This window comes from Heterodontus francisci, chromosome 30 (assembly GCF_036365525.1).
Source record: "Heterodontus francisci isolate sHetFra1 chromosome 30, sHetFra1.hap1, whole genome shotgun sequence".
NCBI classification, from domain to species: Eukaryota; Metazoa; Chordata; class Chondrichthyes; order Heterodontiformes; family Heterodontidae; genus Heterodontus; species Heterodontus francisci.
Genome location: NC_090400.1, coordinates 22,361,332 through 22,505,510, shown reverse-complemented (window position 1 = coordinate 22,505,510; position 144,179 = coordinate 22,361,332). Strand labels below are relative to the sequence as shown.

The following is a 144,179-nucleotide window of genomic DNA, read 5'->3' as shown; positions in this document are numbered from 1 at the left end:
TGGAGGCTGATATGGAGGTAACAATAATAATAGCAAAACATAATTGACATAACAGGTAAATTGCACTAAAATTTACCCAGATCATCCCATTGGCAAATTAGGCCAAACTTTTCCGAGAATCCCCTTAAAATAAGGCAGATAATAATAAAGCATGCAACAAATGGAAATTAGTGTAAACAATTGGGCCATGTGTGAAATACCAAACTTGTCATATTTCTTCAAGTCCCTCTATGAATGAAAAATAAAGTTTGAAACCTTCAAAACATTTGTAGAAGTTTTGAATTTTTAATACAATCATTCTGATGCCATGAAGATGGATTCAAAAATACAGAAAATAAATTTGAGGCCTCAGTGAGGAGAAATATTGGAAAAATGAAAAATATGCCTTAAACCACAAGAAAAATGACCAGTTCCACTTTCCGCCAAAATCAGAGCAGATGTGAATTGAGGACAATTGTCTGTATCTGTGAGTCTGTGTAAAAGCAGCAGTGGGTTTTGGTGGAGGTTTTGCGGAATCATTAAATGGTTACTGTTGGGTTTAGTTGTAGGGCATTCTAGAGAAAGTCTTAGACTCCGGTAAGGGTTAACTAACAACTCTTCATTATTTATAGTTACTATATACACTCTCCGCAAGCCACTTAAGCTAGCATCCTTTGTACTGCTGTACCACCTCCTCAACTAATGTGACTCTCACATCATCGCTGCTACAGTGAGAGGGGTGTCTCTCACTGTCTTCGTCCCCCACAAGTCCCTGACTTTACAGATTCAGTTTCATCAGAGGTTTGACAACTCTCCCCGATCTGGTTGTAATCTGTCTGGGACGGTCAGTATTCTTTGTAGGAAGTTTGGGTTGCTGTCCTGTTTTGCCATTTCTACGGCTTGTAGTATTCCTCTTCTGCACCTTGCAGATGGATTACTGACTGTTGCTTTTGCGGAATAGGAATGATATTCCTCCGATTCCTTCATATGCTCCCTTCATTCGTTCAACACACGATCACTGTTAGTTCTCGTTTATGGATTACTGTACCTTCTCATTGCAGGTCATGTATCCAAACTTTTTTGAACATTGCTTAATTTGGGTAGGCTTCTCACTCGAAATCTCTGATTGTAATTCCAGGTTTGTTTCCTTCTGTAGGAGTTTTCTCTTTTTCAAACTTTCTCGTAGTCTTGAGTGTCCAATCCAGGCATTAATTGTTGAGGTAATACTGGAAGCTGTGTTCTTAACTTCCTTCTTATTCGTAATTCTGCTGGTGATAATCCGCACAGCAGTAGCTTAGAACAATAAACTAGGAGATAGGAAGATCTTCATTCTTCTTAAGTAAGGATCTTATGATTCTCAACTCATTTTGCCTCGCCATTGGACTGTGGCTACCTCGGTGAGCTCGTAAGATGCTGAAAGCCCATCTTCATGGCAAACTGTAAAACATTCGTTCATGTTCTGTGGTGCGTTGTCTGATAATATTTCACCTGGAATCCCATGCCTCGCGAAAATATCTGTAAGGACAACCTCGATGGTCATAGAATATAATTGTCGGACCTCTGTCCACCTGGAAAAGTAGCAGATAATGATGATATGACTTTCCACCAAACATGAATAAATCCCTGCCTAGCCTTTGCCAAGGTCTAGTTGGAAATTGGGTAGTCAACAGCAGTTCTCGCTGTTTTAGCCTCTTTATCGCACATGTCTGACTGTTGTTGATTATGGTGTCGATGTCCTTAGATATCCCAGGCCACCGTACTGAAGATTGTGCCCTCACTCTGCACTTGGTTATATCTAAATGGCCTTGTTTGTAATCGATCCAAGATATCAGATGATTTTGAAGTAGGAATAACAATTCTGTTGTTGTAAACTGATAAGTCGTCAATTATAGTAAAGTATTTCCTATACTTGTGGGACGTCTGAATTGTTTTCCCTCCTAGACTTTCTTGTGGCCGCCCATGTGTATTATATTTGTCTAATGCGAATGCACTTTTCGTCACTATGCTTTTCTTATTTCTCGCAACTTCTGTGTGCTTGCTGGCCATCTTTGTGTTGTGTGTTGCAAATATGACTCTCACCTATGAAATTCACGTTTTCTTGTGATGGATAGTCTATGGTTGCCCTCGATTCGCATTGGCTGATGATTGGAAGGAATTTTTACCTTTGCTTAACTTCTGCTACCTTTTCAGTCAACTGCAGTTCCAAACATGCATTCATGCTCAGGAAAAAAAATTCTTGATTGTGTAAGACATATTGGAGTTTGCCTTTCACTCACAGTTGTGTTCCGCCTGGATCATGCAACTGGATATCTGTCAGTTGCAGGTAATGTCTCTTCACCCAAAACTCTTGGTCAGAAAATACCGTGACGTTAGACCCAGTGTCAAGATTAAAATTCATGATGCCTGCTGTCCAGAAATCTTGGTCTGGATTACTGATTTCTCCCAAGAAATCATCTGGTTCTTTCTCTTGTGGATACTGTTGTACTTGATTCACTGCTCTTTGCGTGAAGTTCTTCTGCTTTGTACCTTTAAGCGAAGAAATTTTGCTGTGGCACATCTTCCCATAGTGTCCAGTTTTTCCACAATTAAAATATTCAGCTTTACTTGCTGGGCACTGCCCTCGTCTGTGGGTCGTCTTGGCTCCACAACATTGGCAAGGTTTTCCAATGTCAAGTGCCTTCTCACCTGTATGTTTTTTTCTGTTCCTCAAAGTGTTTCCCTGGTTTTGGCTTAACCAGTTGGATGGGCATTGGACTGCTTCTCATCCACAGCTTGTCTTCAGCTGTCCCTATTCTGTTTGCAAACTTCAGTCTGTCTTACAATTTGAATGGCCTTTTCCAGTGTAAGGTGTTCCTTGGATTGCAACAGGTCAGACAAGGATTTATCCACTATGCCGATGACTATCCTGTCTCTGATTAGTTCTGCCTTTAATTCACCATATTCGCAACCTTCTGCCAATCTATACAGGTCATTACTATAGGAGTATACAGATTTGCCAACTATCTGTGCCCACATATTAAATTTGGCTCTTTCCAAGATTTTATTGGTAGAGATTAAAATAGTTATCAAAGGCTTGAAGTAGCTCTTTGAATTTATCTGTAGCCTCTTTGTTCCTATGTCGGACAACAGCATCGTCCACAATCGCACCTACTGAATATAGGAGCATGTTCACTTGTTCCACTTCAGATTTTGTATGGAGTTGTAAAGCGATTCTAAACCTTAGGAACCTTTTTTTCCATAATAGCCAGTATTGAATCTGATTGGGTCTCTTAATTCTGGAAACTCTCAGGCATTCCCAATTTTGCATCCATGTTGCTTTCTTAAAGAGTGGGAAACACCCTAAAAAGTCTAATAAGGAAATTCTGCTTATTTACTTTTTCCCTCAGGCTTGGTTGCTTTAATGGAGGTGTCTCAGCTGTTTTCGAGAGTTCCCTGCTGTTTTAATAGGCTATTTAAGGGGTTTCCCCTTTGAGAAATTCACTTGTTTTTTTTTTTCAGGCTTGCTTGCCTTAATGGAGGTGACGTGGCTGTTTTGGGGGGTTTCCCGCGCTTTTCGGAACTTTCCTGCTCCTCGCCCTTGTGTTCAGCCCAAGTGAAGGATGGGGGTTTCCCCGTTTTTTCCACTTTTGTGAGCACAATCCCTTTAGAAAATTACTTTCAGCTTTTCAAAGGCCTTTTAAACCAATCCAAGACTGTCTGTAGTGTGACTCACATGATCGCTGGATTCTACCTGCAGGCCACCATGTTTCAGTGGTGCAACCTGTATTTCTGTGCTCTGACTCCCCACAGCTGCAGAGCTTTTCATAGCCTCTTCTACAGGTAAGTAGTTTTCTTACTGTACCAGGGCAGTATTTATCTTTTAAATTTCTCTGTTCACCTGGTGTTGCTTCCAAAGGTAAGGAGATCTTCAAATTCTCCTTGTCGCTTTCACCGCTGCCACCATTTTTGTTGTATTTGTATTAGTGGCATTCCAGAAAGTCTTAGACTCTGGTAAAGGTTAACTAACAACTCTATTATTTACTGTTACTCTATACACTCTGCACAAGCCACCTAAGCTACCATCCTTCTTCTCAAGCCTATCTAATGTGATTGTTACATCATTGTTCATATAGTGTGGAGGAATCTCTCTCACTATCTTCTGTGTTAAGCCTTTACAACCTTATACTACAGTTACAGCACAGGAAGAGGCCATTCGGCCTGTTGTGTCTGTGCTGGCTCTCTGAAGAAGCAATTCACCTAGTGCCACTGTCCTGCCTTCTCACCGTAGTCCTGCACATTCTCCATTTTCAGATAATAATTCAATCCTCTCTTGAATGCCTCGATTGAACCTACTTCCACCACTCTCAGTCAGTGCATTCCAGATCCTAACCACTTGCTGCATGAAAAGGTTTTTCCTTCTTTTGCCAATTATTTTAAATCTGTGCCCTCTGGTTCTCTATCCTTCCACCCGTGGGAATAGTTTCTCTTTATTTACTCTGTCTAGACACCTCATGATTTTGAATACCTCTATCAAATCTCTTCTTTTTCTTCTCCAAGGAAAACAGACTGCAGAAGTTGGGACTATCAACATAACTGAAGTTCCTCAGCACTGGAACCATTCTTGTGAATCTTTTCTGCACCCTCTCTATGCACATATACATCCAGGTCCCTCTGCTCCTACACCTCCTTTAGAATTATACCCTTTATTTTTTCTTGTCTCCGTGTCCTTTCCACCAAAATGATTCACTCCACACTTCTCTGCATTAAACTTCATCTGCCACTTGTCTGCCCATTCCACCAACCTGTCTGTATTTTTGAAGTTCTACACTGTCCTCCTCACAGTTCACAATATTTTCAAGTTTTGTATCATCCTCAAATTTTGAAAATGTGCCCTGTACACCTAGGTCTAGGTCATTAATATATATCAGGAAGAGCAAGGGTCCTAACGCCGGTCCCTGGGGAACTCCACTATAAATAAAAGCAAAATACTGCAGATGCTGGAAATCTGAAATAAAAACAAGAAATGCTGGAAATACTCAGCAGGTCTGGCAGCTTCTGTACAGAGAGAAGCAGAGTTAACGTTTCAGGTCAGTAACCCTTCATCAGAACTGGCATCTATTAGAAATGTAAAAGATTTTAAGCAAGTAAAGCAGGGGTGAGACAAGAGATAACAAAAGAGAGGATGTTGATAGGACAGGGTCACAGAGAATAACTGACCAGAAGGTCATGGAGCAAAGGCAAATGGTATGCTGAAAGACAAAGCGTTAGAACAGAGAGGGTGTTAATTGGCAGAAAGATGAACAGCCCCAAGCACAAACATGAAAAAGTGTTTCTACTGTGCCAACCCAAACTAAAATAAAATAAACTAAAAAAGAAAAAATGACTAAAAATAAAAAGGGGGGCCCATCATGCTCTGAAATTATTGAACTCAATGTTCAGTCCGGCAGGCTGTAGCGCGCCTAATCAGTAAATGAGGTGCTGTTCCTCGAACTTGCATTGATGTTCGCTGGAACACTGCAGCAATCCCAGGACAGAGATGTGGGCATGAGAGCATGTTCCACTATAAACCTACCTCCAGTCTGAAAAACAACCATTAACCACTATCTCTGTTTCCTGTCACTCAGCTAATTTTGTATCCATGTTGCTACTGTCCCTTTTATTCCTTGAGCTCTAACTTTGCTCACAAGTCTGTTGTGCGGCACTTTATCAAATGCCTTTTGGAAGTCCATGTACACAACATCAACAGCATTACCCTCATCAAACCTCTCCGGTACCTCATCAAAAAAACTCCAGCAAGTTATTAAATATGATTTTCCCTTAATAAATACATGTTGGCTTTCCTTAATTAACGCACATTTGTCCAAATGACTATTAATTTTGTTCCGAATTATCGTTTCTGGAATCTTCCCCACCACTGAGGTTAAACTGACTGGCCTGTAGTTGTTGGGCTTATCTTTACACCCTTTTTTTGAATGAGGGTGTTACATTTGCAATTCTCCAGTCAGATGATCAATGAAGTTTGGGCATAGCATAATTTCTTAACTTTCTGTGCCTTAAGATGATGCTACACTGTTTTTTGGTGCAAATTTACAGGAAAACGTAACCAAGCTGTTAAAAGTGAGCTTTCTAATTAATGGGCAGAAGATTGAAGCACTGTTGTTAACCTGTTAATTCCATAGCATTCAAGTTTGCAAATGAACTTACTATCACATTCGTAAAAGAAATTGACTATACTATTTACATAAATATATAAATCCAGGACTCAGGCCAATACATAAATATTAATTTGAGATCACTTCAATTCACGAATTTCTGGAAAAATTGGTTAGCAATGAATGGTAGCATTTGATATAGTCCAGTAGCCAGTGTATTGAGAGGGTTCTGTGTTACAGTTTTGGTTATATTATCTGCAAAAATGTAACCAGTCATTCACAAAGAAGCACAATTAATTTAGATTGCACATTCCCAGCCTATTGATCATGTTGCTGTTTAGCAATTTAAATCAATTAACCAAACTGATCAGGGATCAAAGCCGTCATTGTTCACTTGCTGTAATGAGTGAATTTCTTTAGATCCTGTGATTAGAAGTCACCATATGCGCTTGAATTAGAATAAAATGAGCTAATACACACAATTGGGCAACCAATGTATTTACAGCCTATGTGATTAGCAGTTGCATTATCTTTCTGAATCTCTGCCTATTAAAGTCTCATTGATATTTTTGCCTCAGAAGCTTGTGGGTTCAAGCCTCACAATCTAGGCTGACACGGCAGTTCAGTAGTAAGGGAGTGCTGCACGAATATATTATGCATACAGGTGCATGTAACAAGGGTAATCCAGTAATCATGGGGGATTTCAATCTACATATAGACTGGGTAAACCTATTTAGTACTCATGATGTGGAGGACAAATTCTTGGAATGCATGCAAGATGGTTTTCTGGAGTAGGAGATTGAGGAACCAACTAGGGAATGGGCTATTTTAGATCTAGTATTGTGCAATGAAAAAGGGCTAATTAATCTTTTTGCAAAGGAGGCTTTAGGAAAGTGACATAGTCCTGTAGTTTTTTTTTTCTCCAGGGAATATGCGGTTTGCCTTTAAGGCTTGCAAAGGATCAGTACTGCTTTAAGAACCAGCAAGCCTCAGGAGTTATAGAAATTGCATTTTTGGTTGCCATTGGATACACCCATATGGATAAGGAACCACCAGCTTCAGAGAATGCATCCTGGTTACCCAGCAACAGCCATTCAGAGACTGCGATTCAAAGGGTGCATTCTCGTTACCTTGGATACAGCCACTTGGACTGAGCATCACGCGATATGTTTGTTCCAATTCAATTTTGAACTGGCTTTTTAGATGGAGACAGTTTGTTCTAAGAGAGAACACAGATAGCTGGTGTTAGCAACTGGAAAAAAAAAGCTCTTAGCCTTTAAACTGAAGGAAGAGAATTTTGTCTGTTTAATTATTATTATCTCAAAATTCTTTTAAAAAAAAAGTCAAGCCAAAACAGAGATCGCTGGTAATTTAAACTGAAGGAAGGGAAGTTAGACTGTGACAATCTTTTATCCCTCAAAAACGCTAAGGTCAGATTGATTCTATTGAAAGTGTTTGCAAGTCGTTAATTGTTGAAATTCACTGAAGAAGGGAAGCATCACTTACTGCAGAATTAGACTATGGACTGTTCTACTGTGGAAAAATGTTTATCCCCCAGCAGACAGCTGTGAGGACTTCAAGCAACATTGGATTGTAAATTTGCAAGGACTCTAATTTTTTCTATTTTATAAGTTATTTATATCTTCATAGTGTTTAAGAATTTAGTTTTTCCAATTAAATAGTTAATTTGTTGATTTAAAGACACCTGGTTTGGTTAGCCTCATTTGGGGGGTTAATAGATGGTACAATTTGGCTGTGTCTTTTTTTAATTTAGAAAGTGGGATTGGGATTGAATTAACAGTGCCTTTCTCCCATCACAATCAGAGTCGTATAATTTGCTTGGGAGCTTTGACTGGTGTGGTCAGTCATAACATATTTAATGGGTTTCTCGTCCGGGATTTGAATAACACATTAATTGGGGGCTCGCTCGAGATTTGAATCACATATTAATTGGGTTTCTCGGGATTTGATATCTTAATTGGGGGCTCGCTCGCAGTTGAATCATGTCTTAATTCGGTGGCTCACATCTGGGATCAGAATCAGCCTAATCTGGAGGGCTTACATTTGGAAATATATTACTCATTTCTGAGATAACATGTTCAAATTGGTGTCTTGCTTTTGGCATCATATTAATTGCTCTCGAGTCTGGGATCATATCAGTTGGAAACTCGATTGTTGGGATCTAAATAAAACACCAATTACAAAGAAATTAAAAGAACCAGGTCTCTTGTAAAATAAGGTACAATCTATACCATTGTTATGGCATTAGTGGTTGTAGCAGAGTTTTTGGGAAAGCAGAATGTTTCCCTGAGTGACTTGATAACTTTAACTAAGAACAAATTAAAAGAATTGGCAGTGAAATTGGGATTGGAATTGAAATCAGGTGCCAAAAAAGCAGAGATAATTGACATTAAAGAAAACATCTGGAATTAGTAGAAGATGATGATAATACAGATGAAGGGCAATACGAGGAACAAGAAAGGGAATATGAGAGACAAGAAGATATTAGGTCTGAGAGTGATGCAGTGGAATTGGCTAGGATTCAGTTAGAAATGAAAAAAACTGGAGCTTCAGCAGGAAAAAGAATTAAGAAAACTTGAACTTCACAGAGAGAGTGAAAAAGAAGAGAGGGAATTTAGGCTAAAAGAGATGGAACTAAAACATTGGGGTAGTCTTAAGTCCAAGGAAAATTCGGGTCAGGAAGAATCTGAATTTAGATCAGGACCCAGCGAGAAGTTGTTTAATTTTATACAAGCTCTTCCTAGGTTTGAGGAAAGGGACGTAGAGGCATTTTTCATATCTTTTGAGAAAATAGCCAAACAGATGAAATGGCCAAAAGAAAGCTGGACATTGCTTATTCAGGGCAGGTTGGTAGGCAGAGCTCATGAGGTTTATGCCATGCTTTCTGAAGAGGCTTCTGCAGATTATGAGATGGCAAAAAAGGCTATTCTCGCTGCGTATGAGTTGGTCCCTGAAGCTTACTGTCAGAAGTTTAGGAACTTACGAAGATTGACTGGGCAGACATACTTAGAATTTGAGAGGGTGAAGCAAATGAATTTTGACCGTTGGATATGGGCATTAAAGATAGAAATCACATATGAGAACCTTTGAGAATGAATTCTCTTAGAAGAGTTTAAAAATTCCATTCCTTCAGTAGTGAGAACTCATATTGATAACCTGAAAGTTTTGAAAGCTAGGCAAGCAGCAGAGATTGCTCAAGATTTTGAGCTTGTGAATAAGCCAATCTATTTTGTCCGTCAATCCCATAAACCCGAGAAGGATAGAAAATGGGAGAGTGAAAGGAAGGCAAGTAGCCGGGGACCAGATGGAACAGCTGGGAATGCCTCAGGATCACTTCCTCAGGTCAGAAAGGAAGGTGCTGAGGGGAGAAGTGAGGCTCGCAAGCCAAAGTGTTATCATTGCAACAAAATGGGTCATCTTCGTTCAGAGTGCTGGAAATTGTGAGGTAAACCCATGGAATGGAATTTTTAAACTCTTCTAAGAGAATTAATTCTCGAAGATTCTCATATGTGGTTTCTATCTTTAATGCCCATATCCAATGGTACCTTATGGGACTTGTTGGGGTACGCAAAGCTAGTGCAGAGGAAAAGACTGACTGAGAGTATAGCAAACCAGGCTATAGATTTAACAGGTGTGAATGTGAAACCAGATACTAAAACTAAGAGGAGTGTAGAGGTTAAGAATAAAATACCTGAGAGTTATAGTAAATTTCTCTCAAAGGGGAGAGTAACTCTATATCCTGTAAGTGAGGCAGGGAAACCTATCATTATACTCAGGGACATAGGAGCGACCCAAACACTCTTGCTGGGAAAAGATATGAGGTTTCCACCAGAGAGCGCCTTGAATGCTAAAGTTTTAGTTAATGGAATTGGTGGGGTGTGTATACCTGTACCTTTGTATAAAGTACGCCTAGAGAGTGACTTAATATCTGGGATAGTAACTGTAGGTGTTGTCCACAGTTTACCAGTAAAGGGAATTGATCTCCGAGAAAATGATTTGGCTGGATCAAAAATATCAGTTTCTCCTATAGTTACAGAGGAACCAAGTGAAATTAAGGAAACTGAGCAATTACAGGAACAAGTTACGGGAATACTTCCTGTGTGTGTAGTTACCCGAGCAATGGCTAAACAGGATCCATTGTCTGAGGTAAAATGGGCACCACAAATAGATAGCCAGACATTTGAAACCTTATTTGGGGATTTTGATAATCCAAATGAGTTGTTTAACAGATCGTCTATTATTGCAGCAGAGCAAGCCGATCCAGAGATCAACCAAATAGTACAGACGGCTCTGACAGAAGCTGAGGCGAAAGGAGTTCCGGAAGGCTATTATATGGCAAATGGGGTTTTGCGGAGGAAATGGAGACCACCTCATAGGCCTGCCGACGAAGACTGGACAGATAGTGGTACCACCTAAATATCGACCGGGATTAATAAGGTTCGCACACAACATTCGTTTTGCAGGACATAGGGGAATTCGGAAGACCAAATCACACATAAGCAAACATTATTACTGGCCAGGTCTTACAAAGGATATGAGACAATTTTGTAGGGCATGCCATACCTGTTAAATGGTGGGAAAACCACAACCTACCATAAAACCAGGGGATGAAGTATTAGTGTTGTAACCATCACAGGTAGAACCATTAAAAGCACGGTTCAGTGGCCCATACAGAGTGATCAAAAGAGTGGGTAAGGCAGATTACTTGAATGACACCCCTGATCGCCAGAAGACGAACTGGCTGTCGCATTAATAAGCTCAAACCATATTACCACAGGGAGGAGGATAAGCCAGTACAGGTATGTCAGGTAATCGGGACTGTGGAGAAGGAAAGGATAGTGAGGATGAGGCAGAAGTAGGCCTAGGAAATTCTCAGATTGAACCTCCAACTATCCCATTAGCGAATGCAGAATGGCTAGGAAAATTAAACAATAGGCTTTTACACTTAGAGGCAAAACAGCGTGAAGTCTTAACCAAGTTTTTCATAATGTTTCAAAAAGTTTGTAGGGATAAGCCAGGATGTACAACCTTAGCCACACATGATGTGGGTATAGGGGGAACCATTCCTTTAAAACGACATTCTTGTTGCTTAGGTCCAGACAGACAGGTCCAAGTGGAAGCAGAGGTACAATGCATGCTGAAGGGTAGCTTAGATGAACCTAGTCAGGACAGCTAGAATTCGCAGATGGTCTTGATGTCTAAACTTGGTGGGTCATCCCAAATTTGCATAGACACTAGAAAAGTCACTGTGGTAAAGAAGGCAGACTCCTACCCAAATTCTCATTTCAAGGACTGTAAGGACAGTGTGGGCAATGCAATGTGTCTTAAAGAGACAGATGTGTTGGAAGGACACTGTCAAATTCCTTTGACACCCCTGGGTAAGAAAAAATCAGCTTCTGTTACACCAGACAGGGTTTTCCAGTGTCAAGTGATGCCACTTAGGTTAAGGGCTACTCGAGAAGCTTCTCAGAGAATAGTAAACCCAGTCGTGGTCAGTGCTCCTAGCTGTGCAGTTCACCTGGTTGAGGTGATGGACAGTAGGGACACTTGGAAGGAGAACACAAAACAATTGGAAGACTATACTTGTAAATTTGAGATGGGTTAATTGCAACAACCTTTTGAAAATTTAAAGCTGAAATGTTCTGGTGGAACTTGTTGCTGTTGTCTAAACATTTTTCTTAAATGTGTGGGGGGGAAATGTGTTAACATTTTTTCAATTGTATCTTTTTTACCCATTGTAATGAAATGCATTTCAGGAATGGCATTTCATTCTGCTAGGGGCGGAGGTGTCATGGTCCTGTAGGTTTTTTTTCCCCAGGGAATATGCGGTTTGCCTTTAAGGCGTGCAAAGGATCAGTACCGCTTTAAGAACCAGCAAGCCCTCAGGAGTTATAGAAATTGCATTTTTGGTTGCCGTTGGATACACCCATATGGAGAGGGAACCAATCCGCTTCAGAGAATGCATCCTGGTTACCCAGCAACAGCCATTTGGAGACTGCATTTCAAAGGGTGCATTCTCGTTACCTTGGATACAGCCACTTGGACTGAGCATCACGCGATACATTTGTTACAATTCAATTTTGAACTGGCTTTTTAGTTGGAGACAGTTTGTTCTCAGAGAGAACACAGACAGACAGCTGGTGTTAGCACCTGGAAAAAAAGAGCTCTCAGCCATTCAAACTGAAGGAAGAGAATTTTGTCTGTTTAATTATTATTATCTCTCAAAATTCTGAAAAAAATCAAGCCAAAACAGATCTCTGGTAATTTAAACTGAAGGAAGGGAAGTTAGACTGTGACAATCTTTTATCCCTCAAAAACGCTAAGGTCAGATTGATTCTATTGAAAGTGTTTGCAAGTCGTTAATTGTTGAAATTCACTGAAGAAAGGAAAGCATCACTTACTGTGGGAATTAGACTATGGACTGTTCTACTGTGGAAGAACCTTTTTTCCCTATCGGACAGCTGTGAGGACTTCAAGCAACATTGGACTGTAAATTTGCAAGGACTCTATTTTTTTCTATTTTAGATGTTGTTTATATCTTTATAGTATTTAAGAGTTTAGTTTTTTTAATTAAACAGTTAATTTGTTGATTTAAAGACACCTGGTTTGGTTAGCCTCATTCGGGGGTTAATAGATGGTACAATTTGGCTGGGTCTTTCTTTAATTTGGAAAGTTTAAAAATATGTTAGGCAATCTGTGGAGGGACGGGATTGAATTTTCAGTGCACTTCTCCCACCACAATCAGAATCATATATTTTGATTGGGGGCTTTGACTGGAGCGGTCCATCGTAACAAAAGAGTGACCATAATTTGATAGAATTTTGCATTAAGTTTGAAAATGATGAAAGAAACTAGGTACTTAAATCTAAGCAAAGAAAACTATGAACTTATGAAGGGCAAATTGGCTATGGTGGATTGGGAAACTACATTAAAATGTATGACAGTAGACAGGCAATGGCTAACATTTAAAGAACGAATATATAGTTTACAACAAAATACATTCCTTCAACTCAGCAAGAACAGTGTTCCAACCGTGGCTAACAAAAGAAATCAAAGATTGCATTAGATCAAAGGAACAGGCGTCTAAAGTTGCCCAAAAAATTGGTAAACCTGAGGATTGGGAGCATTTTAGAATTCTGCAAAGGAAGACCGAGAAAAAATTAAGAAAGGAGAAATAGAATGAGAGTAGACTTGTGAGAAACATAAAAACGGACTGTAGAAGCTTCTATAGGTATGTAAAAAGGAAAAGATTAGCATAAACAAATGTTGGTCCATTACAAGCGGCATCAGGAGAATTTATAATGGGGAATAAGGAAATGGCAGAGAAACTAAACAAATACTTTGTGTCGGTTGTCAGGCAAACCACGCCCGCCCCCCCCCCCCCCCAACCCCCATCTGCCAAGACTGAGGCACACGTGATTTCGCCACATGAACATTAAAACTTAAAATTGCAAGCCCCTGACTGGAAAGGCATTTGCACAGTAACTAGCAGAGTTGGAACAAGGGACAAAGGACCATGCCTGACCCATTCAACCAACAATGGACTTTTGATTACCAGACGTTGAAGGTGAGGGGAGCTAGTATTCCAGTTTGACTGCTCAGATAGCAGAATCTACAAACACAGAAGTGGTCAGACCAGTTTTAGTCACATGACTAGCTGGCTGTTGAGATTTGAACTTACAACAGTGTTTGAAAATCAGAAAGCTCCCGGTTTGATAAGACCTCTTTCCTGTCTGCCTTTATCTCACTCTCATCAGCTTTGGAAACCATTGAAGACAAGAAAACTCAGAGAGAAAAGTCTCCTACGTGAACAAAGTTTAAGAAGAATACCGGGCCCCAATGAAACGCAAGACCATATCTTCAATCAATTACTACAGTGAGCTCAAAGCACAGTAACAAGATAGTGTCTCAAACTGTTCCACTTTATCTTTTCTTCGCTTTTCTGTCCCTATCTGCATGGGTGTGTTGTATATCCGTAGACCTGAACCGTATTCGTGTTTAAGTTTAATCAATTTCACTTTTCTTCTTTAAACCAAAGAAAGCCTATTTGTGCTCATTTCTTTGGCTTATAATTGGAAAGCTGTGATCAAGAATATACAAAGAGGGAGCTTAAAACACTGTTTAAAATTAAACCCTGTTACTATCTTCAACTGGTCTTATTGTAACAGACCCCTAGACACCTTTCTCACCTGGTTGTAACACTGTCTTCATGGAGGAAAATACTAGAAACCTTTCAGAAATAATGGAGAATCAAGGGGCTAGTGTCAATGAGGAACTGCAAGATATATTAGTTTTTAAAAAAAAGTATGAGAGAAATAAATGGGACTTAAAATAGATAAATCTCCTGGACCTGATGATCTATATCCTACGTGAAAGAGGTGGCTGTAGAGATGTGATGAAACAAGGTATAATAGACTTAATTAGGTAGAATTTAGACATAGTTAATATTATTATACCTTTTAGAATTAAAGATTGAATAAATGGTCAGTTTTCAAGACTCACTGGAATTCCCCTTTTAGAAAGTAGAGTTAGGAATTTCAAGGCCCCTGTTGTAATAGAATGTGAAACAGAATCACCTTTTAAGTTGGAAAATGCATTTCAGCATTTCTGTTGCCAGGGACTTGGAGGATAAACACACATTGAAACATCCTTGTGACATCAGTAAGAGGTAGCAATAAACTTAATTGATAGTGTTGGTAAAATGGAGACATATCAACTCAAAAGGTTACTTCAAGGTACCATAAAAAACACAATTATAGATTGTAAGGCAAACCCCACCTGCCAAGACTGGTCCAATTAAAACTTAAAACTGCAAGCCCTGACCAGAAAGACATTTCCATGGTAACAGACAATGTTGAAACAATGGGGATCTAGCAGTTGCTTCTCCAATACACAGAAGTGGTCAGACCAGTTTTGGACTCATGACTGGCTGGCTGGAGTTTTTGAATTTGAACTTCCAACCAAGAAGGTTGAGGAGACTGTTCCATATAAGGAGCTAGTCACATGACTAACCTGCTGGGCAACTTGGGAGTTTTTTTGAATTTGAACTCCCAGCAAAGGTTTTTGAGGGCAGAACACCATGTGCTCATGGACTGAGAAGGTCTCCTCTGCCTGCCTTCATCTCTTCCCACAGAACTGAATCTTGTGAAAACACAAATTCAAAGAGAGAAGGGTTTGCCATGTGAACAAAGTTTTAAGAAGATTAATGGGCCCCAACGAATCGCAAGACCATATCTTCAATCAAGGACTAGAGCGAACTCAAGAAACAGTAACAAGATATTACCTCAAACTGTTCTATTTATCTTTTCTTCTGTTCTTTTCTATTCCTATATGCATGTTTATATCGCGTGAGCATGTTGTATGTCCATAGGTGTGAACCGTATTAGAGTTTAAGTTTAAGGTTTTAATAAATTTCCTCTCTGCTTTAAACCAAAGAAAGCCTGTGTGTGCTCAGTTTTTTGCCTTATAATTGGAAACTGTGAACACAGATTCACAAAAAGGGGAGCTCAAAACACTGTGTTTAAAATTAAACCCTGTTATAATAAGACCAGGTAAAGACAGTCAAAGATCCCTGGACACATTGTTCACCTGGTCGTAACAAGATAATAAAATAATAAATGGAATAGTACTTACAGGCACAGATGTCAAGTAAATACAATTATAAACATTTTGACCAGATAAATCTCACAACTTCAACAGCAGGGGAATTCCAGCAAAACATTAAGTGGAGATGTTAGTTAATGATACTACCAAATATGGATCTCAAAAGCAGGAAAAACACATACAGAAAGGTAACACCTATATGCTAAAAGGCCAGATGATACCTTAGAAACAGTATAAACATGAGAATTTCTTGAGCAAAAATTTGAAGCATTGAATTCCTCATCAATACTTCTCACCCGATGGCTTACTCCAGGAATTTAAGGTAAAAATTTACTTTAAATTTTGATGGATATTCTAAAGGTTGAACTTTTGGATTCTATTTTAGAAATAAGATCGTGTTACATCTCTTAGTAATATTTGATATTGTGATATACTTATACATTTAAAAGTGTATTGTATGTTCAATTCTTTAATAAATATATAACAGTTAATAAATCGTCTCTTGTAGCATTCTGTATACAACTACAAGAACCCCCTCTCTGTGTCTCTTTAAGTGGAGAGATACGTATTGAAGAGAGTTTCCCAGACCCTTATAATATCTGGGATATTTATGACTTAGCCATAATTATTTTTTTAAAACAGGCTATCCGAAAGATGTTAGTTTTCTTTCTTTGAGGGACGACTAGTTCAATTCTTTGGATCCAAATACGTGTCTACAAGAGAGTTTGTCTGGTTTGAACTTAATTAAAAGAGATTCAAAGGGATGTACGCCTGATTTGGTTTTGTCCCTATAAGGGGTTAAAGTCATAAATAAACCACTTCAGAGATAGTAGATGCATTGGTGGTCGTCTTTCAAAATTCTATAGACTCTGGAATGGTTCCTGCAGATTGAAAGGTGGCAATTGTAACCCCACTATTTAGGAAAGGAGAGAGAGAGAGAGAAAACGGGGTACTACAGACCTGTTAGTCTAATATCAGTCATAGGGAAAATGCTCGAATCTATAATAAAGGATGTGATAACAGGACACTTAGAAAATAATGGTAGGATTGGGCAGAGTCAACATGGATTTATGAAACCTGTTGGAGTTTTTTGAGGATGTAACTAGCAGAATAGATAAGGGAAAACCATTAGATGTGGTATATTTAAATTTTCAGAAAGCTTTTGATAAGATCCCACACAAGAGGTTGGCAAACAAAATCAGAGCACATGGGATTGGGGGGAATATACTGGCACAGATTGAAAACTGGTTAATGGACAGAAAACAGAGTATAGGAATACATGTGCCATTTTCAGGTTGGCAGGCTGTGACTAGTGGGGTACCGCAAGGATCAGTGCTTGGGCCCCAAACTATTCACAATCTATATCAATGATTTGGATGTGGGGATTAAATGTAATATTTCCAAGTTTGCAGATGACACAAACTGGGTGGAAGCGTGAGTTGTGAGAAAGATGCTTCAAGGGATTTGGAGAGGCTAAGCAAGTGGGCAAAAATTTGGCAGCTGGAAGACAATGTGGAGAAATGTGAGGTTATCCACTTTGGTAGGAAAAACAGAAATACAGAGTATTTCTTAAATGGTCAGAGGCTGGGAAGTGTTGAACTTCAAAGGGACTTGGGTGTCCTTGTTCATAAGTCATTGAAAGCTAACATGCAGGTACAGCAAGCAATTAAGAAGGCAAATCGTATGTTGGCCTTTATTACAAGAGTATTTGAGTATAGGAGTAAAGAAATATTATTGCAAGTACATAGGGCCTTGGTGAGACTGCATCTGGAGTATTGCGTGTAGTTTTGGTCTCCTTACCTAAGGAAAGATATACGTGCCATAGAGGGAGTGCAAGAAAGGTTCACCAAACTAATTCCCGGGATGGAGGGATTGTCCTCATGAGGATAGATTACATATTCTGAGCCTTTATTCTCTGGAGTTTAGAAGAATGAGAGGTGATCTTAATTTTAATGAAATTGATTTTAACTACCCCAATATTAACTTGGATAGTTTTAGTGTGAAAAGGAATTGAGGGAGCAGAATTTTTGAGGTGCATTCAGGAGAACTTTTTTGGCCAGTATGTAGCAAGTCCAACAAGAGAGGGTGCAGTTTTAGACTTAGTTTTAGGAAATGAAGCTGGGCAGGTGGAAGGAGTCGCAGTGGGAGAGCATTTTGGTGGCAGTGATCATAATTCAATCAGTTTTAACATAATTATGGAAAAGGACAGAGATCGAATAGGAGTTCGAGTTCTCAATTGGGGCAAGGCCAATTTTACTAAACTGAGGAGTGATTTAGTGAAAGTGGACTGGAAACAGCTACTTAAAGGTAAATCAGTGTCAGAGCAGTGGGAGGCATTCAAAGGGAAGATTCAAGGGGTTCAGAGTAAACATTTTCCCACCAAGAAAAAGGGTGAGACGGCCAAATCTAGAGCCCCATGGATGTCAAGGAGCTTACAAAGTAAGATAAGGCAGAAAAGGAAAGCTTATGTCCGACACCGAGAACTCTACTACAGAAAGCCGAGAGGAGTATAGAAAGTGGAGGGATGAAATTAAAAAGGAAATTAGGAAAGCAAAGAGAGGGCATGAAAGAATATTGGCAAGCAAAATCAAGATGAACCCAAAGATGTTTTATCAATACATTAAGAGTAAGAGGATAACGAAGGTGAGAGTAGGGCCCGTAAAAGACCAAAAAGGTAACCTATGTGTAGGGGCAAAAGATGTTGGTATTGTTCTTAATGAATACTTTGTGTCTGTCTTCACGAAAGAGAGGGACGATGCAGATATTGTAGTTAAGGAAGAGGGGTGTGAAGTATTGGATGTGATAAACATAGGGAGAGAGGAAGTATTAATGGGATTAGCATCCTTGAAAGTTGATAAATCACCAGGGCTGGATGAAATGTACCCCAGGCTGTTAAAGAAGCAAGAGAGGAAATAACGGAAGGTCTGACCATCATTTTCCAGTCCTCACTGGTTACAGATGTGGTGCCGGAGGATTGGAGAACTGCTAATGTTGTACCACTGTTTAAAAAGGGAGTGATGGATAAACCGAATAATTACAGGTCAGTCAGTCTAACCTCAGTAGTGGGCAAATTACTGGAATCTATTCTGAGACAAAATAATCTGTCACTTAGAAAGGCACAGGTTAATCGAGCATAATCAGCATGCATTTGTTAAGGGAAGATCTTATTTGACCAACTTGATGAATTTTTTGAGGAAGTAACAAGGAAGATAGATGAGGGTAGTGCAGTTGATGTACTGTACATGGATTTTAGCAAGGCTTTTGACAAATTCCCACATGGCAGACTGATTAAAAAGATAAAATCCCAAGGAATCCAGGGAAATGCAGCAAGTTGGATACAAAATTGGCTCAGTGGCAGAAAACAAAAGGTAATTGTTGACAGGTGTTTTTGTGGCTGGATGGCTGTTTCCAGTGGCGTTCTGCAGGGCTCAGTACTGGGTCCCCTGCTTTTTGTGGTATAAACGATTTGGACGTAAACATACGTGGCATGATCAACAAGTTAGCAGACAACACAAAGATTGGCTGTGTGGTAGATAGTGAGGAGGATAGCTGTAGGCTGCAGGAAGATATTGATGGTCTGGTCAGATGGGCAGAAAAGTGGCAAATGTAATTCAACCTGGAGAAGTCATTTGGGGAGGTCAAACAAGGCAAAGGAATACACGATTAATGGGAAAATACTGAGAAGTGTAGATGAACTGAGGGACCCTGGAGTGAATGTCCACAGATCCCTGAAGGTAGCAGGACAGGTCGATAAGGTGTTTTAAAAATGCATATGGAATCCTTTCCTTTATTAGCCGAGGTATAGAATATAAGAGCAGGTAGTTTATGGTGGAACTGTATAACTCGATTGCACTAGAGAGGGTACAGAGGAGATTTACGAGGATGTTGCCAGGACTGGAAAAATGCAGCTATGAGGAAAGATTGGATAGGCTGGGGTTGTTCTCCTTGGAATAGAGAAGCTGAGGGGAGATTTGATTGAACTGTACAAAATTTTCAGGGGCCTGGATAGAGTGGAGGTGAAGGGCCTGTTCACCTTAGCAGAGAGGTCAGAGACTAGGGGGCATAGATTTAAAGTGATTGGTAGAAACATTAGAGGGAAGATGGGGAAATTTTTTTTCACCCAGAGGGTGGTGGGGGTCTGAAACTCACTGCCTGAAAGAGTAGTTGAGGCAGAAACCTTCAAGTGTCGTAAACTGCAGGGCTACGGACCAAATGCTGGAAGATGGGATTAGAATGGGTGGATCGTTTTTCGGCCAGCACAGACATGATGGGCCAAGTGGCCTCTTTCTGTGCCTTAAACTTTCTATGATTCTATTCTATTCTATCTCATTAAAATATACAAAATTCTTATGGGGCTCGACAGGGTAGATGCAGGAAGGTTGTTTCCCCTGTCAGGGGAGTCCAGAACCAGGGGACACAGTCTCAGAATAAGGGGTAGGCCATTTAGGACTGAGATGGGGAGGAATTTCTTCACACACAGGGTGTGAATATTTGGAATTCTCTGCCCAGAAGGCTGTGTAGGCTCAGTCGTTGTTCAAGATTGAGATCGATAGATTTCTACATATTAAAGACATCATAGGATACAGGGATAGTGCAGGAAAATGGTGTTGAAGTAGAAGATCAACCATGATCCCACTGAATGGCGGAGCGGGCTCGAAGGGCTGAATGGCCTACGCCTATTCCTATTTCAAATGTTCTTACGCATGAGATGTTAAATTGAGACCCATCAGTCCCCTAAAGTGGATGTAAAAGATAACAAGCTAACCATCGAAGAAGAGCAAGGCAGTTCTCCCATTGTCTTGGCCAACAATTTATCCTTTGACCAAGTCACTAATATCATTATCTGGGCACTTATCTCATTGGTTTGTGGGGCTTTTCAGTGTGAAAACTGGCAGATGCATTTTCCCACAACTGTGACTCTAGTTTTTTTTTAATACTTTATTGGCTGTGAAGTGCTTTGAGATAATCTCGGAGCATTAAAATAAACTATATAAATACAAATACTATATAAATTCCAGGCAGCCAAACATGAACTTTCTCTTACACCCTACTATCTTATTTAAAAGGTTATTGTCACATTTGGGTCCATACACTCAGTATTATCTAGGGTTTGGTGTCACAAGTAAGTGCACCCCTCATCCCAAAATCTGACCTGTGCCTTTTGCTGTTCAACATCTAGATAAATTATAGCATAGCTGATAGTTCATAACGCAGAACTCTTACTTTGTACACCAGCTCCTGGCATGTATTGTGATGCTAATCGTTCTTCATGAATGGTAGACTGGATAGACAACATCAAGCTTTGAACTTGTGTGTTTTCTTACATAAGAGATATGAACAGGCAGTAAACAGTTTAACAATGAGATATATTTCCCCTACACTCCTTATGTAAAACAAAGATGCATCTTGCTTTCTCTCTAACCATACATTTACTTACTATAATCTCAACCAATCTGACTTTGCACATCAAGCTGACAAGAAACTTTAACCACTCAGCCTTATAGCTGGTGATTACAAGTTTAAAAGCTCTGACTGCTTCTGTCTATGACTAGACTGCCTGAAAACTATCAATATAAATCTGCACGGTGAAGTCTCTGTCCACTTTGTGGTCAGTTACAGCTCTAGCCAATGTAAGGTCCTTCCCTTTCAAAAAAAGCAGTCAAGTTACTATTCCACATTGCACCCTACCATTTAAATTATAATCTGGAGTTTTGAACTCTCTGATTCTGAAACAAAGGCAGCAAGGCAATGCACCTCAAATTATGAAGTGAAATAGCTTTTCATCAATATTGAATGAAGGTGATTTATTAATTGCCCAAGATACTTATCAATACATGCAATAATTTCAGTCAAATTTGTCATCTGGAGCTTTCCATCATTCTCAGTTTAATCATTTCCATTTAAACACCTAAGCCAGTATGTCTTGAATTGAATCATAAGAGTCATAGAGTCACTTACAGCACAGGAGGCCATTCAGCCCATTGAGTCCATGCCAACTCTCCATGGAGCTATCCTGTCAGTCCCACTCCCCCACTCGATCCTCATAGCCCTGCAAGTCTATTTCTCTCAAGTGGCCACACAACTTGCTCTTGAAGTCATTGACTCCGCTTCCACCACCCTTGCGGGTAGCGAGTTCCAGGTCATTACCACCCGCTGCATAAAAAAAGCGCTTCCTCATATTTCCCTGTATCTTTTGCCCAAACTTTCAATCTGTATCCCCTGGTCCTTGTACCATTGGTTCATGGGAACAGTATTTCCTTGTCTGACTTATCTAAGCCTGTCATAATCTTGTACACTTCTATTAAATCTCCCCTCAATCTCCTTTGTTCTAAGGAGAACAAACCCAACTTTTCCAACCTAACCTTGTAACTGAATTCCTCCATCCCTGGAATCATTCTGGTAACTCTCCTCTGCACCCTCTCAAGGACCCTGACATCCTTCCTGAGGTCTGGTGACCAGAACTGGACACAATAATCCAGTTAGGGCCTAACCAAAGCTTTATAAAGGTTCAGCATAACTTTACTGCTTTTATACTCAAGACCTCTATTTATGAAGCCCAAGATCCCATATGCTTCAATAACCACTTTCAATATGTCCTGCCATCTTCACAGATCGATGCACATGCACCCCCAGGACCCTCTGTTCCTGCACACTCTTTAGAACTGTGCCATGAAGTATATATTGCCTCTCCCTATTCCTTCTACCAAAATGCATCACGTCGCAATTGTCAGTATTAAATTCCATTCTACCCATTCTGCTAGCCTATCTCTGTCCTGTTGCAGGTGGTTCATATCATCCTCGCTGTCTGCCACACCTCCAGGTTTGGTGTCATCAGCAAATTTTGAGAATCTACTCTGTATTCCAAGATCCAAGTCATCAGGAGAAGATGTTTGATTATAGGATCCTTGAATGGGGAAATGGATAAGGAAACAAAATCTGTAATTCAAGGATGAGTGTTAAGGTTGCAACAAAAGTAAGGAATGTCTTTGCAAAGAAATATTGCACTATGGGATGACATATGCAAATCTGACTGATTCCAAGGCTGTTTAGTAACCAGACATGTTTAGCAGGTTCACACATAGTTGAACAGCAATTGACTGCAGGAAGAATATGGAAGTTCTGACTTCTGATGAAAGGTCACAGACCTGAAACTTTAACTCTGCTTCTTTCTCCACAGATGCTGCCAGACCTGCTGAGTATCTCCAGCATTTTCTGTTTATATTTAAGTTAATTACAATGCCTGTTTCGATTGCCTCATAATAGCATGCTCATATACTGTTATGGTCAGTGCTGCAGGTCTGCTGAACTTGAAGCGCTTTGATTATATCCTCCGTAAACTTCAATTCATCCAAAGCTCTGCAGCCCATATCATGACTTGCACCGTCTCATTCACCTATCACTGTGCTTACTGACCTTAAGTGGCTCCCAGGCCAGCAATGCCTCATATTTAAAATTCTCATCCTTGAGTTCAAATTCCTCCATGCCCTTGCCACCTACCTACCACAGCAACAGTGAACTTAAGAACATAAGAAATAGGAACAAGTGTAGACTATATGGCCCATCGAGCCTACTCCGACTTTCAATACAATCATGGCTGATCTTCTGCCTCAATTCCACATCCACAATCCCCTGGGGCAGAGAATTGCAAACATTCACAACCCTTCGAGTGAAGAAGTTTCTCCTTACCTCAGTCCTAAATGATCGACCCCTTATCCTGAGAAATAGAGGGTAACCAAGAGGCTAATAAGAGTGAGGAGCTTAACGTAATTAACATCAGCACAGAAAAAGTATTGGAGAAACTTAAGGGACCAAAGAATGTTCTAGATTCCCCAGCCAGGGGAAGCAACTGTGTTTACCCTGTTAAGCCCCTTTAGAATCTTGTATGTTTCAATGAGATCACCTCTCGTTCTTCTAAACTCTAGAGTATGGACCCAATTTTCTCAGCCTCTGATCATAGGACAACCCTCTCATCCCAGGAATCAATCTAGTGGACCAATGCAAGTAAATCCTTCCTTAGATAAGGAGACCAAAACTCTTCACAGTACTCCAGGTGTGGTCTCACCAAAGCCCTGTACAATTGTAGCAAGACTTCTTTATTCTTGTACTCCACTCCCCTTGCAATAAAGGCCAACATGCCATTTGCCTTCCTAATTGCTTGCTGTACCTGCATGCTGACTTTCTGTGTTCCTTGTACGAGTGCACCCAAGTCTCTCTCAACATCAACATTTAGAAATTTCACACCTTTTAAAAAATATTCTGTTTTTCTATTCTTACGACCAAAGTGAATAATCTCACACTTCCCCACATTATACTCCATCTGTCAGCTTGTACCCATTCACTTAACCTGTCTATATCTCTTTGCAGCCTCTTTGTGTCTTCCTCACAGCTTACATTACCATCTATTTTCGTATCATCAGCAAACTTGGATGCATTATTCTCTGTCTCTTCGTCTGTCATTCATATAGATTGTAAATAGCTGAGGCCATAGCACTGATCCTTGCAGCAATCTACTAGTTACAGCCTGGCAACTTGAAAATGCCCCATTTATCCCTACTCACTGCTTCCTGTACATTAACAAATCCTCTATCCATGCTAATATATAACCCCCAACTCCATGCATCCTTATCTTGTGTATTAGCCTTTTGTGTGGCACCTTATCACATGCCTTTTGGAAATCCAAATGTACTACATCTACTGGCTCCTCTTTATCTACCCTACGAGTTATACCCTCTAAAACCTCTAATAAATTTGTCAAACACGATTTTCCTTTCATAAAACCATATTAATTTTGTCTGATAATACTATGATTTTCTAAGTGCATTGTTGGTGGGTGGCACAGTGGCGCAGTGGTTAGCACCGCAGCCTCACAGCTCCAGGGACCCAGGTTCAATTCTGGGTACTGCCTGTGCGGAGTTTGCAAGTTCTCTGTGACTGCGTGGGTTTTCGCCGGGTGCTCTGGTTTCCTCCCACAGCCAAAGACTTGCGGGTGATAGGTAAATTGGCCGTTGTAAATTGCCCCTAGTGTAGGTAGGTGATAGGGAATATGGGATTAGTATAGTGTTAGTATAAATGGGTGGTTGTTGGTTAGCACAGACTTGGTGGGTCGAAGGGCCTGTTTCAGTGCTGTATCTCTAAATAAAAATATTAACACTTCCTTTATAATAGATTCCAGCATTTTGCCGACGACTGATATTAGACTAACTAGCCTGTAGTTCCCTGTTTTCTCTTTCCCTCCTTTCTTGAAAAGCTGTGTTACATTTTCTAACTTCGAATCTGCTAGGACTGTTCTAGAATCTACAGAATTTTGGAAAATCATAACCAGTGCATCTACTGTCTCTGCATCTACCTCTTTTAGAATCTTAGGATGTATGCCATCAGGTCCTGGGAATTTGTCAGCTTTTGGTCCCTCAAGTTTCTCCAATACTTCTTCTCTGCTGATGTTAATTACGTTAAGTTCCTCACTCTTAGTAGCTTCTTGGTTACCCTCTATTTCTGATATGTAAATTGTGTCTTCTAATGTGAAGACACACAAAATATTTGTTCAACATCTCTGCCATTTTCTCGTTCCCCATGATAATTTCTCCCGTCTCTGCCTCTAAGGGGCCAACATTTATTTTAGCGACTGTCAAGAAAACATGCTATGCCAAATGAGGATTTTTAATTTATCGGTTGGAAATCTACATTAAACTTTTAAAAAGGAAAGCTGGGATCCTACATTTAATTTTTTAAAAAGCTGGCAGCCAAGATGACCACCACAATTTGCATTGTAATACCTCACTTTCCAGGACATCGAATTGGAGATGCATGTCTAACGAGGTCCCATCCAGGACAACGCCTCATGAATTTCGTATCAGCTAACAAATTCACTTCTAATGGCAAAACATTCAAAGGCATTTGAAACATTAACAGTGGAGACGTACCTCCAGAGGATGAACATTGAAACAATGAGACCCGAGAGAGATTGAGAATTCCTCGACTTGAATCTAATTACATTGCAAATGAGGACACTGAACAATCATATGATTGCCTCCCCATCTGTGAAATACTAGCAGTCTTTTGCAAAAGGAAATGCTCCTGAGACTTTGAAGCAGTCAAGCTTTGAGTGCTAACCAGACAAAATCCCAGTGGGCTTGTGTGTGTGTGTCTCTCTCTCTCTTTCTCTATTTCTCCAGATATACTGCAAGTTTTGAAACATCTTTGCAACTGTGGAACATCCAAGTCTACCATTGCTACAGACAGAGACCCCGGGGAAGAAAGCCACCTACAACTCTGTCTCCAAGAAAAACCTGAACCCGGTGGGACAACCATGGAGTGCACTTCTACCAGCCAGAGACTTCATGATCACAACTTCAGCTGGAAGACAACAGAATTACCAGACCCCACAGACTGTATATTATTTTCATTTGTTCTGGACTCTAATTCAAACTAATTATCCTTCATCACACTGTAATCTATTTATGTGTATACAAGTCTTGTGTGTGTGAGTGAAAGTGTAATGTAGTTTATTATTTTGTTTAGATTGGGGTTTTGGTTAAGTACAATAAACTTATCTCTTTCTTGTTTAAACTCTAGAAAACCTGTCCAATTGGTTCTTTTATGATCTTCTTTGGCCTCCTTGTCTCGGGAGACAATGGGTAAGCGCCTGGAGGTGGTCAGTGGTTTGTAGAGCAGCGCCTGGAGTGGCTATAAAGGCCAATTCTAGAGTGACAGGCTCTTCCACAGGTGCTGCAGAAAAATGAGATTGTCGGGGCTGTTACACAGTTGGCTCTCCCCTTGCGCTTTTGTCTTTTTTCCTGCTAACTGCTAAGTCTCTTTGACTCGCCACACTTTAGCCCCGCCTTAATGACTGCCCGCCAGCTCTGGCAAACGCTGGCAACTGACTCCCACGACTTGTGATCAATGTCACAGGACTTCATGTCGGGTTTGCAGACGTCTTTGAAGCGGAGACATGGACGGCCGGTGGGTCTGATACCAGTGGCGAGCTCGCTGTACAATGTATCTTTGGGGATCCTGCCATCTTCCATGCGGCTCACATGGCCAAGCCATCTCAAGCGCCGCTGACTCAGTAGTGTGTATAAGCTGGGGATGTATGATCACAACAAAGGTAAAAGATAAAACACTCACTGAAGTCGTAAATGCATCCACTGTTTTTAAAAGGAATAAACCCTGTTGCGGTCAAACAAAGAGGAGGTCAAGAGGGGAGCCTTGTGACCCCTCCTCACCTGATCCTAACACTACTCTCTTCCTTTTTATACACCTGTAAAAGCTCCTCCCGTCTGTTTTAAATTTTTTTCCCCTTTTTTATCAACTCTTTGGTCACTCTTTCGTTTCTAAAACACATCCAATCCCCAGGCTTAGTACCAGGGATCAACCCTGGTTCAATGAAGAGTGCAGGAGGGCATGCCAGGAGCAGCACCAGGCATACCTCAAAATGAGGTGTCAACCTGGTGAAGCTACAATCCAGGACCACTTGCATGGCAAACAGCGGAAGCAGCATGCGATAGAGCGAAGCGAACCCACAACCAACGGATCAGATTCAAACTCTACAGTCCTGCCACATCCAGTTGTGAATGGTGGTGGACAATTAAACAACTGACAGGAGGAGGTGGCTCCACAAATGTCCCCATCAGTGCAAAAGTATTTGCAACAATCTTCATCCAGAAGTGCCGAGTGGATGATCCATCTCGGCCTCCTCCTGAAGTCCCAGGCATCACAGATGCCAGTCTTCAGCCAATTCAATTCAATCCATGTGATATCAAGAAACGCCTGAAGGCACTGGATACTGCAAAGACTATGGGGCCCTGACAACATTACGGCAATAGTACTGAAGACATGCTGCTGTACTAGCCACGCCCCTAACCAAGCTGTTCCAGTACAGCTACAACACTGGCATCTACCTGGTAATGTGGAAAATTGCCCAGGTATGTCCAGTACACAAAAAACAGGACAAATCCAACCTGGCCGATTACCGCCCCATCAGTCTACTCTCAATCATCAGTAAAGTGATGGAAGGTGTCGCTGATAGTCCTATCAAGTGGAACTTGCTAAGCAATAACTTGCTGTCTGATGCTCAGTTTGGGTTCTGCCAGGGCCACTCAGCTCCTGACCTCATTACAGCCATGGTTCAACAAAAGAGCTGAACTCAAGAGGTGAGGTGAGAGTGACTGCCCTTGACATCAAGGCAGCATTTGACTGAGTATGGCATTAAGGAGCCCTAGCAAAACTGGAGTCAATGGGAATCAGGGGCAAAACTCCTGGCATGCCCTCCCGCACTCTTCATTGAACCAGGGTTGGTCTCCTGGCTTGATAGTGAAATGGTAGAGTGGGGGATATGCCTGGCCATGAGGTTACAGATTGTGGTTGAGTACAATTCTGCTGCTACTGATGGCCTCATGGTTGCTCAGTTTTGAGTTGCCAGATCTGTTCGAAATCTATCCCATTTAGCACGGTGATAGTGCCACACAACACGATGGAGGGTATCCTCAATGTGAAGATGGGACTTTGTTTCCACAAGGACTGTGTGGTGGTCACTCCTACCAATACTGTCATGGACAGATGCATTTGTGACTGGTAGATTGGTGAGGATGATTTCAAGTAGATTTTCCCTCTTGTTGGTTCCCTCCCCCCTGCAGCAGTCCCAGTCTAGCAGCTATTTCCTTTAGGGTTTGGTCAGTAGTGGTGCTACTGAGCCACTCTTGGTGATGGACATTGAAGTCCCCCACCCAGAGTACATGATGATCCATCTCGGCCTCCACCTGAGGTCTCCAGCATCACAGTACCGCTTGATAGCACTGTCGATAACCCTGTCCATCACTTTGCTGATGATCGAGAGTAGACTGATAGGGCGGTAATTGGCTGGGTTGGATTTGTCCTGCTTTTTGTGCACAGGACTTACCAATTTTTCACATTGCCGGGTAGGTGCCAGAGTTGCAGCTGTACTGGAACAGCTTGGCTAGGGGTGTGGCTAGTTCTAGAGCACAGGTCTTCAGTACTATTGCCGGAATGTTGCCTTTCTAGCCCTTGCTACCCTCAGTGCCTCTTCGAATTGGTGTTCAACATGGAGAAGCACTGATTCATCAACCGAGGCGGTGGCGGTAGCTGGTAATCGGCAGGAGGTTTCCTTGCCCATGTTTGACCTGATTCCATAAGACTTCATGGGGTCCGGAGTCAATGTTGAGAACTCCCAGGGCAACTCCCTCCCGACTGTATATCACTGTGCTGCCACCTCTGGTGGGTTTGTCCTGCTGGTGGGACAGGACATACCCGGGGATGGTGATGGTGGTGTCTGGGACATTGTCTGCAAGGTATAATTCCGTGAGTATGACTACGTCAGGCTGTTGCTTGACTAGTCTGTGGAACAGCTCTCCCAACTTTGGCACAAGCCCCCAGATTAGTAAGGAGGACTTTGCAGGGTCGACAGGGCTGGGTTTGCCGTTGTCGTTTCTGGTGCCTCGGTCGATGCCGGATGGTCCGGGCAGTTTCATTCCTTTTCTTAGGCTTTGTAGCAGTTTGATATAACTGAGTGGCTTGCTAGGCCATTTCAGAGGGCATTTATGAGTCAACCACATTGCTGTGGGTCTGAGGTCACACGTAGGCTAGACCAGGTAAGTCAACTCATTCTGCCCGTTATCGTAGAGAAAACTGTGCCAATTTTCATACTCTAAGATAGAAAATAAAGTACTGGAGCTTTTACTGAGGTTAGTCTGCTGCTCTTGACCATTTTCACCACAGCTATTTTCCACACACTGGGGTACTTGTTTAAAAGTTTTCTACACTCAGGGCATGGCAGTACATCAGTAGATCTGGCAATGTAACCAAGTTCTCAGTAGGACAGCTCACGGCTATTTTACGTGGTTAGCTCTAAGATTTATACCAGTTGAAATCTAGTACCCAACCAATTAATAGAACAGCATTTCCTTTGGTGACATTGTGGTATTTTCTTTAAATTTGAGAAACCGAGATGATTGTTGAAGGCCCATTGTGCCTGACACTATGAAGCTTGAAAAGAGTAAGAGAGGATGAGGTGAATTACATATTATTTAGGTGATGTAAAGCCTGGGTTTTAAAATTATGAAAATTGTAGGTGAAATACTGGGTCAAGACTTCCAACATTTTGGGTACTAAGAATGAGATAGAGTGGGAAACAGTGTAAGGTCCCTTCCTTTCAATATAGCACGAACTGCTCTTAAAGTTGCCCATGATACACAGATTTTTAATAACAGGGAAATGAAGATGATCTCAACATGTGCTCATGTTCTTTGTTTCTCTCCCTCCTTGATCAGTTGGAAGTAACAGTTTTACATACACTACTGAAGCTCCAATACATTGAAGTGTATTACTTACACAGTTTTTTTATTCATTTGCGGGATGTGAGTCATGGGCAAGACCAGCAGTTATTGCCCATCCCTAACTGCCCTTCAGAAGATGGTGGTGAGCCACTTACTTGAGCTGCTGCAGCCCATGTGGTGTAGATACATCCACAGTGCTATTGGGAAGGGTTTTCCAGGATTTAGACCCAGTGACTGAAGAAATGGCGATATAGTTCCAAGTCAGGATGGTTTGTGACTTGGAGGGGAACTCGCAGGTGGTGGTGTTCTCATGTGTCTGCAGCCCTTGTTCGTCTAGGTGGTAGAGATCGCGGGTTTGGAAGGTGCTGTCAAAGGAGCCTTAGCAAGCTGCTGCAGTGCATCTTGTAGATGGTATACACTGCTGCCACTGTGCGTCAGTGGTGGAGGGAATGAATGTTGAGGGTGGTAAATGGGGTGCCAATCAAGCGGGCTGCTTTGTCCTGAATGGTGTCGAGCTTCTTGAGTGTTGTTGGAGCTGCACCCATCCAGGAAAGTGGAGAGTATTCCATCACACTCCAGACTTGTGCCTTGTGGATGGTGGACAGGCTTTGGGGAGTCAGGAGATAAGTTACTTGCCGCAGGATTCCCAGCCTCTGACCTGCTCTTGTAGCCACAGCATTTAAGTGGCTGGTCCAGTTCAGTTTCTGGTGCATGGTCCTTTTCACCTTTCCTTTTTGGCCTCCTTGTCTCGATAGACAATGGGTAAGTGCCTAGAGGTGGTCAGTGGTTTGTGGAGCAGCGCCTGGAGTGGCTATAAAGGCCAATTCTGGTGCTTGGTAACCCCTAGTTAAATCACATCCTAAACAACGAAACAAGATTTTCGTGTTGCCATGTTACATCTCAGAGCTATACCTATGGATATAGGCTTACAGTCACCAGCAGAGATCATGTTTAGGAGACAAGTGAGAACAATTCTGCTAAGCCATCATCTGTCCAAATTCTCCGAGATGCGGGAGACACGGCTCGAAAAACAAGAGAGAATGAAGATGGTCCATGACCGACACGCAGGGGCAGAACTACCTCAACTACACGTAGGACAAAAGGGTGGGGCCATACGCCCCACAATGAAAACATGGTTACCTGCAGAGGTACCCAAAGTATGCAGTGAACCTAGGTCCTACGAGGTTACAACATCTAACAGAGCAGTGTTGAGGAGGAACCAAAGCCAATTAAGAGAAGTGTGCAATAGTCCAATTGTGCACAGCGGACATGAAAAGAACACACTCTGATGATGAAGGTGTGACAGAACAACAGGACAACAACCAACACATTGAAAACACGGCTGGAAACCAAAAACAGCCAAGGGTGAAATCCACACCCCCAGAAGGTTATACCATAACAAGACCTAGAAGAGTTGTCAAATCACCGAAACGATATATGGATTCTTAAGCTTCTGCACTCATAAATTTCACAATCCCAATCTTTAAACTTGTAAATTTTATAATCTATATCCCATATAGCTAATTTTGATGTTATCTAATTCCATGTGTTTTTCTTGTAGCATACGAGACTTATCTTTGGAAAGAAAGGGGATGTTGTATGATCGCTTTAAGAGTGATGTCCCTTTAAGAATTCAGTATGCTAATGAGCTAAGTACCAGGATGTAGTCATGTGCCTAGAAGTCATAGTCACTCTGCACTGCAATGCCCTAGACAAAGCTTCTGTATATAGTTTGCTCTGTGATGTTGTGTTAGTTTTAGCTGTTAATCAACCTTCTAGAGAGCTTCATGAAACTGGAATCCATGTACCTCATTGTGTTGCCTAAGATAACACAAAGAAACGCCTGACAGTAACCCCCAGCATTTTGATGGTGGGGGATTCAGTGATGGTAATGCCGTTGAATGTCAAGGGGCAACGGCTAGATTCTCTCTCATTGGAGATGGTCATTGCCTGGCACTTGTGTGATGCAAATGTTACTTTCCACTTATCAGCCCGACTGCTTGTTGCATTTGGGCACAGACTGCTTCAGTATCTGAGGAGTTGCAAGTGGTACTGAACACTGTGTGATCATCAGCAAACATCCCAATTTCTGACCTTATGTTGGAAGGAAGGTCATTGATGAAACAGCTGAAGATCTTTGGGTCTAGGACACTAACATGTGGAACTCCTGCAGCAATGTCCTAGGGCTAAGATGATGGGCCTCCAACAACCATAATCATCTTCCTTTGTGCTAGGTATGACTCCAACTAGTGCTGAGTTTTCCCCCTGATTTCCATTGACTTCAATTTTGCTAGGGCTCCTTGATGTTACAATTGGTCAAATGCTGCCTTAATGTCAAGGGCAGTCACTGTCACCTCACCTCAGGAATTCAGCTCTTTTGTCCATGTTTGGACAAAGGCTGTAATGAGGCTGAAGCAGTGTGGCCCTGGCGGAATCCAAACTGAGCATCAGTGAGCAGGTTATTGGTGAGTAACTGCTGCTTGATAACACTGCCAATGACACCTTCTATCACTTTGCTGATTATTGAGAGTAGACTAATGGGGCGGCAAGTGGCTCGATTGGTTTTGTCCTACTTTTTGTGGACAGGACTTCATACCTGAGCAATTTTTCACATTGTCAGGTAGATGTCACTGGCCAGTGCTGGCCAGCACATCTCACAAGGTAAAAAGTCACAAACTAGCACCATTTCCAACCCATTATATTTCCAGGTAGGCTATATTTCAGAATCAGTTTACCTTCACCAATACCTGCCCCAACACGGCTCCCCAGTTGACAGATATTGGTTATAGACAGATAAGAGTTGTACAGCACAGAAACAGGCCCTTCGGCCCATCGTGTCTGTGCCGTCCATGGAGCACCTATCTATTCTAATCCCATTTTCCAGCACTTGGCCCGTAGCATTGTATGCTATGGATGTTCTGCAGGTTCTGCCAACAGTTTCTGTAACTATTATGAGATGCATTTGAACCTCTCCATCCTGCCTGGGACTACCTGCCTTATAATGGAAGCAGGATTTTAAAAAACTATGTACCAGTATAGCCTGAAAAACTAATGCTGCCATCATTCAACTAATAGGGTTTAGCTCCATGAATATATATTACAAAGATGAAACAGGTACACTTATTTTGCATGCTATGCTGGGTCAATATGGGCCACAGTCTACCCATAACCTCCGTGGAGGACACACCGTGCTTCGCAGAACAATGTTAACATCAGTTAAGAAACCCCTCTTTAATATTTGGAAAGTTTTACAGAATTCAGCCCAGCAACAGGTGAGTTAAATTGCTACCAATATATTAACTGTACTATTTTATTACTATAATAATAATTAATTATTTAAGAATCTGTCAAGTCTCAAATAATTCAGCCAGAGATATTTGTCTGAAATTTAGGTCAATGTTAGAAAGGCTTTGAAGCTGGAGTCCTAATCCAGAAAAAAAAATAACCTTAGTAGGACTTTAAATCTGGTTTTGGGCTAATTGCAGACTATACCATGAAATATGCAAATTCATTATTTCATTGACAACCAGTTGGCTGGGACCTGACATCTTTATCTGTTGGTTGCTTAACTGTTTTTCAAATTAATGTGCTCTCAAATCATCAGTGTTAACAGCAAGTTCCAATCTGGATAAATATCTGTCATTTTGGAACTCCACAGTATCTATGGAGAACGGTTTTGTACTTCACAGATATAAGGGCTGCAAAATTCGTCTCTGTAACGCTTGTAATTTTGGTGCTGTGGAAGGGGGTGGAGGTTAAATGTGGTAGGACAGTTCCCGACGACTTCAGATGCCCCTGCGCCGATCAGTATGTTGTAGAGGGCAATAGCACACATGTTCTGTATGTGTGCCAGCAGGATGCAGAGTGGCAGATCATGACGCCAGTCAATATCGATGCTGATTTGACACCGACCTGCCATTTTTGACCTTGCCACTCTAGTTAATGTTTTCTCTTAAACACACACAGCTGAGCATGTGTTCAGCTGCACAATGGACTCCCCACCAGTGCAATGTAAAGGCATCACCATCTAACTTGCAGGTGAAGTGCTTTTGACTATCCACAGGTTGTTGGAGAGTAACTATGTTGTTGGAGAAACTGGTATGCTTCTGAATGTCCTCTAAATACACAACTTGCTTCCAGTCATGGGGGCTATAGTTGCAGTCACGCATGTATTTTAGCATCATAGGGAGATGGAGCAGAGGCGTGGAGAAGGCAAGCTGCTTGCAGAGGGAGGAGGAGGGCTCTCAGCAGGAGGGCTTACCCACCTCGGGTAATCAGGGAACACTTCTAGCTGCACCTAAGCTAGGAGCAGTGTGTTTGAAATTAATGATTTGGACTTTGGAATCAAAGCACAATTTCTAAATTTGTGGATGACACTAGATTGGTGGGGTTGGGGTAGTCAATACTGAGGAGGACAGCAACAAATTACAGGAGGACATTAATAAACTTGCAGAATGGGCAAATAATTGGCAAATTAAGTTCAGCCCAGATAAATACGAGGTGTGGCACATTTTGGTAGGAAGAATAGGGAGGTGACCTATTATTTGGAAGGTGCGAGTCTAGGTGGGGTAGAGGAACAAAGGGATCTCAGAGTACACATACACCAATCGCTAGAAGTTGTGCCACAGGTTAATAAATCCTTTAAAAAAAAAGCACTAAGCTTTATTTCTAGAGGGATGGAATTGAAAAGTAGGGAAGTTATGCTAAACCTGTATCGAACCTTGGTTAAACCACACTTAGAATACTGCATGCAGTTCTGGTCGTCATATTATAGAAAGGATTTAGAGGCACTAGAGTGGGTGCAGAGAGGATTTACAAGGATGATACCAGAAATGTGTGGGTATATATATCAGGAAAGGACCGACCATGCTGGGTCTCTTTTCTCTTGAAAAAAGGCTGAGGGGTGATCTAATAGAGGTCTTTAAAATTATGAAAGGTTTTGATAGAGTGGATACAGAGAGAATGTTTCCACTTGTGGGAAGAGTTTAACTAGAGGCCATCAATGTAAGATAGTGACCAAGAAATCCAATAGCAAATTCATTAGAAACTGCTTTACCCAAAGAGCGGTGAGAATGTGGAACTCACAACCACAGGGAGTGGTTGAAGCAAATGGTATAGATGCATTTAAGGGGAAGCTAGACAAGCATCTGAGGGAGAAGGGAGGAGAAGGTCACAATGATAGATTTAGACAAGGAAAGATGTGAGGAGGCTCGAGTGGAACATAAATGCCGCCATGGACTGGTTGAGCTGAATGGCCTGTTTCTGTGCGGCATATCCGATGTAATCCTATGTAACCAAGGAGACAGTCACAGACCGTGCCATCTCTTGGAACCAGACCTGCAACCTCAGCACATCAAGGATGGCACTGCCATTGACTGTCAAAGTGACCATTGCCCTCAATTTGTTTTTGCCCGCTATTCCTTCCAGGCTGGAAAAGGTGACAATGCCAATATATTGCAGTTTTCATTCCATTGCTCAATCCGGGATGTGACAGATCCGTGTGTCTCTGTATGCCAGGAGAGGAGACGTTATTGCCTTCTCTCTAAACAGAGAGAAGCAGGAGGAGTGGACACATGGCTTAGCCAGGATGGTGCCACCCCCCGCCCATAATGAGGGAGCCATCGACTGCGCATATGTGGCTTTGCGGGCACCGCATCTCAATGGGGAGATGTACTGAAACCACAAGGGGTACCATTCACTCAATTTTCAGTTGCGACCATGCCCAGAACATCATGTTGGTGAATGCTCACTATCCTGACAACAATTCTGATGCTTTCAGCCTTCACCAATCTGCAGTACCAGCCATCTTCGATCTACTCCATTGAATCAGAGGGTGGCTGCTCAGCTAACAAGGGCTATCCATTGTGCATGTGGCTAATGACTCCTCTCCGCAACCCTACCACATGTAGCTAGCGCTCATACAATTAAAACCATGCTGCAGTGAGGAACATTGTAGAGTAGAACATCAGTGTTCTGAGGCAACCATTCTGCTGCCTAGGCTGCTGCAGTGGTGGGGGAGGCCTCCAGTATGTGCTGGAACTGGTGTCCTGATTTGTAGTGGTGTGTTACATCCTCCACAGCCTGACTAACATGAGGGCACAGCCCTTGCCACCAGTGACCATCTCAGAAGGAGGAGGAAGGGAGGATGCAGCTGGCACATCTGCAGTCCAGATGGGCTCTCTGTGAGTCTATCATCAGACTCTAGTTCCTCTGATTAGATCCCCAGATCTTGTTGCGTAACACTTCCCTCCCCTCCCCTCCCCCACCCCGCCCCCCACCTTACCATCCCTCTGTCACGGACCATTACACTGTCCTCTTGGCCACAATGCTGAAATAAAAGATGCTACAGAACTATTCCACACCAACTTTATTGGAACGCATCCGATACTCCATACAATAGTCAACTAAACACCCTTCTGCATTCTTTAGTCTTGCCTAGTGCTCCCACGCTATGCTACCCCAATGGCTGCAGCATGGCTGGTGGAATGCTGCTGACTTTCAATAGGGAGACTGCAGATGGCTTTGCAGGATGCTCTCGAGCAGCTCAGAACCTTGAGGTGAGAACAGAAAGTGCCGGAAATACTCAGCAGGTCTGGCAGCATCTGTGTAGACAGAAACAGAGTTAACATTTCAGGTCTGCGACCCTTCATCAAAACTGAGAGAGAAAGAACTTAGAGGCCCTTTATCAGAGCCTTGAGGGCCTGGCTTCAGACTGCACCACCCAGGCATTGGAAGCAACAGTTTGGGCTGGCTGATTGATGAGCAACAGCAGGGGCACTGTCATAGTGGCAGTCATGGGAGCACAAATCTTGCTATCCTGACAGAGGACAAAGGTTTATGCACCACAGAGCAACTGCTACTCACGTGGGATGGTGCCTCAGCAATCCTAGTAATTTGCTGGACTGCTATGATACTCTGCAAGTCCCTTTGAGCACTGGTATCTGCAGTCATTATGGCAGCAGTCCGAGTTTGCATGACAACAAGCTGGGCTTACATGACAACAAGCATGGATCTCACCATGTCAGTCTGGCTTCCACTGCAGCATTCACTTGTTGGTTGGCTTCTGCTTGTGCTGCTGCAATGGAAGCTGAGGCAACGGCCACCAGATGCTGCATCGCAGTTGTTTCCACGAATGTTCTCATACCACTTCTACGCTGGAAAACATGAGCTCCAAGCTCTGCGCAAATCCCTGTGCCAAATTGGAGCCAAACTCCTCCAGGCTCCTTAACAGTGGCAACAGACTCTCTGACAGGCCTGCCAATGCATCAAGGGTTTCCATGTGCATGCCAATCAGCTTTTACTGTATGCCATCGAAGTCCTCATCTGAGTCCTCTGCAGCAGAACATGTCTGCAACCTCGCCCTTCGGTGAGCTGGCACAAGCGTTATTGTTTCCCCCTGGCCTGGCTGCAGCCTACTAGTCTCCAGTGACTCACCATGTGCAGATCCTGCCTCCTATTTTACCTTCTAAGGAACGTGCAGTGCCAGTATCTGAGCTTGTGGCTGCTAGTGTCAGATCAGACATCTGCTTGCCTTCTAGTCCTTCAGCCTCTGGCACCACTGACTGGCCAGTTTTTGGCTAAATGAAAGGATAGATGTACAAGGGGAGGTTTGGAATGAGGAAAGGAAGGGTGGTGGGGGCAAGAGATGCATGGTTATACCAGCTGCAGCTGTACATCAGAACAAATTGCAGAATGAGTGCGAAGTAGGCTTTGAGAAGATGCATAAGGCAGAAACATACCATCATCCTCAATGGCTTCAGCAACACTGCTGGCCACAGCCTGTGATCGTCACTTCCCTTTTGGGGTCAGCACATGCAGCCATACCACCCCTGGGCAGTTTGCTGCTGCTGCCATCTATTATGGGCCACCTTTTCTTGCAAAAGAGAGGAAGTGTGTTAATGAATGTGTTGCAATGTGCTGGGTGATGCACTTGGAGGGCCCCCGAGGGAAAATAAATCTCTCCTCCGCTCCATCTCCTGTATCAACGGCTCTAGCGTGGCATTGGAAAACCCGAAAGCGCACTATCTTGCCTGTTTTGCCATTTTGGCTCCTTCCTAAAGGTCTTCCAAAGTTGCCCAAGTAATTCCAGCCCTTGTTTCAGCCAAAATGCACCTCCCCTTTAAGAGGTGCTGTCTGCCTTTAAGTAGTGCAGGCTAGATTTAACTGGTGCTCGCCTCGCATGAACCTGGGTTTCCTACTGAGACATGCAGCCATTCTGCAGTGCATTCAGTGCTGGGCTGCATGTCACAATCATGGAAACAAGCAGGCAGCAGAAAGTCTGCGTCAGGATAATCGCACATCGTGATCCCCACGCAAAATTTGAGGGTTATCCAATTTAGCTTCCAAGTAGTTTGACCTTCTGGCATGGTGAGTGAAATCATAGAATGGTTATAACACAGGAAGCCGTTCGGCCCATCATATCCATGCCAGCTCTCTGAAAGAGCAACTCCCCTGCCTTTTCCCCAGAACACTGCAAATTTTTTCTCTTCAGATAATTAAATAGTTCTCTTTTGAAGGCCTTGATTGAATCTGCCTCCACCACACTCTCAGGCAGTGCATTCCAAATCCTAGCCACTTGCTGCGTAAAAACGTTTTTCCTCATGTCGCTGTTGCTTCTATTGCCAATCACCTTAAATCTGTGCCCTCTGGTTCTCGATCCTTCAGCCGATGGGAACAGTTTCTCCCTATCTACTCTGTCCAGACCTCTCTTGATTTTGAACACCTCTATAAAATCTCCTCTTAAATCTACTATTCTCTGAGGAGAACAGATCCAGCTTCACCAAGCTATCCATGTAACTGAAGTTCCTCATCCCTGGAACCATTCTTGTGAATCTTTTCTGCACCCTCTCTAATGCCTTCACATCCTTCCGAAAGTACTGCCCAGAATTGGACACTCCAGTTGAGGCCGAACCAGTGTTTAACACAGGTTTATCATAACTTCCTTGTTTTTGAACTCTATGTCCCTATTTATAAATGCACTTGGTATTTATGCAGAAAAAGTAACATAAGGATGTAGCTCTTGGTCACAAGATTTCTACCACAATTAAGATAATAATAAGCCTGTGAGACATCTTTTGTAAAACTTCAAAATTCATTAACATAAATGAGAAAAACTTTCCACTTAGTATCCCTCAACCACTGCCTGCCCAAAAAGTAGGAATTCTAATTCTGGGTCTTGAACTGTGTCTGCAGGGAGTATTTTGAGCTTTATAGTATAGGTGGCTAGATGATGGTAGCAGTCTTACACCTGAGCTAGATGTTTAGGGGTTTCAACCCCAATCCAGTACTAGGAATATGCAATAGGCAGACATTCCATGTGCAGTACAGAGGGACTTCTGCATTATCAGATACCATAATTAAGATGAGATATTCCAGTGGTTCAAGTGGATATTAAAAGGTCAGCAGGTCCGGCAACATCTGTGAAGAGAGAAACAGAGTTAACGTTTCACGTCGGTGACCTTTCAGAACTGACGGGTCACAGACCTGAAATGTTAACTCTTTTTCTCTCTCCACAGATGCTGCCTGACCTGCTATTTCCAGCATTTTTTTGTTTTATTTCAGATTCCTAGCATCTATATGATTTTGCTTTTGTGTTGATATTAAAGGTTCATTGGCACTGAAAAAGCTGGGAGACCCAGCCAACATTCCACCAAAAAAGTGATTTAATGATAATCTGCCATACTGCTCATTTACATATTTGTAAAATCTTGCTCTAGAAACATACAGCACACAAGGCCATTTGGCTCGTCATGCCTGAGAAGGCATTTAGGAGGAGCTGTCCAACTTTCATCGCACACCCCAGCTTTTTCCCCATAACCTTGCAAATTAGTCCGTCATTACGGCACAGGAGGCCATCGAGTCCATGCCTGCTCTCTGTAGAGCAATCCAGTCAGTGCCGTTTCCCTGCTTTATCCCCATAGCGCTACAAGTTTATTCCCTCAAGTGTCCATCCAATTTCCTTTTGAAATCATTGATGGTCTCCGCTTCCACCACCCTTGTAGGCAGGGTGTTCCAGGTCATTACCACTCGCTGCGTAAAAAGTTCTTCCTCACATTCCCCCCTGCATCTCTTGCCCAAAACCTTCAATCTGTGTCCCTCGTCCTTGTACCATCAGCTAATGGGAACAGCTTTTCTTTGTCTACCTTATCTAAACATGCCATAATCTTGCACACCTCTATCAAATCTCCCCTCAATCTCCTTTGTCCAAAGAGAACCAGCTTCTCCAATCTAACCTTATATCTAAAACTCCTCAACAATCTGGCCAATCTCCTCTGTACCCTCTCAAGGACATTCATATCTTTCCTAAAGCGTGGTGACCAGAACTGGATGCAATATTCCAGTTGTGGCCTAACCAGAACTTTATAAAGGTTCGGCATAACTTTTCTGCTTTTGTATTCAATACCTCTATTTATGAAGCCCAAGATCCCATACACTTTTTAAATTGCTTCCTCAACCTGTCCTGCCACCTTCAAAGATCTGTGAACCCCCAGGTCTCTCTGTTCCTGCACACTGTACCATTTAGTCTATATTGCCTCTCCCTATCCCTTCTGCCAAAATGCATCACCTCAGACTTTTCTGTATTAAATTCCTTCTGCCACTTGTCTGCCCATTCTTTTATTTTTATTTATTTTTTTATTTAGAGATACAGCACTGAAACAGGCCCTTTGGCCTACCGAGTCTGTGCCGACCAACAACCACCCATTTATACTAACCCTACAGTAATCCCATATTCCCTACCACCTACCTACACTAGGGGCAATTTATAATGGCCAATTTACCTATCAACCTGCAAGTCTTTTGGCATGTGGGAGGAAACCAGAGCACCCAGGGGAAACCCACGCAGACACAGGGAGAACCCAGAATTGAACCCGGGTCCCTGGAGCTGTGAGGCTGCGGTGCTAACCACTGTGCCACCTATGTCCTGTTCCAGTCGATTGGTATCATTCTCACTGTCTGCCACACATCCAAGTTGATCATCGGCAAATTTAGAAATTTTACTCTGTATTCCAATATCCAAATCATTTATATATATCAAAAAAAGCAGTGGTCTGAGCACTGAACCTTGGAGAACACTGAACCATCCTCCAATCTGAAAAATCATTTTTATCACAGCTCGCTGTTTTTTGTGCTTAAGCCAATTTCTTTTTATCCAAGTCCTCTTCAAGTCCATGTCCAATTGCCTTTTGAAAATTACTGTGGAATCTGATTCCACCACCCTTTCAAGTTGTGCATTCCAGACCTCAATAAGCCAGTGTGATGCAATTTCTTATTTTCCCTGTAGTTGTTTTGGCAATTATTTTAAATCTATATCATCTTGCAGAGGTTAACCAGTGCTCTGTGCAACATTGATGGTACATTTCTGATACATGTGGGGCATGTGAATATGATGATCCATGGCTCCTGATTCAGATAGTTCAGATGGAACACTTATAGTCCCATTCCAGTATTCAAAACAGGGATAAAAATAAGAAGTGCTGGAAATACTCAGCAGGTCTGGCAGCATCTGTGAAGAAACTTTGGTTAATTCGCCTACAGAAACTATGTTCTCCATTCCAAAAGTTAGGGGTCGCAAGGTGAGCCAATGCTGTGGTACATTCCGCACAGGCCTGCTGCTGTACTGACTCCGTGAACCGGTGAGCAACGATCGAGGCTGATCTCATCTTTCAATATCCAGCCACCAGCCTGAAAGCAGCGTTCTCACTCACTCACCGTTACCTGCTTTATGTAAGACCTCAACCATACTTGCTGCCGGCTTGGCCGTTGATTGATAGTTCAAGGAACCAACCGTCTTCCAGATGTCAGCCATCAATCAAGTGAATGCTCCGCCCCCGGCCGCTCCCTTCCAATCGCTCGCTCAGCAAGTTAGATTTCGCGGCCACTTCACTTTGTGCGTATTTTTTTATTAAAAAGATTAATCATTTTTAAAATACCAAAAATTGACACACACTGCACCATTTCTTCCTCAAATACGTTTTTATATAAGAATTTCCCAAATTTAAAATGTGTATTTTTTCGTCACCGTTTGATCGACCGTCGTAACCTTTCACCTCAAAATCACGAACCCGCGCTTGAACCGAACACGAAGACGTGATTGACAGCATCTTCCACCCAATCATCGGGCAGAGCGAGTTTAAACCCGATGGCGCGCTTCATTGAGCAGCGAATGGGAGTGTGGGATGGGCGGGAGCTTCCGCTGGTAGATTGGGCTGCGCGGTGGCGGGAGCTGCCGAGGCGCCGGTGAGGAGCGGGGCAGCTGTGGAATCCCGCCATTTTTGAACTTTGCAGCTGAAGCCGGAGTGCGAGCCTTGCGTCTCTTATTCACTTTCTTCTGTCGCAGTTGGTGCCGTTGAGAGCGGACAGTCCTTGACCGGCAAACCACCCCCCCTCTCTGGAGCCGGCCGGCCGGCTGGCCGGCGCCCACACAGGACCATGGCGCCGCTGTTGGGCAGGAAGCCATTCCCGCTGGTGAAGCCGCTCACCGACCTCTCGGCGGAGGAGACCATCTACGTGATCGAACATAGCGGAGAGGGATTCAGGAGCAACGAGTATCCTTAAAGTCAACCCAGGGACTAAGGCGATCGGTGCCCGGCATTGGGCGAGAGACGGCGTCTCCCTGGGGACAGGGCCTAGATTTGGGGCAGGAGCCGGTGATTTTCCTGCTGCCAGGGATGAGATGCAGCAGCTATGGGGCGAGAGAGAGAGGGGAAAAGAGCACCCTGATGTCAAACTGCTTGTCATGTTAGTTTCCAAGGCTTGATCCGTTATAATGTCCCGCTAAGTGAATCCAGCCAATGTGTTCAACTCCACAAGTTAGTTATTGTCAGGAGGCCCGATCATGCCAGGCTGGGCCTACTCTCAGACGACTCAGTGGGCCCCTGAAGGAGACTGAATTAAGGGGCCGTTCGGGAGCCAGATTCCATTCAGCTCACAAATTCAGTGTGTGGCTGACGTGAGGTTCCATGCTTAACTCCTTTCACTACTGGATTGACACAGCTGTCAAAAGACTGGTTCAGCGTTTGCCTGCGTATTTCTAATGTCGCAGCATCAGCCTTTTTAAAGGAGTGAATGATTTAAGTGATATTTGCAACTTTCTGCAATATTGTTGTCCAAATTGATTTTATAATCACCTGGATTTGTGTTGGACTATTTAAATCAATTGGCTTCATGCAGAAATGAAAATTGCAAATGCTGGAAATCTGAAATAAAAACAGAAAATACTGGAAGTACACAACAGGCCAGTCAGTGTCTGGAAACCAGAGGGGTTTCATAAGGGATCCCCATCTGAAATGTTAACCTATCTATTTCCTTTATAAGGTGCTAATGGACCTGCTGTGCTCTTAAATATTGCAATTTTTTTCATGCATTAGTGATTTGAAAATGGATTGGTACAAGAATGCTGTGGAGCAGTTAGAGGGATGTTGAAGTTTTTTTTAATAGTTTGGAGACTTTTTTCTTTAGGTTGCACACTATTCTGTATTCTGAACTTGGGTGTTCCGATGAATGTTTTATTTTTACTTCTGATATATTTTAAACTGCTATCTTTTCTTTGTGACCTTTTGTACTTGGATTGCTGAAGGCACTGTTTAAGCATTTGATTCGAAAGCACTTTCACAAGATGCTGCTAGATTTTGCATGAAGCGTTTGAGGAGCATAAGTGAAAAGGAAATGGAATCCCTCTGAAAGTAGTGTTTACTTCAGTTGCTGCACAAAGCTTTCATAAATCTGTTTTTTCTTAGCTGTTTGCTATGATTGTGCCTACCCAGCTTGACCCTTCTAGTGGCTCAGGCCTCTATAAAGGTTTGCACAACATGTCGTTTGGAAGGCATTAAGATTGAATATAGGTTTGATGGCTATTTGTGTATCTTATTGGAACAAAGTAGCTTTTGTATCACTAACATGGCTGTATAAATGTGTTGGTAGAGATTTTTGAGCAAAGGAAAAAAAACTTTATTATTTAAACTTTTAGGTTATAACAGTAGTTTGTATGACATTTCTAGTTTTAGTTTATTTTAGTTTGGAATGTATGGACTTTAGAACACACTCTACTTTGATCAATAACGTACTGCTTTCATTGAGATCTGTTAGGACAGTACTGCTGTTCTCCTAATATATCCTTCTAATTCAGCCTTTTTACATGGATAAGATTTAGAATAATGGCTTGTATTGGCTTCCTGGTCATTAAGATACTTTGGGTGCAGCACTTTGTGTTGGACAGCCTTAAGAAAAGTCTGGTTGCATTGAAAGCATGTTTAAAAATTGTACTATATTAAAGTTGTTTCATTTGGTCAGTGCTAGTTTAGAAATGATACAAGTATGTCAGTGTATTTGAATAACTTCTTCAAACTGTGTGGAGTTTGCAAGTTCTCCCTGTGTCTGCGTGGGTTTCCTCCGGGTGTTCCGGTTTCCTCCCACATGCCAAAGACTTGCAGGTTGATAGGTAAATTGGCCATTAGCAATTGCTTTTAGTATAGGTAGGTGGTAGGGAAATATAGGGACAGGTGGGGATATGGTAGGAATATGGAATTAGTGTTCTTTTTCTTTTGGGCCTCCTTATCTCGAGAGACAATGGATACGCGCCTGGAGGTGGTCAGTGGTTAGTGTAGGATTAGTATAAATGGGTGGTTGATGGTCGGCACAGACTCGGTGGGCCAAAGGGCCTGTTTCAGTGCTGTATCACTAAACTAAACTAAACTTGGAGTTTGGGGTAAGTAGAGTGCAATCACCTTCTGTTTTTATGGAAGAACAATATTTTATTTATGCCACATCTGGAAGAAGTGTTCTGTTTGTGCAGTTCTGATTGCCTGTCTGTGGATCTTTACCCGTGGCACAGTGAGTGGTGCTGAAGGACTTGAAAAAGAGAAAACCTCAGTCATTTTTTTTTAAAAGGGGTGGACTCACTAATTATGGTCATGGAACCCTCCTTGCTCCCTGACCTCCATCCAAATTTGACACCACTGAAAAAAGAGTTATTGATGTGTTTGTTTCTGGAACTGTGTACAGATTTATTGTATTCATTTCAAAAGTAAATACATTGTAACTCTGTTGGAATTGTCCAAGTCTCAAGAATTAGTCTAACTTTTGAAAACATGGAGCACCTCCCGAGGTCTTGCGGGAAAAGGCATGACACTAGACAAGATGATCCTATGTAGCATTTCCAATTTGTGGTCAATTACTGACTTCAGCCTGGACAGCAGTTTGTTAGTCAACTTGAATGTCCCTGGGCTAGCAGAGGCCGAATCATCAGATTTTTCAAACTCTGATTGCGAACAAGTAATTTCCACTGAAAAGTGTGGACGAGAACTACAATGCTGTCCACAGTCCAACATACTGCGGATGCTACTGCTGATTTGCATTCTTACTGACAAGTAATGGATGATTGTGGTTTTTCAGGACAATACTGAAAAGGAGTGAAGGTTGCATTGGTCATGTCCCTTCAATAATGACGAAGCCCTAATGCAAGTTGCATTTGTGTTTGGAGATGGTTTAGTGAGGAGCTTTTGAATGAATGTTTTCTGTGTCATGTTTGATCCAGGCATGTGTAAGCTCCCAGTTGGACACAGTAAAAAGGGATTAAATAGATTTTATAGCTTACGGTAAAGGATTAAGAATTGGTGATTTGTTACTGTCCCCCACCAAGAAGTCATACTGTACTTTTCTTCCCTTGACTTGAATCCAGTGTCATATTTTTGAAAACTGGAAATTGGTGTCTGCTTGGACTTTTAGTTTAGGAATTCTGTTTGTATTTATTTTTTAAATCCTAGATTTGTGTAAAAACCCTCTATTATAGTGTCCTTGAGGACAGTCTCCCAGACTGGGTAATGTATCGCATTGTTGTCACGACACCTATTTAATGCAATGGCACCGATAGGCTGCAGTAAGAATTGTACGTAAACCAGTACCCCTAAACTTGATATATACATCTTTTTTCTTCTCTCCACATTTTCTTCTCTTTCCCCATCCCTTCTAAAGATGGCAACTCCTTATTGTATAGTTTTGAGCATCATTTGCTCTCTGGTACCTCACTGAAATGGCCATGGGGGGACTGCAAGAGCATAGGAACTGAGCCCCAGCATTTTCTTTGGAGTTGCTGGATAATGATCAGCAACAGGAAACTGACAATGATATAGTGATATAGAAAGAATTGTACTTGAAGCAATATACTGCAATACTGAGAGATTCACATCTAGTGTAATACTCTTAGTTCATCACTTCTGATTGCTCCTGCTATTACCACTACCAATTCCCTACACTCAAATGTTCTTTTCAGGCAATCCAAGTCTTGAATCTGTAATTGTATTGCTGGATATTTTTCACAGTACAAAATTTCATCTGGTCAAAACCATAGTGTTAGCACGCTTTAGTAATGAAATCTTTTAGTTCCCTTCAAATGATGGATCATTGTTAACGTCTGTATGTATTAACGGTAACTTTAAGGACTCCAGTACTCAGCCAAGGTGGTGTCATGTCAGTGCTTGTGTGCTTTTTTTAATTAGAGGTTTCTATGTGATGGGTATCCCATCAGTGTTGTCACTGGACATATTCAGTATATTGGTACCAGTAAGCTTTAAGGAAAAACTATACATAAATCGCAGGTTATATAATAGTCAGTACTTCAGTTGCTGTGGCCAGTACATCAATTACTAGTATTTCACCTATGTGTTATGAAGCTCCTAAACCCCTGGGAGAATGGCCTAAGTTTGGAAGGACAGAATTTACAATTGTTCATGTGGACACAATATGACAGTTTTATATGTTTACTATTGCATTTTATTAAAATTCTAGTGACAGCTCCACAGATTGCCATAATAGTTGTGCTGACCAATGTATTTTGAAGTATTAGCTTTCTCGATTTTCTCTGCCTTTTTATTCTTGTTTCATAGTGCTATTCTGTGGGTGGGAATGGCATTAACTTGTTCCTGGAAAGCTGCTCGTGCGGCTTGCAGAAGTATAAAAATAGCCATGTTGTATTTTTATGCTGCTGGGCTTGACGCCATCCTTGAGTTGAATGTATAGAATGATTATGTGGATGAGCTGCTGGTGCTACAACTGTCTTTGAGGAATTTTGGGGGTGGGAAGATGCAAATCAAACGAACACTTTTAGATGTATGGTTTCAACTTGAGTTTTGAGTTTTTCACTGTTCAAATCAAGCTCAACCTAAGCTAAAGAAACAGCACCTCATCTTTTGATTAGGCACATTACAACCTTCCGAACTCTACAACAATTTTAAATCATAACTACTCCCATTTTTTCCAGACAGCAGGTGCTGGTAATGGTTCTGCTGTTGCCATCTACAGCTCTTCTGGACCCCACCTTTTATTTCTTGTGTCGTTAGCACCTTCTTTTGCCTTGTACCATCATCCTTTTTGTCATTTAATCACTCCTGTCTGTCATAGGCCTTTCCCAGCCTCTGTACTTGTTACATCTCAAACTTCCAGTTCCTACTCAAGGTCATTGACCTGGACCCTTAACTCTGTTTCACTCTCCACAGATGCTGCCTGACCCACTGAGTATTTTCTCTTTTAGATTTCCAGCATGTGCAGTATTTTGCTTTTGAGTGTGTCTTTTCTCTGACACGCAACTTTGCAGTTGCAAGGAAACTGATGGCACTTTGATTTGTAAAGGTAGTGAAAATAAGTGGTCTTATTGATCTGGTGTGGCCTAGAGAACCTCATGACTTACATATGTTGTAACAAACATGCCAAGGCACTGTACAGAAGTTTGGAGGACACTGAGCTGGAAGTGAGCTCAGTAACCTGGGTTGTTAGTTGTAGTAATTTTTTTTTTAAAGGAAAAGCGATCTATTCAAAGACCTGGCAAAATATAATGGAAGAGAGATACTTTACTTAGCCATACCAGCTGAATGCTTGCAATTCCAGTTTATGTCCTCTATAGTAGCAGTGATGATGAGGAATGTGGGTCATAATGGCATCCAGTTCCTGCCAATCTGACCTACAAAGCCAAGGCAGCTACACCTGATTTATCATGCTTCAGTTTTATGGCCCTGAAGGTTTAGAAAGCATTATTGCCTCATTGGTGGATAAATCCTAAATCCCAAGATCTGTTAACAACTAATTTGAAATAATTGCAGATTAATGTGAACATGGATTTAAACTTTAGACCTGGTCCCAAAGCTCCACTATGCACAGCTTGGGAATCCACAAGGAAGAATGCTTGAATGCTCCTTGCTAAGGGTAAAGAAGATGGTGTGCCAGGGTACTGAAACATTGGGGTTATACACAATCCCTTTTGGCACTTTGCTTTCTCATTTGTCCAACTCCACTTACAAATCCAATGCGGTATGTTTATCTATTGGAGATAGTGATTAATTGACATTAAATAGTGTGCTGTGTAGTGTCAGGGCTGCCACTCTCTAGCCCTGACATCAGGACTGCAGCACATTGTGGAACAGCTTCATGTAAAAGTAGTTCTGCAACATAAAAGAAACATAGAAAAATTATGGCATAGAAGGAGGCCATTCAGCCCATCGTGTCTGTGCCAGCCGAAAAAACTAGCCTCCCAATCTAATCCTACCTTCCAGCACCTGATCCCTAGCCTTGCAGGTTGTAGCACTTCACGTGCATGTCCAAGTACCTTTTCAAAGAGTTGAGGGTTTCTGCTTCCACCACTGATCTGGGCAGTGAATTCCAGACACCCACCACCCTCTGGATAAAAAGGTGTTTCCTCATGTCTCCTCTAGTCATTCTAACAATTAGCTTGAATTTGTGCCCCCTGGTAATTGACCTCTTCGCTAGGGGTAACAGGTCCTTCCTGTCTACTCTATCTAGGCGGCTCATAATTTTGTACACCTCAATTAAGTCACCCCTCAGTCTTCCCTGTTCTAATGAACACAACCCTAGCCGATCCAGTCTTTCCTCATAGCTGCAACTTTCAAGCCCTGGCTTGAAGGACTTTGTGATATCATTATTGTAGAGGTTGCTAACAGGCCTACACAGAGTCTAACAGGGTACAACCTTTTCTTAATGGGAATTTACAGTCAGAGTACATGATCATTGTTATCTGAAATGTTGTGTTTAGCAGTGATGGGAATCTTCAGGAACTGTAGTTACACCACGCCTACTTCAGTGCCTGACATACTACTGACTAAGTTGCACTGACATCAGCGATAAAGGAGGTGTGTGTCTCTGCGTGCAAGCTTTCACATGTAGCTCTTGTCAGGCAATGAAAAAGCATTCATATGACTAAATGGAGTAAAATCTGCTCTTGAACTTCTTTTGAGCCTTTTTACAAATAGAAACTGTAGACTAATAAACCCATATGCTGGTTCTTTTGTGATAGTAGACAGCATACTTGTCTCTCTGCCCTTCTCTGAAGGGGCTCACTTATCTTCCAGTTCTGATGTAGGGGTTACAGCCAAAATATTAACCTGTCTTTGCTTTTAAATTCTATTGAACCCTTTGTCCAAGTTTTCTGGTTTTGTTCTCCCCAGCACTTGCATTTTTTTTAAATTCTTGCCATAGGTAAGAACCGTATCAATGTGCCTCCACAGTTGTATGATCTGCACATGCTCACTTTCTAGTCTCACATGAATGGCTGCTTGGATGAGAAGCTAGAAGGTGCTTGGGGTACTGTATTCCAGCAGGAGTTGGTACCTTCAGAACAGCAGAGAAAATTAGGGAAGATTGAAGAAAAATATGAAAGAATTGAATAAAAAAGGAGACTGGCAATGTTAAGTGAGTTAGAATGGGGAAATTAGATTCAGTGATATGGATATTGGGAACAGGTCGAGTGTGAAACAGTACAAATATGACGTAATGGCTATTTGCATTTGAAAGGTTTTTGTGTAAACCTGAATTTCTTTCTTTGTTTTCCTGAGCTGATATTCAGAGAATATGAATCTCGATTGTCTAGATACGCAGAGCGAATCTGGACGTGTAAAAGCACAGGCAGCAACCAGCTCACTCACAAGGAAGCATGGGAAGAGGAGCAAGAAGTAACTGAACTGTAAGTATATGACCATCTTAAATACAAGGTACAATTAATATAAATTTAGCTCATCTATTGCTGGGGTGAATTCCATACAACTCTCCAAGCATTAAAGAGGAGGGGTTTCTCACTGAGGTAACATCCTTTTTCTAAGAACTGACTGTGTTCCACTGATTTAATGGGCAGACTGTGGTCAATATTGACCCAACACGGCATGCCAAGTATGTGTAGCCGTTTCATGTTTATAATATATTTTCAGGGTGCTAAACCCTATTAGTTGAATGATGGCAGCATTAGTTTTTCAGGCTATACTGACACATGGTTATATGGTACAGGTTTTTAACCCTGCTTCCATTCTCAGGCAGATAGTGCCAGACAAGATGGAGAGATTCAAATGCATCTCATAATAATTACAGAAGCTGCTGGCAGAACGTGCAGAGCATTAAATGTCAACTGGCGAGCTGTGTGGGGAGTGGGTGGTGGGTGGGGAGAGGCTTGGTTGGTGAAGGGAAACTGATTCTGAAACACAGTTTTACTGAGCTTACCTGGTAATGTAATGGGTTGGAAATGGTTCTAATTTGTGGCTTTTTACCCTGTGAGATGATGTGTGAAAGTAATTTACACTTCACTGCATTGAGCTCAAGTAATGAATGTTACTTCCAATCTGATCAAGGAAGGAGAGAAACAAAGAACATGAACACCTGCACGCACCTATGTGGTTAAAGATCTGTTCCTGGCATTCTGTTGAAGTCAATTTCATTTCCGTGTTATTAAAAGTCTGTGTATCTTGGGCAGCTTTAGGTGCAGTCGTCTTCAATCTTGGATTTTGTCTTTTCACCACCCTGCCACCATGTAATGAGAAGCTTTTAATGTTGCCTGATGCAACATAAAATGAGATGCATGGAGTCCAGGTTGTTGAAGATCTCAAAACAGGTTTATTAACAGCTAACAAGTATATAGAGTGCAGAGCTAACTATTTACAGAAGCTGCCTCTTGGTGTTAGTTACAGAGTGAGACTGGCATAGAGTCACATGACCTCATCCTGGTACTCAACTCATTAGCATACTAAGATCTGAAAGAGACATCAGTCTTCAGGACAATCACACAACAGGGACCTGTCACTGTTTCGTACTCTATCTCATTCTTGATACCCAAAATTTAGGAACTCTTTACTCTGCCTTTCACTACAATCTTCATGATTTTAAAACCAAGATGTGGCATCACATAATCACCACTAATTTGTAATTCACCTCATCTTCTGACTCTCTTCAAGCTTCGTATATCCTGCACTACAGGCCTTCAGTTGTCACCTTGGTTTCTCAAATTTGAGAAAAATGGCACAATGTCCCCCATGGAATTTATTGGTTGGGTACTAGATTTCAACTGGTATAACTTCTAGAGCTAACCACTTAAAATAGCCCTGTGCTGTCCTGCTGGGAACTTGGTTACATTGCCGGATCTATTGATGTACTGCCATACCCTTAGTGCAGAGACCTTTTAAACAAGTACCCCAGGGCATTGAAAAACAGCTGTGGTGAAATTGGTCAACCACAGCATGCTAACCTCAGTAAAAGTGTACTACCTCCATCCTCTAATCTAGAGTATGAAAGTTGGCTTAGTTTTCTCTTGGATACTGGGCAGAATACATTAACTGCCTGGCAGAATGAGCTCAGGTTTTCCAATTTTCCCATCCCAGTTTTTTATTTCAAGTTTATTTTCAAGCTTCAGTTACAGGCCAGCTTGACAAAGCAGAAAAGTTAGACAACCAAAATAGTTCATTGTAATTTCAAAACTGTACCTCTTCAAACTGAAGATGTTATTGCTTCAAGAGGAATAAATTGAGAATTCGTTTCAAGCATTACTTGCTGGCCCATGGTTAAAGATAGTGCCTTTATGGCCTGTTCTTGAACACTGAACTATATACAGACCACAAAGTGCCATCTTTGGATAATTCAACCAAACTAGAAATCAGTCTCTGACAGAATCCTAACCACAATTCTATCATTAGTATCAATGTCCCTGAAATGAGTGGGTTCGGGGGGAAGAGATGAGAATCAGCCAAGGTCCTGATTGCCACCCCGTGACTATGCTTATGGTAAGTATGTTTTGAACAGATTAGCTTCTGTTATACTCCCGTGGGGTAGTAGTTTGCTGGTGTAGGCTGTCATCTGGGAGGGTTGGCACTTGGACAAAGTACTGTATGAGCTGCTGGTGCCCATTAAAATTATACATCAGCATGAATCAATTTGACTGATTTTAACTTTTGACAGTGATTGAAAGCAGGCGGTAGTGAATCATCCTGCCCAATTTTCTTCACATTAGTATTAAGGGGAAGGAAAATCTGGAAGTATCTCTGGCAGCTAATCTGCTATGACCGATTTTCCACTCCTATCTTCGGCAGAGGGGGAATTGATGGTTAATACTTTAAATGCTTTATATTGAGAGGTGGATAGAGAGAATGCTGCTTAAAAATAGCAGTACATAAGAACATAAGAAATAGGAGCAGGAGTAGGCCATTCAGCACCTCAAGCCTGCCCTGCTATTCAATAAAATCATGGCTGCTCCAGACCTCAACTCCCCTTTCATCCCAGATCCTCATAGCCCTCAACTCCCCGATATTTCAAAAATCTATCTACCTCCTCCTTAAATACTTTCAGTGCTCTAGCCTCCGCAACTCTCTGGGGTAGAGAATTCCAGACATTCACTACCCTCTGAGAGAAGAAATTCCTTCGCATCTCAGTTTTAAATGAGTGTCCCCTTATTCTGTAACTGTCCCCTAGTTCGACATTCCCCCACTAGTGGAAACATCTTCTCAACATCTGCCCTTTCAAGCCCCTTCAGAATCTCGTATGTTTCAATAAGATCACTCCTCATTCTTCTAAACTCTAATGAATAAAGGCCTAATCTGTTTAATCGTTCTTGATAAGTCAACCCCTTCATCCCAGGAATCAGCCTAGTGAATCTCCTTTGAACTGCTTCCAATGCCAGGATATCCTTTCTTAAATATGGGGACCAAAACTGTGCACAGTACTCCAGGTGCAGCCTCACCAACACCCTGTACAGTTGCAACAAGACTTCTCTATTTTTAAACTCCAACCCCCGAGCAATAAAGGCCAAAATTCCATTTGCCTTCTTAATTACTTGCTGCACCTGCATGCTAACTTCTTGTGTTTCATGCACAAGAATGCCCAAATCCCTCAATGCTGCACTTTTTTTGAAGTCTCTCTCCATTTAAATAATAGTCTGCCTTTTGAATCTTCCTACCAAAGTGCATGACTTCACACTTTCCTACATTAAACTCCATCTGCCAAGTTTTTGCCCACTCACTCAACCTATCTGTATCCCCTTGCAGATTCCTTATGTCCTCATCACAACATGCCCTCCCACCTATTTTTGTATCGTCAGCAAATTTGGATATATTACACTCTTCCTCCTCCTCTAAGTCATGAATATAGATAGTAAATAATTGAGGCCCTAGGACTGATCCTTGTGGCACTCCACTAGTTACGTCTTTCCAACCTGAAAAAGACCCATTAATCCCGACTCTCTCTCTTCTGTAAGTTAACCAATCCTCAATCCATGCTGATACATTACCCCCAATACCGTGAGCTCCTATCTTGTGCAATAATCTTTTATGTGGCACCTGATCGAATGTCTTCTGGAAATCTAAATGCAGTACATCTACCAGTTCCCCTCTATCAACTCTGCTTGTTATATCCTCAAAAAACTCTAGCAAATTTGTCAAATATGATTTCCCTTTCATAAAACCATGTTGACTGTGTTTGATTGCGATAAGCTTTTCTATATGTCCTGTTATCTCTTCCTTAATAATGGACTCTAGCATTTTCCCAATAACCGATGTTAGGCTGACTGGCCTATAGTTTCCTGCTTTTTGTCTCCCTCTCTCCTTGAACAGGGGCAACACATTAGCGGTTTTCCAATCTGCTGGGACTCTCCCGGAATCCAGTGAGTTCTGGAATATTTCGACCAATGCCTCCACTATCTCTGCAGCCACTTCCTTTAAAACCCTTGGATGTAGGCCATCAGCTTATGAAATATCTGCTTAAATGTCTGCCACTGTTCATCCACTGACCTTGCCCCTTAGTCTATTTTCCCAGCCTGCTTTAGACAACTCTTTCTTCATACCTCTAATTGCCCTTGTTTAAGTTGAAAACACAAGTTTGAGACCCGAGTTGCCCGCCCTCAAACTGAATAATTATGGAGATACATGGTTCACATTTTAAGTTGGATATTATTTCCTACAGACATAATTCAGGTCTACTATTACCCTGTCAAAATGCCATTGTCAATGTTCTTCTGAGATCAGATTTCATAGTAATTCTTCTTTGGACTCCTTATCTCGAGAGACAATGGGTAAGCGCCTGGAGGTGGTCAGTGGTGTGTGGAGCAGCGCCTGGAGTGGCTATAAAGGCCAATTCTAGAGTGACAGGCTCTCCCACAGGTACTGCAGAAAAATTTGTTTGTCGGGGCTGTTACACAGTTGGCTCTCCCCTTGCGCTTCTGTCTTTTTTCCTGCCAACTGCTAAGTCTCTTCGACTCGCCACACTTTAGTCCCGCCTTTATGGCTGCCCGCCAGCTCTGGCGAACGCTGGCAACTGACTCCCCCGACTTGTGATCAATGTCACAGGACTTCATGTCGCGTTTGCAGACGTCTTTAAAGCGGAGACATGGACGGCCGGTGGGTCTGATACCAGTGGCGAGCTCGCTGTACAATGTGTCTTTGGGGATCCTGCCATCTTCCATGCGGCTCACATGGCCAAGCTTTCTCAAGCGCCGCTGACTCAGTAGTGTGTATATGCTGGGGATGTTGGCCGCCTCGAAGACTTCTGTGTTGGAGATACGGTCCTGCCACCTGATGCCAAATATTCTCCGGAGGCAGCGAAGATGGAATGAATTGAGACGTCGCTCTTGGCTGACATACGTTGTCCAGGCCTCGCTGCCATAGAGCAAGGTACTGAGGACACAGGCTTGATACACTCGGACTTTTGTGTTTCGTGTCAGTGCGCCATTTTCCCACACTCTCTTGGCCAGTCTGGACATAGCAGTGGAAGCCTTTCCCATGCGCTTGTTGATTTCTGCATCGAGAGACAGGTTACTGGTGATAGTTGAGCCTAGGTAGGTGAACTCTTGAACCACTTCCAGAGCGTGGTCGCCAATATTGATGGAGCATTTCTGACGTCCTGTCCCATGATGTTCGTTTTATTGAGGCTGATGGTTAGGCCAAATTCGTTGCAGGCAGCCGCAATCCTGTCGATGAGACTCTGCAGACACTCTTCAGTGTGAGATGTTAAAGCAGCATCGTCATGAAAGAGGAGTTCCCTGATGAGGACTTTCCGTACTTTGGACTTCGCTCTTAGATGGGCAAGGTTGAACAACCTGCCCCCTGATGTGTGGAGGAAAATTCCTTCTTCTGAAGACTTGAACGCATGTGAGAGCAGCAGGGAGAAAGAATATCCCAAAGAGTGTGGGTGCGAGAACACAGCCCTGTTTCACGCCACTCAGGATAGAAAAGGGGTATGATGAGGTGCCGCTATGTTGAATTGTGCCTTTCATATTGTCATGGAATGAGATGATGATATTTAGTAGCTTTGGTGGACATCCAATCTTTTCTAGTAGTCTGAAGAGACCACATCTGCTGACGAGGTCAAAGGCTTTGGTGAGATCAATGAAAGCAATGTAGAGGGGCATCTGTTGTTCGCGGCATTTCTCCTGTATCTGACGAAGGGAGAACAGCATGTCAATGGTTGATCTCTCTGCACGAAAGCCACACTGCCTCGGGGTAGACGCGCTCGGCCAGCTTCTGGAGCCTGTTTAAAGCAACTCGAGCAAAGACTTTCCCCACTATGCTGAGCAGGGAGATTCCACGGTTGTTGCAGTCACCGTGGTCACCTTTGTTTTTATAGAGGGTGATGATATTGGCATCGCGCATGTCCTGAGGTACTGCTCCCTCGTCCCAGCACAGGCAAAGTAGTTCATGTAGTGCTGAGAGTATAACAGGCTTGGCACAACGTATTGTCAATGTTCTTCTGAGATCAGATTTCATAGTAATACTTGTGTTAAAAGTAGACTTATTTAGAATGCTGGTATTGCTATTTGTGGAATATTTCTTAATTCATCACCTCAAATTTGCTTTTGCTGCTGGCATCCAAGTAGCAACCAGTATTTCATCCTATGGTGTAACTTAAAATACACTCCTCAGATAATGAAACAAGTTTGGAAGGATGATCTCTCTAATTCAGTTGTTTCACAGTTTGAGTGGGCAAATTGAGACTTCCATGTGTCCACCTTTACACTTAAATCCTAATTACAACACACAGCAGTACTGTCAAAACGATCATCTCTAGTGGGCGTTCATAAGGACTGGGGGAAAGTTTTTGTTGCTGTCAAGTAGTGAAAGTGAATTACAATTTTCATCCTTGGTCAGTAAAAAAAAAAATACAACAGGGTCAGCCTGTATTTAAAAAGTGGCTTGTACAGTTGATTTCACGGCAATCGGAGGCTCTGTTACAGCTAATAGCATACTGTGGAATTCAGATGACATGCACATGAATACTGTAACCATTTGGCAGCAGTGCCCTTGAACTGTGAGGGAAAAATCAGCCAGAGTTCCTGCTTATGATTGCTGTTCATTGACCACTGTTGGAAAATGTGATCGTGTGGATGAATGGGAATGTTGGGTAAAGATAGGATCAGGCTTTCTTAGGGTGCCTTCCCAGTCAGATTTTTGACTGGAATTGCACGTGAAGAATAGTTAGCTGACTGAGATGTCAGACGGTTGTTGATTGTCTGCAGGATGATTTGCTTTCAAGAGAGGAGGAGGAGGGGAAACCAGGGGTTGGTTACATTTTTTGAAAAGCATGTGAATGCACTTTTCTCAAAAGGAGACTGGTGTGAAGTAGATTCACAATTTCTACTTGTGCTGTTGCTGGATACTGCTACATGTTGGCTCCATCTACTGGTTGTGTGTAGCATGAACTCTTGCAGTCATGGAGACTGCTTACATAAAATAAGAAAACAATATATAAAGGGAAAACACTTGAGCATATTGTAATTGTAAGTTTAAGAAAGAGAGGAGTTCTTGTTCTGTAGTGTGCTTTGGGGGAAGGGGGTGTACCTTTTCCTGCAGCAGCAAAATTAGATGGGACTCGGTTTTGGGAATCTTATTGTGTCCTAGGGCATAGAAATGTACTGGCCCTTGGGGATGTTGAGCAGACAAAAGTTAACAGTTGCCTGCTGATTTTTCATGAGAAGCTCTTTCTCATCCCTACGTCCTCCTTCCACATGTTGAAATCGAGAGTCTTTTCATTTTCTCCTACTCATCCCCAATTTCTCAAACCGGAGTCCCTTATTGCTCTTTTTTCTACAACTGACAGGCTTTTAAAACCAAAGCTTGACACCACCTAATCACTACTTTGGCTAAATTTCTTTGAACCCTGTCTAAATTGCTGTTGCATGTTAATTTATAATTATGTAGCATTTTTACCTAGTTCTTCTGCTTTCTTGCTCTTTGCAGGCTAAAGGAGGAATATCCAGTGTGGTTTGAAAAGCCTGTGTTGGAACTCGTCCATCACAATACACTGTCCTTAGACAAACTAGTGGACAAAACATGGATGGAGATCATGACCAAGTTTGCTATTGGAGAGCACTGCGAATTTCAGGTCAGTCTTGGAAGATATGTTTGTATAAGCTTGAAAAATATTTCCTTGATGGTTTAGTGTGTAACTACATTCCCTGATCTGAGCCATAAATTCCAAGTTTAATCCCCAGGCTGTGGTGCTTTTGCTGATCTCCCGCTTGGTCCCTGGGTGAGTGGATCTAAGGTCCTGATTGCTGTCCACTGCCCAACTGAAAAAGGCACTTTTATGGACATCAGAGGCAGGCACGATATTGTTTGGCATGCCAGCATTCACTGTGGAAGCCTCCATGAAGGAGACATAGTGAAAGTGCACCTTGCCATGAGTCACTGCCCTCTATAGTGTATGAAGGGAAATACTGGAATTCGGTAAATCAGACCATGAAATAGTCATAAGGTCTTAGAAATAGAGGATGAATAACATTAAATGTATAGCAATATGTTGGTGAAATAAATTAACTAGGGGGCAGGGATGATTGTTGCCCTTTCATCTCTGGAATTTGGATTCAAATTCCATTGGATAGTCCTTTTCTAAAGCAAATTAGTTATATTTGCATTTGGTTGTCAGAAGTTAATGTTAGTAATTCTGTTGCCAGCAGCAACAAAGGAGTGTTTTCCTTTTATATCATATATGTGTGTGTAAATATTGTTGTAAATTTAAAAGTTAACCCGAATAAATAATTTCCTTCTTTCCTACTAGGTTGGGGAAAACAAAATCCTTCAAGTGGTGGTGGTGAAAGTCCATCCTCTGGAACCGAAGGAAGAATTATCTTCTGAGAAGAAAACTGATGGATCCTGCAACTCACCTTCCAGTGACAAGGAGAACTCCAGCCAGGTGGCGCAAGAGAGCCTTGTTATGGAAGTCTGCAACAAAGTTGAGGAGAACAAGAGGGACAGCAATACCAGTATGTGTTCAGTCACATCATGTATATAATAGAGTGGGCAACCATACAGAAGTAGTAGGGGAAGATATAGTAGTTTTTTTCCATTGATTTGGGAGTCTCTTAGACTCTGTCCCCTTCTGTCATTGTATTTCTTTGTATTAATGATTTCCAGAACAACTTAAACCCAGTACCGTTTTACTAATGATTCCATGCAGTATTCATGAATTTCCTTCAAGTTGCAAAGTCTGCTCACAACCTCCAGTCTTCTTTCAGTACAATGGCTTAATCAGTTGCATCTCGAACTTTGGTCTTGTATTTTCAATTTTTTAATGACACAATTTCTTGTGTCCATTGCAAGTTTAATCGGCTGCCACCTCTCAACATTTGGCTGCAGCCTCTCTTCGACCATCAACAACATAGTTGGCCTCATTATCTCTCCTGATCTCAAATTGAACTCTCACATCTCTGTTTTCAAAGCAGAGCTAAGAAGCTGTTTCATGCCTAGCCATTCATTTCCTCAACAACTGTAAAAGGAGTGGAGTATTGAGATTTGGGGATTCAGAGAGTTTTGTATTTATATAAAAATAAAGATCCCCTTGTTTTTTAAATAGGAGTTTGGAGGATTAAAGCAGAGGTACTACAGACCTGGTACAAATTGTTAGTTCTTTCTTAGATTATTGTACCCAGTTTTGGCTACGTTTAGGAAGGATGTCATGAAGAGGGTGCAGTCTTGGAAGGCATAAATTTAAGATCAAAAGAGGGAAAGGTGATATTGGGAGAATATTTTTCACAAATGGACATTGGGATGTGGAATGCCCTACTAATGTACAGTAGACTTTAAAAATGAAATGGATAAATATTTGTAGAAGGAAAAAAAAGGGTACGGGGAAAGGGCAGGGGACTAGAACTAAGTGGCTAGATCCTTTGGAGATCCAGCAGAAACAGGGTTTGTCTCTGGTACTACAGAATGCAAGAAAAGGCAGCGAAAACTGCAGAGAGCATGGTTTTGCGGGGGGGAGGGTGGGAGGGGGTGTGGTGGTGGGGTATGGAGATTTTTTTAATTCATTCATGGGATGTATGTGGGCATCGCTGGCTCGGCCAGCATTTATTGCCCATCCCTAATTGCCCTTGAGAGGGTGGTGGTGAGCTGCCTTCTTGAACCGCTGCAGTCCATATGAGATAGGTACACCCACAGTGCTGTTAGGAGGGGAGTTCCAGGATTTTGACCCAGTGACAGTGAAGGAACGGCGATATAGTTCAAAGTCAGGATGGTGTGTGACTTGGAGGGGAACTTGCAGGTGGTGGTGTTCCCATGCATTTGCTGCCCTTGTCCTTCTCGTTGGTAGAGGTCGCGGGTTTGGAAGGTGTGGGGTCAAAAAGTAAAACACTGAAATATTCAATTATTTTTGTTAAATTGTTAGATGTAGGTGTTTTAGGTTGGTAATTCCTGCTTCCTGAGAACCTTTGTTGTTGTAATAGTGTTTTTTAATGTTACTGATTCATGACCTGAAAATTAAAACCAGTTGGCCCAGTTAGAAGATTTTCTGAATCTGCCAAAGTCTGTGCTAAATTTAAGCTTATAATCTAGTTGAAGACTGAAAATTGGTGTTTTGTAACTCGGGCTAAAATATTAACCTTTTGAGTTGAGTTTTAAACTTGGTGCTTTAGGACTAGCCCCCAGGGGGAATGGTGCTGATCTGTGCTTCTGCTTGATGACATACTTGCCTCACAAAATCAGTGGAACTATTCACCTACTGGTGTAGGCAGCAGGCAGTAATTGCTAAAAGGTAAATGCAGATGAAAGTTGTGATTCTCATTCCATTCCAAGCAGCATGGTAGAACCCTACAGATAGGACTATGTAATGCCTTTAAAGCTATCGGACCTGCTTCCCCTTTTGTTCAGATTGTTTTGGCTTGTTGCGTGCAGTAATGCCAAGTGGCTGTGTTAGCACCAGTATCTCATCTGCATTGAGACAACTGAACAATCAGCATTGCGAAGTAAGTAACAGCAAGTATATTGTGCTTCTCAGGTGATAGAGCTCGTCGATCACCACGGAAGCTGCCTACAAGCCTGAAGAAGGAAGAGAAGAAATGGGTTCATCCGAAATTTCTGCCCTACAAATATGATGTGAAGCTGCAGGAAGAGGACAAAGTGAGAAATAAAACTGACTTTTCAATTTAGCTTCTTTGATCACAGACCTTTAGTAGGCTGGTTTGTACCCAACAGTGATTTAAAGGCAGTCTTGAGCTGAAATGGCACCTAGAGGGTAGGGAGTCTCTTGATGTTGTTACGACCAGGTGAGAAAAGTGTCTAGGGGTCCCTCTCAGCTTTCACCTGGTCTTACCGTAACAGGGTTTAATTTTTAAAACACTGTTTTTAGCTCCTCTTTGGTGAATCCTTGTTCACCGCTTTCCAATTATAAGGCAAAGAAACCAGCACAAACAGGTTTTCTTAGGTATAAAGAAGAAAAGTTGAAATTTATTAAACTTAAACTTAATTCGTTTGGTGCCTACGGATACATGACGTGCCCACGCTAGCATGCGTACACGATACACACATGCAAATAGAGACAGAAAAGAGCAGAAGAAAAAAATAAAATGGAAAGGTTTGAGGCAATCTCTGAGAGAATTTTATGTTCTTCAAAGTTTGAGGTGTTCAGACCAGTGAATGGAATAATTTCCATTTCAGACACATTAGCAGCAACATTGAACGTTCCCAGATCTATTGTAGCAGCTGGCTACAAAGTAAAGCTTCCACTACCCTATTCCAAAAATGGATTTTAACCCTAGCCTCAGAATAACATCTCCCACTGCAGTAGTGCACAATTTTTCAGTCTTCTAAACCAGCCACCACGTTCAGAGTGAGACTTTACAGTTAGGAGCCAATTTGTGCTGTAGCTCCATGCCTGCTAAGTACTCAATTAACACTTCCTAAATTCACTTTCAACCTCTCATTTCTAGTTTTTTTTTAAAGAAAGAGACTGTACATAATGAGAGTGATGGGTGGGGCAAAGAAATAGAATAGTTTTCAAAATGTAAATGCATGTGACATTGGAAACACTGCACAGATGGAATCTTGTTTTGAGACTAGCAAGATCCATAGACCCATCTGCATTACATGGGGTGGGGGGGGGGGGGGGGGGTGTATTTCATCAGGCTGATCTGTATGATGATGTGATTTGGGGCAGAACCAACCTTAGAGTGCCATTACTTGATAATTTGAATCTTTTTCAGCATAACCTTTCAAACTATTATCGTTCCTTTGCTTTTTCACCCATTCTCGATGGTGTCTGCATTATATAGCCTCCATGAAGTAGAGGTAATCGCTTCCGTGCTGGGTGTGACTTCTGTGATCTGTTGCTTTTTTGTTACTATTTGTATAGCATTTACTAGTTGGCAGCTCTTGCCGCCTTGTCCACTGAAATTCTGACACTGGATGATGGCTGGGAACTTCATTTGCGCAACTGGCTACATTCTAGGAGAATGTTCATTGGCAATTTTCATAGACTTGGATCTTTTTTTTTGTCTGTGTTATTCATGAACATGCTAAATGTGAAATGCAAATTACCATGTAAGTGCTCATTGGATTGCTTGTTGTTTTAAAGCAAACTTCTTCCCCAGAAGAGGCTCCATCTCAGTAAGTGAATTTACACAAAGGCCAACAGCCCTCCAGTACCTTTCCAAAGTGGCCACTCTTCATGTGTAAGCTAAAAATTGAAAGAGGAAGGTATCATGCATACCATGATCTTGACACCTAAACAGGCTAATTTTTTGTAAGTGGGAGTTAGTGGACTGCTTTTGGCAGTTGGCCTGTGGCTAACTGCCTCACACACACCACCCCAACCACCCACCACCCCAACTTATCTTCAGTACTGAGGGGTGTAACATTGTAAGTGTTGTATTGGCTGAGATCAAGTTTGCCCCAGGTCCAAACTGAATTTCTCATCGGTATGGTCTAGTCTTGGTTATTCCAATGCTGTCTTGACCAGGCTACCCTCTTTCACCTATCCATGACTTGAACTCATCCACAACTCCACTGTCTGTGTCATAACTTGCAAAGTCCTATTCACCCATCAGTCCTGTACTTTCTGACTACGGTGGCTCCCTGTCCAGAAAAGACTCTATTAAAACTCCCATCCTTATTTCTAAATCTTTCCATGGCCTCACCCTTACCCATCTCTAAAACTTCCTTCAGTCCTCTGAGATCTCTGTGCTTCTCCAATTTTGATGTCTTGCGCTTCCCAGATTTTAATAGCTCCACCATTGGCGCCTATGCCTTCAGCTGCCTGGGCCTAAAATTCTGGAATTCCTTCCCCAAACCTCTCGGCTTCCCTACCCCACTCCTCTGAAAACCTACCTTTTGGTCACTTGTTCTAATGTCGTCTTGTGCAGCATAATGTCAAATTTTGTTTGGTAACATTCCTGTGAAGTGTCTTGGGATATTTTACTATGTTAAGGTGCTATATAAATGCAAGTTGTTATTATGCAGTTTAACATTGCACCATTTTGGATTCAAGGGGCTGATTTGGTCAAATAGCTGAATTTGTGTAGTTTAGCTGGCTGATTCCAGCATTCTCCTAATTCATATTCTCTGTAAAAGCTTGTACTCAGTGTGCGGTTTTGTAGAATATATGGGCTTTTAAAAGTTTCATTGTACTAAAGTGGGTGCTTTTCTTGTTGCTTCAGATAATTAGTAATGTACCAGCTGAAAGTCTCATCCGCTCAGAGCGGCCGCCAAACAAGGAAATCCTGCGCTATTTCATCAGGCATAACTCAATGCGAATGGGGATGGGAGAAAATGCACCCTGGGTGGTGGAAGACGCACTTGTACAGAAATATTCGCTGCCCAGTAAATTCAGTGACTTCCTGCTCTCTCCATACAAGGTAACAATATTGCATTTCTCAAAAGTAATTGGGTGAATTTAGTGCTTGGAGTAAAAATGTCAGTTATGAGAAATGTTAATTTTGTACACTTATAGTCCAGGCGTAGCACAGTTAAATACAGAGTAAATCTCTTTCTACTCTTTTCCCAACAAACTGCCTTAGCTTCAGCTTCACTGGAGCCATCTTTACAGCAACAGTGTGATGTCTTTCCATTTCACAATTCACCCTTGTGGCTTTGAGTGAGATTTAGTGTCCAATTAGTAGATGTTCTGTGCTGTGGGCTCTTGTGCACCAGACTTCAGGTAGAATACTTTTACAGTTAGCAGAAAGAAGAGTTTTTCGTCTCCTTTGAGCGGAAATCCAGGTCCCGGAGGTTGAAAAAGGCCTGTTGCTGTGCAATCCTGTTTGAAGAACTCAGAAGTTGTTGGCTCAGTAAATTTGTGCAGTGAGTAGCTGAGCCATACAGATGTGTAAGATCTTTGGTTCGATCCCCACTGTGCTACGTTTGCTGAATTCAGCTGGAGTGCCATGGTTTGTCATACTCCTGGGTTAGGGAGGAGAAAATGGATCAAGTGTTTCCCCTCCTGATTGCGATCCAGTGATATTCTTCCAAATAGGCAGACCTGGGCATCAAGTGAGAACACGGTTGCGATGTGGAGCTATGGTTTGTCAGCAGATTCTGTCATTAGGCACATTCCAATCTGAATTTGGGTGCACAAAGAGGTTGGATTTTCCTTGGAGCAAGAGTAGGAAAAATTATTGCGCTCTCCTCAAGAAACTAACCTTTGACCCCACCTCCCCTGCAAACTATTGTCCCATCTCCAACCTCTCTTTCCTCTCCAAAGTCCTTGAACATGTTGTTGCTTCCCAAATCTGTGCTCGTCTTTCCTGGAACTTCATGTTTGAATTCCTCCAATCAGGTTTCTGCCCTTGCCACAGTACTGATTTATCAGTCACAAATGACATTCTTTGTGACTGTGACAAAGTTAAACTATCCCTCTTCATCCTTTCGATCTGTCTGCCACCTTTGACACAGTTGACCACTCCATCCTCCTCCATCACCTCTCCATTGTTGTCCAGCTGGGGGGGACTGCTCTCATCTGGTTCCATTCTTATCTGTCTAATCATAACCAGAGAATCATGCAGTGGCTTCTCTTCCTACTCCTGCACTATTACCTCTGGTGCCCCCAAGGATCTGTCCTTGGCCCCCTACTATTTCTCATCTGCATGCATCTGGGCGCCATGATCCGAAAGCACAGCTTTAGTTTTCACATGTACATTGACGACCTTCAGCTCTACCTCACCACCACCTCTCGACTCCTGCACTGTTGCTAATCTATCAGACTGCTTATCTGGCATCCAGTACTGGATGAGCAGGAATTTTCTCCAGTTAAATACTGGGAAGACTGAAGCTGTTGTTTTCGTTCCCCACTCCAAACTCCGTTCCCTAGCTACCAAATCCATCCCTCTCCCTGGCAACAGTCTGAGACTAAATCAATCTGTTTGCAACCTTGGTGTCATATTTGACCCCAAGATGCACTTCTGACCACTTATTCGTGGGATCACTAAGTCAGCCTATTTCCACCTCCTGAACATCGCCGGACTTTGCCCCTGTCTCAGCTTACCTGCTCTGAAACCCTCATCGATGCCTTTGTTACCTCTAGACTTAACTTTTCTAATGCACTCCTGGCTGGTCTCACATTCTCATCTCTGTAAACTTGAGGTCATCCAAAACTCTGCTGCTCATGTCTTAACTTGCAGCAAGTCCCGTTCATCTATCACCTCTGTGCTCGTTGACCTGCATTGGCGCTGGGTAAAGCAAAGTCTTGATTTTAAAATTCTCATCCTTGTTTTCAAATTCCTCCATAGCCTTGCCACCTTATCTCTGTAATCTCCTGCAGCCCCACAACCCTCCGAGATATGTTACCATCAAATTCTGGCCTCTTGGGCATCCCCAATTTTAATCACTCCACCATTGGTGGCCATGTCTTCAGTTGCCTAAGCCCTAAGATTTGGAATTCCCTCCCCATGCCTCTCAACCTCGCTTTCTGCTTTTAAGACCGCCCTTAAATCCTACCTCTTTGACCAGGCCTTTGGTCATCTGACCGAATATCTTCTTATATGGCTGTGTCATATTTTGTTTTGTAATGCACCTTGGGTCTTTTTGTTACATTAAAGATACTATGTAAATGTTGTTGTTGGATGCACCTGCATGAAGTGATATTGTCACTGTGTTGGAGTATGTTTCTGCCTGCTGTTAATCAGTGATCAGTGCAAAGTACTTATGCATGGAATGAAAACCAAACTGAGTAGCATGCAAGTGTCCATAAATGGCTTCACGGTGAAATTTGCAATAGATATGCATGTCTGGTCTCCTAATACCTTTAGATCGGAAGCCTGAAATTCCTCTAGACAAACTGCAGGTTTATATTTTTTGGTGTTGCTTTGCCAATTGCCTTGCCAGATTAAAATCAGCAGAAAGTACCAACTTTAAGTTCAATATGCCACATGGGATTTGAATATAATATGGCTTTCACGCATATAATGTGATTAGAAGTAGGTAGCAGAGATTTGGGGCAGCTTTGTTGCGTTTCTGGTTCTGAAATGTTAGTATTGTTCTGATGCCAAATGTGAATGAAAATGTTTCCAAATGTGTTTGGTTGGCGCTAGTACTCCTGTTTCATCCACCAAACTGTCCTCTGTTGAAGATGTAGAGTTCCTTCAGCATTGAGGAGGTCCATAAGCATTGAGTATACACCAGTACTACTCTCAAGTTCCCATTCACTGTAGACTGTTATAACCAGGTGAGAAAGGTGTCTAGGGGGTCCCTCTCCGCCTTCACCTGGTCTTGCCGTAACATGGTTTAATTTTGAAAACACTTTTTAGCTGCCCTTTGGTAAATCCTTGTTCACCGCTTACCAATTTTAAGGCAAAGAAACCAGCACAAACAGGTTTTCTTAGGTTTAAAGAAGAAAAGTTGAAATTTATTAAGCTTGAACTTGGACTCTAATTCGGTTGACACACCCACGCTAGCATGCATACGCGATGCACACATGCAAATAGAGATAGAAAAGAGCACAAGAAATAAAGTGGAAAAGTTTGAGGCAGTATCCGAAGAGTTTTTGTTACGGTTCTTCGAGCTCACTGTAGAGTCCTTGATTGTAGATAGCTCTTGCTTTTTGTTGGGGTCCGGCATTTTTCTTAAACCTTGTTCGATGTAGGAGACTTTTCTGTCTTGGGGTTCATGTGTCTTCAGTGGATTCAGAAGCTTGTGAGAAAGAGATGGGAGCAGACAGGGGAGATCTTCTCAATCCAGGAGCAAACAGATCCTCTTAGTTACAACTGTTCGTACAATTCAGAAAAACCCAGGTTGCCAAGCAGGTTAATCATGTGACTAACTGGTCTGACCACGTCTTAGATTGTATCACCGTAGCAGTCTCTAGAATGTTCCTCTTACACACAATACCTGGTGATAAAGGTCCATTGTGGGTTGAATGTGTCAGGGAATGGTCCTTTGTCCTTCCAAGCACTGTCTGTTAATATGCAAATGTCTTTTCTAGCCACGGCTGATCTGTTTGACAAGCCCTTTCTTCACTCCAGTAACAGTTTAAAATCAATGTTCATGACAAAATTAATGTGCCTCATTCTTGGCAGGTGGGGGCCTTGCATGAGAACAGTGAATATTGACTGGTTATTTGATGGAAGAACGTTTGAGTTGAACCTCATCCTGGCGTTGATGTAATTGCATGTGAAACTTTCAGCAGGGATTAGTGAATAGCAATCAAGAACAGGAACCTTTGGTCCTTGTTACTTAACCTGGGGTACTGAGGCCATGTGTAATGCCCTATCTTCTGCCATGTCTAAGATTAACACTGCGTAGACTAGGAATCAAAGCGGAGAGCCTCTGGTCTGCACGATTTCAGTTAGATGCTGGTTGAGCCATTTGTTTGATTTTAATCATCAGAAGGGGTTGAGGGTGGGTGGGAAGAGAGGTTTTGCTTGGACTGAGGTGATGTAATTTTGCAATCGTCAATCTCCCAGCCTGATTCTGGCACAGCAGTGGTTGGGATGTTAATATGAATTTCTTGATTAATACAGCCTCCTAAATGGACTGAAGATGATGAGGTAACCTGCTACGTCAGCTCGATCTGCATGATTCATTGTGCTATTAATGGTGGCTGTGTATCTGTTCAGAGTATGGCTATCATCTTGCTGTTAACCTGTATGATCTGCTGCTGTCCTCAAGGATCCTTATCCTTGCTCCAACGCTTCGAGTTGGATCATGTGTGCCGTGGGTCATTTTTGAAGACAGTGTTGCTTTTGAAGTCTTGGAAAAATGAGACATTATTCTTAACAAGGTAGTCTACTGATGCCCCCCACCCCAAGAAAATCCGTATGTGAGCTTAATGTGTTTGTGCATTTAATTATTTTTTGTATTTTCCATCTTGACTTTTTTTAATGAACATAATCATTTCTTACTATTCAGAAATTTTTCCCCTGTATTATGCACTCTAAATTGTTGTTTCAAATTGTTGAAGGATTGGTTTGTACCAGAGGTGAAGTTTTGTCCAGATTCAAGTAACAAGCAATGCTAAAAGTTCTTTTATAGAGTCATGGAGTCATTACAGCACAGGAGGCCATTCAGACCATTGAGGAGGCCATTTTAAAGGCTAATCGGTGACTAACTTTTCCCCTGTTGTAGAGGTGAGGGATTTTAGCTACAAGGAGAAGCTGGGGTTGTTCTCCTTGGAGCAGAGGAGAATGTGGGGAGATTTGATAGAGGTGTACACGATTATGACAGGTTTGGATAGGGTAGACAAAGAAAACCTGTTCCCATTAGCTGCTGGTGCAAGGACTAGGGGACACAGATTTAAGGTTTTGTGCAAGAAATTCAGGGGCTTGTGAGGAAGAACTTTTTCGCACACCTGGACTCCGTTGCCTACAAGGGTGGTGGAAGCAGAGACAGTCAATAATTTCAAAAGGAAATTGGGTGAGCCCTTGAGGGAAGTAAACTTAAAGGGCTACAGGGATAGAGCAGGGTAATGGGAATGACTGCATTGTTCTGAGCCAGCATGGACTCAGTGGGCTGAATGGTTTTTTTCTGTGCCGTAATTAACTCTGTACGATCCAGATACACGTAAAATACCATATGGTCCTGTCAAATATGCATTGGTCTGGCCGCGTATACAAAGATTATCTTAGTTCTTTGATCTTGTTCCCCTCCCTGTCACGCACCAGCCAAACCTGGGCATAAACTGTCATTCCTTTGTCATTGTTAGGTCAGGAATTCCAGCATATTGAACCAACATCATTGTAGGAGCACTGTCCACACACGGACTGCAGTGGTTCTACGAGAGGCCCATAATCTCTTTGGGGACGAGGGATGAGCTGTAAATGCAGCTTGCCAACTTTCCCCCGCCCTATTGTATCAATAAAATTTTCACCCCATACCATTCAGTCCTATTGCATGCACGCACATTGCTCCCTTTCCCATTTGGTCTGATTGTGTATGTGTTCTCAATCCTTTGATTCAGTTGTGTGCACTGATACCCTACCAATTACTACATGCTTTTTGAAGAGGTAGGGGCACAGCTTAATCACAGACTTAAGTTACTTTGCCAATCCTCCACAATTCCATTAAGACCTGAGGATTGACATTTGGGGAAGTACTTTGTTTTGTTTTAATCTCACTAGCCGATAGTTGAGTAGTGTTTCCTGTCTGTGTACTGTTTGCTAAGTGGCAGTAACAGCCAGTTTTAACGTCAGTACTTTTCCCTGCCTAGTGTAATGGCAGAGATGTGATGTTTATTTGCTATGATGGTTGCTAAGATGTAAAAAATGTACACTCCCAGTCCTAAGTGATACAGATTTAAAAATAAGGATTGGTAAATGTTCTCCTTATGAAGCCCCAGGTAGGAGGGCAATACCCCTTCTTGTTCTATGCTTCGCCCTCCATTTTTTTGCTCGGACCCTACAAATGCAATGCTGAAATATAAAAAGCAAAAATTGGATTAGTCTGTAGTTTCAGAATATCTTGTCGTCCTCAGTCAGGGTGATTCAGAACTCTGCCTGTCTTACTGAGATGGTATACTGATTCACCTGTAATTCTTGGTATCAGAAATGTGAGTTTTAGAGTCATAGAGTTATACAGCACAGAAACAGGCCCTTTGGCCCATCATGTCCGTGCCGGCTATCAAGCACCTATGTATTCTAATCCCATTTTCCAGCACTTGGCCCGTAGCCTTGTGTGCCATGGCGTTTCAAGTGCTCATCTAAATACTTCTTAAATGTTGAGGGTTCCTGCCTCTACAACCCCTACAGACAGTGTGTTCCAGATTCCAACCACCCTCTGGGTAAAAATTTGTTTCCTCAAATCCCCTCTAAACTTACTGCCCCTTACCTTAAATCTATGCCCCCTGGTTATTGCCACCTCCGCTAAGGGAAAAAGCTTCTTCCTATCTATGCCCTCATAATTTTGTATACCTCACTCAGGTGCCCTCTCAGGAAAACAACCCTAGCCTTTCCAGTCTCTCTTCATGGCTGAAATGCTCCAGCCCAGGCAACATCCTGGTGAATCTCTTCACCCTCTCCTGTGCAATCACATCCTTCCTATAGTGTGGCGACCAGAACTGTACACAGTACTCCAGTTGTGGCCGAACTAGTGTTTTATACAGCTCCATCATAACCTCCCTGCTGTTATATTCTATGCCTTGGCTAATAAAGGCAAGCATCCTATATGCCTTCCTAACCACCTTATCTATCTGTGCTGCTGCCTTCAGTGATCTATGGACAAATACACCAGGGTCCCTCTGACCCTTTGTACTTCCTAGGGTCTTACCGCCCATTGCATATTCCCTTGCCTTGTAGTCCTCCCAAACTGTGCCACTGCTCTGCCTGTCTTACCAGCCCATCCATATGTGTGATCTAAGGCTTTCATCCTCACTATCTACGACACCACCAATTTTCGTGTCATCTGCAAACTTACTGATCATGCCTCCTATATTCACGTCTAAATCATTAATGTACATTACAAATAGCCAGGGTCCCAGAACCTATCCCTATGGTACCCCACTGGTCACAGGCTTCCAATCGCAAAAACAACCCTCGACCATCACCCTGTGCCTCCTGCCACTAAGCCAATTTTGGATCCAATTTGCCGAATTGCCCTGGATCCCATGGGCTCTTACCTTCTTAACCAATCTCCCATGTGCGACCTTATCAAAAACCTTACTGAAGTCCATGTAGACTATAATAGTTGCTTTACCCTCATCTACACACCAAGTCACCTCCTCGAAAAATTCAGTCAAGTTTGTTAGACATGATCTCCCCCGGCAAAGCCACGTTGACTATTTTTGATTAATCCCTGCCTCTCCAAGTGGAGATTAATCCTGTCCTTCAGAATTTTTTTCAATAGTTTCCCAACCACTGATGTTAGACTCACCGGCCTGTAATTACTTTGTTTATCCCTGCTACCCTTCTTGAATAATGGTACCACATTCGCTGTCCTCCAGTCCTCTGGCACCTCTCCTGTGGCCAGAGAGGATTTGAAAATTTGTGTTAGAGCCCCTGCAATCTCCTCCCTTGCTTCACATAACAGCCTGGGACACATCTCATCTGGGCCTGGGGATTTATCCACTTTTAAGCCCGTTAACATCTCCTCCCTTTCAATGCTAATTTGTTCAAGTATATCACAATCCCCTCCCTGATCTCTGCATCTACATCGTCCTTCTCCATAGTGAACACAGCTGAAAAGTAATCATTTAAAACCTCACCTACGTCCTCCCGCTCCACACACAGATTGTCACTTTGGTCCCTAATAGGCCCTACTCTTTTCCCGGTTATCCTCTTGCCCTTAATATACTTATAAAACGCCATGGGATTTTCCTTGATCTTGCCTGCCAGTGTTTTTTCATGCCCTGTTTTGCTCTCCTAATTACTTTTTTTAAGAACCCCCCTAAACTTTCTATATTCCTTTAGGGCTTCCACTGTTTTCAGCCCTCTGAATCTGCCATAATTCTCTTTTTTTTCCTTATCCAATCCTTTATATCCCTTGACATCCAGGGTTCCCTGGACTTATTCGTCCTGGACTTATTCGTCCTACCCTTCACCTTTACGGGAACATGATGGCCCTGAACAGTTATTATTTCCTTTTTGAATGACTCCCACTGGTCTCATGTAGACTTTCCTTCAAGTAGCTGCTGCCAGTCCACTTTGGCCAGATCCTGTTTTATCATATTGAAATCTGCCTTCCCCCAATTTAGTACCTTTATTTCCGGCCCATCTTTGTCCTTTTCCATAACTACTTTAAATCTTAGAGTTGTGGCTACTATCCCTGAAATGCTCCCCCACTGACATTTCTACCATTTCTCCGTTCTCAATCCCTAGGATTAGGTCCAGTAATGCCCCTTATCTTTTCGGCCTTTCTGCTTGCTGGCTCAAAAAGCTCTCCTGCATGCACTTTAAGAATTCCGTCCCCTTTAAGCCTTTTGCACAAAGACTATCCCAGTTAATATTGGGGAAGTTGAAATCCTCTGCTATTATTACCCTATTATTTTTACACCTCTGAGATTTGCCTACTCCTCTGCTCCTCTGTCTCTCCCTGACTATTTGGAGGCCTGTCATACACTCACAGCCAAGTGATTTCCCCCTTTTTGATTTTAAGTTCTACCCATATGGCTTCATTTGTGGAACCTTCTAAGATATCATCTCTCCTTACTGCAGTAATTGACTCCTTGATCAATAGTGCAATGTCACCTCTTTTGCACCTTCCCTCATCACGCTTGAAGATTCTATATCCTGAAAAATTGAGCTGTCAGTCCTGCCCTTCCCTCAACCATGTCTGTGATAGCAATAATATATTTTAAGGAATGCATGTTCATTTGTTTAGAAGTGGAGAATTAATTGTAGTGTCAAAATTATGAAGCAAGTGAGAAAACTTATGTAGACCAAATTGTTCACTGGTGAACATGTCAAATACCAGAACGCACTTTAAAAATTTAGGAAATTGATAGAGGGGAGCTTTTTCACTGGGCAGCACAATTGTGGAGTAATTAACTAGTAGGACAGGCGATTCATCCTTTAGATATTCCCAGAAGTCTACATTTTCACTTGACTCTGGAACTTTTATACAGGATTTTTTGTGGAATATCTCACCAGAAAAGGTAATTGAAAGGGATAGCTTAGAGAGACACCAAAATACAGCTGATACTGGAAATCTGAAATAAAAACAAAGTGCCAGAAATACACAGCCAGTCTGGCAGCATCTGTGGAGAGAAACAGGGTTAACGTTTCAGCTCTGTGAACATTCATCAGAAGCATAAAGATACATTTGATTTCATTTCTGGAGGGAATGATGCGTTGAGAAAGTGGATATAGGGGGAATTGATCTATTAAAAGGGGTAGGCTTATTGCATCTAATTGTCTTTGTCCTAAAAAGTTCTAATGTCTGTTTGGTTACTACCTCCATCATGTTACCTACTAACAAATCTGAAGTTAGGGTGAGTTAAAAGTCAAATTGTTTCACCTGGAGAAAATATATAAACATAGAAAATAATTGATTGGATTGCTGTAGTTTAAGTTAAAATTTATAGACAATATCTGATCTGTGGTGGTGTTTAGAGAGGAAGAATGAACATTTTCTATCTTTCTGTTTTGTCTTCCATTCTCTAACTCTTTGCACTCTCTTTTCTTCCAGTTTTTTCTCTACTTTTTTTCCTCTACTCCTTTCTCCCTCTGCCTTTCCCATACTTTTTATATGTGTGCATTGTTTTTCTGTATGTATCTTGTCTCCTTCTTTCCTCACTCCTCCTTCCATGGTGATTTAGAGCTCAATTCAAGCTCCTTCAATAGCCACAGTATGTTTCCTGTCTTTGCCTAGGTATGAAGTTATTCTGTCCCCAGGCTTTGGTGTAATCCTAAACTACTCAGAAGAATCTCACCAACACAGCAGCACTTAGTGAACCTATAGATCAACAGCTGGATCCCCTTTTCTTGGTGGCATTTCCTGATCCATCCCCATGCCAGTTGCCTGGTGTGTTTTCTTGCGAAGTCATCTCCTAAGTTTCCCTTATAGATGGGAGAGCTACTGCCTGTCAAAATCCCAGCCTTAGTTCCAGCGTTGAAGGTTCCTTTGCTAAAAGTTCCAAGGAAACATGTGCAAAACAGGATAAAAGCTAATGTAATTTGTCATGTCTCATTTAGTCACCACGATATATATGGATAAGTGAGAAATTTTAGAACTGGCCTAGAACAGAGTATGAGCAGAAAGGTCACCAGCTGTGTAGCTCTGGGATTGAACGGACCCAGACCTCAGTAATGTCTGAAGTTGATGAGCCCCAGTGATTTGTTTGGCTATGGGGCAAGATAGTAACCAACAGATACTCAGTCTTGCATTTCATTGGTCATTTGTAAGCACATGCTCATCAGTAACCAATCAGAAGTGAATTCCTGAAACTTGGACATGATACTTTACCAATCATTCAGAATTATCATATTTTAAAACAAGTTGTTTATCTAGATAAGCTGTTGCTTTGAAAACATTTCCATGTAAACTAGCCCTCATATTCAGATGGACTGATGCTGCCCAAGAGTGCAATAATCATACAGCAGTAACACTCCCCCTGATTATCACTGGCTGATTGAGACCTGAGCAGCTATTGCATAATGTATTTTGTTTTTGTCTTTACAGAAAGCAGTGATTTTTTTTTTTTGCAGCCTGTTATAGGTTGGAATATCTCAAAGGGTTAAGTTTTTTTTTTATTCGTTCGTGGGATGTGGGCTTGCTGGCTAGGTCAGTGTTTGTTGCCCATCCCTAATTGCCCTTGAACTGAGTGGCTTGCTAGGCCATTTTAGAGGGCATTTAAGAGTCAACCACATTGCTATGGGTCTGGAGTCACATATAGGCCAGACTGGGTAAGGACAGCAGATTTCCTTCCCTAAAGGGCGTTAGTGAACCAGATGGGTTTTTACAACAATCGACAATGGTTTCATGTTTGCCACTAGACTAGCTTTTTAAATCCAGATTTATTACAAATTCTAAGGATATTTGGTTCTGGGTATTTGGTGATGAGTATGTTCAGTCCAATTTTATATGTAGTATTCTCCCTAGCCTGCAGGGGTGCTCCTGCTTACAGATGTCCTGTGCTAGATATTGGCTCCCAGCATCTATATTTGGATTACTGCATAGTACCTATAAGGTTTCCCTTTCTAGAGATTGGGCCTAACTGGAGTGAATGCTAATGATATAAAAACAAGAAATGCTGGAACCACTCAGCAGGTCTGGCAGCATCTGCGGAAAGAGAAGCAGAGTTAACTTTTCGGGTCAGTGACCCTTCATCGGAACAGTTCCGATGAAGGGTCACTGACCCGAAACGTTAACTCTGCTTCTCTTTCCGCAGATGCTGCCAGACCTGCTGAGTGGTTCCAGCATTTCTTGTTTTTATTTCAGATTTCTAGCATCCGCAGTATTTTGTTTTTATTTGAATGCTAATGATACCTGAATTCCAGTTTTCTGTTCTGTATGTGAAGCCTGTTCTTGCCCCAAGCACACTTGCCCCTTTCTGCTTACCTATTAGCTGCATACTGAAACCATAGAATTTGTAGTGTTACAGTGTTAGAATTTATTATTGATGAAAAGTTTTGTCAAAGTAGGAAAAAACTAATATGCAGGATTGGTAATACTAATATAATATAAAAGCAAAATACTGCAGATGCTGGAAATCGGAAATAAAAACAAAGTGCTGGAAATGCTCAGCAGGTCTGGCAGCATCTGTGGAGAGAGAAGCAGAGTTAATGTTTCAGGTCTGTGATCTTTCGTCAGAACTTTCACGCATTAAAGCATAGTGTGTAGGCCAGGAAGGCACCGATGCAATGAATGCCTTGAAGTTTAATTCTGTTTAGAAGCTCATTTCTTTCCTCTTAATTGAGCTGTGTCAGGTAGGTTAACTGCTGCTTATAGAGAAAATTGATCGTGACCTCATAAGTTTAAATGTCTTCAGTATGTAGACGTGCAAAATCACTGGTGGTCTGGCAGTATAGTCATTCGTATGGTCTCAGCTGTGATGATGTTGTGACTGCTATCATTGGCTAAAGGGCTAGGGAGAGGTGAGTAATTAATTAAGCTTCCTGCTCCTGAGTGCTGCCCAGTAACCACTTTGGAAAAAAGCTGTGATGAGGAGCAAAACTACCATATTAGGTGAAACAGTGATCTTTGTTGTTGGTACATGTAGCTTCACTGTACTCCTACTGTTTGCTTTGGGGCAAGGGAGAAGGAGATATAAACAGTCCCAGGTTATATGTCACATACCTTTTAAGTCAGCTTTGCCACGTTGAATGCATATATGATGGAGGGTGAACATTTGAATTTTTGTGTGCAGAAATGTTGGTTCTGGCAATAACTGTCACCCCAATGCTTGGCTGGTTAAGGTGCTGTGTTGTTAAAACATACTATTATCTGGCCTCATTTTGGCTGGCAGTAGGGTTGTAATTATTGGCCACTTTGCCTGCTGGTTAGGGAGGACAAAGTTTCCATGCAGCAACATCCCGCTTAAGTGCATGTGCAAGGATATCAGATGAGGAAGAGATCAGGCTCAGCTGTGATGAGCTGTATGCGCACTTATGTGAGGCACTGGAGATTGACTGCAGGAAGGAGTAGATAACTTGGAGTGAAGGAGAAGTGAAAATTGGAAGGCTAATAAAATTATATAAAGAGAAATAGAATAAGAGGTGGGGGATGCTGTGTACATTTTTTTTTAAACCTTAAATTTTATAGATGAAATGTTTGAGATGGGGGAAAGGGTTCTGTGCTCTTACATTCCTTAAACAATTCTGTTTAGAAGCAGTGACGCTATCAATATATGTGATGACATCATCATCATCTGATTGCGGCCTGGGCTCGATAACTCACTCCCACACACACATGCTGCAGCTGCTGGTCTTACACCAAAATGTGTTTTTAATGTCACATTCATGGAGTCTCCTAGTTTTTCTCCTGTAAACCAGTTCCTGAATGTCATAAAGAGAGTGGAGGTAAGGATTTTAAACTAGAGATTCGAATGGAGGGTGGTAAAAAATTAGCAAGAGATTGGAGTGTATGTGCCCAGCTGAGAGCAGTGAGGAGTTAATTAAGGCTTGAGATTCTGCTGCTGAAGAGGATGTTTGAGAATGCGTGTTTCTGTACTTAAGTAGGGAGAATATTTGGCCTTGGCTTTGTAGTAGCAATAAAATGTGGCGTCTTCAGTCTGTGGGAGAGCTGTGCTTTGTAGTAACGTATGTTGCTGGCTGCTTGTTTTTCATATAAATCCCAATGTCTGAATTTAGATCATTGTTGACATTTTTACGTTCTGGAAATGGGCCTAATGAGCAAGGAAAAATATTGTGGTTCTGGTTTTCTGTGCAGGTCAAATGTTTTGTCTGAGGGCTGTGTTTATTCTTTAATCACCTTTATCCCGCCCACACTTTCTTTTTCTCAGATTGTCATCAGGAGAAGAGAAAATTTGAGATTCTCAGTCTGTGATTCCACCTTCCATTCGGAAGTTTTCTTTTTGGCTGGTTGTTGTCCCTCTCCAGTCTCTCACCCAGATAGCTCTTCATGTGTGAGCATAGGTAGTGAGTTCTGGCCAGCTATTTCAGCATAAAGGGTATTGTAACCAAACTTTAGATAGCTCTTTTATATTACATCTTGCACGACATTACTCATTGTGAGTCGATGGGTACAACAGCTTGCATTTATAAAGTGCCTTTGATGTAGAAATAGTCCTAAGCTCCTTTACAGAGGCTGGAGAAAAGTTAGATTAGAATATAAAACTGAAAGAATGGGTGCTGATTCATTTGGGGGAGAACCTGGGAGCGATGACCAAAACTTTGGCAAAAGAGATGAGTTATAAGTTGGCTTTTGACGTTTACGAGAGAAACAAAAAGTTGGAGGGGTTTCGAGAGGAAGGGCACTACAGAGAGTAGGAGTGTGGCCACCAAAGTGTCCGCTGCCAAATTCTGGTACATACGGCAGGATATTGCACCAGAGACAGAGTAGAGGATATAAGGCTGAAGGAGGTTGCAAAGGTTAGGTAGGATGAAGCTGCAGTGGAATGTAATGACACGGGCAAGAATTGAAGTTTGTTATGCTGGGAACAGGGAGTCAATGTAGGAGCGAATTAGTCCGGTTCCAGGTAGCTGAGTTTTCAGTAAGTTGGAGTTGGTGGAAGATAAAGGCCAGCAAGGATGGTATTTGAGAATTATGTACATGACAAAAACATTTCAGTAGCATGGGAGCTGAGATAGGCAGTGTTGCAGAGGTTGAACAAAATGGTCTTGGTGCTAAATAGGATGTGGAGTTTGAAGCTCAGCTGTGTACCAAAAAGTATGCAATATTGTGTATGATCTGGATTGCGCTGTGGAGAGCCAGCATGGACCCAATGGGTTGAATGGCCTCCTTCTGTGCCATAAATGACTCCTGTGACTCTAACACGCATCAGTGCCTCAGGTGAGGGATGGCTTTTTTCCTAATATTCAGCTGGAAGGTGTTTTGACTCTATCATGATTTGTTGTTGGACAGGCTGCCTGAGCACATGGAGATGGTCAAGAGAACTATTGAAATCTGATCTTAACTGCAGATGATGTCTGAGGTACAGCAGGTAGTTGAGAAAGAGAGTACTAACAATAGATCCTTGGGGGAACTCGAGAGGTCTGAACATGGATAGTGAAATCACACAAGGGCAATTCCCACAGAGCTGGACAATAGAGAAGCACTGGAAGAGAATGGTATGGCGAGCTGCATCAAATACTGCAGAAAGTTTTTTTTTGAAAAGACTGAAAACGCACTGTGGTACAACCATAGCATATGTTGTTCATGGCTTTGGCCAGAGCATTGTCAGTTCTGCAAGAAAGGTGAAAACCAAACTAAAGTGATTTGAACAGGGAGTTTTGGAAGAGGTAGGTACAATTCTGGGAATTTATTTATTTAGAGATACAGCACTGAAACAGGCCCTTCGGCCCACCGAGTCTGTGCCGACCATCAACCACCCATTTATACTAATCCTACATTAATCCCATATTCCTACCACATCCCCACAATTCCCCTACCACCTACCTATGCTAGGGGCAATTTATAATGGCCAATTTACCTATCAACCTGCAAGTCTTTGGCTGTGGGAGGAAACCGGAGCACCTGGCGAAAACCCACGCAGTCACAGGGAGAACTTGCAAGCTCCGCACAGGCAGTACCAAGAATTGAACCCGGGTCGCTGGAGCTGAGAGGCTGCGGTGCTAACCACTGAGCCACTGTGCTGCCCTCTTGTTGACATTTGAGAACCTCAGAAAAAAAGAGATTAGGGACCTGATGGTAGTTGGTGAAAATAGATGGAGCAAGGAAAAATGAAGGGGTGGATTGTGGTGAGAAGGCAGCTCAGTAGTGTTATCAATAAACTATGATCAGAAGAAATGTTACAGGGAGCAAATTTGACACTAGCAGGAAGTCCATGGTATGTACAAGATGTTTAATATGTACCAGTTGATTGCCCATGCACATAAGTCAAGGAATCGGGTATCAAGGAATATGTTCTTAATCTATTTGTCTTCATATTTATCTTTTTGTCTTCCGTATTTCTCTCTTTGCTTCTCTGTCTGTCTTCTCCTATATTTTCTTTCCTTTCAAGCGAAAGGAGATGGGCAGCATGGCAAAGTGATTGGGGGATGAAGGTACCTATGGTTCCAGACAGTTTATGGTGGGCATTGTGTGAAGAAAGGTAGCCCTCTGCATATCATCTCCAGTCACTTGTGCTTCCATTATCCCTTCTCGTTATCCCTCATCCCTCTCTCACTTTGTTTTGATGTCACACTTCAGTGAAGACATCAAAAAGTACAAAGGCGGTACATTACTTTTTTTAAAGCTTCTAATGAGGACACATACTCTGAGTTGTGCTACTTATTTCAAGTTCACAGGTCATCCAACTTTTCCTGCCCAATTTCCAGACATTGCATAGAACATTGTTTAGAACAAAAAAGTTGGATCATTTCATGTTACTACTTTGCTGTTGAATAGCTTTTTTAAAATTTGAGACTTTAACATTTTGTCCATTGCCATGGTATTTTGTACTTTGGAACTGGTGTGGGTTTGAAATGGGGAGAAGTTCAGCTTACACTGTGTGGAATGGCAGCTAAGAACTGTTAAAGCAATCTCTGTTTTCTTCTACTTTGTTGCAGGATATTTGCAGTTTATTTGATTTTTGGTTTTGAAATTCACCCCAGAATGCATGTAGTTTGATTAAAATGTTCTGCTTAGCAATGGTCACATCCAAATGCATACTACTTCATTTAGATCTTCACAGATCTATTTAGAAATGCTTTTTTTTTAACTCTTTTAACCTCTGAATGCTGACCAAAAGTTTACTCATGCACATGTGCTTCAACATTTGGGACTAATAAGTTTACACGTCAGAAGCAAGTACTTCTTTGTTGGTGTGCCATCTCTGATATTACTAGTGGGACTTTGTTCGGCTCTGAATATAAGCATTTCTTTTGGTTAGAAAATTGGCCTTTAAAAGTGGCTTTCAATCAGTATAAACCAGTGTTGTAGAACAGGAGCACTCTTAGTTTAAATTCAATGCACGTTGAGGGGGGCTCAGAAAGGGAAGTACAAAACATTTAAAGTATTATAAAATGCACTCTTAAATAGACCGGAAACAGTAAAAAGTTAACTAGAATGGGACTGGAAAAGGACGATGCATGCATTTTATTAGCGAAAAAGTCATGTCCGAGCATAACATTTTCATAGATCAATTTAAATACCTGGCTTTTCATCACATCCTTCTCTCTCCAGGGCTATATCTAATAGTAAAGTTAATCCTGATGGTGGTCTACCTTTTTAATTCAAATAACTTGAGTCTGCACATGTGAGCTGAAAATGCATAGTTGTTTCCTGAGCTTACTGGCACTCTAATGGTTAAATTTTCTGTTCCCGCCTTGCAGCAAACAGTTCAGTCTCCATAGTGACTGCATAGTTGATGCCAACATTCTTCTTTAGAGCCATGGTCTTACTTTGTTAATAGATTTATCAACAAATAAGAAATAATATAAGTACTTAATTGCACAAATAAATGGGGTCAATGAATTGATTTGGAAGACTTCAGCAATTGTTCTGTGAATCTGCAACAATAATACCCCATAAGCACCTGACAATTATGTAGTCCCTATTGATTTCAATTGTTAGGCATACAATAGTAACAACAACTTGCATTTATGTAGTACTTTAATGCAGAAAGAAGAACTTCAGGTTTCACAGAAACACAAGGAGAAAAATAGCACTGAGCGAAAGAAAGAGAAACTAAGGGCTGACCAAATGCTTGGATGAAGTGGTTTTTTTAACGAGGAAGACTTGAGGCCTTAAAGGAGGAGAGAGGGAGATGATGGGGTTTGCAGAGGGAAGAAGCATCTGCTCTTGGTGGGATGAGGGTGGAGGAGGAAGCATACGCTTAGAGGCGACAGTCAGGAACAAAGAATTTGGGAGAGGGGAACGTAGATGTGACAGTGGTTACTATTACGAAATGAAGGATTCAGATTTTAAATTTGAGGCCTTGGGGAACTAGGAAACCGATTAGGGCAGTGAGGAGGTGTACTGGACGAGCGAGATTTGATGCAGGAGAATTTTGGATGAGTTGAAGTTTAGGAAACCTCACTTATCAAATAGAATGCTGATAGTGTTCTGGTTCAGGCTGATAAAATCGCTGAAGAGTTGGGGAGAATCGGTGGCAAGGATATGTAGTTTGTGGCCAAAGATGATCACTTTGATCTTACCAGTGTTTAACTGAAGGTAATTACAGCTTATCCGGGACTGGACATTGGACAAACAGTCTGATTACATAGGTGGTGGAGCAGTCGAGAAAGATGATAAAGTGGTAGAGTTGGGGTGTAATCAGCGCATGTGTGGAAACTGACGCTCTTCCTCCCTGTCTTTGGGTTATATTGCCAAGGGCCCCATGCAGCTGAGGAAGAGTTGGGTGTGCAAGAAGTTATTGGTAGAGGTACTATGACTTGAGAATTGATAGGTAAGCATGTAGCCAAGTAATAGCAAACCCACTGAGTTGAACAGCAGAGGAGAGGCATTGGAGGATGATTGTCTGTCAAAGGCCGCAGAGAGGTTGAGGAGCGACAATACTCTGTGGTCACAGCTGCAGAGGATGTCAATTGTGACTTTGATTAGGGCTGACTTTAGTGCTGTCGCAGGGAGAGATTCAAACGGAGTCGTGGGAGTGATGGACATGGACTTTGGAGAGGAAAGCAAGTTACAAGATGCATGGTAATTTGCAAAGATGATCGGTGGGGTGGAGGTTGGTTAAAGGTTTTCCTTTGAGCAGGGAAGTGATGATGCTGATTTTGAATGGGAAGGTGGATAGTATCCGAGGAGAGGGAGTCATTTCCAGTATCGACTAGCGAGGGAACTAGGAAGGGAATTTGGGTGGTCAGCAACTCGGTGGCAGTGGAGCCAAAGGATCAGTAGAATCTTGTGGACAAGGGCATGAGGGGAGATGGGAGAGAAATTACGGTGGTGGAGGGGGTAGTGAAGAGCCTAAGGGAAGCTTGGCTAGTTGGAAAATTGGGGAGCAACAGACTAGGTGGCGTCCATCTTCATAACAAAGAAGCACATGAGCTCACACTTACTGTTGGTGGCAAGAGTGGAGTGAGCAGGGGAGTGGGTTTGAAGGAGACAGTTGTTAGTGGAGAACAGAGGAAAAACATGATCCTGGAGTAGTCTTGCAGATGCAAGTGAGACCCCAGAGACCTTAATGTGTTCCAGTCAGATCTGTTGATGGATGGCTAAACCAATTTCACTCAAATGTCCACACCTTTTGACTTAAGCAAACAAAGATGAGGGTCATACCAAGGGCAATAACCAGGATGGAATAGAATAAAGATTATCACACACTCTTGCCTTTTGAAACTATCCCAGAACAAGGGCATTGAAGTGATGATTGTAAATTTGTAATGTATGTAATTTCAAGCACTTTTTAGGTGTAACTAGCTGGTAACTTGATGTATCTGCAGTGTATTTGTAAGATTAGCACCAGTTTTGGACCCTTGCTAAATCCTTTTTTTTTCATTTGTTTCAGTACATGATTCATAATCCAGTTGTGAATTTGGGGAAAAGGAAAAGTACACTTTCACCAGAGGGAAAACTCTCAAAAAAAGCAAAAGGAGATGGAGACCCAAGCAAAGAGAAAAATAAAAAACGGAAATATGGAAACAAAGAGAAGATTCCTCGCAGTGCACCTTTGAGCCCAACGTTATGGGGTCACGTGCACGTGAAAAAGGCCATGAATGGAACTGGGATGGCGTACAGTCCCAAAAGGTCTCCAGAACAGGAACTGGAAGAAGTGATGAAGATTGTAACACCAACCAAACTGAACACCAACTTCCACATTCCCAAAAAGGGCTCCAACACTGCTCGGAACCTGAAAAGGCTGCAAACTAAGGAAAAAATGAACAAAAAAGAGAAATCCAAGAATAAGGCTAAGTTGCTCAATGGACCGAAGTCTTCAGGGAACAGCAAATCTCCAAAAAAGGGTCTGAAAACTCCAAAGATGAAGATGAAACAAATGACACTTTTTGAGATGGCAAAATCAAGCACATCCAAGACGGGAAAAACTCAGAAGGGTGTTGGAGGGACATCAAGATCTGTGACTAAACCTCAGAAATATTTGCCACCTTTGGCCTTACAATTCCTTCGATATTACAAAGACAACAAAGGAAAGGAGGAGAAAAAGGGCGCAGTATCTGCATTTATCACTCGGGTGGCTAAAGTGCTTTCTGCTGAAGAACGTGCTCGCCTACCAGAGGAAGTTGGTGATCTTGTGGAGAAACGTTATGAGATACTGGAGCACAAGAGGAAATGGGCATTGATGACACTGGAAGAAAGAGCAGATTATCACAAGAAGAAGCGTGAAGAGCTAAAGGAAAAACTGAAGGAAAAGGCCAAAGAACGGCGAGAAAAGGAGATGCAGTTAAAACTGGAAAAACAGAAGAGATTTGAAGATCAAACTCTTGCAGGAAAGAGCTTACCTGCACTAAAACTGGTTGACACACCTGAAGGGCTCCCCAACACACTTTTTGGCGATGTTGCTATGGTGGTTGAGTTTCTCAGCTGTTATGCCGGTTTGCTAATGCCAGATGACCAGTATCCGATCACAGCAGTCTCCTTGATGGAAGCACTTACCTCTGAAAAAGGAGGTTTCCTCTATTTGAACAGAGTTCTGTTGATCCTCCTTCAGACTTTGCTCCAAGATGAAATCGCAGAAGACTACCGAGAACTGGGGATGAAGCTTTCTGAAATTCCTCTCACCTTGCACTCTGCTTCAGAACTGGTTAGGCTCTGCATGCGCAAATCCGATGTGCAGAATGAAAGCGAAACGTCAGAAACTAATGATGACAGTAAAGATTCTGTAGGGTTTGAAGACAATGAAGTTGCAGATGAATTCCTGGATAAGCTGGAAACTGCTGAGTTCTTTGAACTGACCCCAGAAGAGAAAGTGAAGATTCTATCGGCGCTCTGCCATCGGATTCTGATGACCTATTCAGTTCAGGATCACATGGAGGACTCTCAGCATAAGTCTGCAGAGCTGTGGAAGGAGAGGCTGGCTATGCAAAAAGAGGAGAATGACCGGAAAAAGGCAGAAAAACTGAAGAAAAAAGAAATGGAGGCAAAAAAGAAAGAGCCAGAAAACAACAAAATGGGCGACAAGAAAAAGTCAGAGAAGAAAAAAGAATTTGATAAGCTAGAAGTGGACAAAGGTGGAAATGACTTGTTAACAGATGTCAATGGCAGTGAAGACCTCATCAGTGCAATTAAAAGCAGACGACTGATGGCATTGCAGGCAAAAAAGGAGAAAGAAGAGCGGGAAAAACAGGAAAAAGAGAGAATGGAAAAAGAGGTCGAGGTGGAGAAGATTCGCAAGCACAAAGCAGCAGCCGAGAAGGCTTTCCAGGAGGGAATTGCAAAAGCCAAACTTGTCCTACACAGATCACCGTTGGGCACAGACCGCAACCACAACAGGTATGTGTGGTTTCCTCTTTCTCCAAAAAAAACTAGTATTTCACCCCTTTCATACAGCTTCTCTCAGTACCGTACCCAATCTTTTAGTGAGGGGTTGTTGGCCTATTGGGTCTCTGTAAATGTTAGCTGCAAGGAGGGGCATAACCGAAGCCCTTTCTGTTCAGTATGACTGCACACCAACCCAGTGAGCTCTTAATCGCGAACGCAAATCCATACTCCTACTATACTGCTGTGTAGTGGGAATGAAAAGCCATTGTGCTCCGTACTTGAGGTTTCTCTTTGCTCAGCAAAATGTTAACTCTGGCCCACAGTATGAGAGCGAATTTAATTCTTGGGCCTCGGGCATCCTTGCAGTGTGCCTCCTGCCCAAAATTAACAGGATTTTCTACCTGGCCAGCAGATGGAAGTGAAATCTGGATGGCAGGGGGCCGTTACTGTGAAAATTAAGAAATGGTCTCTAGTCATCGGGTAAATTGATGGTGGAGGGGAAAGGAAGCCTGGCACAGAGAAAACCCAAGGTTTCCTTGTGGGGCACAGAGCAGCACTCCTGGAAACAGAAATAAAATCTTTAAATACTTTTTTCATTTCTTCTGGTCCTGGATCCACTTGCTGCCATGTTGGCCTGAGGAAAGCCATAACGCCTTCCATGCTCACACCTGTGGTTAAAATTGCAATAAGACCCCAATGATCTTTTTCAGAGCCTTCAGCTTTAATGGAAAATGTACTGTATAGGAGGAGAGCTTGTTGTAGTTATATTACACATTGGGAACTGGAGTGCCTTAAAATTGAGTACCCACTGTGGAGGTTAACTAGGTTTTTCGTTAGCTGGGTGGATTGTGGGGTAAAGGAATGTTCTGGTTTTATTCTTGGATTGTACACTCAAATTATGTTGTGCATTGGCTTGTGCGATATTGCTTAATGTTCTATGCTCTTTCTGAAAAAGGTATTGTTAATTATTTCAGGCTGAAGTTTTCCGATAATGGAAATGTGTTAGAACAAAATGCTGGAAGTGTTATCCTGTAGGGGCTTGCCTCCATCTGAACAGGCTAGTGATTTATCTCCTCTGCAGGTTCTGGCTGTTTTCTGATCTGGTACCTGGTCTGTATGTAGAAAAAGGTTGGGTCCATGACAGCATTGATTACAGCTTTACCCTTCCTGAAGAGTGTACACAGCATGAAGAAGATCAGGATTCCAAAAGTAAGGCTACAGTCTTAATTTGTTTAACCTTCATGTAAAAATAGCCATCTCTGTCATTCACTCAGCAGGTGTAGAAATTGAGAAGAACTATGCCAAAGGACAATGCCCTCTACAGTGCTAAAAGGTCAATAATCGATAAAATAATTAAGAATATCAGGCGTCCTCATGGTCTAAGGATTATACAACGTGATACAGACCAGAAGACCCAATTTGGTTGCCGAAACTAACCTTAACAGCCATGTGAGAGGGGAAAATGCACTAGGTTCCTGCTCCTGATTACTGTCCTCTGTTCTGTGTTGGAAAGTGAAGGTTTGGGTTGAATCCTAAGGTGAAGTTGAATCCTAAGATAAGCCATGATTGTTTTGAATGGTGGAGCAGGCTTGATGGGTCATATAGTCTACTCCTGCTCCAATTTCTTGTGGGCATCAGATGAAAACAGGATCGTGCTTTTCAAGATGAAGCTTACAAGGCAAGAGACCTGAGATGAGGCATTTACAATTCTGTGCATGCTGCTGTCCTTCATCTGGCTTGATACAACTACAGCATTTATTTCTCTCTGAATTTGTCTGTAATTACACATGGCAGGGCCAACATTAGTAAAAAAAAAGATAAATTCTTGTCTCCCTCTTCTACCTCATGTGATTTGTTTTCTTGGTTTTAAAGGCTTCTAGAGTTTTTTTTAAAGTCAATTCAAAAGGTTGATTTGATTTAAAATAATGTTTTAAAAAGTCATCTCTCATCCCTGGTCCTCCAAAGCGATTAGGGATCTGTAATCAGTTGGTCGGATCCATCTGTACAAGTGACCTCCGGAAAATGGAACACTTTGGCACCTAGAATAGAATCATAGAAAGTTTACGGCACAGAAAGAGGCCACTGGCCCATCGTATCTGCGCCAGCCAAAAATGAACCACCTAGCCTAATCCCACCTTCCAGAATTTTGTCCATAGCCCTACAGGTTACAGCACTTGAGGTGCATATCCAGACACCTTTTAAATGAGTTAAGGGTTTCTGCCTTTTACTACCCTTTCAGGCAGTGAGTTCCATACCCCTACCATCCTCTGGGTGAAAAAATTGTTCCACATCTCCCCTCTAATCTTTATGCCAATCGCTTTAAATCTATGTCCCCTAGTCACTGACCTATCTGCTAAGGTGAATAGGCCCTTCACGTCCACTCTCCAGGCCCCTCATAATTTTGTGCATTTCAATCAAATCTCCCCTCAGCCTTCTCTGTTCCAAGGAGAACAACCCCAGCCTATCCAATCTTTCCTCATAGCTGCATTTTTTCAGTCCTGGCAACATGCTCGTAAATCTCCTCTGTTCCCTCTCTAGTGCAATTATATCCTTTCTGTATTGAGGCGACCAGAACTGCTCACAGTACTCAAGTTGTGGCCGAACCAATGATTTATACAGTTCCATCATAACCTCCCTGCTCTCCTATTCTGTGCCTCGGCTAATAAAGGAAAGGATTCCATATGTATTCTTAACCACCTTATTGACCTGTCCTGCTACCTTCAGGGATCTGTGGACATTTACTCCAAGGTCTTTCACTTCCTCGACACCTCTCAGTATTCTCCCATTAATTGTGTATTCCTTTGCCTTATTTGACCTCCCCAAATGTATCACCACACACTTCTCCAGGTTGAATTTCATTTGCCACTTTTCTGCCCACCTGACCAGTCCATTGATATCTTCCTGTAGTCTCCAGCTATCCTCCTTGCTATCAACCATATGGCCAATTTTTGTGTTGTCTGCAAATTTCTTGATCATGCCCCCTACATTAACGACTTGGACATAAATATGCACCACAAAAAGCAGGGGACCCAGTACTGAGCCCTGCAGAACGTCACTGGGAATGGCCTTCCAGTCGCAAAAACACCCGTCAACAATTACCCTTTGTTTCCTGTCACTGAGCCAATTTTGTACCCACCTTGCTATATTTCCCTTAATCCCAAATGGACTTTTATTTTTTTAACCAGTCTGCCATGTGGGACCTTGTCAAAAGCCTTGCAAAATCCATGTAGACCACACCAACTACAGTACCCTCATCAATCTTCCTTGTTACTTCTTCAAAAAATTCAATCAAGTTAGTCAAGATCTTCCTTTAAATCCATGCTGACTATCCTTGATTGATCTGTGCTAAGAGTCAGTTTATCCTGTCTCAGAATTGATTCCAATAATTTGCCCCTTTTGAGGTTAGACTGATTGGTTGGCTCCCTTTTAAACAAAGGTACAGCGTTAGCAGTCCTCCAATCCTCCGTCACACCTGTTTCGAGTGAGGATTGGAAAATGATGGTCAGACCCTCCGCTAGAGCGTGGCTACCCGACGGGACCCCACGACATGTGTCGGGGTCGGGTCGGGTTGGGTTGCTCTTCCGGGTCCGGCATTCAGGCTTGGGTCGGGCCGGGTCGGACACACACTATCACCACCTCTGGTACGTGGCTCTAATCTTAATGTACTTTTTAAACAACCTTTCAAGTCCAGTTACAGTTTTTGTTGCTTATCTGCACGAGCTTAAAAAGTGAAAAATGGAAGCTAGGTTAACTGAACATTCCAGTGGTCAGGCTCGGGTCAGATGTGGTTCTGTCGGGCTCGGTCAGGTGGGCAGAAAAGTGGCAAATGGAATTCAACCTGGAGAAGTGTGAGGTGATACATTTGGGGAGGTCAAATAAAGCAAAGGAATACGCAACTAATACACATTTGCAGACCAGAGCCGGCCTTTACTCTCCACTGTCTCCTCCTTGGTCTCTTTTAACAGCCTGGGGTACATTTCATCCGGCCCTGGTAATTTATCCACTCTGAGGTGCTAATAACATTAATACTTCCTCCCTCCCTATGTTAATCATATCCAGTACTTCACACTCCTCCTCCTTAACTGCAGTATCTGCACCGTCCCCCGCTTTTGTGAAGACCGATGCAAAGTATTCATTAAGAACCATACCAACATCTTCCTCTCCTACACACAGGTCACTTTTTTGGTCTTTTCTGGGCCCTACTCTTTCCTTAGTTATCCTCTTACTCTTAATGTATTGATAAAACATCTTTGGGTTCACCTTGATTTTGCTTGCTCTTTCATGCTCTCTTTGTTTTCCTAATTTCCTTTTTGATTTCACCTCTCCGCTGCGTACTCCTCTCCGCTTTCTGTAGTATTGAATTCTCGATGTCAGATATAAGATTTCCTTTTCTGCCTTATCTTACCCTGTAAGCTCCTCGACATCCATGGGGTTCTAGATTTGGCCATCCCACCCTTTTTCTTTTTGGGAACATGTTTACTCTGAATCCCTTGCCCGTTGAATGCCTCCCACTGCTCTGACACTGATTTACCTTCAAGGGGATATGAAGCACTTTACATGGGGAAGTATCCTTTCCTTCAAATCTGTCAACACTTCACCCCTCTACAAGAGAAGTGCATGGCATATTTCCGTGTCAATGACAACAATATTGCATGGCTCTGAACTTTTGCTGCTTCTGTATACTATCTCCCCGCTGAAGATCACCGCTGAACTGCTAGAGCTCTCATGATGAAACCTTGAAGGTCTGCTTTGCTGAAATTCCTAGCTTCAGCTTCTGTCAGCACTTCAGCAAAGATCATTGTGAAACAGACGTTTAAGGCACTGACTCCAATTTAAAAAAAAAAAATCTGCATATGTTAAAAGTATCCTACATGCTGCATAGTCTTTAAAGCCAAGGATTTCCTGCTTTTTGCAGGAAGGAAACAGGCCACCAGTTCGAATGAAGAAATTTAAATGACTGTTCTACTGACTGTTGGAAAAGCTTCGTTCAGTCACCATTCTCTCAACACCACTGGTTGTCCAATTTACCAATGCCAGTATCCAAAACTGGTAGGGCAGGGGCTGAGTTCAGAAAGATTTGCATGCCATTGAGCATTAGAACACTAGTTTTTAGCAGAATGGAACAGGTGCAATACAGGATCTGTTGAACTTGCAATTTCAGCAGCGCAACTAGAGAGCAGTGTTGGCTAATGAGCTTATTGCTTACTGGGGAGAATGAGGGATTAAAAATTGTTTTCTAGGGCATTTACACACTTCATGGTACTATGCTATATGCAGAAGATCCTTTCCCTTGGGAGATCAAGGAGGAGAGGAAATTGGGCAAGATTGGATCCCTATGGATTGGTAACATGCCAGGAGACTGAATGATGCAATAGTTTAGACTTCCTGGGAGTTGGGTTCGAATCCAGCTAGATATTAGAATCAAAAATATCCTTTCTCATTTGTGTATTGCCAGTCTAATTTTGGGACTAATTGGTAATTTTGCTCTGAGAGGCCAAGGGATGGCTGATGTGCAAAATGGGAAACATCAGGCTGGTGTATTTGGGAAAGTGCAAAGAGCTTTTCTCTGCATCTAACCATGTTGTGGCTTAAATGGGAAATTTCTGTTTTCCAATACTGATGTTCCTCATGCTAAGCAGCACGAGCAAAAAAAAAAGCAACTTTTTTTAATTTAAAAAAGTAATATACCTTCATTAACAAAATTCCCTTGTGGAAAGGAAGCTAAGAATGTTACTTTACGTTGAACATGATTTATAGTTGGTGCTTGATTGTCTAATTATGTTTGGGTTATTAGGTTAAAAATGCTGATATTTTGGGACTTGATATATATATTGATTAGAGCTGATTTACATTTACCTACCCATTTCAGAATATTAACAGTCATTTGAAACTTAATGTTTGTCTTTTAGGTAATGATGATGACAGCATTGCTGAGAGCAGCTTAAATGATAGTGGCCACCAGGGGTCCTCGCATACTGCAGAGGTTTGCATTGAAACCACTGTACCTAAACAAGGACAGAACCTATGGTATCTTCTGCTTTTACAACTCGCTATATTCACTTCTCGCGGTTTTTAGATGCTCAACAATGTGGGGGCTTTGTAACTAAATGAAGACAGAAGAAGCAAAGGTTAAAAAGTGCAGCACAGGAATTTGGCAGTGTTAAAGGGTATTTATTTAAATGCAAGGAGTATAGTAAATAAAGCCGATGAGCTGAGGGCACAGACACATGGCAACACGATAGCATTGCTATAACGGAACCATGGCTTAAAGAGGAGCAAGAGTGGCAGCTCAGCATCTCTGGATATAGAGTTTTCAGGTGGGATAGAGGGGGATAAAAAAGGAGGGGGGATGGCATTATTAGTTAAGGAATCAATAACAGTTTTGAGGAGGGATGATATGCTAAATGAATCATCAAATGAGGCCATATGGGTGGAGCTCAGAAATATAAGAGGAGAGCCACACTACTAGGAGTGTACTATAGACCCCCAAATAGTGAGAGGGAGATAGAAGAACAAATATGTAGGCAAATTTCTGAGCGCAAAAGCTATAGGGCAGTAATAGTTGGGGATTTCAACTACCCCAATATCAACTGGGATACAAACAGTGTGAAGGGCACAGAGGGCACAAATTCCTGAACTGCATTCAAGAGAACTTTTTTTTAGCCAGCATGTAACAAGCCCAACGAGGGAGGGTGCAATTCTAGATTTAGTCTTTGGTAATGAAGCTGGGCAAGTGGATGAAGTAACAGTGGGTGACCATTTTGTAGATAGTGACCATAATACAGTTAGTTTTAACATAATCATGGAAAAGGACAAAAACAGGAGTAAAAGTTCTAAATTGGGGGAAGGCAAATTTTACAAAACTGAGGTGACCTGGCGAAAGTGGACTGGGTACCGATACTTGAAGGAAAATCAGTGGCAAACCAGTGGGAGGCATTCAAAAGCGAGATACCACAGGCACAGTGTAGGTATGTCACCACAAAGATAAAGGGTGGTACTGCCAAATCTAGAGCCCCCTGGTTATCTAGAAGCTTACAGGGTAAGTTAAAGCTGAAAAAGAAAGCTTATGACTATCACAAAAAACTTAATATTTTAGAAAGTCTAGAGGAGTATAGAAAGTGTAGGGGTGAAGTAAAAAAGGAAATTAGAAAAGCCAAGAGAGGACATGAAAAATTACTGGCAGGTAAAATCAAGGAAAACCTGAAGATGTCTTATCAGTACATTAAGAACAAGAGGATAACTATGGAAAGGGTATGGCCTATCAGAGATGTACAAGGGAACTTATGCATGGATGCAAAAAGATGTGGGCAGGGTTCTTAATTAGTTTTTTGTCTCCGTCTTCAAAAAGGAGACGGATGATGCAGACATTGTAGTTAAAGAGGAGGAGTGTGAAATATTAGAGATGATAAACATAATGAGAGAGGAAGTACTAGAGGGTCTGACATCCTTGGAAGTGGATAAATCTCCAGGGCCAGATGGATTGCAACCCAGGTTGTTAAAGGAAGCCAGAGAGGAAATAGCAGATGCGCTGAGGATCATCTTTAAATCCTCACTAGATACAGGCAAAGTACCAGACGATTGGAGGTCAACGAACATTGTACCATTGTTTAAAAAGGGTGCGAGGGATAGGCCAAATAATTATAAGCTGGTCAGTCTGACCTCAGTGGTGGGTAAATTGGGTGGCTAGTTTTTTCAGCAGACACAGACACGATGGGGTGAATGGCCTCCTTCTGTGCTGTAATTTTTCTATGGAATAGTTTCAGAAACTGCTCAAAATCTGGTAGTTTTAAATCTCAATATTGTCCACTGTATTTCTAGACTGGTATCATTACACCAGTAATGCTATTGTGACAAGTGGGGATGAGTGTGCTGGGACTCTGAACAGTGCTGGGCATCAGTTGGCCTAGATATTGAGTGGGATCAAGATCCAGCTTGAATATGGCACTCTTCCATAGTCAATTGGCATACGACACTCAGTCTCAGCTCCTACGTGAGTGAGGTGTTAGAGGAATGGTACCTGAGATCACCATCTTGGGAGTGGAGGAAATTGCTGCCAAAATTCATAAATTTGTCATCTTGTGAATTTTGTTACCACACTAAAATTGAGCCATGTTTCAAACATCCTTTTGGAGTTTGAGACACGGAGTCATGTTTCAGCATCCCACTTAGAGAAAAGGTTTAAGACATATTTGTGATGGAGCAAATCTAAAAGGATCATTTTAGACCATTTGTACCAAAGTGAGCTGTTTCCTGTAAACCACTTTACACAAATTTTACTCATCTGAGTTCAGAATTCCTTCATTGCTGTTTTATCATTTTTCTTATGAGTAACACCCTGCACATTGTTTTTCAATTGAGATGTGTATGCACGCAATCTGCAACAGTATTTTGGGATACAACACTAGCCCTTTATTTTCCCTGCATCTTCCCCAATCCTTAGAAGACTTGATCTTACCCTTTCATAGGGCAGCACTGCAAACTACCATGATATCATACTGCTTTGAGGACTTTTCTAAACCAAGCCCTTTATTTTGTTGTAGCAATTTGACTGTTTTAGATATGATTTTTACAGTCTTATCTTTCTCCAAGGGGTTTGGAATGTTTCACTATTTTGTGTTCAGGCATTTGCTCACTGATTCTAATGTGTATACACCTGCTTCTTTTGTCTTCTGGAAATATTGATTCGTAGCATTGATTTTATCCACAGGTTTGTGTGTGACACCCAGAAAGACCTGGACGAGCTCCTGAACTGTCTTCATCTGCAAGGTGCCAGAGAGAGCGCACTCAAAGAACGACTTCAGAAAAAGTAAAGTCTTCAAAGTTCCATAAAACTGGTTTGATTAGCTCAGTATATAAAAAGATGGACACAATTCTGCACCCCCTTCCCCCAAAACCCCAGTAAAGGCAGAATCAAGCCATTGTACTTCACCATTTGTGTACTTGCTTTAAACTGAACTGGCATTGCTGATTCTCCAGGCTGAGACTTTAAATGCTACTGGTTATTGGTATTTTCCTTTAATGTCATGTGTAGAGGAAAAGCAAAGCCCAATCTGGAATATAATAAAATAATTTTAATAAATACACTTATGGAACATTTACATTCTCCTTAGTCAGGAATTCCAGAGAAGCTGTATCAGAAGTACCTTTTGTGTTGCTGACTAGCTATTTAAAGTTTTTCTCTACATATTTTCTGCTGAAGACACATGCCTCATGCTGGGTTATGGTTTCATGATGTTAAGCACCTTCCAGTACACTACCAATTTAGCTGCTCTTCAGTTGGCAGCAGTGGCCTACTTGACTGAGAAAAGGCATTTGTACCAGCTGAGCCCGTTCCTGCCTCGCTCATTTGCATTTTCCAGTGGGCCTGAGTGGTCGGGAAGGGGAATTTTAGCTAATTTCTGCACCCAGGTTTCTCTAATCCAGAGCAGCGACGGTCAACTTTCGCGCCCTAACAACTACTCTGGCTGACATCAGGTAACTGGACATAGACTCAGAATCAAATCTTGGGCCTTCCTGTTCAGCGTGTAACAGTCTCTTTACCAACTGAGTATGGGGGCAGTTGGCTACGTACCATTAACCATCAAGTTTAAGCTTTAAACTACCATAGTATTACATTACTGTAACTACTGAATACAGGGCTGTGATTAAATACATACATTAAGTGAATTTACAGGTTTCTGTCTATGTAAAGTATGTGCTACTGTTTGTTCTCGAGATCTTGTTTCTATAATTGGCCACCTCAGGCTTTTATTGAAATACTGATGTACAGATCAGTATGTGAAGCAACGGTTGAACTGGATGTAATGTTATTGAAAAGTATACCCTGTCCATGCAAGGTAATTCCATACTTCAAGTGTGTAAACTTAGTGACCAGAATCTTTAAAGCTGCAGTGTTGAATATAGTGCACAATTTAAAAAAAAAATTTCCTCTATTATCATTGTTTGTTGCAAGAGCCAATTATGTTTTCTTATTCTTTCTCTACTGGACTGGGATGTGCCTGTCAACTACCATACTTAATTTTTGATGTGCTAACTCTGGTTCAAACTTTTGTGTTCTGCAGGATTTAGTTTGTGGGAAGATGAATAATATTTTTAGTTTTCCACACACTAATGATTTAACCCATTTGGAAAGAGGAGCTGCTAGGTGATAGCTATTTACTTTCTCAGGTTGTTGCAGATTGTACTAAAGTTAGCTTTCCCTGAAGCTCTGGTCTTTCCATTTGGACTTTGTGCAATGATTTGCAAAGGCAATAGTGGGAGAAGACATTGAATTACTGAAAATGTTGCTGTGTTTAAGAACACTGCACCACTTTGCATTTATCTAAAGGATTTAAAAATGAGTTCACTGATGGCTGGGTTTAAGTATATTGTCCAGAGTAAGTCTGAACTGTATGGGCCCAGGAAAACCCTAGCTTCAATCCCTAGTTGGTGCTGAGTCAGCTGATCTCATTTGGGGAATTAAATGATCTTAAAGACTAGGATGTGGAGTGGAAAAATTAGTTGATTCCTGCTCCTGATGGCTAAACAATGATTCCTGAAGGAAGCTTATACATGGAAATCAGATGAGTACTGGAATAGCATCGGCTGAGATCCCTAGCCGATGGTCAAGATGTGACTTTTTAGCGTGATGTGCAGTTGTCTGGGTTTAAATTGATCAATCTGGTTGTATGGTGTTATCATTATTTCTAAATCAAATGAATTATCTATAATAGGAGTGGGGGGGACTTGAGTATTCCATGTTTGCCAATTTCTCCTTTTCACTGCTAAGGACACAAACTTGCTCTGGGGATGTGGTTTCACAAGGCCAGGTGCTTGCTATTACCTTGGACAAATGGCCTCTTGAGCCTATTTATTGAGTATTATTGGTTATTTGATTATTTTGCAGTGGGTGGGAAAACGGGGTAGGGCGAGTAATCTGAGCTGAGCCCAATCCTGTCCTTGTCTACATGCACAAACTTTCCAGAACAAGTCACCGTTGCAATCTGGGGAGGAACACCAGCTGGTTTAATTTCTTCCTATTCCTAGTAAAAGGAGTTCTTGGGACACTGCAATCCCCCTATAATTTGCTGCCCGGACTACAATCTTACTGTAGAAAATAAGCTAATATTTCATATATTTGAATTATAAAGTAGATTATTCTGTGCATTTAAACATTGCCTGTATGTGCTGATTTTGAGTTTAGAATATGAAATTTCATCAACTTAAAATATGTTGACTGTCCTTTTGATATAGGAGTTATTATAGTTTATTGACTGGAAAATACATTTTTTGTTGCATAATTGGCTGAATAAATATTGCAATTTTTAAAATATCAACTTCTCTTTATAGGTATCATGATATCCTTCATTCACTCCATTTGGCACGGAAGCCAAACCTTGGCCTCAAGTCCTGTGATGGCCATCAGGAGCTCCTCAACTACTTGCGAACTGACCTGATTGAAGTGGCAACACGGCTGCAAAAGGGAGGGCTGGGGTACATGGACAAATGTGATGAGTTTGAGGAGAGGGTAAGTAACCACACAGGTATACTAGTGTCCTTAGCAAAGAGGTACTTATATGGCTACCAGCTGTACTATACAGGGCATGTTCGCACAATCATTCAGGATCCATGAACTGGTTCCCAGCAAAGCAGAGCTAATAAAGTCACTGCTTCCTCTTCCAGTTTAATGTCAAAGTGAAGGTTTGGCTGAATTCCAGTTGTTTTCTTTGTTCCACGAAAAAGGGACAGTAAAACTCGTGGGTCCCAGCAAAGCATAGTTCCAAACCACTGTTCAGATAAATCTGGATTTGCACTTTTCATTAAGAACATATCCGGTTTTAAAAGAACAACTTGTATTCTCTAAAATGTTTTTCTCAACTGAGATTATATATTCTTGTTCAATCTCTGCGCAGGAGTAGAATTTGTTTCCATCATCCCTCCTCGATGTCAGGTGCAAGATTTAGTTAATAACCAGGAAATAAGAAAGAATAGGAGGGAATTGAAAAAGTTAATGCAGGTGGTAAAGAGAGGTTACGATAAAAGTATAGCAGGCAACATTAAATTGAGCCCTAAAATATTTTATTAACATAAAGAGTAAGCAGTTAGTTTGGGTCTTTAATAGGCCCAATCTTTTCCCTAAGGAAAATCTTCATGTAGTGTTTGCAAAAGCATTGAGCCTTCACAAAGGAAGTAGTTGATGTGAAGGTTACACTAAAAGAGAGGGAAGTTATGGACAGGATAGTAATAGTTGGAGAAACTTACTAAGAAAGATTAGCATCACTGGAAGTTAAATCAGCTGATCTGGATGGAATGCATCCTAGGTTGCTGAAAGAAGCAAAAATAGAGGCATAGGCCACAATCTTTCAATCCTTATTGGTTATAGGAGTAGCGCCAAAGAACTGGATGGTTGGCTGGTTAGCCTAACATTGGTGGTGGGAAAGTTTTTGGAACCCATTATCAGGGACAAAATAAACTTTCATTTGGAAAGGCATGGGTTAATCAAGGAGTGCCAGCATGGATTTGTTAAAGGCAAATTGTATCTGACTAGCTTGATTGAATTCTTTGAGGTAACAGAGAAAGTTGATCAAGGTAGTGTAGTAGATGTATATGTGGACGTTTGGAAGGCATTTAACAAAGTGCCACACATGAGGCTTTTTCTGAAGTTGGAAACTCATGGAATTAAGGGGGAATAGGAGGTACAGATAAAACAATTGGATTCAGTGAAAGGAAGCAAAGGGTGGTGGTGGGTGGATGGATATATTTCAGACTTGAAGGTGGTTTGCAATGGTGTTCCAAGGATTAGTTTTGGGTCCCTTATTCACAATTTTTATAAAGGACCTAGACTCTAGTGTAGGGTGCAGCATTATAAAGTTTGCAGAAATATGAAGCTTGCAAAGATTATGATGAAAGTAGTTGTAGACTTCAGGATGACATGGACAGAAGCATGGCAGAGGGGGTTCAATGTGGAGAAGCATAAAGTGATGCACTTTAGAGTAAAGGCCTGCTACCCGACCTGAACCCGATGGGACCCAACAACGTGTTGGGTTTGGGTCAAGTCGCTCTTCCGGGTCCAGCTTTTGGGCTCCGGTCGGACACACACAGTACTACCTTTTGCTCTGCTTGGAGGAAAAGGGAAGTTGAATAAGTAAGCGTCAAAATTTGAAAAGCCTGCCTGAGCTGGGAGTCCAGGATATCAAGGAGGGAAACATGCATCCGGACTCCATAGACTGAGTCTGCGCAGTGAGCAAGTGAGCGTCTCTATGACATCATCGTGCTCATGCTGCAGCTTCCTTCCATTCCATCCATTCAAAATTGGTAAGTACAGTAAGTGCACTATGGTCAGGTCGGGTGCGATGTGGTTGTCTGGTTCGGGTTGGGTTTTTTTCCCCAGACCTGAGCAGGCCTTTACTTTAGAGGACTAATGTTGAAAGATATACTATAAATGGCACGATTTTGAAATGTGTAGATGAGCTGAGAGATCATGGCATGCACTAATCCTTAAAGACGGCAGGGCAAGTTGATTTAAGGTAGCTAAAAATCATATGGATTACTTGGGTTTCTATATAGAGGGGTAGAGTGCAAAACCAAAGTGATCAGCGAGAACTTTATAAATTACAGTTTAGGCCTCAGCTGGAGTACTGTAGGCAATTTTGAACCTCACACTTGAGGAAAGATGTAAAGGCCTAAAAAGGAGTGGAGGTTTACCATGGGATGAGGAACTTGAGTGATGAGAGGTTGAAAAAGTTATTACTGTTCCCATTGGAACAGAGAAGGGTAAGAGATGACCTAATAGTGATTTACAGTACATTAGTTTATATAGACTAAATAGGAAAAAATTATTCCCTCTGGTGAGTTGGTCAATAACTAGAGGTAATAGATTTAAAATCATTGGCAAAAGGTCTAAAGGGGAGACAGGAAATTTTCTTCAGTGTTGTTGGGATCTGGAATGCTTTACCTGTAAAGGTGGTGGAAGCTGTTTTCATAATTTTAAAAAGGAGTTGGATGGGTACCTGAGGATGAGCAATCTACAGGATTACGGGCAAAGAGCGGGGATATGGGGCTAAACATGACTGCTCTTTGAGAGCCAGGACGATGGACCAAGTGGCTGCCTTCTGTGCTGTAAGTTACTGTGACCCCTCCTGGAGCCAGCTGGATGGAATAGGATCAAGCTTGGATCAAATGCCCCCATATTAGAATAGTTTGCAACACTCAGTGCAGAGGTTCACATGAAGATTGTCACATGGATGAGCTGTCAGTTAGTGGTTAGTGCATGTGGAATTTTCTATTCTTTAATTGAATGATGCCTTTGGGGGTGTGGGAGGAGAGGAAAAAACAATCAATATACCAGTGGTTCAGCAAATTAATCCAATAAGGAAGAAAGAACTTGTATTGATGTTTGCGTTCATGTTCTTAATGTCCCAAAGCACTTCGCTGCCAATGAATTACTTCTGAGGCTTAGTCACTTGTTTTCCAGGGAATTGTGAGAGCCAATGATTAGTTCTAGTTCATCTGTTTCCTGTGGTGTGGTTTGAGGACCAAACCAGATCACTTTCTGCTCCTCTCCACTGGTGCATAGTGACTTTTAGTTGAGCTATCCAAGGGCACATTTGGACTTGGCTGTGTTGGCCCTTCCTTCTCCCCCCCCCCCCCCCCCCCCCCCACTCTATTTTCTCACCCCTAACCAGTGGTCACATGCCTGCTAACATTTGCATTTAAGGCTCATGTGTGAATGGCAGTAGGGCAACGTACTTGAGCAAACCTAATACCTGTGGAGCCATACTCTAATAAAGAGCTGAGGAGAGGAAAATGATTTAATTGTTAGAAAAGTTGCTGCATGCTAATCTTCTGCTTGTACCTTCTGCCAGGTACGCTCACTGGAGAGTCTGAAGGATTTGGGTGAGTGTGTGATCACACTGCAGGAGTGTATTATAAAAAAATTCCTGCAAGGTTTTATGGCCCCCAAGCAAAAGAAGAAGAAGGCAGGCGAAGAAACAAAAGTAGAGGAAATTGATGAGGAGAAGAAAATGGCTGAAGAAGCTAAGGTAAGTTTTGGAGTTTCACCCTGATGGCTGAGAAGGGCATATAGCTGGTAATTCACCAACCTGAACATTCTACTTAACTGAATTCTAGCGCAAGTGGAAATGTGCTTTGCCTCAGATTACAGCCTGGAGCCCCGGACTCTGCATCCCCAGCTTCCTTCATCTCACCACTGGAATCTTGTCTTCAGCTGTCTTGGTCCTGTATTCTGGACTTTCCTCCCTAAACCTTTGTCTTACCACTGCTTTCTTTTCCTTTTAAGATGCTTCTTAAAACCCAGCTCTCTTTTTGTTCAAGCTTTTGGTCACCTGTCCTAATTTCTGCTCAGTGTCAATTTTTATTGATCTCTCTAATTTTATGCACCATGGGATGTTTTACTGCATTAAAGGCCCTATAAAAATACAAGTTTGCTTTTAATCAGCTAACCCAACTCAACGGCAAAGTGAAAGAAACACCAGCCTTTAACTTGACTGTGCCAAAACATTAAAGGAAAGATTGCATTTAAACGATTACACTTTATCATTATATAATCTACTTGTACATATCTATCTTCACCTCACATTGTTCCCACTACCACTCCTTCATCCTAGTTTCAAAATGCTGTCTCTAATTTTGGGGAAAAAATGGATTTAAGTTTAATTGAAAATATGAAAATTTCACTTTCTCCATTAAATTTTACAGCAATCAGTTAACAGCGAGATGAGTCTTTGTTCAACATGTTTTCAGTGTTATCGTGTAGCTGAAGTCAGCTGTATTGCATTGTGTGGAACTGAGCAACAGGGGGCAATATGAGTTAGTGTAACTCGACAAGATAGTCATTTACTTTGTGTAATTCTGGAGATGGAATCGAGAACAGACAGTAATTGATTACTCACTTTTATAAAGAAGGTTATTATGCTACCAGTTTTTACTTAAGATATGAGGCCGGTTCTATTTAGGGTGTTGGTGTTAGTCCATAGTAGTTAGTTATTGCTGAATAAACACATTGATTTAATCCAGCCCTGTGTGGAGAGTATTCATTATCATCATCCACCTGTCCAGTCAGTGGCAGCAAGAACAGATTGAAAACTGAATCAAACTCAGGAGAAACCCGAATGTACTTTGGAGAGTACAGGTGGCAGGGAGTGATTTCAATGTTTTTAACTGCTGGTTCCTATAATGTTTTTGCTATATTATTCCCCTTCTCAGCATGGACTTGGGATCATCCATGGAAACTTACAGTTTTCTGTAGCTTGGTGTCAGTCATTTGAATCCTTTGATGTTATTACCTTGCAATCGAACCCCTGGATTGCTTTTTATTTTAATGTATACTAGGCATTACCTTTTTGTTGATAAACTCAAACTGCTTAATTCATTAATGTTCAGATCATTGCACTTCAAAAATGAAATAAAATTGACACTATGTGGCATTACAAGACTGTAGTCTAATTCTGGGATTTTTAAAAGTCAAATTTCGATACACACTGTAGCCCTCAGTTACTGTACAGCCATGTAATTACTTCCATGTCCTCATAGTTCCTATACAGTCCAAGTGAAAGGTATTAGCTTTGCACTTTGTTGAGATAGCTTGTGTGGGTACACTTCTGTGCGCAGTGGGTGCAGCTGCTCACCTGTTAATTTTTTTTTCTTTCATGGGATGTGGACATTGCTGGCAAGGCCAGCATTTGTTGCCCATCCCTAATTGCCTTTGACAACTGAGTGGCTTGCTAGGAGGACAGTTTAGAGTCAACCACATTGCTCTGGGTCTGGAGTTACATAAGGACGGCAGATTTCCTTCCCTAAAGGATATTAGTGAACCAGATTGATTTTTACAACAATCAACGAAGGTGCCATGAAACTAACTTTCATTTCCATATTTTGATTGATTTTAATTTGGTTTGAATTTAAATTCCACCAGCTGCCTTGGTGGGATTTGAACCTGTGTGCCCAGGGAAATAGTCTGGGCCTCTGGATTACAATTCAGTGACATTACCGCTACACCACCATCTCCCCTATGACAGTTCTGTGTGACAGCTTACTGAGTAATATGGGGGAAAAGAATCCTGGATTGTGCCAAATCATAAAATAGTCTGTCTCTCTTTGAAAATTGACAGTAAATATTTTAATTGTACACAGTAATTCCCTGTACAAGAAAGGGAGGTTATCTTTTCGTATCGAAGTTAGATTGCCCCTGAAGTACTTCAGTTTCATCAGAAGTTCTCCTTTCAATTAATCTAGGGAATAATTGTTTCCTTACTAACCACATATTCTGTTGTGTGCACACTTCTTGGATCCTCCCTGTTGAAATCAAGACTCATTCCACTTGCTCTAATTCAATTTTTTATATAGGATTTCAAAACTTTGGAACTGCAATCTTGTCTTACTTTCTCCTCTTCCTGCAACCTTCTCGGTTTTTAAAATCCAAGTTTGTCATCACCTAATTATAGCTAATTAATTTGACTTTTCTTTTTACTCTATTCAGTAGAGTCCTGCACAGTGTGTCATAAGAACACAAGAAATAGGAGCAGAAGTAGACCATATGGCCCATCGAAACTGCTCCGCCATTCAATACGATCATGGCTGATCTTGGGCTTCAATTCCACTTTCCTGCCAGCTCTCCATATCCCTTGATTCCTTGCGAGACCAAAAATCTATCTATTCCCAGTTTTAAATCTATTCAATGATGGAGCATCCACAACCCTCTGGGGTAGAGAATTACAAAGATTCACAACCCTTTGAATGTAGTAAGTTCTCCTCATCTCAGTCCTGAATGATCAGCCCCTTCTCCTGAGACTGTCCCCGTGTTCTAGATTCCCTGACCGGTGGAAACAATCTCTCAGCTTCTACCCTATCAAGCCCTTTCAGAATCTTGTATGTCTCAATTAGATTGCCCCTCATTCTTCTAAACTCCAGAGAATATAGGCCCAATTTACTCAGCCTCTCATCATAGGACAACCCCCTCATCCCAGGGACCAGTTTAGTAAATCTTCGCTGCACCGCCTCCAGCGCAAGAATATCCTTTCTTAAATGCGGAAACCAAAACTGCACACAATATTTCAGGTGCGGTCTCGCCAAAGCCCTGTATAATTTTAGTAAGACTTTTTTATTCCTGTTCTCCAATCCCCTTGCAATAAATACCATATCATTCAGCTTAGTTTTCAATTTTAAAAAAACTCCCCAAATTTTATGTATACTTAATAATAAACTGCTCTGACATTTTTATATGCTTTGGTAGTTCACTTGGTAAGCCAGGGTGTCACTGAGCCTTACGGACCCGAAAGTGTGAGGTTCAATTACCAGTCCACACTCTGTTAGTTGCCTTCAATTAGCATGGCAAGTTGGGTATTATGATCGGTCTTGGTGTGCCTGAGCTAGGGCGGAAACAATCATCGAGGGTTCGCACATGCTATCTGTTGACCTTTGTTAGGAAGTGCTTAGCTAGGAAGATTGTTCGGAATTTGAGGCTCCTAAGATAGGAGACCTCGCTGTCTAGGCTTACAATTGAATATTGGCCACTTGGAATGGGTAGAATGTTTGTAGGAATGAGAACATCTGCTTTTGGGAAATCGTGTGGTGACAGTTTCCAAATATTTTCATTTGCATCGGGTTAAATGTGAAGAAAATGCCCGGAAGGGAAAATTTCAGTATAAAGTCCTCCATTTCTACAATTCTTAAATGCATCTGATTTTTGAGGAGTTCACATTTCTCCTAGCTATGCAATGGCATAAACCAGAAGTATAACAACTGTTGTGATCAAAATGATTGTCTTATGTTTTTCACACGTGTGCTTCATTCTCTTCAAAGGTAGACAGAAAACATTTAATAAGATGAGTCTAGATATGAATTATTAAACTGCTTTATTTCACAGTGAGTCAACATACAGAGTAACAATTATTATTGAGTTTGTTTACTTTAAACAGTGCATCCTGTCTTTGTGTAATAATGCTAAGTGATGAGTATGCTATGCTTCTCCACGTCAGTGGATTGTCTTAACTTAAACAAGACGACTTCTGTCTACTCTTTATGCTTTTGATTTTGGTCAAACCTTGCCCTTGTAGCATTCTATTTGAAGATTAAGCTGTTTCACAGCCTCTGCTAGACCCCCCTGACTGCCTGTGTCTCTGTTTATTTATCACCTGTGTTTGCATCCAGAAGGGACCAGAGACTTTTCTGGTTCTAAAGATTCTTATTTTGTAATTGCTTCTTCACTAACTTGCCCAAAGGTTGCTTCTGCCCTGGAGCTATGGAAAAGTGCTATCCGAGAGGCTCAGACCTTTTCTCGTATGCATGTGTTGCTGGGAATGCTGGACGCCTGTATCAAATGGGATATGTCGACTGAAAACGCCCGATGTAAAGTGTGCCGTAAGAAGGGTAAGCACTGCAGTTACGCTGGTCTGTCCTCTGTGAATTGATTTTTTAATTCTTAGCATTGGGAAACCAGTCGATAGAAAATACTATTAGATATGTTTCAATGGACATATTTTCACAAATATAGATTAAAAAGAAATACAAAGCTTGTCATTTTCTATCTGCAGGAGAAAATGTAGCTTAATGATGTGGTTTAAGATTCTTAAGGATGATTTTCAACTAGAAATATTACCTGTCCTTTCTGTTGTCAGATGCTGACAAACCTGCTTTGTGTACTTCAGAACATAGAAAATAGGAGCAGGAGTAGGCCATTTGGCCCTTCGAGCCTGATCATGGCTGATCATCCAACTCAGTAGCCTGTTCCTGCTTTCGCCCCATACCCTTTGATCCCTTTTAGACCCAAGAGCTATATCTAACTCCTTCTTGAAAACATACAATGTTTTGGCCTCAACTGCTTTCTGTGGTAGCGAATCCCACAGGCTCACCACTCTCTGGGTGAAGTAATTTCTCCTCATCTCAGTCCTGAAAGGTTTACCCCGCATCCTTAGACTATGACCCCTGGTTCTGGATTCCCCCACCAACAGGAACATCCTTCCTGCATCTACCCTGTCAAGTCCTGTTAGAATTTTATAGGTTTCTATGAGATCCCCCCTCACTCTTCAGAACTCCAACGAATATAATCCTAACTGACTCAATCTCTCCTCATACGCCAGTCCCACCATCTCAGGAATCAGTCTGGTAAACCTTTGCTGCACTCCCTCTATAGCAGGAACATCCTTCCTCAGATAAGGAGACCAAAACTGCGCACAGTATTCCAGGTGTGGCCTCACCAAGGCCCTGTATAATTGCAGCAAGACATCCCTGTTCCTGCACTCGAATCCTCTTGCTATGAAGGCCAACATACCATTTACTTTTTTTACCGCCTGTTACACCTGCATGCTTACCTTCAGTGACTGGTGTACGAGAACACCCAGGTCTCGTTGCATATTAGATTTTTGAGATTTTTCAGACTTTGCTCATGTGCTGTGTTTTGAGCATTATATCATTCACAGAACACCAACAACACCTCATTAGTAAAATACTGTTCATTTTCGTTAGCTTTTGTGTTCATATCAAATAATGAACTTTGAAAGGGGTTGGAAAGTCTAATGGAAATGCTTTTTCTGTCCAGAGTGACCTTCTGGTATTGGAAAAAGCACTGCTTAGAGATTTTTACACACATTATGAATTTTATTGGTGCCATGTTGATCCTTGTGGAGGTTTCCCTCCCTGCTAGATTGCTCCTGTGAAGTCAGTGAAGGAACTCTGCAGTGGTAAAATTCTTGTCTAGTTAGCCTGTGTATTCATGAACTCTCCAGTTAGTCAAGGGCTCGTCCAAAATGTGACCAGAGTATTTCATCAGACTGTTTTTTCCGGCGAACAGGAACTGCCTTGTTAAAGCACTGAAATTGGTTTGGATCTGAGAAAAAGAGATTTTTGTTCTCAAGTTAATTTTTTATGTGTGTGGGATGTTCTGGTTTGGGTTTCACTGAACCAAGGTCAACACCTTGTACCTTTTTTCCTGTTGCAGTATGTGCCTACATCTAATAGCAACATTATTTAGAAACCTATTGTTTGGGAAGTCAAGGAGAATTTACTTGATTCTTTTACATTTTATTATAGATCCTGTAAACTGTTCTGAGAGGCTTTTTTAAAAAATGTTTTTAAGGACTCCATTTACATTATGGAAATGGATTCATTTGGAAGCCTGAAGAAATGCTAGACTTTTTTTTTTACTGGGGTCATTGAAAGGACACGACTGAAAACACTTACTGGAAGAATCAAGGAGCGCTGACAACAACCTCCACTGGAGATCACCTGCCTTAAGATAAATAAACAACAGGAACCTTGGTCTAAGGGGAGATGTTTATAGAGAAGCCACATGTCCAGGTTTATGGAGGTCAGGAGGTTGACTTTCTGTTTTTGGTTGGATTGTTTTCAGTTCAGTTGTGTTGTGAACTGTTTTGAAGACAGTTGGTGTTTTGGCCTGCCAAGAAAAAAACCCCCCCAGCTCATTTTGCCTGCACCTCTTTGAGACCCTGAGAAGTCCAGTGTGTCAACTCCTGTCTTTGGAAAAAACCCCGTGATTCAAGTGCATGCTAGCTGAAACCCCTGATGCCACATTTCTCCTGGAAAGCCGACCAGATGATTTCTCGACATCTGCAGAACAAACTGTTGCTGAAAAGATCCCAGTGACCCATCATTGTATACCTGGACGCCAGACCAAAAGGGACAACCGACATCTTTCCATATGTTACGACCAGGCGATAAAGGTGTCTAGGGGTCCCTCTCAGCCTTCACCTGATCTTACCGTAACAGGGTTTAATTTTAAATACGCCGTGTTTTTAGCTCCTCCTTGGTGAATCCTTGTTCACCACTTTCCAATTATAAGGCAAAGAAACCAGCACAAACAGGTTTTCTTGGGTTTAAACAAGAAAGATTGAAATTTATTAAACTTGAAATACTCTAATTCGGTTGACTCCTACGGATGCACAACACACCCATGCTAGCATGCATACGCGATACACACTCAAATAGAGACAGAAAAGAGCAGAAGAAATGAAGTGGAAAAGTTTGAAGCAATAACTGAAGAGTTCTTGTTGTGGTTCTTTGAGTTCATCTGTAGAGTCCTTGATTGTAGGTAGATCTTGCTTTTCTTGGGGCCCAGTATTCTTAAACCTTGTTCTTTGTAGGAGACTTTTCTCTCTTGGGGTTCATGTGTCTTTAGTAGATTCAGAGGCTTGTGAGAAAGAGCAGACAGGAGAGATCTTCAGTCCAGGAGCAAACAGACATGCTGAATTCAACCTGTTCGTACAATTCAGAAAAACCCAAGTTGCCAAGCAGGTTAGTCATGTGACTAACTCGTCAGACCATGTCTTGGATTGTATCACCTTTGCAGTCTCTGGAATGCTCCTCTTGCACACAATACCTGGTGATCAAGGTCCATTGTGGGTTGAATGTGTCAGGGAATGGTCCTTTGTCCTTCCAATCACCGTCTGGAAACGGCATTTGCATATTAACAGCCACGGCTGATCTGTTTAACAAGTCCTTTCTTCACTCTAGTAACAGTTTAAAATCAATGTTCATGACAAAATTAATGTGCCTCATTCTTGGCAGGTGGGGATCTAGCATGGCACCATATCTTCCCTTTTTGCTTCAAGACTTAGCAAGTATTTGGCCGAAGTTTTTTTTGTCTTTTTCTTGTAACAGACCTCTGCAGAGAGAATAGCTATATTTTTTTCAGTGTGTGAGAGAATTTGTGCGTGGGGTTTTTAAAAGGGAACTTTCATATTTCATTCTGTGTTAATGCTTTGCTTCGTTACTGGATAAATCTTGTTTTATAATAAACTGATAAATTTGTTGTTTATTGAGGAAACCTGGTTGATGTATTTTATTCTGGGATGAAGAGTAGAGCATATGATTGACTGCATCAGTAACTGGGTAAACATTTAAGTATATGTTGTGACCTGTGGATAAGTGGAACTAGAAAAGTCAGTGCACTTCTCCCAACTCTGTCGTAACAAAACACAATTTTATTTAATCTTTCATTTCAAAAAACGGACCAAACTCTAAGATCTATATACATTTCTCACAACCTGTAAACTCAGATATGCTTTGCTGACTTTTTGTTTTCTTGCTCCCCAGGTGAAGATGACAAGCTCATCCTGTGTGATGAATGTAATAAGGCTTTCCACTTGTTCTGTTTGAGACCAGCCCTCTATGTAATACCAGATGGAGAATGGCTCTGTCCAGCTTGTCAGCCAGCCACAGCTAGGCGTGGCACTCGTGATAGGTAACTATACAGCCAGTTTACCACTGCAGTGTCTGTTGCCTTCTGATCTTCTATAATCCTTTCCACAAAAATCATGCTGCTGTCAAAATGGATTCCAACTGATCTAACTGTACCAAAGTTTTTTTAAAAATTCTTGCCTATGCTTGCCATTTGCACACCAGGCCGTATTAAACCAGCACACTGTGTTGTTTTGGGTTGAGTTCTTATTATCAACTTGCACAGCCTGACCAGTTTAGTTACGTGCAAACCTACTTTAAAACAGCCTAGTTTTTTTAAAGAAAAAGACTGTTAGTCTATCTTGTATCTACTGTCTCATGCTGTACCTAGTCTGCCTTTTTTTTTTTCTCAAGTCGACCTCTGGCTAGCGTACCGAACGGGAAAGCTGTACTTGGGAGTAGGAAATTTACATTGATTTTTATTGCTGACATTGAGATGTTACACTCTATTCCTTAATGGGTAGGAAGAGAGGGAAGGAGGGATGTTTTACGAAGTATGCCAGAATGAAGCTCGCACTGATTCAGTAAATAAATCTACTTTTCTATTTAAAAACTCAATTCACCAATTGAAATGTCTAAACTAGTTTGCGTATGTGTGCCTAAAATTCTTTTAAGTAAAAATGTCTGCACCTGCTACCACTTCTGTTTTTTTTAGAAATTATGCTGAGGAGGAAGATGAAGACAATGAGGAGGAGGAAGAGAAGGAAGAAGACGTGGAGGAGGAGGAGGAGGATGAAGAGGACGATGACTATGAGGAGCGAGGAGGGCCCAGACTTAGATGTAAGTTGTGAATTTAGCTGTCTGCTGCTAGAGAATAATTTTAAATACTTAGAGGATTGGATTTTGAATTTGGAGTGACCTTTTCATGTTTGGAATCTACTTGATCAGCCATGATCATATTGAATGGCGGGGCATGCTCGATGGGCTGAATGGCCTACTCATGTTCATATGTTCCCTGTTCTAGGGTTCTGTTCCCATTCCCTGCCTCCCCGAAGTTCCTTTATTGCGTAAGCTACTAAGTGATATGATTCAGATCTGGACAATTGTGGGTGGCACAGTGGCGCAGTGGTTAGCACCGCAGCCTCACAGCTCCAGCGACCCGGGTTCGGTTCTGGGTACTGCCTGTGCGGAGTTTGCAAGTTCTCCCCGTAACCGCATGGGTTTCCTTTGGGTGTTCTGGTTTCCTCCTACATGCCAAAGACTTACGGGTTGATAGGTAAATTGGCCATTGTAAAAAAAAAAATTGCCCCTAGTGTAGGTAGGTGGTGGGAGAATTGAGAGAAGGTGGGGATGTGAGAGGGAAAATAGGATTAATGTAGGATTAGTATAAATGGGTGGTTGATGGTCGGTGCGGACTCGGTGGGCCGAAGGGCCTGTTTCAGTGCTGTATCACTCTATGACTCTAATTGACGAGAATTAAACTTTCGGACTTAAAAGAATGTTATGGTTTTACAAATTAATCAAAGCAGCACTTGACAATTTTTATATTTATCTGCAATAACACCTGCAAATTCAAAAATCATTGCAAGTCCTACAACACTGTCATTCCCAAAATACGTACTTTTCCATCTTGCAGAGATCTGAATATTACCAATACCTTTTGTACTTTTTAAAAAAATATAAATAAATTTAAAATTTTCTTTGATTTTTGCCTGTTTTGCTTTAGATTGAACTTCTGCAGTTGTACAGCACAGCTGGGGTGACTCCCTCTAGTGCGGTTGTTTGGAAATTTATGTGGGAGGATTTGAGTTTCTCATTGCTTCATGGTTATTGCGTGTTGGATCTGCAAAGCATTGCCCTGCCCTTGACTCTGTTAAGTTTAATTTAAAGATATTACTTATATTTTCTTCACACGGGCTGCAATGTTGCTATAATGAATGGAATTGAATAAGTAGTATGGAATTGACCAGGAAATGCTTAAAAGTAAAATTAACTTGGTGGTATTGAGCTGTACAGCCCAGGAATGTCCCAGGTTCATTCCATACTTTGTGCTGCTTAGCTAATCTGAAATAGCAGCAGTGGTGCTACAGTGGTCTTAGTGACTCTTGCCCTAAGGAAGGGAAAGATAATCCATGCTTCCAAGTCTTAATTATCATCCAGTGATTGCGTGGTTTTTGGATTTGAACAGTCTATAGTTCAGCTGTTTATTTGTTCATGGGCAGGGGACTGGATTGAGGGAGGAGCCTGTGGAACTGTACTAACATGAAGGCACATCTTCAAGAGGAGAAAATTGTAGGGAGGTTTTATTTAAAACTAAAGTTTCCATTTTAATACAAATGAATTTCAACAAAATCCTGCTATTTGTTTTAATTTTGACATTGGGGTGAGTATGGTGGGGTGAAAGAGTTGGTAGTAAGCAGCTTCAAAACAAACAAAAGCCTTGTCTGCTGGTAAGTCACTTGAGTGGCAAACATGAAAGGATCTGTGTGCCAGCATAGTGGTGATCACATATGAATCTTGCTCTTCACAGCGAGACCCAGGAAAGCTGCCAAAGGAAAACTAGCCCCTCAGGCCCGTGTTCAGAGGCAGGCCAAACAGCCGGGGAAGAAACAGTCCCCACACGGTCACAGCAGGAGCACTCAACTCAAGACATCACCTGTCAACGGCGTGGACATTGATGAGCTAGTGAGTACCAAGTGCCAAAATTTCAGGGCTGGCAACAAGAGAGTTATAAAATGAACAGGTGTTTGTCTGCAAACTCTTTAATCTTGTATTGTGTACTGCAATCCAGACTGAAGATAACAGATATTCAACTCCACGGAGACAGACCAAACTAGTTTGTAGCTTCTTGAGCAATGCCTCAAGGAAAACCTGAAGCAGTTTTTGTTTTGAACAAAAAATATGTATGTATTCTCAACTTTCTTACCACCAATTCATTTGTTCTGTTTACCCAAGATTGTATTATATCTAAATAATGCTTATATAAATGTCAGGTGTAATGCAAAATACACGTTAGCCTTAGAGATGCATCAATTGGGCGTAAGGAAGTGAGAACAGGAATTGTCCATCCCAAAGCCTGATTCCGTAAGTTAGCACCTTCAGGAGAAGAAGAACATATTAATGTTCCTGATATTAGGGATATAGATTTTCAAGACTACTGTCTGTGGAATTATGCAAAGTGAGCACAGCATTTCATATTTAAAAGCATTTGCAACCACCACCACCCTCTCCCTAGCTTGAGTTGCTGATCTGTGAAAGCCAGAAAAGTCTTCAGCTGTGCTGATCATACTGGGCACTGGTAGAGTTGGTCTCCGCCAGTCCGGATTTCAAAGGAGAAAATTGCCTAGGGTTAACACCTAGGTTCTGCAGTCACCTTCAGGAAATGTTGTGTGATCATAACATGAGGACTGGACGTTGCTAGCTGAATAACCAGAAGTACTCATCGTTGAAGTTTACACAGGTAGATAGCCACATGGTAAATTACTGGCAGACAATTTTCACCCACAGTAATCTACTTCTGCAAAGAAGCTTTCAGAATGGGTAAAATGACTAAGGGAGAAAAATACATAAAACCACATGCATGAACTTGAATTTCTTCAGGAAAGTATTGTTTACTATGGAAAAAAATATGGATTTACTTGACCAGTTTTATACAGTAGAAACTAACCTACTTTAAATTAGGTATGATTAGACAAAGCTGCCAAATAGCAAGGATATCCACGGCAAACCAGTTTCTGTTTGCGTTGTGATTGGGAGCTTTCGTTTTTGCAAAAACTGCCTTTCAATGGGTTTTAGACACTTTGAATAGAGCATTACAATTGTTATCCCAAACAATCTTAGGCCTGTCAGCAGATTGCACATCCTTCAAGACAGCAAACTGGATGAAGGACAGTTGAGGCAACTGTAGAATAGACCCAAATCAGGCCATGTCTGATGTAATGTGAGATACATGTTGGTCTCAGAATGTTGTGCTATCCTGACTGATAAATGGTACAGAATCTGACTACAGACACATGTGGAATTCTCATGGTTACCTACAGCACAGAGTTGCCAGTTGCTGCAGATGACACTAGTTTAACTTTATATATGAAATCATTTTTAAATTAAAGCTTAATGATGTGCTGGCTGTTAAAGTGGAGACAGCATTGTTGTTGCATTGCCAGGACTTGGGTGTGGGAACATGGTGCTAATTTCCCAAACATTGGCTTCTATTACTTTCTTGAGGTGCTTGAAAGTAGTGAACAGCACTGAGACCCCTAAAGATTGGAGATTTAGTCATATTCCACATGATCTGATGTGATGAGGGCAAGTATTCTACCAGGAATCAATGTACTTGCCTTTGAGTTTGTAGACTTTGTTCTTTAACTCTGAAATGCAAGATCTGATTTGGAGTGAATTTATCAAGTAGCAAATTATTACAGGTCGCCTCCTCTGCCCCTGAAAGTAGCAATCGGGCTCAATTATTATGAGAGGTTTTTTCATCATCTTTTGCTGTTGACGCATTATTTCTCATTGGCTACAGTTCACTCTCTACAACTTTGCTTTATTAAAACTTATTTCCAAGGATTAATTGTTTGATATTAAACTCCTTAACAAGTGTAAAAGTATTTTTCTATAAACTGTAGAGAACTCTGACAAGCAGAATACTGTGCCTCCCTGGGCATTGAGTTTTTGTTTTAGATTATAATGTTTACAGTATAAGCATGCTGGAATCCAGCCCAGTGTGCTTAACATGACCATCAAGTGTACTTGTGTGCAAAAAAAATTTCAGTTATATCTCTGAAACCCTCCTTCCAAATATCTCATTAAAGAGGAAAAGGGAAAGTTACAGAAAATGCTGGCAATAAAGAAAGAAAGACTTGGATTTATATAGCACCCTTCATGACCACAGAATGTCCTCAAGTGTTTTATAGCCAATGAAGTACTTTTGACGTGTAGTCACTGTTGTAATGTAGGAAACGTGGCAGCCAATTTGCACACAGCAAACTCCAATAACAATGAGATAATGGCCAGATTGAGGGGTAAATATTGGCCTGGATTTCAGGGATACCTCTCTGCTCTTCTTTGAAATAGTGTCATGGGATCTTTTATGTCCACCCGAGAGGGCAGACAGTGCCTTGGTTTAACGTCTCATCCGAAAGATGGCACCTCTGACAGTGCAGCACTCCCTCAGTACTGCACTGGAGTGTCGGTCTTGATTTTTGTGCTTAAGACCTGTGTTAGGACTTGAATCCAGAACCTTCTGACCCTGGTGATAGTGCTACCAACTGAACCACAGCTGAAAGCTGTGGGCTTAACTTGAGCAGATCTATTGAAGGGTTTGTACTTCTGATATTTTCCTACTCTTTCAGATAGGCTAACTGATATCCTTCATATATACTTACATTTATGTTTGTCTATCTGCCTCCTTTCTACTGTCCTCTAGGTTTCAGTTTTGCTTTTCCCACCAGCTCTTTCTATATAAAAGCAAAATACTGCAGATGCTGGAAATCTGAAATAAAAACAAGAAATGCTGGGAATACTCAGTGGGTCTGGCAGCATCTGTGGAGAGAGAAGCAGAGTTAACGTTTCAGGTCAGTGACCCTTCATCAGAACTGTGATGAAGGGTCACTGACCTGAAACGTTAACTCTGCTTCTCTCTCCACAGATGCTGCCAGACCCGCTGAGTATTTCCAACATTTCTTTGTTTTAGTTGCTCTTTCTATATCTTTCTTACTCTGTCTCCCACTTTGTCTTTATCTCTCCTTATATTTCCTTGGTGACCAGATGTAAGGCTCCAGGCCATATGGCTGTTCTCTCGTGCATCAAAAGAATCCTGAAACTCCTTTCTGAAGAGTGTATGCGCCACAGAAATGTGAATCAAATTATAGGTTAGGACCTTGCTCCCATCATTGAGTCTTTTTAAATTTTGTAAAATCGTGAGCTGCGTTGCGAGAATGGGGTGCAGGTGTGGGGGGGAATTCGCCTATTGTCCATCCTGCATTTGCTTTTGGTCCTGGACCCAATGGTACCACCTCTGAACTACTTTAAAGAAGCTTACAAGGCTAAAAAGTTCAAATGCGACCAGTCATTGTGGAGCTTCTGCCACTCACTGCAAGATCCACAAGTAAGAGAGAAACATGAGGGGACCTGGTCTTTTAGGGACAGGTAGGGTCTTGGAAGCAGGCAGGCTTGGGAGAAGGGGAAAAGGGAGCCTGGGAGCAGAGCGCTAGGTCAGGGGACAAGGTAGCAAGTATCGGATACTGAATCTTGCACCTGATCCCTGCCAAGTATATGTTTAACAGAACTACTTACACCTCAGATTGATGGATAAGTGTACCCACAGATCATTCAGATCCCAGAAAATAGGTATTCAGATATGAACATTTTAGCAGCCTTCAGGATTACTGTTCTCTGTATTCTTCTTCCCCCCCCCCCCCCCCCACCCCCCGCCTCCCAAAAGTGTTCCTTCTGACCCAGGGTCATGAAATCCTTGCTTTTGAGAAATCACTGTTGGCATCTCAGCTATGCTGTCGGGTCTTTTCTTCTCCGACTTGGAGTAGATCAAACAGGAGACGCCAGGAAATTATTCTGGGCTCGACAATGGGAACAAGAAATCAGCAGAAGATTTCTGACAAATATCTCGGCAGAGATGCTCTTGAACACTTACACTTTGTGGATTATTGAGGGATGATTCATAGGTTAAGAGGGTTTAAAATAGAACTAAATGTATCTGTAGTCTGGGGGGTCCAATTAGTATCAGAATCTCAATAATGCAGCCGCAGGCTTGGACTGTTTGTACTGCTGACAGTTGTTGCTGGCCTTCTGGGGTTAGTGAGAGTCGCAGCACTCTTGACAGCTGTCCTGTTGTACTTCAGCCAAACAGAAGTGGGGTCGTCTTTCACAGGCAGCAATTATCAGGAGACCAAATAAACAGTATGTACAGACCCGACCTGATAATCCAACCTCATTTATCACAGACAGATTCTGCAGGATAACCCATTGCAGAGCGCAGTGAGGGTGTATGTGTATCTATATTCGTGTGCACTCACGGTTAGGGGGCAATGTAAGAAAAACCGTGCCATTCCTGTTACGAGGATTTCAGTGAGATGTAATGGGCTTGTAAAATTCTCGTACTTAATTTGAACTGTAGAAGATCATTTGGTGTCGTCATAGATATTTCTTTCCAAGCACTTGGAGCTGGTCTGCTGATTATGGCTCTTATCACTGGTGATAGTCATGGTAAAATACTGAAAACAGAATATCAGACAAGTAGGTTTATACAACATTAAAGCATAATACTGAAGTATGATAAGGTATTGAAACCAATATGCTCAAACCTGTGATTGAGGATTGCTTTGATGCTCATTTTTCAATGTTCATCAGTTTGAGTTCAGATTACAGAAGTGTCTTGCTGTTTGCATTATTAAACTGTAGGATTTTAAAATGATCAGAACCTTTATCGGTCAGTTAGCTATCTGGTGCATGCTGAGACCTGCCGCCAAGCATGAGTTTCTTAACCAAATTATGAAAAGAAAATCCACACCGGAGCATTCTATTGAGCTGTCATGGAGTTCACGTTTTCTTGACCATAGGGACATATCTCTCATCCAAGTGCAGAAATATGCTGTGCAGAGTCCAGGCTTGAGAATCGCCAAATACGTGCAGGAGTGTACTGCTGGATTCAATCAGCTAAAGCTATGCTGCCTATTAACACCAAGTACTAGTTAACTTCTACTTCTGTCCAGCCAGAACCACCACAACCATTAGGGCATTGCTTTGCAGGGTTATTAGGGGCCAGGTGGGAAGAACCTCCACTTCTGGTCACTGGTCTACCCATCTGGATCCCATTGATGGACCATCCATCCTGTCTCATCAACAGTGTGTTGGAACACTGTGCATCATCTGTTGACAACGTGCTCTGTTGGAGCAAACTCAACCCCAAAGAAGTGCTACTTACCATGACTCAGCCTCCCCTATTAGATGCTGACGAGCATGGGTTGAACACTGAATAGGTGTAAAGAAGATACCAGAAACTCTTAATGAACTGCCTGGTGCATAGCACAGTTCACAAAATGTCTGCATTGCCAGCTTTATCCTGACCACAGTGCAAACGCACTGGAAATAAACTTCTTGAGGTTAAAGCTGTTAAGTTTCAATTCTGCATTTCACTTGAGTTAGCATTATGTTTAATACATTCCTTTTACTGAAATGCAGTTGTTTCAAATTTGGGTCTGCTCCCAATACCTTCTTGGATTCAGCAGCATCAGTCACTCCCAGTCTTCTATAGGAGTTGACTTGCACTGTCCTGTAACTACTAGTACAATAGCATAACCTCTTCTTTGGCCTCCTTGTCTCGAAAGACAATGGGTAAGTGCCTGGAGGTGGTCAGTGGTTTGTGAAGCAGCGCCTGGAGTGGCTATAAAGGCCAATTCCAGAGTGACAGACTCTTCCACAGGTGCTGCAGATAAAATTGGTTGTCGGGGCTGTTACACAGTTGGCTCTTGCCTTGTGCTTCTGTCTTTTTTCCTGCCAATTGCTAAGTCTCTTCGACTTGCCACACTTTAGCCTCGTCTTTATGGCTGTCCACCAGCTCTGGCGATCGCTGGCAACTGACTCCCACGACTTGTGATCAATGTCACAGGACTTCATGTCGCGTTTGCAGACATCTGTAAAACGGAGACGTGGACGGCCGGTGTGTCTGATACCAGTGACGAGCTCGCTGTGCAATGTGTCTTTGGGGATCCTGCCATCTTCCATGCAGCTCACATGGCCAAGCCATCTCAAGCGCCGCTGACTCAGTAGTGTGTATATGCTGGGGATGTTGGCCACCTCGAGGACTTCTATGTTGGAGTTACGGTCCTGCCACCTGATGCCGAGGATTCTCCGGAGGCAGCGAAGATGGAATGAATTGAGACGTCGCTCTTGGCTGACATACGTTGTCCAGGCCTCGCTGCCGTAGAGCAAGGTACTGAGGACACAGGCTTGATACACTCGGACTTTTGTGTTCCGTGTCAGTGCGCCATTTTCCCACACTCTTTTGGCCAGTCTGGACATAGCAGTGGAAGCCTTTCCCATGCGCTTGTTGATTTCTGCATCGAGAGACAGGTTACTGGTGATAGTTGAGCCTAGGTAGGTGAACTCGTGAACCACTTCCAGAGTGTGGTCGCCGATATTGATGGATGGAGCATTTCTGACATCCTGTCCCATGATGTTCGTTTTATTGAGGCTGATGGTTAGGCCAAATTCGTTGCAGGCAGCCGCAATCCTGTCGATGAGTCTCTGCAGACACCCTTCAGTGTGGGATGTTAATGCAACGTCAGCAAAGAGGAGTTCCTTGATGAGGACTTTCCGTACTTTGGTCTTCGCTCTTAGACGGGCAAGGTTGAACAACCTGCCATCTGATCTTGTGTGGAGGAAAATTCCTTCTTCTGAAGACTTGAACGCATGTGAGAGCAGCAGGGAGAAGAAAGAAGTACCAACTCTTGGGGAACCCCACTGTATACCTTTCTTTAGTCCTAAAAACAATCTTTCACCACTACTCTGTTTCCTGTCACTCAGCCAATTATGTATCCATGCTGCCACTATATCTTTTATTCCATGGGGTTCAACTTTGCTGGTAAGCCTATAATGTGGCACTTCATCAAACGTCTTTTGGAAGTTCTTAGAGACAATATCAACTGCATTACCCTCATCAACCCTCTATGTTAACCTCATCAAAAACTCAATCAAGTTAGATGAACACTATTTGCCTTTAACAAATCTATGCTTGCTTTCCTTAATTAATCTACACTTGTCCAAGTGAAGGTTAATTATGTCCTGGATTATTGTTTCTAAAAGCTTTTCCACAACCAAGGGTAAACTGACTGGTCTGCAGTAACTGGTTTTATCATTGCACCCTTTTGTGAACAAGGGTGTAACATTTGCGATTCTCCAGTCCTCTGGCACCAACCCTGTATCCAAGGAGGATTGGAAGATTATGCCAGCATGTCCACAATTTCCATCCTTGCGTCACCAGGATGCTAAAGGAAGTATCAACTAGCCAGCCTTTCTAATACCTTCACTTCATAAATTTTTATCCCATCCAGTATCTCAACTACCTCCTCATTCACTATGACTCCAGCAGCAGCATCTTCCTTGGTAAAAACAGCTGCAAAGTACTCATTTAGCATCTCCACCATGCCCTCTGCCAACGTGCGTAGATCCCCTTTTTGGTCTCTATTCGACCCCACCTGTCCTCTTACTAGCCTTTTATTATTTATATGCCCATCGAAGACTTTTGGATTCCCTTTTATGTTGGCTGCCATTCTCTTCTCATACAATTTATTTGCCTGTCTTACTCCCTTTCTCACTTCTCCTCTGAACTTTGTATATTCTGCCTGGTTCTCACTGGTATTAGCAATCTGACATCCGTCATGTGTACCCTTTTTCTGCTTTATCTTGATCTCTTTCGTCTTCCAGGGAACTCTGGCTTTGTTTGCCCAACCTTTCCCCCTTGGTGGGAATGTACCTCGACTGTACCCAAATCATCTCCTTTTAAAGGGAGTGCATTGTTCAGTTACAGTTTGCCTCCCGGACTTTCATTCCATTTTACTTGGGATAGTTCTGTTCTTAACCCATTGAAATTGGCCCTCCTCCAATTAAATATTCTTACGCTAGATTGCTTCTTGTCCTTTTCCATAGCTAATCTAAACCTTATGATACTATGATCACTGTTTCTTAAATGTTCCCCTACTGACACTTGACCCACATTCATTCTCCAGAACCAGATTCCAGCAATGTTTGCCTTTTTGTTGGCTGGAAATGTACTTGTCAAGAAAATTCCGAACATGCTTCAAAAATTCTTCTCCCCTTCTGACCCTTTACAGCAGTATTAACCCGTTCTATATTAGGATAATTAAAGTCCCCCATTATCATAACTCTATAGTTCTTGCACCTCTCTAATTTCCCTGCAAATTTGCTCCTCCAAATCTTTCCCAGTATTTGGCTTATGGAATACACCCAGTAGTACAATGACAACTCTATTGTTTCTTAACTCTAACCAAATAGATCCTGTCCTTGACCCCTCGAGGACATCCTCTGTCCAGCACTGTAATATTCTCCTTAATCAAGACTGCCATCCTTCTTCCTTTCCTTCATTTCCCTCAGTTCCATTCTCCTGCCCTTCTCTCCATAACCCTGCACATTTGCCCTTTTCATATAACTGTCTAATTCCCATTTGAATGCTTCAGTTGAACCTGCCTCCACCACGTTCTTTGGCAGCACATTCCAAACCTTAACCACTCGCTGCGTGAAATAGTTTTTCTTCATGTCACTTTTGCTTCTCTTACTAAATACTTTAAATCTGTGCCCTCTCATTCTCAATCCTTTCACAAGTGGGAACAGTTGCTCTCTATCTACTCTGTCCAGACCACTCATGATTTTGAATACCTCTATCAAATCACCTCTCAGCCTTCTATTGATACTGGCCTTGCTATTTTGAGAATTTGACACCTTGAGAGCAAGTTTACCCGATGTAGCATTCATTGTCTGAAATCCTGCAATGCAACATCAGTAATGCAAATTTGGATTTTGGTGGAGATCAGCACATAAAGCACAGAACAAAAAAGTTCCTTCTGCAGACTGTGTACAATCTCCTCTTTCATGATATCTGATCACCCATTGACCTCTGGAAGGAACGATCTGAATAAGTAACTCCTGCTCTCTGAAATTAATAGAGATATCTAAAATATTCACCAGTTTCCCTATCTCTGCCATTCTGCCTGTATCTGATCCATTTCATGGATAATATTGAGATTTTTCAGTCACGTTACATAATTTGCTTCTTATAGCTTTTAGACTAATTTACAATAAGCCCAAATTATGTCCCTTTAGAACCTTTCATTAAAAGCCAGTAGTCTGAAAAACTGAACTTTACAGCATATTGCAGTTTCACCAAATATTGTCTCACAAACATCTGCTATTCCAGGAGTGAAATATATGCTTTGCAAAGTATTCAGTGTAAAACCATCTGAAATGTTAACAATATTACCTCTATCTATAGTATCAATGACTATCCATCCCCTCCAATTGCTCAGTGAGTTGAAGCAATGAGTAGCCAAACACAAGATAGTGGTACAGAGTTAAAACTCGTTCTGTGCTTAGTTAACTGATCTTGGTTGAGGCAGTGGAAGTGATTCTGTAGGTGGCCTGAATAATCTTGGCTAATGAGAAAACAAACCACTGTTCCTGTCACTGATCACTAGCCAGCGATCCCTGTTGGAAGAGTGCTGTATGGGCATTGGGTGAGGACAGGATCTGACTCAACTGAGATTCACACATGAGTAATAGATGTTTGAGGTACTAGGGAGAAAAAAAACAAAGTAAAATCTATTTTGACTTACTTTTATGATTTTTCTTTTGGTGGGGAAGCGAAATATTGAAAAACAGTTACGTTCGTAATCACTGATTTCTTGTGCCTGTAGGTGCAACAAAGAACAAAATATAGGTCACGGAGACTTAACCTGGAGCTGGCAAAGTGTGAAGACATCCTGAACAAATTAATCAGATCCAGATATAGCTGGCCCTTCAGGTAAGGAGAATGAAAATGTTGGAACCTTGAAGAATGGTACCCAAGTCCTTGTGGGGTACTTTACTCTTCATATAGACTGGGCAAATCAAATTGGCAAAAGTGGTTCAGAGAACAAATTCATGGAATGCATTTGAGCAGTTGTTTAGAACAATATCTCAAAGAACCAACTAGGAAATGGGCTATTTCAGTTCTAGTATTGTGTTATGAGTCAGGGTTAATTAATAATATAGTAAAGAATTCTGTACAGGAGTGTGATCATAATACGATTGAATTTCATATTGAGTGATCTAGTTAAGTCCAAAAGTAGGGTTTTAAATTTAAACAAGCCATTACGTAAGTATGAGCAGCAAATTCACTAAGGTAGATTGGGAAATTAGATTAAAAGATATAATAGAGAAGCAATGGCAAACATTCAAAGAAATAATTCATAATTCTCAACAAACATTCTAGTGAGAAATAAAAACTCCATGGAAAAAGTGGTCCAGCTGTGACTAACTGGGGAAGTTAAGGATAGTATTAAATTAGAAGAGGTTTACAATGTTACCATAAAGAGTAGTAAGCCTGAGAATGGGAAGGATTTAGAGATCAGCAATGGATGACCAAGACATTGATAGAGGGAGAAAATAGAATGAGATGAAACTAGCAAGGAGTGTAAAAACAAATTGTTAGAGCTTCAACAAGTATGTCATCAAGTCATAACAGCACAGGGGGCGGCCATTCGGCTCATCGAGTCTATGCTTGCTCTCTGCAGAGCAAGCCAGTCAGTCCCATTCATTGGCTCTATCCCTGTAGCCCTGTAAGTTTATTTCCCTCAAGTGCCCATCCAATTTCCTTTTTAAATCATTCATCATCTCCGCTTCCACCACCCTTGTAGGCAGCGATTTCCAGGTCATTACCACTTGCTGCATAAAGAAAGTTCTTCCTCACATTCCCTCCTGCATTTTCTGGCCAAAACCTTAAGTCTGTGTCCCCTAGTCCTCATTCTATCAGCTAATGGGAACAGCTTTTCTTTAAACCTGTTATAATCTTGTACACCTCTAACCAATCTCCCATCAATCTCCTTTGCTCCAAGGTGAACAACCCCAGCTTTGCCGACCTAATCTTGTAGCTAAAAACCCTCATCCTTGGAACCATTCTGGTAAATCATCTCTACACCCTGTCAAGGGCTCTCTCATTCTTCCTAAATTGTGGTAACCAGAACTGGATGTAGTACTCTAGTAATGGCCGAACCAGAGCTTTTTAAGAACCAGATGTCCCCCTCCATCCCTTCCCCCCCCCCCCGACCTCCCTCACTCTCTCTCCTCCTCCCCCCCCCCCCCCCCCCCACGGACCTCCCTCGCTCTCTTTTCCCCTCTCGCCCGCCCATAGAGTCATAGAGCACTGAAACAGGCCCTTCGGCCCACCGAGTCTGTGCTGACCAACAACCACCCATTTATACTAATCCTACATTAATCCCATATTCCCTACCACATCCCCACCTTCCCTCAATTCTCCTACCACCTTCCTACACTAGGGGCAATTTACACTGGCCAATTTACCTATTAACCCGCAAGTCTTCGGCTGTGGGAGGAAACCGGAGCACCAGGCAGAGACCCACGCGGTCACAGGGAGAATTTGCAAATACCGCACAGGCAATACCCAGAACTGAACCCGGGTCGCTGGAGCTGTGAGGTTGCAGTGCTAACCACTGTGCCACCCTAATATATATAAAAAGTCATTTATGTATATCAGAAAAAGCTGTGGGCCCAACACTGAATCTTGCGGTGTATGTATATATGTAGAGAGTAGTGAAGATAAACAAAGGTCTCTTCAAGACAAAGACCAGAGATTTTTTTAATGGGAATGAGCAAATGATAGAGCCGTTAAACAAATATTTGGTCTCTCTTCATGGTAGAAGACTTAAAAATCTTGGAAATAGTCCTAATGAGAGTATGGAACTTGAAGTAATATTAGAGAAGGAAATTACTGGAACATTAAGTGGACTTTAAGCCAACAAATCCACCTAGATGGTCTACATCCAAAGATTTACATTTTAAAAAGGTGGCTACAGAGATAGTGAATGCGTTGGTTTTGATCTTCCAGCCTTTTCTAAATTCTAGAATGGTCTCAGTGGATTGGAAGGTAGTAAATGCAACCTTTCTATTTAAGAAAGGAGGGAGGGAGAAAATTGGAAATTGTAGGCCAGTTAGCCTGACATCACCAGTAGGAAAATGCTAGAATCTATTATTCGGGATGTGGTAACAAGGCACTTAGAGAATCATAATATGGTTAAGCAGAGTCAGCACGGTTTTATAAAAGGGAAATTGTGTTTAATAAATGTGTTTGTTTTTAAGGTTGTAACTAGCAGGGGAGAAAAGGGGAACCAATGTATGTAATATTTTTGGATTTTCAAAAGACATTGGCCAAGGTGCCATATGAACATACGAATTAGGAGCAGAAGTAGGCCATTCGACTGCTCTAGCCTACTCCGGCATTCAATAAGATCATTGCTGATCTGTTTGTCTCGAATTCCACACTCCCATCTACCCCTGATTCCCTTGCCTAACAAGAATCTATCTACCTCTGCCTTAAAAATATTCAATGACCCCGCCTCTACCACCTTCTGAGGCAGAGAGTTCCAAAGTTGCACAACCCTCCGAGAAATTCTTCTCATCTCTGTCCTTAAAGGGCGATCCCTAATTTTAAAACAGTGCCCCCTAGTTCTGGATTCACCCACAAGAAGAAAAACATCCTTTCCACATCCACTTTGTCAAGACCGTTCAGGATCTTACATACTTCAATCAAGTCTCTCCTCACTCTTCTAAACTCCAGTGAAAATAAGCCCAGTCTGTCTAACCTTTTCTCATAAGACAACCCACTCATTCCAGGTAATAATCTAATAAACCTCCTCTGAACTGCCTCCAGCGCATTCACATCCTTCCTTAAATAAGGGGATCAAAACTACACACAGTATTTGAGATGTGGTCTCACCAATACCCTGTATAACTGAAGCATAACATTCTTTCTTTTATTTTCAATTCCTCTTGTAATAAAGAATAACATTACATTAGCCTTCTTTATTACTTGCTGTATCTGTATACTAAATTTTTGTGACTCATACACTAGAACACCTCGAAGTTCTGCAGTCATTCTCCGTTTAAGTAATAATGATTTTTTTAATTCTTCCTGCCAAAGTGAACAACTTCACATTTTCCCATATTATACTGCATCTGCCAGATTTTTGCTCACTCACTCAATCTATCTTTATTGGTCTGCAACCTCCTTATGTCCTCTTCACAACATACTTTCCTACCTATCTTTGTCATCTGCAAATTTAGCTACCATGCCATCGCTCCCCTCATCTAAGTCATTGATATAAATTGTAAAAAGTTGAGGCCCCAGCACAGACCCCTGTGGGATTCCACTTGTTACATCCTGCCAATCAGAAAAGGACACATTTATGCATGCTGTCTGTTTGTCAGCCAGCCAATTTTCTATCCATGCTAATATGTTACCCCCTACACCATGAGCTTTGACTTGGCGCAATAACCTTTTATGTGGCACCTAGTCAAATATCTTCTGGACATCCAAGTATAAGTATGTCAGCGGGCTCCCCTTTATCCACGGCATATGTTACTCCTTCAAAGAACTCCAATAAATTAGTTTCACAAAGCCATGCTGACTATTCCCGATCACCTTGAGTTTTTCTAAGTGCCCAGCTATAGCCTCCTTAATGATTGACTCTAACATCTTTCCCATGACAGACGTCAAGCTAACTGGCCCATTGTAACCTGTTTTTTGCCTCCCCCCCCCCCACCACCTTCTTGAATAGAGGGGTTATATCTGCGACTTTCCAGTCTGATGGAACCTTTGCAGAATCTAGCGAATTTTGAAATTGTAACACCAACGCATCTACTACCTCATTAGCACCTCTTTTAAGACCCTAGTATGAAGCCCCATCAGGGCCCGGGGACTTGGCAGCCCGCAGCTCCATCAGTTTGGTCAGTACTGCTTCCCTGGTGATTGTAATTTCACCAAATTCCTCTCTTCCGTCCACCTCCTGATTTACAGCTATTACTGGAATGTTTTTTGTATCTTCTATAGTGAAGACAGAGCTAAATATTGGGGAGGCGGTGGCGTAGTGGTATTATCACTGGACTAGTAACCCAGAGACCCAGGGTATTGATCTGGAGACATGGGTTCGAATCCCACCACAGCAGCAGGTGGAATTTGAATTTAATTAATCTGGAATTAACAGCTAGTCTAATGATGGCCATGAAACCATTGTCGATTGTTGTAAAAACCCATCTGGTTCACGAATGCCCTTTAGGGAAGGAAATCTGCTGTCCTTACCTGGTCTGGCCTACATGTGACTCTCTAGACCCACAGCAACGTGGTTAACTCTTACGTGCCCTCTGAAATGGCCTAGCAAGCCACTCAGTTGTACCTAACTGCTATGAAGTCAATAAAAAGGAATGAAACTGGACGGACCACCCGGCATCGACCTAGGTACCGGAAACGACAATGGCAAACCCAGCCCTGTCGACCCTACAAAGTCCTCCTTACTAACATCTGGGGGCTTGTGCCAAAGTTGGGAGAGCTGTCCCACAGACTAGTCAAGCAACAGCCTGACATGGTCACACTCTCGGAATCATACCTTACAGACAATGTACAGACACTGCAATCACTATCCCTGGGTATATCCTGTCCCACCGGCAGGACAGACCCAACAGAGGTGGCAGCACAGTGGTCTACAGTAGGGAGGGAGTTGCCCTGGGAGTCCTCAACATTGACTCTGGACCCCATGAAGTCTCATGGCATCAGGTCAAACATGGGCAAGGTAACCTCCTATTGATTACCGCCGACTGCCCTCCCTCAGCTGATCAGTCAGTACTTCTCCATGTTGAACACCACTTGGAGGAAGCACTGAGGGTGGCAAGGGCGCAAATGTACTCTGGGTGGGGGACTTCAATGTCCATCACTGAATGGCTCGGTAGCACCACTACTGACCGAGCTGGCTGAGTCCTGAAGGACTTAGCTGCGGCAGGTGGTGAGAGAACCAACGAGAGAAAAACATACTTGACCTTGTTCTCGCCAATCTTCCTGCCACAGATGCTTCTGTCCATGACAGTGTTTGTTTATTTATTTATTTAGAGAGACAGCACTGAAACAGGCCCTTCGGCCCACCGAGTCTGTGCCGACCAACAACCACCCATTTATACTAACCCTACAGTAATCCCATATTCCCTATCACCTTCCTACACTAGGGGCAATTTACCTATCACCTGCAAGTCTTTGGATGTGGGAGGAAACCGGAGCACCCGGCGAAAACCCATGCAGACACAGGGAGAACTTGCAAACTCCACACAGGCAGTACCCAGAATCGAACCTGGGTCCCTGGAGCTGTGAGGCTGCGGTGCTAACCACTGCGCCGCCCTTTATGTTGGTAGGAGTGACCACCGCACAGTCCTTGTGGAGACGAATTCCCGCCTTCACATTGAAGATACCGTCCATCGTGTTGTTGGCACTATCACCGTGCTAAATGGGATAGATTTCAAACAGATCTAGCAATGCAAAACTGGGCATCCAGGAGGTGCTGTGGGCCATCAGCAGCAGCAGAATGGTGCTCAACCACAATCTGTAACCTCATGGCCCGGCATATCCCCCACTCTACCATTACCATCAAGCCAGGAAACCAACTCTGGTTCAATGAAGAGTGCAGGAGGGCATGCCCGGAGCAGCACCAGGCATACCTCAAAATGAGTTGTCAACCTGGTGAAGCTACAATTCAGGACTACTTGCATGCCAAACTGCATAAGCAGCATGCAGTAGACAGAGCTAAGCAATCCCATAACCAACGGATCAGATCTAAGCTCCGCAGTCCTGCCACATCCAGCCGTGAATGGTGGTGGACAATTAAACGACTAACTGGAGGAGGTGGCTCCACAAATATCCCCATCCTCAATGATGGGGGAGCCCAGCACATCAGTGCGAAAGATAAGGCTGAAGCATTTGCAACAATCTTCAGCCAGAAGTGCCGAGTTGATGATCCATCTCGGCCCCCTCCTGAAGTCCCCAGCATTACAGATGCCAGACTTCAGCCAATTCGATTCACTCCGCGTGATATCAAGAAACGACTGAAGGCACTGGATACTGCAAAGGCTATGGGTCCTGACATTATTCCGGCAATAGTACTGAAGACCTGTGCTCCAGAACTTGCCGTGCCCCTAGCCAAGCTGTTCCAGTACAGCTACAACACTGGCATCTACCCGGCAATGTGGAAAATTTGCCCAGGTATGTCCAGTACACAAAAAGTAGGACACGTCCAACCTGGGCCAATTACTGCCCCATCAGTCTACTCTCATCAGCAAAGCAATGGAAGGCGTCATCAACAGTGCCATCAAGCAGCATTTGCTTAGCAATAACCTGCTAAGTGATACCCAGTTTGGGTTCCGACAGGGCCACTCAGCACCTGACCTCATCACAGCCTTGGTTCAAACATGGACAAAAGAGCTGAACTCAAGAGGTGAGGTGAGAGTGATTGCCCTTGACATCAAGGCAGCATTTGACCGAGTATGGCATCAAGGAGCCCTAGCAAAACTGGAGTCAGAGTCAATGGGAATCAGGGGAAAACTCTGCTGGTTAGAGTCATACCTAGCGCAAAGGAAGATGGCTGTGGTTGTTGGAGGTCAATCATCTGAGCTCCAGGACGTCACTGCAGGAGTACCTCAGGGTAGTGTCTTAGGCCCAACCATCTTCAGCTGCTTCATCAATGACATTCCTTCAATCATAAGGTCAGAAGTGGGGATGTTCGCTGATGATTGCACAATGTTCAGCACCATTCGCGACGACTCAAATATTGAAACCGTCCGTGTAGAAATGCAGCAAAACCTTTAGCAATTCTCCAGTCCTCTGGGACCTCACCCGTGTTTAAGGATGCTGCAAAGATATTTGTTTAATTACAAAGTGCACCACAGCCAAGCTTAATCTTGCTCTCTGTAAATATCTATGTCCCATCATTGTCCAACAAGAGTCACAGAATAATCAAAAGCAGGGAAGTTTTCACCTCTTAGCAGAAGTGCAGTGGCCAACTGTAGCACCCAATTATTATATTGGCAGATCAGCTAACAAACCTTAACAGTATTCTTAACGATAAAAAAAATAAGAAATAGAAGGAGGTCATATTAAAGCCCTGCTCGGGCAATTGAAACCCGACCCCGACAGAACCACATCCGACCCGGCCTGAGACCTTTAATTTTTTTCCCGCGCCCGACCAGACTACTGGAATGAAGTTGATTATTTCAAAGAGGTTGTGCTGTACCTTGGATAGAATCGCACACTGCAGACTAATCCAGAGTCCGGATGCACGTTTCCCACCTCGATGTCCTGACTGTTCAAAGTTTGAAGCTTTTCCCTCCCTGACCAAAAGGCAGCACCGTGTCCGACCCGGCCCAAGCCCGAATGCCGGACCCGGAAGAGCGACCCGACCCGAACCCGACACGTCGTTCGGGTAGCCATGCTCTAAGTCACGTGCCCCCTCAAGCTTGCTCTGTCAACAAGATGATCATGACCAATCTTCCAGCTCAACTCCACTTTTCCATCTTATCCCCAATATCCCTTGAGCACCATCAACCACCAGCCCCACAAAAAAAAACTATCAATCTCAGTCTTGAATATACTTGACGACTGAGCATCCTCAGTCCTCTGGGGTAGAGAATTCTGAAGATTCACAACCTTTTGAGTGAAGTAATTTCTCATCTCAGTCCCAAATGGCCAACTCCTTTATCCTGAGACTATGCCTCCTAGTTCTAGACTCTTCAGCCCTGTCAAGCCCTCTATGCATTTTATGTTTCAGTATCACCACTCATTCTTATAAATTCCGGAGAACACAAGCCCATTCGACTTGATCGCTCCTAATAGGAGAATTCTTTCATTCCAGGAATCAATCCGGTGAACCTTTGTTGCACCCCCTCTAACTGTTATACCTCACCATCCCAAAAATGAACAGTTTATTCCCACTGTATTCTGTCCATTAACCAATCCCCAGTCCAAGTTATTATGTTGCCCCGAATGCCATAAGCCCTAATCTTGTGTAATAAACTCGTGTATGTCCTCTAGAGATTGAGAATGGGGAGTTAATAGTACATAATAAGGAAATGGCAGATAAAATTAACTTTTTTTTGTATTCATTCATGGTAAGTGGGTGTCACTGGCTATGCCAGCATTTATTGCCCCTCCCTAATTGCCCTCGAGAAGGTGGTGGTGAGCTGCCTTCTTGAACTGCTGCAGTCCATGTGAGGTACGAAGACCCACAGTGCTGTTAGATTAGATTAGATTAGAGATACAGCACTGAAACAGGCCCTTCGGCCCACTGAGTCTGTGCCGACCATCAACCACCCAGTTATACTAATCCTACACTAATCCCATATTCCTACCAAACATCCCCACCTGACCCTTTGTTTCCCTACCACCTACCTATACTGATGACAATTTATAAAGGCCAATTTACCTACCAACCTGCAAGTCTTTTGGCTTGTGGGAGGAAACCGGAGCACCCGGAGAAAACCCACACAGACACAGGGAGAACTTGCAAACTCCACACAGGCAGTATCCAGAATCGAACCCGGGTCCCTGGAGCTGTGAGGCTGCGGTGCTAACCACTGCGCCACTGTGCCGCCCATATGGCGGAAGTTAGGAAGGGAGTTCCAGGATTTTGACCCAGTGACAGTGAAGGAACGGCGATATAGTTCCAAGTCAGGATGGTGTGTGACTTGGACGGGAACTTGGAGGTGGTGATGTTCCCATGAATCTGCTGCTCTTGTCCTTCGAGGTGGTAAAGGTCGCTGGTTTGGAAGCTGCTGTCTAAGGAGCCTTGGTGCATTGCTGCACTGCATCTTGTACACACTGCTGCCACTGTGCGTCGGTGGTGGAAGGAGTGAATGTTTGTGAATGGTCGCTGATGATTGCACAATGTTCAGCACCATTCGCGACGACTCAAATATTGAAACCGTCCGTGTAGAAATGCAGCAAAACCTAGACAATATCCAGGCTTGGGCTGATAAGTGGCAAATAACATTCGCGCTACACAAATGCCAAGCTGCTGGAGAAGATACTGAGGGATAGGATCTATTCCCATTTGGAAGAAAATGAGCTTATCAGTGATAGGCAACATGGTTTTTTGCAGGGAAGGTCATGTCTTACCAACTTAATAGAATTCTTTGAGGAAGTGACAAAGTTGATTGATGAGGGAAGGGCTGTAGATGTCATATACATGGACTTCAGTAAGGCGTTTGATAAGGTTCCCCATGGTAGGCTGATGGAGAAAGTGAAGTCGCATGAGGTCCAGGGTGTACTAGCTAGATGGATAAAGAACCTACTGGGCAACAGGAGACAGAGAGTAGTAGTGGAAGGGAGTTTCTCAAAATGGAGACGTGTGACCAGTGGTGTTCCACAGGGATCCGTGCTGGGACCACTGTTGTTTGTGATGTACATAAATGATTTGGAGGAAAGTATAGGTGGTCTGATTAGCAAGTTTGCAGACGACACTAAGATTGGTGGAGTAGCAGATAGTGAAGGGGACTGTCAGAGAATACAGCAGAATATAGATAGATTGGAGAGTTGGGCAGAGAAATGGCAGATGGAGTTCAATCCGGGCAAATGCGAGGTGATGCATTTTGGAAGATCCAATTCAAGAGTGAACTATACAATAAGTGGAAAAGTCCTGGGGAAAATTGATGTACAGAGAGATTTGGGTGTTCAGGTCCATTGTTCCCTGAAGGTGGCAACGCAGTGGTCAAGAAGGCATACGGCATGCTTTCCTTCATCGGACGGGGTATTGAGTACAATAGTTGGCAGGTCATGTTACAGTTGTATAGGACTTTGGTTCGGCCACATTTGGAATACTGCGTGCAGTTCTGGTCGCCACATTACCAAAAGTATGTAGATGCTTTGGAGAGGGTGCAGAGGACGTTTACCAGGATGTTGCCTGGTATGGAGGGCGCTAGCTATGAAGAGAGGTTGAGTAGATTAGGATTATTTTCATTAGAAAGACGGAGGTTGAGGGGGGACCTGATTGAGGTGTACAAAATCATGAGAGGTATAGACAGGCTGGATAGCAAGAAGCTTTTTCCCAGAGTGGGGTATTCAATTGCTAGGGGTCACGAGTTCAAAGTGAGAGGGGAAAAGTTTAGGGGGGATATGCGTGGAAAGTTCTTTACGCAGAGGGTGGTGGGTGCCTGGAATGCGTTGCCAGCGGAGGTAGTAGACGCGGGCACGATAGCGTCTTTTAAGATGTATCTAAACAGATACGTGAATGGGCAGGAAGCAAAGAGATACAGACCCTCAGAAAATAGGCGACATGTTTAGATAGAGGATCTGGATCGGCGCAGGCTTGGAGGGCCGAAGGGCCTGTTCCTGTGCTGTAATTTTCTTTTGTTCTTTGTAAGGGTCACTTGGATGGAGTACTAGAGGGCTGCTCATACCTGTGGAATTGTAATCCCAGCAAGAGTCAGTGCATTTAAGAGGTACTTCAAGCTGTATTTGCTTACAAGCTGCAGGTCTTGCTTTCCAGCCACAAACTTGTCAGCAGTCCCAAGCAGCCAGAGAAGACCCAACTCAAGGTGGTAACAGAGGTAACTGGGTTGCTTTGTCAGTTCCAGCTGTCACAATAATGAAAATGTGGTTGAAGCCCAGCGTGAGGAAGCAAAACCGGGGTTGCAATTTCAGAGGATTGTAACCTGCTGTATGATCAGTATGATGTACAATTTACTCTGAAACTGAGTGAATTTGATATAACGAGTTGTTGTTCTTTTTTCATAACGAGCTATAAATTGCTTTTCCCCCTTTTCTAGAGAGCCTGTGACAACTGATGAGGCTGAAGATTATTTTGAAATAATCACTAAACCTATGGACTTGCAAACCATGCAGAGCAAGTGTTCATGCAGCACCTACAAAACTGTCGAGGAATTTCTTGACGACATTAAATTGGTATTTAACAACGCAGAACTGTATAATCAGGAGGGTAGCCAGGTTCTCATCTGTGTGGAAAAAACAGAACGTTGCTTCATTGACATGTTGCAAAAGCATCTCCCCAACTACAGCTACAAACGAGGCAAACCACGAAAGAGCATCCAGAAACGGACAAGACTGGTGCAGATAGAACTGGAGGAGGAGGATGACGAACAGGAGGAGGAGGAGGAGGACGACGATGATGATGAGTATGACGACAGTGACGCAGAATCAAGTGAACATTCCATCCCACCTCGCAAACGTCGGAAGTGAATTGAAAATAGCCGAGCTTTCTGAATAATGGATGTAGTAATTATTTTGAAAATTGCAGACATGTTTGTACTTTAAATGTTTACATTGACTGATTTAAAATACTGGATCAAATACAAAACTTCGACCTTACCTGGACATTTTCATAGGAATATAAAAAGGTTGAAATCAAAAGCTCTTAGATTTTTTTTAAATCTCTTGTGGGGTTGGGAGAACTTGTGGGACTGAGGGCTGAAAGCTCCTCATTTTGTTAATGGTTGTGAAATTAAGATCACAGACTAAGAGCTCTGTCGTTCTGATTTTATGACCACAGTTCAGAACTTTCACAAACACTTCTGTCCCTTGGTATCAGCTTTCAGCATAAACTCTTCCTTATTCATCTTGGCCATAGAGATGGTCAATACGGGGAAATAGACAGACCTTTAGGTGGTCAGCTCTTGGCCCAATCTAACAATTCTGCTTAGCTGGAGAGAGTGTACAATCAATGGGAATTCCAGCTGATTGCAGACCAAGATATTTTGCAGATAGTGCCAGATGACGCATACATTTGCATCACCAGCATCTGTTTCATCCAGCCATGTTTTAGGTTTGACCATATAATTGAATATGTGCAAAATGACCCCACATTGTTCACAACAGTATTGTAAAATGTACAGCTGTCTTTTATTATGAGATGCTTCTAGCCACTTTGGGTGGAATCCCTGCCCCCAAATGTTCTGCCATCTGAAGCAGTGTGTTGAGCTTTTCATATGACCCACCAGCCATCTTGTAATTAATGTCAACCAATTGATTGACTGTGGTCTAGAAGTAGCCTGATGAACATGTCTGATCTGCTGGGAGATATTTAGTTCTGAACCATCTCTGTTTCAAAACTGGAGGGTGATCAGCTCTGACCGGCAGAGACATCTGTTCTCTGAGCAATGGTGGCTAGTTTGTATTCTTAGTCCATCTACCCTGGATTATGTAAGGGTCCAACCAAATGGATATTTAATCCATAGCATGTTGGGTGTTTCTAGTTACTGATGATGAGAGATTCTACTTTGATGTGCACTCTAATTAGTGCAGGGTAACAGCACCCAGGCTTAATGAACGATGTTCTACCAAGTCCCATGCTTCTTGGCTGCCAATGATTCTGCGATTGACGTGTAAAGTTCTCATTTGGTTTGCCCATTATTGCTGACCAAATAGTTCTCGTGAAACGCCATTGGATTTTTAAACTGAAGAATTGTAAAATACTCCTTTTTGTGCGGAGATTTGTACAGTGCATACAGATGTGTAGATCTAACCAGATTAAGATTCTTGTGCTTCAAGTTGTCGGAAAAAACAACTTGAGTTTGTTTCCATCTGCCTCTTTGTTACTGTAGTTTGTATAAATAACTCTTATTATTTGAATATTTGTGAGCGGCAAGTCCTTTTCACATCTGCAGTTTTTTCTTCGGAGGGAGGGGGAAGGAAAGCACTGATCTAAAATTTTCTTTCTTTTTATGTGGGTTTCTCCCTTTTTCCATTTGGCGTTTATTACCCTTCCCAGTCACACTCAGTTGTGTAGGTAAGTGATGTAGAATAAAACAGTGGAATTTTGACATTGTATATTTTCCCAAGTGTCTGTGGTAGTTGTTTGGGGAGGGCTTTGCTTGTATTAAAAACATTTTTGGACTTTTAAATAAAAGCAATTATGTTTAAAACTTTGCCAAAAAAATCAGGTTGTCTGCTCCCTGTAACTTTAAGAGTACTGATTTTGGTTCTTGCCCATTTTTTTTTTTAGTGAGTTGCTAGCTGGAAACGGCAGCTGTTTTCACTGACAGGCTTGAATATTGTCGGGCTTTTCTAGATTGACTCAACCTCTCTTGTATTTACGCATTGTATCTCTCTGTGACTGCTTCTCTGTCTTTAAATATATCTCGGAATGACTTTTCCAGCCTTGCTCACTCACTCCCTGCGCTCACTTGGTCTACCAGGCTTGCTCGCCCTGTCTTGCTCTCGCACTCTGGCTCTCGTCTCTCTCTGTCTCTCTCTGGTGTGCGTGTTCTCTCTGGCACCTGCTTTCTTTTGCATGTGGGTTCTCTCTATCTCACAATCATATACTTTTGTGATTTTCTTTATTTTTTCTTGGGATGCCTATACTTCTCTGTCGTGGTGTACATCTGTCCCCCTCTCTCAATTGAGTGGGTATGAAGGTGTCTTCCTGTTGGAGGACATTGCATTTTGCGATCCATTTGTCTGCGTGTACCTACCACTCCCTGTGTGTTTGCATTGTCAGCCCCCCATACACAATGTCTGTAATATGAGATTGCTCCAGAGAGGCCACCTGCCCCCTTTCCCTTCGCCCCTCTTTCGTCACCACCCCCCCTGCCAACCCATGTTGAATATGGCAGTTGTGAGTAAACTGTTATGTAATTAAGTTGCTCTGCATTGTACCAGTCTTTTTTTCGCATTTCCTTTCTTTAAAGTAGAATGCAGATTTATACTCAATTCTTTACAGGGAATTGAAGCCATGCTCAGCAGTGGAAGAGGTACCCAGAACAGGGTAGCTGCAACTTTGCAGATGAAAATCTGAATGTGCTAGCTCATGGGTGATCATGAAGTGCCAAATGTTTTGGAGCAGGTTAGATGCAAGTCTAATCTGCTTAGATTTTGTTTGTGTTCCCTATCAAGGCCCTTCATTGGTCGAGAATGTTGAGGTGCAACTGAAACAGTGTTGCATTTTGGCCTGTTAAGTGTTGGCAACTCTTTGGAGTTTTAGCCTTCTCATTATCTTGGAGATTCAGAATGTCCCAAGTATTTTGCCTGTGCACTGCATAGGTGCATACAATGGAAACTAACAAGGTGGACATGACATTAAAAGAGATCAGAAAAGATGCAAAGACATTTAAGATTAAAAGGTAGGGTGGGAGATGAACCCTGCTCTGGGTGGATTGCATCTGCACATATTAAAAGTTAGGGAACCGATAGCAGAGGTATGATTACATGCGTTTAAAAGCTCATTGGAAAAGGGAATAGTGCCAGAAGACTGGCAGGCAACTAATGTGATTTCTATATTTAGAATTGAAGATAGAACAAGTCTTGGGAACTATAGACCAATTAGCTTAAAGTCATAGGAAAGATACTGAAATCCTTACTCAAAAATGCAATCGAAAACATCTCAACTGAAAATATATTGAGTAGTCAGCACAGATTTGAAAAGTGAGGGTCATGTTTATCCAAGCTTAATGAATTCTTTCGAAGAGGTAACAAGGTGGATGTGTAAACTTATTTTTAGATTTTCAAAAGGCTTTTGATGAAGTACCACATAGATTCAGAATCATGGAACAAAAACAAGAAATGCTGGAATCACTCAGCAAGTCTGGCAGCATCTGTGGAAAGAGAAACAGAGTTAACGTTTCGGGTCAGTGACCCTTCTTCGGCTGACCCGAAACGTTAACTCTGCTTCTCTTTCCACAGATGCTGCCAGACCTGCTGAGTGATTCCAGCATTTCTTGTTTTTGTTTCAGATTTCCAGCATCCGCAGTATTTTGCTTTTATTTCAGAATCATGGAGTTGGGGCACAAGTTGAATGGATAGCAAGCTGGCGACAAAACCGGAAACAAGTAGGAGTTAAAGGTAATCATCCACAGCCATTTCTGCCAGTTCCAGCGTGATACTACAACCAAACACATCTTCCCCTCCCCTTCCACACCACCCTAGTCCACTCAAACACCCTGTCCCCTTCCCATGACCCCTTTCTATGCAAGCACAGAAGATGTGACATCTGCCCTTTTACCTCCTCAGCATCCACAGTCCCAAACACCTTCCAGGTGAAACAGCGATTTAAGTGTACTTGCAATTTGGTATACTGCATTTGCTGTTCACAACGCAGTCTGGTCTACATTGGGGAGACCAAAAGCAGATTGGGTGACCGCTTTGCAAAACACCTTTGTTCAGACCACAAGCCTGACCCTGAGCTTCCAGTCCGCTGTCGTTTTAATTCTCCACTTTGCTCCCACTCAGACCTCTTTGTCCTCGATCTCTAGCAGTGTTCCAATGAAACTCAATGGAAGCTCGCGGAACAGCACTTCATCTTTCCATTAGGCACTTTACAGCTTTCTGGATTCAAAATTACTTTTAACAATTTCAGACCATAATCTCTGCCCCCGTCATGTTTCCTTTTTCTTTGCTGCTTTTGGTTTTGCTCTCTTGTTTCTCTTTGCTTTTTAATGGCAGCTGTTCATCATTCTGCCATTTACACCTCTTGTCATAGCTTTTATTTGTTTACTTGTCCCATTACCACTCTCTTTGGCCTTGCACCACCGTCCCTTTTGTCCTTTAATCTCTCTGCCTTCTACCCTATCACAGATCTTCCCTTTTGTTCTCTTTCCACCCTCTTTACCACCACCCTTTTAGTTGCTTATAACCTATGACATCTCTGATTTTTCCCAGTTCTGATGAGAGGTCATCGACCTGAAACATGAACTCAATTTCTCTCTTCCAGATGCTGCCTGACCTGAGTATTTCCAGTATTTTCTGTTTTTATTTCAGATTTCCAGAATCTGGAGAAGTTTACTATGGCATTTCACTGAACTTGGTCTGATGAAATGTCAATGCCAATTTGATGGGGCAGAGAGTGGTAGTTTAGCTTCAATATTTCACGAAAGGGGTTTTGTAGCCTACGGATGTTATGCAAATTGTTTTATTCTAAGTCCTGGAAATAAAAGTATTAAATTTGTTACATAGATCAGAAAGGTTCACTACCAGCTGTGGTCTGATTATGTCAGTCAACTATTTTCTTGAATGAAAGAATGTAGGAGCTCAAACAAATTTATAGTCCCCTGCCTGCACCCCTGCCTTCTCCCCACCCACCCAGACAAGAACTTTCCAGACTTGTAATTTCCTTTTGAATGTCAATTCTTTCATGTTAGTTGAAAGAGTTCACCCACCTTCCATAGTTTTATTTAGCTTATTTATTTCACTTATCAGCTAAGAAAATATATACCTCTTCCTTGAGATGAATTATACAAATAAGTGTTCTGCCTCGAGATAGCCATCTCACCTCTAGGCATGAGCACGGAGTTGTACTCTCTCTCTCTTTGGGCCTCCTTATCTCGAGAGACAATGGATACGCGCCTGGAGGTGGTCAGTGGTTTGTGAAACAGCGCCTGGAGTGGCTATAAAGGCCAATTCTAGAGTGACAGGCTTTTCCACAGGTGCTGCAGAGAAATTTGTTTGTCGGGGCTGTTGCACAGTTGGCTCACCCCTTGCGCCTCTCTTTTTTTCCTGCCAACTACTAAGTCTCTTCGACTTGCCACATTTTAGCCCCGTCTTTATGGCTGCCCGCCAGCTCTGGCGAACGCTGGCAACTGACTCCCACGACTTGTGATCAATGTCACAGGATTTCATGTCGCGTTTGCAGACGTCTTTATAGCGGAGTCATGGACGGCTGGTGGGTCTGATACCAGTGGCGAGCTCGCTGTACAATGTGTCTTTGGGGATCCTGCCATCTTCCATGCGGCTCACGTGGCCAAGCCATCTCAAGCGCCGCTGACTCAGTAGTGTGTATAAGCTGGGGATGTTGGCCGCCTCGAGGACTTCTGTGTTGGAGATACAGTCCTGCCACCTGATGCCAAGTATTCTCCGGAGGCAGTGAAGATGGAATGAATTGAGACGTCGCTCTTGGCTGACATACGTTGTCCAGGCCTCGCTGCCGTAGAGCAAGGTACTGAGGACACAGGCCTGATACACTCGGACCTTTGTGTTCCGTGTCTTTGCGCCATTTTCCCACACTCTCTTGGCCAGTCTGGACATAGCAGTGGAAGCCTTTCCCATGCGCTTGTTGATTTCTGCATCTAGAGACAGGTTACTGGTGATAGTTGAGCCTAGGTAGGTGAACTCTTGAACCACTTCCAGAGCGTGGTCGCCAATATTGATGGATGGAGCATTTCTGACATCCTGCCCCATGATGTTTGTTTTCTTGAGGCTGATGGTTAAGCCAATTTCTCTACCCATTTCCTTACAAAGTGCAGCAAAATACCTGGAGTTAGTTCCACTGGATTTAATAACAATGAGTGTTACTGCTGTGTAGAGAACACTGAAGTGTAGCTTAATATCTTTCACAGCAAGTGCTCGCTGTGAAAAGCAATGTGTCCAAATAGCAGGAGGTACAGTAGCTTTGTTTTTGCATATTACCAGAATGTTTGCTGGTCATTGCTGCAGCTCCCAGTGCACTTTATCCAGTGGATGCCTGCTGAAGTCATGAAATCGTCCAACAGTTCGAAAAATACCATCTGATTTTGTTTTGAACTGTCTGCAAATGGAATGTTTTATAAATGTCTGGATTCTCCGGGAAGGATTTTACCACAGCTTCAGGACCATGATGGCAGGACCAGCTCAGCAATTTTACTGGAGGCAGCCTCCTAATTGGCTGCTTCTGGCCTTGCCATCCAACTAAGAACTGCAGGTGGGCTTCTGATGCTGCTGGCCCAATCACAGGGCCAGCAGCTCTAGAGTCTTGGCAACCACTGGTAGGGATGGGTGTTGCTGAGGCAGGACGAGGAAGCAGCCTCAGAGCGGTAAGCAGAAAATTAAAAATCAGAGGTGCCAAGCAGGCAGACCCCTCCGGATGGCCAATCGGGGTGGCCTTCCCTGCCTGTGGTGCTCTCCTGCTCCACTGGCTGCCTCCATCAGGCTGGTGGCCTCCTCGTGGCAGGTGGGCTGGCAAAATGTTGGCAGGCTCAAAGAATTGACCTTAAGTGGGTCCTTATTTAAATTGGCTGCCTGCCTCCATTCAGCGGGCAGCTGCTGTGCATCCAGTCCTGTCGCTGGGTAACTTTTCTGGTGATGGAAATGCGTCAGGGAGCTGTCCCGATGCAGCTCCCCGCTATTTTCCCAGCACCTATGACCCCTGCCGACCTCCTAGCCTGCTATCCCAGGGCCGGGAAAATCCTGCCCATTAAGTTGTATAGTAAAGTCACTGTCACGCACCCAATCAATGCACTGCAAAAATGTCTTTTGACATTTGATTGTTTGACAGTAGTCATTTGACATTGTTATTTTTTCCAGTTCCTTGGCCTTTTGCTCTCCAAACACTTCCCTTATGATTTCAATAGCACACAGCATTATCAAGTCTTCAGCAAGAGTACACAATCTTTTTACTTTAGTAATGTTCTGTGCCACTATGTAGGATGAGACTACAAGCTTTTCGTCAGCAATGGATGTGGATTTCATCATTGGTTTATTACTGACCAGTTCCTTTGGCTTTCAATTAGAAAACAAATGTTGCTTATCCTTATATATTTGATGCTTGGTAATTAAATGTTTTTATAATTTGGAGGGTTTCAAAGATTCATAAGCTTCACAGTTGAGGCCTATCTCCACTTCCAGTACAAATGAAACCGAAATTCAAGTAGCTGTTTTTGTATTTCTTTAATCTTGCAAGGTTAATGGTGGTTTTATGTTTTTTACTCATACCTTCTCAGTATTCTTCATTAAGTTTAACCATAAGGGTTGAAGGAAGTTCTGTATCATCACTCTGTGGGTTTTGTTGTTTTGAAGCTGATGGTTTCATTAAAAATGTATCCATATCTCGTATTCATTGTGTTTACAATGGATTTGTCCTGTTCTTGGTCATTTATCTTGCTCCCAGTGACACAGCTCGATTACACCTTAAGTGAATTAGAATTTAAGTCCTAAATTTACATTTTGTGCCAGTTTGATGCCCAAGGTCTACTCCAAACCATCAACCATTTGTTTAACAGGAAATGAACCAGGAGCAACAGCACAGTGCTCACTACAAACTCATTTGAGCACACTCGATTGACTGGACTAAAATTTCAGGTCCATGCTCTCCATTTTGGAAACAGAACTTCCCTCTTATAATTTACATCTCAACATGGCGGTGAAAGCCAGCAATTCCCATTCACCACACCAGAGAAATGGAGAAAATAAACGAGGCTTTGAGTATCTTTACCCACCTGACCTCATCGCCATAAATCCTTTAGATACACAGGGTTTCCCTCTTTTCTGCTCCCCACCCCTCCACAAATAGTATCAACTCAAAGGACACGAGCGCCCAGAATTGGCCTATCCATCCATCAAAGAGGCACACAGCCATGAATATAAGTTTGAGGTACAAGGAAAATCGTGACAACACCTTAAGCTATTTTATTAACTCTGGCTGAAGATGTTGAAGGAGAAAATCACACCAAATCCTCATTAGTCTAGTCTTGCCGCAGGCCCAGAGATGGGAAAGTCTCTTCCATCTGATCCTTTTCCCCATCCAAGGCCACATGGTGCATGTACTCTGTCCATTAATGACACCCTATCCTCGTCTCAAATGATTAGGTAATGCCAAGCTTGGGATTTATAAATCTGTAGATTGTAGAGGGAATGGAAGGCTAAGCAAGTTAAGGAGTTGCAGAGTTATCAGTTCCTGAGTAAATACGCATTCAAGGAGCAAGTGTTGTAATGAGGGTGCAGGACAATGGTTTAACAATGTTAGAAATGTGGTTACAGTAAAATTGTGTTTTACATTTCAGAATTTTTAAGGCACTACTGAATACACTGCGGACAATGAGCACATCAAAATTAACAGTGAAGTAAGTAATTATTTTTATAAAATCATTTTGGGTCCAAGTGTCTCAGTTGGTAGATGTACCTTCCAATGTATGTTCTAAATATATAGAGCAGGAAGGTGCGTGGGTGCAATCCCCAGCCAATGCTGTGTTAGCAAATCTGAGCTAGGGTGGCAGTAAGGATGCTGCAATTGATCTTGAAGCCCTGTTTCCTCTTGACACCAGACCCCAACATGGGTTATGACCTTGTTGCAGGCCCAGAGATTGGGAAGCTTCTCTTTCTAACTTCCTCCGACCTCCAAGGGCACATGGCACGCACATTCTCTCCATTGATGGTGGCCCCTCCCCATCTCAAACACCAGTTTAATCAGGGGAGAAAATGGTCTCTATTCTAACCCACGAGCAGCTTCCAACCAACAGGGCAGCTTTGCATGAGTGGGAAGGAAAGAGTTGAAAGGAAGGCTAGTGCTACCTCAGATCATGCAACACAGGACTAACTCACTGATTTCCCACCCTCAACTCAGGTTTTAAGAGTTATAACTTCCACTATTTTATTTAATAGTTAAAGTGATGACTGGGTTATGAACCTAGAAGCAATAAAAAAAAACTTAGCAAGATAATTCCATCCAAGTTAGTGATGTGCCAAAGAGCTTGTTTACCATGTGCAAATGGAGTCCAACAGAGAGAATTTGCACAAGCACAGTCTTTGTATCGCTGAGACTATTCCATTCATCTCAATATACCAATGAGACAAACCAACTCGTGGACCCCCTGAACTCTTCCTATGGACCCCTAAGGGGTCGCTGACCCCTGATTCAGAACCTCTGACATAAACAATTTGACCTCTAGAATCAGAAGTACGATGTCAAAATTTGCAGAAGATGCCAAAGTGGAAAGTGTAGTTGATAACAGAGGAGGATTGTGACAAAATACAGGAAGACATTAATAAGCTTTCGGGATGGACCTGTAATTGTCAAATAAACTTGAATGAAGTGTAAGCTGATACATTTTGATAGGAAGAATAAAGAGGCCAGATACTCTTTGGAACATAAGTGCCTAACTGGGGTAGAGGTGCTTTGGAACCTTGGGGTACTGATGATCAAATCACTAAATGTCATGACGCAAGTTAATAAGGCCATTAAGAAAAACAAATAAAGCACAGTGGGTGATTTCTAGAGGGGTAGAATTGAAAAGTACAGAAGTTATATTAAACTTGTATAATACTTTGGTTAGATCACACATGCCGATCTGCAAACAGTTCTGGTCTCCATATTCTAAAAAGATAGAGGAACTGAAGAAGGTGCAAAAACGATTTTTTCCACTAGAATCATCGACTGATGGTAATGCTCTATCAAAGTCAATATGTTAGGATTGCCCTGATCGCCATGCTAATGAAACCATTTTGGGTAATTCAATCACTTAAAGCAAGCCATTGTTCTGGGTCGGTGATGCTCAAACCTCTGGCTCCAGGTGGATCCTTTGAATATGAAAAAGTGTTTCAGATGCTAATTGCGGTGGCCATCTTGGCTGCTAGTTTTTTTTTAAAGTTACTGTAGGATTTTTTCCCATTAAAAGTCTAATGTAAGTTTTCAACTGATGAAATTAATGTTTCTCATTTGGCATATGGGGTTTTCTTGACACCTCTGTCCCACGGGGAATGAAATGTGACTATAGGAACATCTCATTAAAGGGTGTGGAAAAGAAAAAGGGGAAAACACACATTCATTCTCACTCACTCCCCAAATTCACTCATTACTCTTAGAACTTCTGCAGCTGCAACAGCGATGCTGATTAAATAATTTTTTTGGAGTCTTGTCTGGGATGGTCATGTGTTGTCAAATGGGATTAAAGTTTCTCTAGTGTCAATTTGTAATACCCTGGCAATGTGCGTCTCAGTAAACATGTGGTTGTTGGTGAAGCTCTCTTGTGTGTACAGGCTTTAACCCTTCAACTGCTGTTTTTGCAGCACGTGGCTTTAACCATTCAGGTTCCAGTACCTTGATCATCTTTCTCCCTATAGTGGTACTGGGTAATAAATTGGTTTTAAGCCCCTGTGAGGTGTCTGAGATTTCCTCTAGGCCCTTGTTCTTGCTGAATTCCGAGATGAAATTGTTGGTTTGATTAGCTTTGGGTTTGGGCCCTGATCATTGGGTTTTTCAGTGGGTAGATTCACCCTGACCTCTCTGTTAGTTTTCTGGTGAGTCACACAAGTGCTGTTCACTTTAGGGTATTTTTGTTTCGTTTTTCCCTTTACTGTGGGGAGGGTCTCTTTGCTAATCTGTCCCATGTCTCCTGGGACATTCCTGCTTGCAGGTGTCTGTCCAGCTGCCACTGCAATCCCCTGCAGCACTTCGACTAGGTGAGGCATCATCCTCACGGTTGATTTGCCTTCTTGGGAACTTTCCTTGTAACTACAGGTTTCTGTAAATGCTGTTAGCAGCCTTGGTAGGGTTTCTCTTTGGCCTGCATATTCTTAGGAGGATGTGGGGTCTAATTATTCCAACATTTCAGGGTTGGCTAACGGGAAAGTAGGGGGTTCCATTTGGGAATCTACCCGGCTCTCCTCTCACCTGTCCTCACTGTCCTTTTCATCTCCTTCCTCCCTAACTGTCTGACCTATGCTTGTCTATCCCCTTTTGTTTTTGGCAGGGGCCCCACATAGTCCACCTCTGCTGGAGGGTTCTCCAAAAGCCGGTGTGGGAATTAGGGGTGCAGGTTTTATTACAGGTTGGGGCTTTCTCACAACCTGGCACATGTGGCAAGTTTTACAGAGCTCCACCACATCTTGTGGAGTTTTGGCCAGTCAAAATGCTGTCTTAGGTGGGCTTTGGTTTTTTGTATACTGACATGTCCAGCCATTGGGCCATTCTTAATATTTCTTTATGGTACCTCGGCAGCACCACTATCTGGTGCACCACTGTCTAACTCTTCATCCACAAGTCAGTGAGGAGGTCTCCACTTACTCATCAGTGCCTCATTCTTTAAATAGTAGCACTCTGGGATTCCCTCTGCTTCAATTTCAGTTTGGGCAGTCTGTGCGAACTTCTTTAATACTGGGTCGGCTTGCTGAGCCTCAACTGGGAAAGATCTGTCTAACCCATCCTTTGGGTCCTCTAACTTCCCAAAGAAGGTTTCCGATAACCGGACAGCTGGGTCATCTGTCTGCAGTGCCAGTTCAGCCTCCTCTGATGGACCGAGTCACCACAGTCAGGGAAAATGCTAGGGATCTTCTCCTGCAACTGCCCTGTCTCCCTGACCTCTTTCGGTCTCTCTAAAACTACTGGGGAAGCTACCAACTTTGCCCCTGCCAGATCATTACCCAGGAGCAGGTCAATCCCATCCACAAGTAAACTAGGTTCAATCCCCATGGTTACTGGTCCTGAAACTAGATCGTACATCGTGGTATTTTTTCCCATTAAAAGTCCAATGTAAGTTTCTACCCGATGAAATTAATATTTCTCATTTGACATATGGGGTTACCTTGACAATCCATTTTCAGAAAAGAAAGGGACGATACAGACATTGCAATCAAGGAGGAGGAATGTGAAATATTTAGATGAAATTAACATAATGAGGGAGGAAGTATTAAGGGGTTTAACATCTTTGAAAGTGGATAAAACCCCAGGCCTGGAAAAATGTATCCTGGGATGTTAAGGGAAGTAAGAGAAGAAACAGTGGAGGCGCTGACTATCATTTTCCAATCCTCTCTGGATACTGGTGTGGTGCCAGAGGACTGGAGAACAGCTAACATTGTACCTTTGTTTAAATTACAGGTCAGTCTGCCTGTCCTCAGTGGTGGGAAAATTATTGGAAAAATTTCTGAGGAACAGGATAAATTTTCATTTCGAAAGACATGGATTAATCTAAGACAGTCAGCACACATTTGTTAAGCGAAGGTAGTGTCTCACTAATATGATTGAATTTTCTGAGACGGTAACAAGGAGGGTCAATGAGGGTAGTACATTTGATGCAGTTAATACAGATTTTAGCAAGGCTTTTAATAAGGTCCCACATGGCAGACTGGTCGTGAAATGAAAAGTCCATGGGATCCAAGGCAAAGTGGCAAGTTGGACCCAAAATTGGTTCAGAGGCAGAAAGTAAAGAGTAATGGTTGATGGGTATTTTTGTGACTGAAAAGCTGATTCCTGTGGGGAATCTGCAGGGCTCAGTACTAGGTCCCTCACATTTTGTGGCATCAATGATTTAGAATTGAAATTAAAGGGTATGATTAAGAAGTTTGTAGACGATACAAAAATTGTCCGCATGGTTGGTAATAATGAAGA

The 144,179-nt window shown here is 42.3% G+C and overlaps 1 protein-coding gene across 2 annotated transcripts; it reads left to right on the top strand.

Moving 5' to 3' along the window:
* Positions 1-42,211: 42,211 nt before the first annotated feature.
* baz1b (bromodomain adjacent to zinc finger domain, 1B) lies at positions 42,212-133,038 on the top strand. 2 transcript variants are annotated; one of them, XM_068010201.1, is made up of 18 exons: positions 42,212-42,567; positions 49,869-49,985; positions 57,502-57,646; positions 58,322-58,526; positions 60,536-60,657; positions 63,192-63,389; positions 82,490-84,429; positions 85,499-85,626; positions 90,327-90,444; positions 93,125-93,223; positions 95,746-95,923; positions 99,261-99,437; positions 103,635-103,782; positions 107,464-107,611; positions 108,263-108,387; positions 110,078-110,232; positions 119,991-120,097; positions 130,927-133,038. In XM_068010201.1, the coding sequence occupies exons 1-18, from the start codon at positions 42,452-42,454 to the stop codon at positions 131,354-131,356; spliced, it is 4,656 nt and encodes a 1,551-aa protein (XP_067866302.1). In that variant the 5' UTR covers positions 42,212-42,451; the 3' UTR covers positions 131,357-133,038. The 2 variants fall into 2 exon arrangements, with proteins under 2 accessions (XP_067866302.1, XP_067866303.1); XM_068010202.1 differs by lacking the exon at positions 63,192-63,389.
* Positions 133,039-144,179: the final 11,141 nt, after the last annotated feature.

What these genes read in the sequence shown, in the direction of transcription:
- baz1b (XM_068010201.1), top strand. Translation starts at nt 42,452, where the DNA reads ATGGCGCCGCTGTTGGGCAGGAAGCCATTCCCGCTGGTGAAGCCGCTC. An exon ending in GTGATGAGTTTGAGGAGAGG is followed by an intron (nt 95,924 to 99,260) that starts GTAAGTAACCAC and finishes ACCTTCTGCCAG; the next exon opens with GTACGCTCACTGGAGAGTCT. An exon ending in AAATGGCTGAAGAAGCTAAG is followed by an intron (nt 99,438 to 103,634) that starts GTAAGTTTTGGA and finishes ACTTGCCCAAAG; the next exon opens with GTTGCTTCTGCCCTGGAGCT.